At 40.0% G+C, this 113,094-nt stretch overlaps 1 protein-coding gene across 2 annotated transcripts; it reads left to right on the top strand.

The window, feature by feature from the left end:
- Positions 1-19,838: 19,838 nt before the first annotated feature.
- LOC309792522 (spermatogenesis- and oogenesis-specific basic helix-loop-helix-containing protein 2-like) lies at positions 19,839-97,589 on the top strand (the record flags this gene model as incomplete). 2 transcript variants are annotated; one of them, XM_082602194.1, is made up of 14 exons in its annotated part: positions 19,839-19,921; positions 20,004-20,044; positions 33,391-33,489; positions 33,710-33,763; positions 66,472-66,686; positions 74,309-74,370; positions 74,451-74,555; positions 76,117-76,216; positions 77,786-77,896; positions 89,429-89,576; positions 89,755-89,846; positions 90,830-90,951; positions 94,869-95,125; positions 96,575-97,589. In XM_082602194.1, the coding sequence occupies 14 exons, from the start codon at positions 19,894-19,896 to the stop codon at positions 96,593-96,595; spliced, it is 1,455 nt and encodes a 484-aa protein (XP_082458320.1). In that variant the 3' UTR covers positions 96,596-97,589. The 2 variants fall into 2 exon arrangements, with proteins under 2 accessions (XP_082458320.1, XP_082458321.1); XM_082602195.1 differs by lacking the exons at positions 19,839-19,921; positions 20,004-20,044; positions 33,391-33,489; positions 33,710-33,763 and adding an exon at positions 56,682-56,729.
- Positions 97,590-113,094: the final 15,505 nt, after the last annotated feature.

The raw sequence follows: 113,094 nt of genomic DNA, 5'->3' as shown, positions 1-113,094 counted from the left end.
GATAATGTACTCCTTAAAATGGAAATAAAATTGAATTGGTAAATAGCTTCCAGTCAGTCTCTGCCTTATTTAAGTTTAAGAAATGGAATGGCACATAGTGGAGCCTAAAGTTTAAAAATTACCTTAGAGCAGAGGTCAGCAAAATTGGACTTGTCGGGCTTCCCTGGTGGCGCAGTGGTTGAGAGTCCACCTGCCGATGCAGGGGACGCGGGTTCGTGCCCTGGTCTGGGAAGATCCCACGTGCCGCGGAGCGGCTGGGCCCGTGAGCCATGGCCACTGAGCCTGCGCGTCCGGAGCCTGTGCTCCGCAACGGGAGAGGTCACAACAGTGAGAGGCCCGCGTACTGAAAAAAAAAAAAAAAAATTGGACTTGTCAGCGGGAACCTAGTTGTCCATTTCACTTCATTCTACTCTGTTCACTTGTTTGTGGGTTGCTTTTTCAGATCAATAGCTAGACAAAATTTTGGTAAGTATCGCTTCTATATTCCAGTTCTCCAGAGAAACAGAACCAATATGTATTATAAGGAACTGGCTCGTGCAACTATGGAGGCTGAGAAGCCCCAGATCTGCAGTCAGTGAGCTGGGTACCCAGGAGAGTTGATGTGCTGTATCAGTCCAAGTCTGAAAGCCTGAGAATCAGGAGCACCAATGGTGTATATTCCAGTCTGAAAGCTGGTAGGCAGGCCTGAGACCCTAAAGTGCTCATGTTTTAGTCTGAGTCTGAAGGCCAGAAAAGACCAATATACCAATGAAAGTAGTCAAACAGGAAGAGTTGCCTCTTATTCAGCCCTTTTGTTCTATTCAGGTCTTCAACTGATTGGGTGATGTCCACCCATCTTTTAAGGAGGGCAATCTGCTTTACTCAGTCTACCGATTGAAATGTTAATCTCACCCAGAAACACCCTCACAGACACACCCCGAATGATATTTGGCCAAATGTCTGGACACCCCGTTTCCCAGTTAAGCTGACAATAAAATTAACCATCACAGCTTCTTAGCCTGGTTTTTATTTTCTAGAGGTCTTTCTCCTAGGTTTTCTTGGCTTTTTGAGACGCAACAGATCTAGTGTCTGACAAACAGTTCTCAGTATCTACTGCTACCAGGGTTCCTCCTCACTTTGCCTCTACAGACTCATTCCCCCATGCTGTACTGGGTAGTTTTCTGGCATTGCCTCTAGGAACCTACTAGCTATAAAAATAATGATAGCTAATGTTTAGATAGTGTTAAAATGTTGTAAGTGCTGTTACACAGACTAACTCATTTTAACCTCACAATATTCTTATGAGGTGTATACCATTACAATCTTCATTTTACAGAATAGGACACTGAGGTATAGAGAGGTGAAGTAACCTTCCCAAGATGTAAGGGAACAGTATGAAAGAAGAGGTCACACACATGCTTCAAAAAGGAGGGCATGTTAGGCCAGGCATCTTGTCTTAAACAGAGGTAGATGAGGAAGGACAAATGGTCTTATTTCCTCTGATTCCAGCTGCTTATCAAATTAATTTTTTTATTATAATTCCATTGGCTTAATAGTTGGTAGAAAATTTCTTGAGATATTAGCAAAATAGATAATCAGCCCTAGATTAGCAAAATAGATCATCACTACCTAGCTGATAGTGTGAGTTTTGTCTTTTTCTCTGTCTTCATAGGTATTTTAGGGTAAGCTAAGAAAAACCAGACTTATCAGTTAAGTCTATAATGCTGTGCTCAAACAGAAATTGGTTCTCTGGTCTGTTCTTGCCAGAATCAAGACTAGGTGTTTTTAAACAGACTTCCTAATGGATTTTGCTATTTTGTGTTTACTTTAGCAACAGAATTGCTTAAAAGAGAATATTTTGTTGATTTCTGAATAGCTTTTCTTCAAAAACATTTTTTCTATTTACAGTATATTTTAAAGATCCAGAAAGATGAATGAAACATTTTTTAAGAACACAGGTCAGATGAAAAACAGAAACCCGAAATAATGTCTTTAAATGTATTCTATGCAAAAAGTTGTCATATGTGAGGAAACAGTTTGATCAACCTGGAGGCTGTTCATTGGAGGAAAAAATGACTAGTGGGGGAAAGTGTTCTCTCTCCAACCCCGCATCCCACCCAATCTGTCTGTTCAAATTTACTTAGCCAGCTGAAAAGCAACTTGCTAGAGTGCTACCAAGAAGCAAGATTACTGAGAAGGGATAGGATCCCAGCATTTGCATGTTCAAGAAGCCCCACAGGGGCTTCTATGGTGGTGCAGTGGTTGAGAGTCCACCTGCCGATGCAGGGGAAGCGGTTCGTGCCCCAGTCCGGGAAGATCCCACATGCCATGGAGCGGCTGGGCCCGTGAGCCATGGCCGCTGAGCCTGTGCGTCCGGAGCCTGTGCTCCAAAACGGGAGAGGCCACAACAGTGAGAGGCCCGCGTACCGCAAAAAAAAAAAAAAAAAAAAAAGCCCCACAGATAACGTCTCTAGTTAAAACATTGCTATTTAGGGAGTAACTGAGCTGGGAGCAGAAAAAGAGGCTTTGGTATATACAGCAGTTTTAAAATTTAAGGCTTTTGAACTAAAGCCACACTGATGACAGGGTTCAGCATATCGCTCTGGACGTGGAGTGGAAATAAAGTGATGAGAGGTGCAAACTGAAGGGCGAGGTTGTAGACAAGACCTATGGTGGAAAAACTACTTTTTTTGTCCAAGTCAGTAGACAGGTTGTGACTATTAAGTCTCTGGGTGAAGCAAGGAGAAGTAGATGGTGTCACACCCAGATGGCATAAGGAGTGAGTTTTTACAGGAGGACGTAAGAGTAGAGATCCTGGAAGCAGCATTAGAGGTGGAGAGGATTCCTGACCCTCCTGACCCAAAGGAGCAGGGGTTCTACAGAGAAACGAGAGAACAAAACCATCAGTTCTTAGCTTTTGATATTTCAGAAGCTATGGTTTAGGTGTGAGCCAGAAAGATTTGGGAGAATATGAAATGCATGACTATCTCTCTGCCATGCAGGTCCCTCTCATCCCCACCTCCCCAGTCAGAGAATTAGGAACGCTGGCTGAGGACGAAGGAAGGGAGCCACCAAGACAGAATAGACACCGGTGAGTGTCTAAGGGGAGACCAGCACCTTGCTCCCCACAGCTTGCCTCAGGCTGGGCACAAAAGTTGGGAGTACAAATTTGCCATACCACGTGACTACTGACATACTGACAAGAGATCTTCACTTTTCAGTTAAACCGTAGGTTCTTTGAAAGCAGTGAACATACTTAGCATCTCTTATACATCACTCTGTACCCTCGATTGCTATTAATTGAACTTATTCCTTAAAATGCTTCACATCATCTCTTGCCCACAAATTTGGCTGGTTCTTTTGGACATTAGTCTGTCTGTGTAACGTGATACTACATTACTTTCTAGTTAATTCAATTCCAAACTTCCCAGCACAGAGCCCTCTTCCTGTGTGAGCGGCCCTGGGCGGCCCAGCCTGGCCCCGCCCCCGGGCGCCGCCCTGTGGCGTCACCGGAAGGCGCCAGGCCGCGACCGTGTAAGGCAGTTAGCCCCGACTATGGTTGACGGTGCCTACCCCCTCCCGGCTGCTGGTGGTCCCCTCAGGTCTCGTGTTCTAAGCCGTGTGAGGGAAGGGCGTGGGTGGCCTCTGATCTGACACGGTGGAGGAAGGAAGAGGCGACACCTTCGACGGTCTGAGCACCGACCGCCTTAAAGTGGAGTTACTGGAAAAAGGCACCTGAAGTGAGTCGGAGGGCGGCGCGCGCCCCGCCGGGTGTGGGGTTCACGTCGGCGCCGCCACGCCGAGGGCCTGCGCCTGTGGGAGCCCCGCGGCTGAAAGCCGAAGCCCCTGAGGCCGAGGTGACTCCTGCAGTGTCATTAATCCCCGGGCAGAACTGGTGACATCTGAAAACAGTGTTTTCTAGGAGAGATTCATTTAGCTCTTGCGTTTGGTATTATAAATAGGCAGGTTTTGAGGTTCTGCCTTCAGGAGCGAGTCCGGTGGAGTGTACTGTGTGCACAGACTATAATGCTGAAACGTGTTTGCTTGTGATGTTCCACTAAGCTCAGGGTTTCCGTTTCAAATTCCAAAGGTTTCGTTTAGTTATGCTTCTCTTTCATCCCTTTAGAAGAGCTTAAGAATTGGTGACACTGGTAAAAATGAAACCCCTACTATATATACTTCTTAAAGTACTTAATATCAGTACTTGTTACTAAGTCTTTGGAACATTTTAATTATCTTTTTAGATACACTGCCCCCACCCCCACCCACAGGCCACAGGAGGGCTAGAGTCTCCTGGGTGTCCCTGTAGCTTCCTGTGCTTTCCTCTGTCGTAGCTCCAACCACACTCTTTTAATTGCTCAGTTATTTCTTGGTCTGGTACTAAGCTGTAAGCACTCTGAGGACAGGTTCTGTATTTCCTGAAGCAGTAGAGTGGAGGAGCCAGTCCTTTAGAGGAATCCTGCACAAATTCAAATCCCAGCTCATCACTTACTCAGCAAGTACATGATCCTGGGCAAGTTAATGAACCTCTGAAGCCTCAGTTTTCTCAAGTCTAAGACTGGCGTAGAAATCCATATCTCACACATCATGTGGTTGGTACCAGGACTGAATGAAATGTATGTAAAGCACTTAGCGTTGGCTTGTAATAAACATTCAGTGGAAGTTAGCTGCTGCAGTTGCTGTTCTGTTCACTTACCGTGGTATCTTCAGCACTTAGCACAATGCCTTTAACATAATAGGCATTCAGAAATATAAATGATTCTGTCATCGTATTTTGATAACTACTATGCCACTTGCTGATGTCCTAAATAGATAATCTCTGGAATGCTATGTGTGTGTGTGTGTATTTTTTTTTATTAGTGTTTCTTTTTTTTCCTTTTTATTTCAGGTTGTCAGTTGTTACCTGTTGCCCTAGCTGTTCCTTTCTATAGTAATTTGCAGCTCCTTTGCTGGACTTTGAGAAACCAGGTAACCAAAATTGTCAGACTTCTTGAGGCCAACTTTAAGAATAAAGGGTTTTAAGTGGTTACATGGGGAGCTTTGAGCTTTAGTGCATTTTATTGTCCTTCTGGACCCAGGTAATCGGAAGCCTGCATTTGCCTGCTTACTAATTCTCAACCAGGCCTTCAATAAGTGATGTTTCATAATAGGTTGTTCCTGAAGTAGTGGTAGGTTACTGTGTATTATTTTTCTCATGTTATTTTTAATTAAATCATAATTAACACAATGTGTTTAATAATAGGGATATAGTACAACTCTCAGTGCTTGAAATAAGACACAAGATAGCGGAACTGGAAGCCAAACTCAATACTGACGATGAAGGTATATAAGTAAATATTTTTATTTATGACTCCTGTATAGCTATTGTTCATTTTACCAAGATACCTATAGTACATTAAATTACATATTTGGAATAATAGTGTCAAGATTTCCATATTGCTTTTTGGCAGCATTAATAGTAATTTAATATAGAGGCTTTAAAAACATATTTCAGAGTGTCAAACCTGTTACTTTATAATTATTTGTCTACTTACGAGTTCAAAATGTTCATTCTTCAATTAGCAAAACCTTTGTTATGTGAGATAAATACATTATTTCCTTAGTAATAAAATATCACACGTTTTCTATATAACTCAAGTAATAACCTTTATATCTTAACTGCTAGATTTGGGATATAACCTTAAAATCCTTATCTAGGTTTTGGCTATTTGTTTGTGTTGAAAGAATGGGGGAGGGGCAGGCGAGTGTTGCACACACACTCATCACACACACCTACACACAGGAACATACTCATATATCCTTAAAATTTATAATGTCTGTAAGATGTTAATTTGTTACACAAATATTGACTGAGATCCTGTCATATGTCAACACTTTGAATGGAAGACCTTTCTTTTCCCTTTTCTAAAGAGTTTCACTGACTATTGGGAGGAAGTGTCAAACTAAAATATGAGCAGAAGTAATATAAGTTCTGCATGAGGAGAAATGGCAACTCAGGTAAGGGGAACCCATCACACCTTGCATGAGGGCAGAGGAGGCAGTGTTGAACTGACTACTAAAGAACAGTAGGAGTTTATTAGGGTTATGGGGGTGGGCTTTGCTTCTTAAACCCATTCATACTTTTCTTCTATTGGGGAAGCCATGAACAAAATGGATTAGTAGCCATATGACAAATATAATGCTACTTTTCATAATACCCAATGCTATGTTAAAGCTTGCTTGGAGAACACTGCTTTGTCCCAAGGCCGAAGTAGCTTCCTACATCTCCATGTCTATATCCTTAATAAACTGGTTCTGTGGAGGTAGACTGTGAGAACACTTACCAAGTAGTTGCATTGGCAAGGCTGGCTGGAATTTCCTCATCCATCTAACTACAGACGAAACACGTCATGCTCATAGGTAAACACACAATGCAGTAACTATGCCCACAAGTAAAATGTAAGCCCAGCAAGTCATATCATCAACAGCTCTTCTCACGGGGAGGAGCTGGAATATGGGTATAAAGAGATAAGGTAAAATGGTAGGCGAGAAAGTTTTTCCTCAGTGGGCCAAGCTAAAACCTAAGGTGAAGAGCAGAAACCTTTATCCCGTCTTCAAAATCAACTAACTCCAGGAACTGTGTCAGGTGAGGTGGTTATTATTATTCCCATTTATGGAAAAATGAAGTTCATGAATTTAAGTAACTTGCTAAGATCACAGAGCCGGGGGTGGCAGAGCCATGATTTTAGCCTAAATCACCTGTCTACCACCACCACTACTACCATGACAACTGCTGCACACAGCAGCAGTCTCCCCACATCGGCACTCAGTAGTTCTGCTTATCTACTGCTGCATAGCCAACCAGCCTATCGTTTAGGGTTCTAAATAACATGTCTCTCACAAGTCTGTGGATTGACTGAGTTCATCTGGGAAGTTGTTAACTGGGGTCTCTCATGTGATTGCAGTCAGATGTAGTCTGGCACTCAGTCATCTGAAGGTTCAACTGGGCTGGACATTTCAAGATGACTCACCAACATGGCTGGTAACTCATCCTGGGTGTTGGCTGGGAGCCCAGCTGGGACCACCCATCAGAAGTACCTACACATGGCTTTGTAGCTTTTGCTTCTCACAGCATGGTGCTTGGGTTCCAAGAGGCTGTATCCCAAGAGCAAGCATTCCAAAAGGCACCGTGACAGAAACTGCCAGTCCAGTTAAGGGCTACTCCCAGAACTGGCAGCGTCATTTCCATTATATTCTATTGGTCAAAACAGTCACAGATTTGAAGGAATGGAGAAAATCTACTTGTCAAGGTCACAATGCAGAAGAACATGTGGAATAGGATGGATTCTTGCAGTCATCTTTGGCAAATAGTCTGCCACAGGGAGTATTAAACATAATGCCTCTTGAGGAGGACTCTTAAGTAACTGATAAGGGTGGAACATAGATTGTAACGAGAATGTGACAGGAGATGAGATAAAAGTTTATGAAGAAGACAAAGAATAGTCTTTAATATGATGCTGATGAGCTTGTATTTATCCTGAAGGCAATGGGGTAATATTAAAGGAGTTTTTAAAATAAATTTATTATTGTTTAACATTATAAAAGAAATAAATGCACAAGTGATAACCATGGATACATCTGTTTAGGTAATTCTTTCACACTTTCCACTCTCTACTTAAATCTCGCTACCCCTCTCTCCATTCTCACTCTCAGCGAATGAGCTTACCTTCCTCTTTCAAGGAGAACCAAGAAGCAATCAGAAGAGGATTTCCACGTTTCTACCAAGAAAGCTACCCACCTACATACGTGCATCTTTGCACATCCTCTTACTTCCCTCTTGTTCCTCTGCATGTTCTTTGTTACTCTTACTTAATGTCAATCCCTCCACTTGTACAACAGATGCCATTACTCTCACCTCCTCCAGGATATCATTCCAGCTATTGATTGTCCTCTCTCTTTTCTGCACCATCTTCCCTGCTCCACTGAATTATCCCCAACAGCACACAAACATGCCCAGTTTATTTTATCTAAAAAACAGATAGCAACCCTTCTTTGGCCCCGTATTTCCCCTTCTACCATTATCCCCTTTCACCTTTCACTGCTCTGTGTACAGCAAAACATTTCAATACAATCATTTTTTTTATTTGCACTCTTACCTGTTTATTCGTATTTAATCTACCTGTTTTGTAACAGGATTAATTTTTAGGCAAAGCAGCAAGCAGAACAAACTTCAAAGGGCTTCACATTTGCATAGTGGCCTTTTGAAGCCCTTTAGGATTCGTAGGAAACTATATTCAAAAAGAGTGGTTTATGTGTTAAGTAAATCTGAATTTCACCATCTTAAAGCTTGGCCACAAGACAAAGAACAGGAAAGAAAATGTCCGGGAGACTTAAAAAAGTGAGAAGAGTCAGTATTGGTGTAGGGGTTTAAGTGCATTTCAAAAAATTGAAACCTCACCACTACCCTTTGAAAACAGTATCACCTCATTTTATAGATGAAAAACTGAGATTCAGGAATTCTAAATGTCTTTCTCAAGGCTATAGAGGTGGGGAGGGATAGATCTGGAATTGGGATCCAGGTATTTTGCCATCAGATCCCAAACTCAGCCTCTATTTCTTTCCACTTAAGTTTCTTAAGTTTGCTTCTGAAGTTTTTTCATCTGGAGAAGAGAGCCTTGATTTACTGAGGCTCTGGGACATTGCTCATCTAGGCATAGAAATGGGCTGGATTTGCCCAGCACAAACACGATTGTCTTATTCTCTCTTGGACTCACTCTAATCACAAGTTTCTCCTCTGATCAACTGAAACTGCTCTTATCAAGGTCACCAGTGAATTTCAATTTGCAAAATCCAGTGTCATCTCTCAGTACTCATCTTGACATTAGCAGCACTGCCAGAACTGATCACCTTCATCATTGAAACCCGTTGCTCACTTGGCTTCTGGGACACCATGCTGTCTTGTTTTTTTTCATACCTACTGGCCACTCCTCACTTCTCTTCATCTTCATGAGTTCTAAAAACTTGGAGTGCCTCAGGGCTAAGTCCTCTGACTTTTCTTTGATACATGCACCCACTACTTAGGAGATCCCCTCTGTTCATATGGTATGAAATGCCATCTGTATACTGACAACATACAGATTTACATCTCCATCCCAGACCTCTCCTTTCAGCTCCCTTTGAGTCTTCATTTATAGGCTGGCTTCTAGTTTAAAACTCTTTGGCTATTAAGTAATGTATTACTAGATCAAATAGTTTTTTAAAACTCATCTCAGTAAATTCTAAAAAGTTTTGATAAAATTCAATTTTTCTTATTAAAAAATTATATTTCTATTTATCTTGAACTGGCATAACACTTAATGATGAAACATTAGAGGCATTCCCATTCCTGGAAAAAAGCAAAGATGCCTCCAGCCACCATTAAAACTTAATACTGTTTTGAAGGTTCCAGTCAAGCAATAAAATATGAAACAGAAATAAGCATTATAGCTATTAGGAAGAGATAAAATTATTATATTTTTTAACTTTTACAATTTGATATCCAGAACTTTCCAGAGGATCAACTGAAAAACTAGTAGATTAGTTTATATATATATAATATATATATTATATATATATTATATATTAGTTTATATATATAATATATATATAATATACGAAAAAATTAGAAAATGGTTAGATGCAGAAGTGGAAGAAATTTTTATTAAAAAAAAAAACCACGGCTTCCCTGCTGGCACAGTGGTTGAGAGTCCGCCTGCCGATGCAGGGGACGTGGGTTCGTGCCCCGGTCTGGGAGAATCCCACATGCCGCGGAGCAGCTGGGCCCGTGAGCCATGGCCACTGGGCCTGCGCGTCCGGAGCCTGTGCTCCGCAACGGGAGAGGCCACAGCAGTGAGAGGCCCGCGTACCGCAAAAAAAAAAAAAAAAGAACAAAGAAAAAATATTAAAAACAACAAGGGAAAAATGACAACACACAAGGGAATCGCCATAAGGTTAACAGCTGATCTTTCAGCAGAAACTCTGCAAGCTGGAAGGGAGTGGCAGGACATATTTAAAGTGATGAAGGGGAAAAACCTACAACCAAGATTACCCAGCAAGGATCTCATTCAGATTTCACGGAGAAATTAAAACCTTTATAGAAAAGCAAAAGCTAAGAGAATTCAGCACCACCAAACCAGCTTTACAACAAATGCTAAAGGAACTTCTCTAGGCAGGAAACACAAGAGAAGGAAAAGACCTACAATAACAAACCCAAAACAGTTAAGAAAATGGTAATAGGAAAATACATATCGATAATTACCTTAAATGTAAATGGATTAAATGCTCCAACCAAAAGACATACACTGGCTGAATGGATACAAAAAAAAAAAAAACCAGTATATATGCTGTCTACAAGAGACCCACTTCAGACCTATGGACACATACAGACTGAAAGTGAAGGGTTGGAAAAAGATATTCCATGCAAATGTAAATCAAAAGAAAGCTGGAGTAGCAATTCTCATATCAGACAAAATAGACTTTAAAGCAGAGACAAAGAAGGACACTACATAATGATCAAGGCATCAATGCAAGAAGAAGATATAACAATTGTAAATATTTATGCACCCAACATAGCACCTCAATACGTAAGGCAAATACTAACAGCCATAAAAGGGGAAATCGACAGTAACACATTCATAGTAGGGGACTTTAACACCCCACTTTCACCAATGGACAGATCATGGAAAATGAAAATAAGGAAACAAGTTTTAAATGATACATTAAACAAGGTGCACTTAATTGATATTTATAGGACATTCCATCCAAAAACAACAGAATACACATTCTTCTCAAGTGCTCATGGAACATTCTCCAGGATAGATCATATCTTGGGTCACAAATCAAGCCTTGGTAAATTTAAGAAAATTGAAATCATATCAAGTATCTTTTCTGACCACAGCGCTATGAGACTAGATATCAATTACAGGAAAAAATCTGTAAAAAATACAAACACATGGAGGCTAAACAATACACTACTTAATAACCAAGAGATCACTGAAGAAATCAAAGAAGAAATCAAAAAATACCTAGAAACAAATGACAATGAAAACACAACAACCCAAAACCTATGGGATGCAGCAAAAGCAGTTCTAAGAGGGAAGTTTATAGCAATACAATCCTACCTTAAGAAAGAAGAAACATCTCAAATAAACAACCTAACCTTACATCTAAAGCAATTAGAGAAAGAACAAAAACCCCCCAAAGTTAGCAGAAGGAAAGAAATCATAAAGATCAGATTAGAAATAAATGAAAAAGAAATGAAGGAAATGATAGTAAAGATCAATAAAACTAAAAGCTGGTTCTTTGAGAAGATAAACAAAATTGATAAACCATTAGCCAGACTCATCAAGAAAAAAAGGGAGAAGACTCAAATCAGTAGAATAAAAAATGAAAAAGGGGCCTCCCTGGTGGCGCAGTGGTTGAGAGTCCGCCTGCCGATGCAGGGGATACGGGTTCGTGCCCCGGTCTGGGAGGATCCCATATGCCGCGGAGCGGCTGGGCCCGTGAGCCATGGCCGCTGGGCCTGCGCGTCCGGAGCCTGTGCTCCGCAACGGGAGAGGCCACAACAGTGAGAGGCCCGCATACCGCAAAAAGAAAAAAAAAAAAATGAAAAAGGAGAAGTAACAACTGACACTGCAGAAATACAAAGGATCATGAGAGATTACTACAAGCAATTATATGCCAATAAAATGGACAACCTGGAAGAAATGGACAAATTCTTAGAAATGCACAACCTGCCAAGACTGAATCAGGAAGAAATAGAAAATATGAGCAGACCAATCACAAGCACTGAAATGGAAACTGTGATTAAAAACCTTCCAACAAGCAAAAGTCCAGGACCAGATGGTGCTTCACAGGCGAATTCTATCAAACATTTAGAGAGGAGCTAACAGCTATCCTTCTCAAACTCTTCCAAAATATAGGAGAGGGAGGAACACTCCCGAACTCATTCTATGAGGCCGCCATCACCCTGATACCAAAACCAGACGAAGATGTGACAAAGAAAACTACAGGTCAATATCACTGATGAACATAGATGCAAAAATCCTCAACAAAATAATAGCAAACAGAATCCAACAGCACATTAAAAGGATCATACACCATGATCAAGTGGGGTTTATCCCAGGAATGCAGGGATTCTTCAATATACGCAAATCAATCAACAGAATACCCCATATTAACAAATTGAAGAATCAAAACCTTATGATCATCTCAATAGATGCAGAGAAAGCTTTCGACAAAATTCAACACCCATTTATGATAAAAACTATCCAGAGAGTAGGCATAGAGGGAACTTACCTCAACATAGTAAAGGCCATATATGACAAGCCCACAGCCAACATTGTCCTCAATGGTGAAAAACTGAAACCATTTCCACTAAGATCAGGAACAAGACAATGTTTCCCACTCTCACCACTATTGTTCAACATAGTTTTGGAAGTTTTAGCCACAGCAATCAGAGAAGAAAAAGAAGTAAAAGGAATCCAAATTGGAAAAGGAGAAGTAAACTGTCACTGTTTGCAGATGACCTGGTACTATACATAAAGAATCCTAAAAATGCTACCAGAAAACTACTAGAGCTAATCAATGAATTTGGTAAAGTAGCAGTATACAAAATTAATGCACAAAAATCTTTTGCATTCTTATACACTAATGATGAAAAATCTGGAAGAGAAATTAAGGAAACACTCCCATTTACCATTGCATCAAAAAAATAAAATACCTAGGAATAAACCTACCTAAGGAGACAAAAGACCTGTATGCAGGAAATTATAAGACACTGATGAAAGAAATTAAAGATGATACAAATAGATGGAGAGATATACAATGTTCTTGGATTGGAAGAATCAGCACTGTGAAAATGACTATACTACCCAAAACAATCTACAGACTCAGTCCAATCCCTATCAAACTACCACTGGCATTTTTCACAGAACTAGAACAAAAAATTTCACAATATGTATGGAAACACCAAAGACCCCGAATACTCAAAGCAATCTTGAGAAAGAAAAACGGAGCTGGAATAATCAGGCTCCCTGACTTCAGGCTACAGTAATCAAGACAGTATGGTACTGGCACAAAAACAGAAATATAGATCAATGGAACAGGATAGAAAGCCCAGAGATAAACCCATGCACATATGGTCACATTATCTTTGATAAAGGAGGCAAGAATATACAGTGGAGAGAAGACAGCCTCTTCAATAAGTGGTGCTGGGAAAACTGGACAACTACATGTAAAAGAATGAAATTAGAACACTCCCTAACACCATACACAAAAATAAACTGAAAATGGATTAAAGACCTAAATGTAAGGCCAACACTCAAACTCTTCGAGGAAAACATAGGCAGAACACTCTATGACATAAATCACAGCAAGATCCTTTTTGACCCACCTCCTAGAGAAATAGAAATAAAAACAAAAATAAACAAATGGGACCTAATGAAACTTCAAAGGAAAGGAAACCATAACCAAGATGAAAAGACAACCCTCAGAATGGGAGAAAATATTTGCAAATGAAGCAACTAACAAAGGATTAATCTCCAAAATTTACAAGCAGCTCATGCAGCTCAATATCAAAAAAAAACAAACAACCCAATCCAAAAATGGGCAGAAGATCTACACAGGCATTTCTCCCAAGAAGATACACAGATTGCCAACAAACACATGAAAGAATGCTCAACATCATTAATCATTAGAGAAATGCAAATCAAAGCTACAATGAGATATCATCTCACACCGGTCAGAATGCCCATCATCAAAAAATCTAGAAACAATAAATGCTGGAGAGGGTGTGGAGAAAAGGGAACCCTCTTGCACTGTTGGTGGGAATGTAAATTGATACAGCCACTATGGAGAACAGTATGGAGGGTGCTTAAAATACTAAAAATAGAACTACCATACGACCCAGCAATCCCACTCCTGGGCATATACCCTGAGAAAACCATAATTCAAAAAGAGTCATGTACCACAATGTTCATTGCAGCTCTGTTTACAATAGCCAGGACGTGGAAGCAACCTAAGTGTCCATCAGCAGATGAATGGATAAAGAAGATGTGGCACGTATATGCAATGGAATATTTCTCAGTCATAAAAAGAAATGCAATTGAGTTATTTGTAGTGAGGTGGATGGACCTAGAGTCTGTCATACAGAGTGAAGTAAGTCAGAAAGAGAAAAAGAAATACCGTATGCTAACACATACATATGGAATGTAAAAAAAAAAAAAATGGTCATGAATAACCTAGGAGCAAGATGGGAATAAAGACGCAGACCTACAAGAGAATGGACTTGAGGATATGGGGAGGGGGAAGGGTAAGGTGGGACGAAGTGAGAGAGTGGCATGGACATATATACACTACCAAATGTAAAATGGGTAGCTAGTGAGAAGCAGCCACATAGCACAGGGAGATCAGCTCGGTGCTTTGTGACCACCTAGAGCGGTGGGATAGGGAGGGTGGGAGGGAGGGAGACGCAAGGGGGAAGAGATATGGGGATATATATGTATATATACTGATTCACTTTGTTATAAAACAGAAACTAACATACCAGTGTAAAGCAATTATACTCCAATAAAGATGTTTAAAAAAAAGAATTCTCACCTTGTTCAACATAAGGGATTTCATACTGGAGAGAAACCCTAAAGTGAAATGAAATTGGGAAATTTATTATTAAGGTTTTATAAGGGGGACATAGACTTTTCCTGTATAGGAGAATTGGGTGTTATAAATATGCTCATTCTTTTCTAATTAATTTATTGATATGTAATTCTTGTTAAAACACAGCTGTTTTTTCTTAACTTCAGTAACTGACTCTAAAGTTAACTAGATGAATAAGTAGACAGGGATAACTGATAAGAAATTTTGGGGGGTTGACGCAACTCCTACAATATATAATAAAGCTATAATCATTAAAACAGAAAACAAATCAATAAAACAATAGATAGTATATTAGTTTGCTAGAGCTTCCATAGCAGTGTACCACAGACAGGCTGAGTTGAACCACAGGAACTTAGTTTCTCACAATTCTGGAGACTACACGTCCAAGAGCGTGATGTTTGCAGGGTTGGTTTCTTCTGAGGGCTTTCTTTCTGTGTCTTCACATGGTCTTCCCTCTGTACCTGTTTGTGTCCTTATCTCTTCTTATAATGAAATCAGTCATATTGGATTAGGGCTAACCATATGACCTCATTTAACCTTAATGAGCTCTTTAAATGTCCTTTCTCTAAATACAGTCACATCTGAGTACTGGGAGCGTAGGACTTCAACATACGAATTTGGGGGGAGGAAGCAGACACAATTCAGCCTATAACAGAAAGAGATTCTAATTTATTAAAACATTGTACTACTGTGAAATTCAGGGCCAGGTTACTAAGTTAATTAAAAAATTGTTTTCAGTTATCTATGAAAAAAAGGAGAAAACCATTTTCATTTATGAGATTTGTGGGAAATAGATTATTACAAAAACTGCACCAGACATTGAAATAGGAAAGTACCAAATGATCATTGTTTTAGTCTGCTCGGGTTGTCATAACAAAGTACCATAGAAATTTATTTTCTTATAGTTCTAGATCCTGGAAGTCCAAGATCAAGGTGCCAGCCGATTTGGTTTCTAGTGCGGACCCACTTCCTGCCTTGCAGATGACCACCTTCTCATTGTGTTCTCACATGGCAGACAGAACAAGCTGTGGTGCCTCTTCCTTTTTTTATAAGAGCAGCAGCCCTATTGGATTATGGCCCCACCCTTATGATCTCATTTAATTTTTATCACTTTCTCACAGACCCCACCTCCAACTAAAGTCACATGGGGTTAGGGCTTCAACATATGAATTTTAGAGGGACACAAACATTCCGTAAAAATCATGAAGCTATCACTTTCTAATTGCTGTCTTCCCCTTCCCACCGTCAAGAAAGAACAACTTTAGCCTGCCTGCCCAAGTTTGGGAAAGGGCTTCTGGGCAGAGAACTGGAACCAAAGAGCCAATTACCAGTAATGTTTTATTGGAATCTGTGTCACCACACAGAGCTTTAAAAGAGCTAAAAGAGGGACTTCCCTGGCCGTCCAGTGGTTGAGACTCCATGCTTCCAATGCAGGGGGCACGGGTTTGATCCCTGGTCAGGGAACTAGGATTCCGCATGCTGCATGGCACTGCCAAAAAAAAGAAAAAAAAAAAAAAGAGCTTCTTTTAAAGTGACGAATTATTCATAAATTCCACTTGGAAAATTGATATAATATTTAGGAAAATAATCCCTTTAGATCTTCACTGTATACTTAATTCTCAAAACTTCTGGGGGGACTTCCCTGGCGGTCCAGTGGCTAAGACTCCGTGCTCCTAATGCAGGGCGCCAGAGCCCACGTGCTGCAGCTAAGAGTTCGCATGCCGCAACTATGACCCAGGGCAGCCAAATAAATAAAAATTACTCTAAAATAAAATAAAACCTTCCAGATGGATTTAATCTTTAAATATTTAAAATTATTAAATATTTAAAATTTAAAGATTTAAATATTTAAAAATGAAACGAAAATATAGATGAATATATATTTGTTTATGGATAAAGAAGGCCTTTCTTAAAGAGCAATAAATCACTGAGGAAAACATGTTTAGGTTAGACTTCAGAGAAAATAGCTTCCCTTGATTTAAAGGAAAAAAGACCAATATGAGAAGTCAAACAGTAATCTGGGAAAGACACTGGTAGCCAAAATGATGGACAAAAGGTCTATATTTTCACCACATCTATGTCCTCTGCAATTCAGTTAGAAAACACTAAGTTCCCAGTAGATAAATATGAGTAGGACATAGAGACAACTCGTGAATATGGGAAAATATCCAACTTGTTTTTAAGTCAAAGAAATTTGTTGTCTATAAAAGAAGTAGAGATTTTTTTTATAAGTGAAATAGGAACTTTATACATTACTGATAACAGTGTAGTACTACCCTTTGGAGAAACAATTTTGCAGTAAATTTCCTATGATGATAAAAATGATAATAACAACAAAAACAACTAACTTTTATGGCAATTTCTGTGTGCCCTGCACTGCTTTAAGCACTTCACATGTTTTAATTAATCCTGTCAATATCCTATAGTGTAGGAACTTTAATTATCCTTATTTTACAGTTGAGAAATTGAGGCACAGGAAATGTAACTTGCTCAGGATCACAGAAATAAACTGGTGGAGACATAGCTCAAACCCACGAGTCCTACTTTGGGGATGTTTTTCCTCATGGAGTCTTCTGAAAATTTGCTGGGGAGCAACTTTACTCAAAGAGATAGTCTTTGCACCGTGCCCCCTTTTTGTACATGTTGGTATTTTTGTTCATGCAGTTCTTGCTGTTTGAATATTCTTTTTCACCCTCTCTGGCTTAGAACAGGTGTCATTCCCCCCAAGAAGCATTTCCTGTCCCTCTTCAATCTTGACCTTCCCATTTCTGATTCCCTTCTGCCACCTTCCAGATTGGATATCTTTCTTTGTGTACCATTACAACCAATTAACCAAAAGTTTCTTAAATGTTCTGGCTATATGTTTCTGTACTCCCCACCCCTCCCAACTTCTCCTACTGCTGATTGACCGCAGGGATTGTGTCTATTTTATTTTTGAATCCCTAGTGCCTCGTACAGTGCCACACAGTAGGCTCTTTCCTTTCCTTGTTAACATTTTCTTATTTTACAAAGTCTTTTCAAGTTAGTATAACTCCATCACTGTAATCATAAATATAGTGAACAACACAAACATGAATGTCCATGTAGGGTCAAGTTTCAATCAGTTCAACTGTGTTGTTCTTAACAATTTAAAAATTATTATTTGGCATTGTTGTTTAGTTGGGCTTTGTTTTGTTTTGTTTTTGTTAACGTGCTATCTCTCTTTGGGAAAAAAATGTCCATATCTGAAAGATAAGCCTCCACCTAATATTCTCTTGCTTTATGAACTTCCTCTTTTAAGGTTAATTTTGACCATGAATCAAATTTCTAGAATTTTTCAATTTTTGGTTTGATTTTGCTTTTCACTGTAGTGATTCTAGCCAAGATCCCTCTTTGAGACTGCAAAGCAATTTAATTTTTCCCTTCAAAGGTACAGTGCTTGTTTTTTGTTTTTAGAATCACTGCAAAAGCAGTGGTTTTATGGAGTTACTGCTCAGGGTATTTTTTCTCCCAAGAGACACAAATGTTTCTGCTAAATTTTTATCCTCACAATCTGTATTTTGATAATTAAGTACATCTTAGGCCTTGATAGGTTGGCTGCTGTGGTGCTCAGGGTCAAGGATCATCTTTTTTAGGGTCACATTTATTGTGACCATCTAATGAGAGCACCACATCTCTTACCTGGGCTGGTTTTAGATGGCTCTGAACGTTCCTTAGTATCAAGATTATTCCAGAAACTTGCTATTTTGAATTGCTAATTTTATTCCCAGTTGAAAGCATAATTTAAACATTATTGCATTTTAAAGACAGATGAAAAACTATTTTTCAAAAATTTTGTAAAAATTACAAACCTCAGTATGAAATCAGTACTTCTGGCTTATCACAGAACAAAGTGTGGCAGGGAAAGTCAAACTCAGTGTGGTCCTTTTTCAGAAAAAGAAAACAGTTGACAGCAGGAAGCTGACCAAATTTGGGGGCGGGGGCAATGCTGGTATGTGAAAAGAAAGCAAAAATTTTATCAATCTCCAGTTTTGTGGGTCTCCATCCACTTGTTAAGCATTTGGATTCATGACTTTGGACTTCGGTTTGGAAGGGCGTTCCTGCCCCTCTCTTTGGTAGACCACATCTGATTAGAAATGAGAGTGAGGGCAGGGTTGTGTTAAGGTTGCAGAGGTTGGCAGTGGTGTGAGCTAGTAAGTGTTTCTGCTTAGACTCCTCCATCAGCCATTATGTAGCAGAAGTTGCCCCATATATGCAAGGAGCATTTAAAGTTTAGAAACGCCATTTTTTCTCTCTACAAAGTGTGACTTTCAAGACTCAAAAAAAAAAAAAAAAAAAAAATTAGCTTTGGGCCTTGGAGCCGAAAAGGAGGTTTTAATTCTAGGCTGCATCCTCCTCCTCCTCCCAGAGCGAGAAGACAAATGTTTTGGCCTCAGTAGCCAAAGGGATTTAGTGAAAGAAAACTGCTTACGGATAAGAGAAGATACCTGAATAGGTAGCCGAAGGTAAACAGTGTTACCATAGCACAGCGGTTAAGAGGACACACTTTCAAGTCAGAACTAACTGGTTGAAACCCCAGTTCCCCATTTATTACTTTGTCATCTTAATACTGTTATTTGACATCTTTGAACCTTGTTTTCCTCATCTATAAAATGGGTAACCAAGTTTTTGTAAATGAGGATTAAATTAGTTTATATATGTAAGGTATTGTGTGCTTTTAACATAGCAAGCACATAATTGGTAGTTGTTGAACGGACTTCAGAATTCTTTTGCAAAGGAAAAAAATGATTATGACATTGGACAGGAGGCTAGTGCTCCTTAGGCTGTAATTATGGATATTTCAAGTTCCAAGGAAAGAAACATGTTCCTTATACTTCCTCTAATAGAATTCCTTATAAGGATACACAGGGAACTAAAGACAAAAGGGGGTGGAGAGTAAGAAGACCAGGAATCACAATAGTGACAGTGAGGCCGGCTGGGTGAGAATAGGCGAGTCTGGTGTCTGCACAGATCCTGTGTAATGGAGAACGCACGCTTAGACATGAGTTCCCTCCAGTGCATCTGTGTTACTAATAAAGTCCAGTATAGTAATGGAGTAGGACTGAGCTAATTAATGTTGTTTTAATGAATAAATGAGAGGTGGTGAGGTGATCTTGACCATCCCCACCTCTTCACTCAGGTGGTGAATGGAAAACTTGTTATGAGACACAACTTGAATTGAATGACCAACTAGAAAAGCAGATTGTTTCTCTCAAAGAGAAAATGGAAAAAATCTGTGGAAATCCTTCAGGTACAGAAGCACCTATATATATGTTTTATAAGTTGAGTTAAAGTTGATAAAACATCAGTTGCTCATATTTGCTTTATTGTAGACAGACTGTCTTCTATTCGTGTCTATGAATGGATGCCAGTGGTGAGTAAAAGATGTTTAAACAAAAGGAATAATTGAAGGAAATTATGTGTATTTTTCCCCAGACAGATTTCAAACAAAAATTTAAAGACTGTGACAAGGTCCAAATAAAATATTTTGTTCAGTGGAGCTTTCCTGTGATGTAAAGAATCCTATAAACAAGGCCTTCAGCTTGGTCTCTCCCGTAAAAAGCTGGGCAGGGATCCTGTTGCAGGTACAAACAAAATGGAAGTGAAAGGATCTTAGTGGTCAGGCTGGGGGGAAACCTGAGTGTGTCTATTCCTTACAACCTGAAAGAGCCTGTTTAACTCAGAAATACCTCTCTCATACCCGTCTAAAACAGTTCCATTCTAGTTCCTCTGGAACACACACACACACACACACACACACACACACACACACACACACACACTGTATAAAATCTAACAACTGAGAACCCATAAATTACCCTATAACCTCACTGGGCTGATTCACCTGCTTTTTCTTTTGGTTGCCCTAGTAACATCTTTCTTCTTTTGAGAGGTAATTTTAATCTCCGATAAATGAATTTATGTTTTCTACTTTACAAAGAGTATTCGTTTGTTTTTCATTCATTCAAATATTTGTTAATATTTCTTTTTAATGTAGAGGAGGCCCAAAGCATGACTTACGTTGAACTCTTGCTGAATTTTTATTTCAAGAATACTCAGAAAAACATGGAAATCTTGTAAATAAATCAAGGGTACTTTGCATGAAAATGAAACTACAATACTCAGCTAAATTGGCAGGACTTAATATTACACTAATAATTATAATAACTTGTCCTAAATTAAACATACGTACTATGCAAATTAACTTACGTACATTATTTCAGTCTTGCAACAAACCCCATGACATAAAATTTTACATTGTTATTTTAATACATGTGATTCTAAGCTTAAAGAGATTGAATGACTTACTCAGTTTCACACAGTCTGGAAATGTGGCGTCAGAGTCTCTCCCTCTTAAACCTCTGCCATTTACCTCTGCTGTACCAACAGCCCTTCGATACTGCTGGTCAGAAATAACGTGTTTCTTAGTCGCTGCAGGTAGAGCACTGAGCTGCCTGCTGTATCCACAGGAGTCCTGGGCGTTGATGGAGAGCGCATTTCGAATAACTGCAAACCTTTAGTGAAAGACCTAGAAAAATCTTGTATTCTTGTTAATGAATGGAGGGAGAAATTAACTGTTTTGCAGACCTCTCTGTTATTTACAACCCAGAAATACCCTTACGTCTGTGTGTTGGAAAGTCAGGAAAATAACGTGTGTATTTTTGTTGTTGGAAAAGCGGTGAAGTTTTTTCCTCTGCCATGGAGTCATATCTCCATCTTGTGGTATTTAGAAATTGCTGCAAGGGCTGTTTTAAGCTTAGTGTTTCTTAACTGTAGGTAGAATTTTATTACTACCTACAGAATATAAAATATCAAGTTCTACCTACAGAATATAATATATTCTGGCTTCCTGCTTCTTGACAGCCTACCCCCAGTCATAGCTCAAGAAACGGGGTATCTAGCCTCCTGGAGGGTAGCAACAAGTGCTGGTATGACATGGGAGAAGACTCTGTAGCATATCTAAGAAGCATTTAATCAGTTTTCTCATTGCTACCTCAGACTCTGTAATTTATTCATGTTCACAAAAATACACTTATTTCCCTTGATGAATTTGTGTTATTCTTGAAGAAAATGTCTTTCTCTAAGAGGTTTAGATCTGGAGGCAGAGAATTACATTTCTCTTCAGTAAAGAACAAAAGAAATGTTAGAAGAACCAAGAGTGGGGCCACATACTAAGCAGAAAGGAGAGAGGATGAAAGTTCAGGCTCTTAAGGAGCTGGTCCTCTCTATTCTCTGGGCAGATGCCCTGAGTACCTGGGTTTTCTTACACAGTGGAATCCAGGGGGCGTTTCTCTGAAGAGCAGGGATTAGGAATCTAACCAGGGAGTTGGTGATGGAACTTTACCACCTGGCCACCCATGTTTGCAAGGAAGGCTGAGATTTGTAGTGTTTTAACTGAGCATAGTAGGACAAAGGGGAAGATGGACATTGGGTGTGCAGTCAGTTCCATCTGCCACGTACAAGCTCTATCACCACATTTCATTTTAAGGAATATGTATTTATTTAATATTATTTGGAAAATAAAAGAGAAGAAAAGTATTAAGTTAAACACATCTACTGTTGTCTTCTTAGTAATTTTTGGTATGTATATATATTGATTAAAAGGAACAACTCAATAGATAAGACAACCAAAAGGGGAAAAAAGGAATAAAAAAAAGGACTGCACTTTAAAAAAATATGTAATTGTAACCTTACTTCATGGACAATTTTGTATTCTTTTGCTATGTTCACCATGGACAATTAAATCAATTATTTCTTATGTTTTCTTCATGTACATTTTTAAGGGCTACATTATATTCCATTGCATTGGATTATTAATGTTCAATTACTTTCCCCTATAGTTCAATAGTTTAGGGTATTTCTGGCTTCAATTTTAAATACAACAAAACCCACAGAGGACAGTATGGCAAAAAATATATTGTAGTATTTGCAAATCTTTGGATTTTTGTCACTTTTTGACCTCAGCTTTTTTAATGAAAATACTTTATAGAGTCGAGGCAAGATGATCTTGGATTTGGTATATGCCATTCCAGTTTATTTTAAAATACCTTTCTACATATATTGTGTCTAAACATTCATATAAAAAAATATCATGCTGTATGTGGCATTCTTCTATTTGTTTTTTTTCATTCTATCCATGTTAATACATAAAGATCTAGTAAATTTTATCTGCTGTATAGTATTCCATCAGATGTATATATCCTAATTTATGTATTCATCTATTTCAGTACATTGAAGACTTTTCAAAATCTCACTATGACAAACATTGCCAAGGTGAACATCCTTATAAATGTCTCCGAGTACAGAGTGTTCCTCTGGACTTTGCTAACTTTTCTGCAAAGGCTAGAGCGTAAATATTTTCAGCTTTATAGGTCATCCCATCTCCCTTGCAACTACACATTTCCACTGCTGTGTTCTAACACATCTTCCTTTACAAAAACAGGCCGCAGCCAGATTTGGTGTCCAGGCTGTAATTTGCTGGCCCTTGCTTTAGGGCAGTGGTCCTCAAACTTCCATAGTAACAGAATCACCTGGAGAACTTCATAAAAATATAAAGTTCAGCCCCATTCTTTATCCAGCTTGCTACCTCTGCAGTCTTTAATAGTTCTCCATCTAACTCGAATACACACCAAAGTTTGAGAACCGCTGCTCTAGCACACTTATAGCGGAGTTTTTAGATCATGAGATATGCACATATTCAAATTTTCAAATAAAGGTAACGTCTCTCTGGATCTATCTATCTAAAGACACCCCAGGTCTACAGTTAGCTCAGTATGTCAGGAATAAATAAGAGAGGTGATGGGAGATGAGCTTGGAAATACATGCAAGGACTACATAATAAAGGATTTTGTATCCATGTTAGGGAGTGTGAACTTTTTATATGTGATGGGAAGCTACTGAAGTATTTTGTATACAGTTTTTTGTTTGTTTGTTTTTGTTTTTTTATTCTTAATACACTGTATTCTCTGGCTTTTCTTCTGGGAAACATTAGTGGAACACCCTAGTATCTGCCCTTGCAAATTCTTGAGGCTATCTTTTTTTTTTTTTTTTTTTAATGTTGTTGGTAGGAGTTTATTAATTAATTTATTTATTTTTGCTGTGTTGGGTCTTCGTTTCTGTGCGAGGGCTTTCTCTAGTTGTGGCAAGTGGGGGTCACTCTTCATCGCGGTGCGCAGGCCTCTCACTATTGCGGCCTCTCTTGTTGCAGGAGCACAGGCTCCAGACGCACAGGCTCAGTAGTTGTGGCGCACGGGCCTAGTTGCTCCGCAGCATGTGGGATCCTCCCAGACCAGGGCTCGAACCCGTGTCCCCTGCATTAGCAGGCAGATTCTCAACCACTGCGCCACCAGGGAAGCCCTGTATACAGTTTTAAAGTCATCTCCTACCCCACCCCCCAGGATTCCCCAGGGATGGGTGAGACTTGAAAGCAGGAAAACTAGTTAGGATGCTCTTGTAATAATCTAAGTAAGGGAAGGTGTTTTTCAGCTTGGACAGTAGTATATGGGGATGGAGCAGAGGTGGCAGATTGAAGAAATGTTGAGGAATGTGGACTTTATAAGTATCTGGATGCTGGGGTGAGTGGGAGAGGATGTGAGGATGGTTAAGCTTGAATAACTTCGTGGATTAAAATGAGCAGGGCTCTAGAAATCAGAACTAGGGAGATAATAGGAAATGACTTAGGTTTGTGTGTATTACACAGATACCAGTGGTCAGTCAGCAACTGGAAATAGTTTTAGACTGCAGAACGTTGTCTCTCTGAAAATAGAGGCCGTGGAGTCATCAGTGTCACCTGAAGTCATGAAAGTTTAAGAGATTGCTCAGGCAAAAATATATAGTCTGACAAATAGGATTGAGGATTGAACCCTGGGAAATACTAGCATTTAAGGTAATTCAGTGAAGATCAATGAGAAGGAAAAATATTGAAAAAGGATGAGTGGGAGAAGTGGGCAAGAGTGGCATCCCAGAAGCCAAGGGAGGAGGAGGTTTATGAACGATCAGCAGAAGGATGTTCTCCAGAAAACTTCTGGTGCAGGGTAGGATAAAGCGCATGGGCCACAGTTTGGGCAAACTATTCAGAGGCGAAGGATGTAAGCAAGTGCTAACCAGAAGAGAGGATATTGGGGGAAAAAAAGTGGTATAGAGGAAAGTAGCGGTGAGAAAATGGAGCGAGTGTAAGCCATGGAAACATGGCTTCTGGAATTAAACTGTTCTGGTTCAAATTCAAACTATGGGACACTAAGGAAGTTATTTCATCTCTCTGAGGCTTAATTTCCTCATCTGTAAAATAGAGTTAATTAAACTCTCTTGCAAGGTTGTCATGCAGACTACTAGAGATACGTAAAGCCAAAAGCATAGAGGCTGACAGAGTGAGCAGCATGTTAGTCCGCTTCCTTCCTTCCCTTGATGAAGGAGAAGTAAAATTGCATTAAAACAAGTCTGTTGTGAGATTAACCTTAATCTATTTGGAAGGTATAAGGGCAAGGGTAAGGCCCAGAGATGTGCAATCTGTTTGACTTATTCAGCTCTGCTGTTACACAGTTGTGAATCTTCTGGTACCTTCTTAAAGCCCTCGCAGAATTTTGTGGTTCTTTGTACCTGCCCAGAAAGCAGGGGCTTCTGCAGGGAGTTAAAGCCTCTAATAAAAAGCACAGAACCTTTACTTCCCTTGGGGTAGCTGGGTGTACATTTTCTAGCCCCTTCTGTTTGTGTCCACCAGAAAAAGAATGTAGAGCCTCCCTAATGTTTCAGGAATTTCCAGGTGTGTCCTGCAAAGATCTGTAGCCTTTCTGGAAGGCTAGAATCTGTTTTAAGCATACCAAATAACTAAAAGTTAAGGCTAATCTGGCTGTTTCACCTCTGATGAGCAATAGCTATTTCTCAGCTTCTGACCTGGCCCTCCAGGCCTCTTCATTAATCTCTAGTTAGGTAGTTAGGTTACAGAGCTAAGGATGCACTGCACTCTTTATCAGAGCTTGATGGCTCGCACCATGCAGCCCCGCAGAGGGTTCCCCAGCAATAAATTGAGTAATCTTTCAGTGCTTTACTGTCACTACTAACATTTGGCAGTGCATGTCTTGTTTCCTAGATTAGCTTGTTCAGGCCAAGTCAAGCTTAGTACCTCTGATACTGTGCCACAAACAGGAAGGAGAGTTGGCTCCTCTACTGCCCAGCTTCCCTTTACTGCCCAGCACTGCTGCATCCTTAGCTGCTGGTCAGCCTTTCGAGTAGTGGTTCTTTAATTTTCAAACTCTATAAGAATCACATGGGTAATTTATTGAAAGTATACATTCTGGGCATTACTCCCAGAGATCCTCATTTCATAGGTCTAGGGTAAGCCTTGAACATTGGTCTTTTTAGCAGGCATTTCAGTAGGTTCTATTACGGAGCACAATTTGGGAAAAAGAAACAAACCAATTTAAGGAATTTATATCCCTCAGAGAAAGATGTGCAAGACAGCATGTCTTGCGACAAGAGTTACTATAAAGTCTTTCTCACCAACTTCCACCATTTCCCTGTGGTCACCTCTATGACAGCGGAAGTCTTGGTCCTTGACTCATCTGGAATCAAAATCAATGACACCTTATCTCAGTCTGTTTGGGCTGCTAAAAAAAAAATACCACAGATTGGGTGGTTTATAAGCAACAGAAATTTATTAGTCACAGTTCTGGAGGCTGAGAAGTCCAGGATTAAGACACCAGCGGATTCAGTGCTTGGTAAGGGCTCGCTTTCTGGTTCATAGACAACGCCTTCTTGCTGTGTCTTCACATGGTGGAAGGGGTAAGGGAGCTCTGGGGGATCTATTTTATAAGAGCATGAATCCTATTCATGAGGGCTTAAACCTCATAACCTAAGCATCTCCCATGATACCATCACATCAGGCGTTGGGATTTTAATATGTGAATTTGGTGTGTGGGGGGCACAAACATTCAGACCATAGCACCCTATTTCTCTCTGCTTCTAATTTTTCCATCAGTGTACTCTCCTTTGTTTTCCACTACATCCAGACAACTTGGACCCTTCAAGGAAACCTCTTACCAGTACACATGCTCTGTCAATCAGATGGTTAGAGCACAGGAGATCCCGCTCCTAAAGCCAACAAAACGGCCTGGTTGGGGGAGGCACAAGGGAGGGAAGATATTTAGTCTCACCTCAAATGTTCTCTGCAGGACTCTTGGTCAATTTGTAGAAAATCAATTGCTAGAAAGCCAATTTGCCGAAATTCAAATCCTTACCACGTCCTTATAATCTTAAGGCATTTAAAGAAAGGTTCAATTAGCTAAAAACTAAGTCTGTAGAGTCAATATGAGGTATTATATTATAGGCATCACCAGATTCGTGTTCTCCCCAAAGATCAGAATGGTTAATTTGGAGACAAGTGTAGCCTCAAATCAGAGAAAAGTTACAGATTTTATATATAAATCTAATAACAATGTTGTCCACCAGGGGACGCCTGTCATTTAAGCATGCAGAACGCCGTGCTCATTCTTTGTTGCAATTGCTTTCACTAAGAGGTACAGCTATCTAGGAGTTGTGATTAATTGTATTCTCAGGTTTTTCTCTTGTAAGCATTCAATAGAGTGATTTTTTAAACTTGTAGTTTTTATGTGTTCCTCATTATAGTAATTTCAATTGTTTTTAAAAAAATAAGTGGCTAATAGAGCTTTTTTTCCACTTGGTATAGATGAAAGGGACTTTAAAAAAATCTAAGTATATTTGATTTCAGGTATGTGAATAGTATCTTGAAATTTCTTATTCTTTCCCTGTTGTTTCAACCTCCTGTTGGAAGGTGACTTTTTACAAGCAAATTAAGACATGAATATAGGTGAAGTATGATACTGTTTGGAATGCTAAGATCTGTTTAGTTTCAAAAACAAAACAGAACAGCTTTTCCATGATAGTAGAATAATTAATTTTGTGTGTGCGTGATTTGGGGTGGGGTGGGTAGTTTCTAGTTGTGTCTTCAATTTAGCTGTAGCTTTAGGATGTCTTTTTAGGCTGCAGTTTTCTAGTACATGATGACTCATTATATAATCAGATAAAGAACTTTAAGTTGTGGGTCTTCTAATGAACTGGAAGTGATGGGATGAGAGACTATGTGCCTATGATAAAATCGTTTTTAAATACTAGTTTATTTTGAAGTAAGTAAAATAAAGAATCAAAATCTAGAATGAACCTTAAGGTTATTATAGTATGATTTTAAAATTTTTAAAGGATTTCTGATGTGTATAATAATTTTATAATTGGAATCACAAATGTATTGCTTTTAATGATTCAAGGTACTTAATGACTAATGTAGTTCTGCAAAATCCAAAATGTGATCTAATTTTCTCTCTAGGCAATTTTTAAAATTATTTACTTACATAACACTTTATTTTTTAGAGCAGTTTTAGGTTCACAACAAAATTGGGAGGAAGGTATGGAGATTTCCCGTATACCCTTTACCCCACACATGCATGGTCGTTCCCCTTATCAACATCACTCATCAAAATGAAGCTAAATTGACCCATCATAATCACCCGCAGTCCATAGTTTACCCTAGGGTTTACTTTTGGTGTTGTACATTCTATGCGTTTGGACAAATGTATTAACAAATTTTGGAAGACCCTCAGTTTGAGGAATAGTCATTGACTTAGAGTTGGAAGCAACAGCAAAGTGCCTGCCGAGAGGAATATCAGTGAAATTAGAGCAGTCACTCTTCAGACCCACTTGGTGCCTTAGAACTTGGCAGCACCGGGTGCTGAAGAAGGTGGAGGTGAGGATGGAGCTGGAAACTGAGAGATTAATTGAACATATATACGTACATGGAGCAGTTAGTTACTGGGACCCCTCTGCCACCCCATGTGCCAGGATACTCTCCTTCAGTCAATCATCTATTTTCTGGAAAAAAATTAAGCTGCAGTAGCTTTGGACTTTGGGCCTTCAGGCACAGATGAGGGTGAGAGTGAGATACAGGTCTAAAATGATGGAATTAAACGAAAATACGTGATCTGTATAATGGAACTCTCAGCTCTCCCCACCTTGCCCTACTCCCAGAAAACCAGCAGCTAGGATTAACCCTCAAAGAGTAGGAGATTGGAGGATTCTTCATTTGAAAAACTGAAATGCCCTTAAGGAAAGCAGTCAGTCTGTCCACGCAGAGAATGCACCTCACAGACTTCCCAGGACAGGAAGGTTAACTGACTGAGGACCCTTGGTGTTGAGCTCGAAATCCATCACTGCTTTTCATCAAGACCACACCTCCCACAGGCTGTTCCAGGTCCATGATCAGGTGCAGTGGGGATACCAAGGCAGACCTATTCCTAGGAAACATGGGACCCCACTGTCAGTGACTTTGGCTTAAGGATTCCCTGCTGGCTTTGCCAGACTTTCCTTAGGCTGCATGCCAGCCTGGGATGCTTCCACTTCCAGGACCTTCTCTCCCTCTCCCCTTCACTGGGGGTCAGACTTGCATTACAGTTGACTACTTTCCCAGCCCTCTCCTGTTCCTTGCCCGTTTCCTTTCACACAGGCATCTCTAATAATAGAATCTTTTCACATTTAACCCCATCTTGTTATCTGCTTCTCAGAAGACCACATCTACAGCTAGAGGCACTGGGAGTGATGTGAGAAAACAGGAGGTTAGGTGGGATTTGGCACTGGCTCCCTATGTAGCAGGCAGTAGGGGCTGTCCTGATTAGCAGATGTGGCACCAGTAGATCCTGGCTCAGTGTGGCCGTTCAGTTGCTAAAGATTTCACTGATGGTGACCTTGGAAAATGTTCTCATGGAGGGAAATACTGTGGAAGAAGCCATGATGCAGGCATTTGGAAAATATGGGATTATTGCCAAATTGTATTGTCATCCTTCATAAGGATAATGAGAGGCTGAGAATAGTTATCAAGCACTTAATACCTAAGAGTGAAAAGCAGAGAGCCTTGGTGGTAGCCTCTAAAGAGGCCGTCTATACCAGGAGTGAAAGGGCAGCCACAATAGAACAGCGAGGCTGAAGGCCCCATTGTGAGGGTTGCAGAGCTCCAGAGGCATTTGAATGCCCAGTCCAAGCAGGCCTGTTATGTGCAGGGCGGGGCCCTGATGGGGGTCACCAGGGGTCCTAAAACTGTGACAGGACAGCTGGATGGGTGCTCGTGATGATGTCAACTCTACAGCTCCACCTGGACCCTCTGGATGGGCAGAGGTGGCCCACCTCTAGCTCTAGTGAGGGCTAGAGAGCACTCCCTGTCCTGGAAGCTGCTCGACAGGCGTCTCTCCAGCAAGGCAACCAGTCCCCCCTCCCCCCCACCTCCCCGCCTCAGGAGCTGCCCCACCTCCAATCCTGGCTGCCAAGCCAAGTCATGATGGTGCTGTTCAACAGCTATAATTAAAAAAAATTAAGAATGGAGGAGCAGAGGCTGAGGACGGTTATCCCAGTAGAAAACATAGTTGTTTGCTCATTTCCCAGACCTGAACCAATTTTCAGATCCAGAAATCACTGACCAAAGAAGTGGCTGGGTTCCTAAAAGGAAGGACCCCACCACATCAGTCCAAGTACATATCATGACAATATCTCCAGTCTTCCCCTGAAGAGACCTCTGACCACTTTTACAGGTGACTGTACACTGTGGGAAAGGAAATAGCCAGACATTTCGAGGTCTGAGCTGACACTGATCCTCAGAATGGCAATCTGTGTTTGAAGTCCAAATCACACTGGACCCAATGTGCCCACGGACTCCCCTACTCCCACAGTGATAATTTTTCCAGTCCCTGAGTAATTGAAGTAGATATACTTGGCAGTTGAAGTTAACCCCCCATGGGGCCCTCATCTCTGAAGTAAAAGCTATCATGGTGCAGAAAACCTAATGGAAATGTGAGAAGTTGTGGCTTCCCCACCCAGGGCCAAAATTGTAAAACAAGAACAATTTGTTATCCCAAGGAAGAGGGCCTATCATAGCTCTGTTTAATTTGCCAGTCTGACCCCTGTAAAAACTGGGTACATCTTGGAGAAAGACTGTAGGCTACTGCAGACTTAACCAATTAGTAGCACCAACTGTTTTACCAGATGTGGTATCACTGCTAGAGCAGACTAACAAGTCTTCAGTATAAGGGCAAGCAGCCGCTGATGTGGGGAATGCACTCTTTCCATTCCAATTAGAAAAGAGGATCCAGAAGTTTGTGACTTCTGGTTTCAGCTCCAATATGTATAGTGCTTGGGAGTCATCAATCTTGTCATAACAACAAAAAAAGGTGGATAACCTGAAAATCAGTGACTCTTCTTGACTCCTTAGAAATCTGAATTTGCAGGAAAAATTCCCACCCAAAAATCTGTATGAATAGACAAATCCAGACAGTCACCGAGATCTGCTTAACCTGGAACAGAAGCTGCTGCAAACACAAACTGACAGGGAACACTTATATGGTAAATGTGATGAATTACTGGAGGAAGAATAGGCAAATCCATTATTAAAGCTGGAGACGTAACACCTCCTGTCAGCAACTGATAGATCAAGAAGGCAGAAAAATCAATGAAGATATAGCTGACCTGAACATCACTATCAATCAACTCAATCTATTGACAGTTATAGAATATTCCGTCCAACAACAGCAGAATACAGATTCTTCTCAAGCTTACGTGTAACATTCACCAATGTAAACCACATTGGTGGTTTAATAGGCACCCTATTAGACTCTGAGCTTCATGTGGATGGGGCCTGGGTTTGTAATTCTCACTGTGGTATCCCTACCACAATGCCTGACACATAGGAGGTGCTTGATGAATATTTTTTAATAAATAAATGAATTGTAAAATTAGGAGACAAGACTAGGAATCCAGTCTGCATGGGAATAGCAGCAAGATATATTCTAACACAGAGAAAGCATATTAAAAATGCTTAAACCTCAAAGGTTAAAACTGCAAATCCACACCAACAAGTAACAGAAATTTGTCATAGAAACTGCCACTCGATTAATATTCCTAAACCTCTGCTTTCATCATGGTCACTTCTTTAATAACTTTCAATAGCTCCCAGTGTGTAGACTCCTGAAACTAATACACACCAAGCCTTCGCTAACCAAGGCCTTCCCTAGTTATCTTACCTTGCCTCTTATTTATTGTTCAAATACTTTGCTTCAGCTCTTGAATTTGTGTCTTTCCTATCTACATTTCTTGTATGAGCTTCTAGAGTTTTGGACCATATCTCATTCAGTTTTGGACCATATCTCATTAATATAAAAATAATTTTATTCCAGTTGTTTATTTGTAAATTAATTCCTTTTAGAATTTGGAGTGCATTTTCCCATTGACTCAATATTAAAAATGATTAGATCCTATTTTACATCTCTAAAAATGTATTTAACAAATGATGTAAGTGAAGCATATTACTATGGAAGGCTAAGCTTGGAATCCTTGGAGAAAGGGTCTCTGCAGCAAAATTTTGAACTATATCCACCACTCCCTGATTGTCCCTTCAAAAACTGTCATCCTCGAGCATTGGTTTATTTCATAAGGGTTTGATTTTCTATAGCGAACTCAGTCGGTTTATCCTCTTGTATTTACAGGGCTTTCATTGATTTTCTTCTGGAGCAAGTTTGTGTTTAGGGGAGGGGGATTGAAAACCATTCAGGACGCCAGTGCATAATTTTTGAAGACAAACAATGCCTGCCTGAGAAATATCACTGATCACGTTTTAACAGGGATGTTAAGCACATAGGCATAGTGGAGAATTGTCACTTCCAAAGGATTTGTTTGATCACTGCTGTTATTTTTAGAGACTAGAAATTGCCCTGTTTCAGCTGACCTAATTATTCCTATTAATACAATTTTTACACTTCTAATAGTTATTAACAAGTATCTAAGAGAGAATAAGCAAATTTTTTCGAGAATGAGCTGTGTTTCAGGAGAAGGGTATGCGCTCTAAAATAGCTTGCAGTTTGCTCTGTGGAGATTTAAATCGGCAGCTTCCATTTTTATTTGAATATTTCTTTTAATAAATTCGGTGACCTAGATCATGACCAACGAGAGTTGTGTAGAATTTGACTTGGCGATTTTAAAATCTAATATGTAAGAATATGGGAAATAATTGGAGTTACTGGAAAAGATCAGTTATTAGTTTAGGAATTAAAATTTTAAACCAAATCAGTGTAGTGCATTATTCCTCTGGCACTTGGCTAACCTTCTTCTCTACTTGGCTTCAGCTATTTGTGATGAGGGGTATTTGTGATGGATTGATGTCTTAGATTCCAGAACTGTCCTACTCTACAATATTTTCACAGTTCCCCTCATTATCAACCGTATCGCCTGTTCTAACACTCTGCTTTTGTTACCCTGGTAACAATCTTATGAATACACATACAATAATTGTTAGTGTGTGTTGTCTTCGGAGTCAGATTACCTGGATTCTAATTCCAGCTCTACCATTTATTAGCTCTGTGCCTTTGGGCAAGTTATTTAACCTCTAGCAGTTTTCTCAACAATAAAATGGAAATAAATATATTAGCCATCTCCATGGCTATAATAAGAATTAAATGAAATTATCTATGGAAAGCACTTAGCACATGGCATATTGCTAGGGTTCAATGAATATTGTAATTATTACTATCACTATTACTAAAAAGGTACATATTAAAGACTTCTGAAACCACAGACTGATACAGAGTAGAGGGAATTTGCCAATGAAGAAATTGGTGGTCATATTTATTGTTATTTAGAATGTGAGCACATGTAAAAATTTACTGTTTATACTTTCAGGAAGCCTTAAATACATTGCTTAAACAACTAGAGAAAGGAAAAAGGAGTCTTGAAAATCAAGTGAAAGACTCTGCACTGAGACTGGAACAAGAGTCAAAGGTTTGTTTTTATTCTATACTAAGACATCCCTTTGGAACTGCCATGATTTTTAGTATGTTATCTACAAACCTACTATATAATTCTCACAATATACTTACAAAACTATTTTGTACACTACTTTAAAAAAGCATAGCGACATAAACTTAACTTAGCAGTCGTCTCGCTAGTATTGTAAATCTCCTCTGATGCTGGATTCTTTACTTCTGTATCTTTCACCTAGGGTTACCACAAGACCAGCTGTGAGCGCTGTACATACTTTGCCGAAAGGTCTCAGGTAACTTTTGTTTTTTTTACTTCCAAGTTCTAAGAGTTTCCTCTTACTGTAAATTATGTTTTTCACTATTCTAGGTTTTTGATTGGTTTGGCTTGGTAGGGAAACAGCTGTTGGAATTATGGGAAACAAAGGTACCAAGTTTCTGTATATGGAAGGTGAAAAGGAAAATATATAACTTTTATAAAAAGGTAAAAATGAGATATGTTCCCCATATTAAGAATGTATCTTGCATATTTGCTTCCTTAGTTGTTCTTTTAGTTTGATTTGTAATTGCTAGAATTCAAACAAATAAGTGGTTATTCCTCTGCTGTCATGAAACTTAAGGCATTTTACCTCATAGTTATGCATGGTGAAGTCTAAGATAGACCCAGCATTGCTATTGCTAGAAAGTGTGTACTTATAAATGATAGGACAGGAAAGTGATCAGTGAATTATGAAAGACATTGCACATATTTTCCAGTTTTTCATTTGGTTTTTCATTTTATTTATGATGTTGTTGGTATATAGAGTTTGTTTTGATGTTGTCAGACCTATCTTTTATTTATGGCTTCTTATGTCATAGTTTAAAAGACTGTCTTCACCTCAGTGTTTCATAACATTCATCACATCTCTTTAGTACTTATATGGCTTAATATTTGACGTTTAAATATTTAATGTTTATTAACTTTATTTTGGTATATGTTTTAAGTTTAGGATATGAATTCAGTTTTCAGTGTGCATTATCCAAATGGAAGTGTCCAAAGCGCAATTGGATATATGAAGCTCAGAAAAAAAAATCAGGATTGAAGATATGGATTTAGAACTTTTTAGCACAGAGATGGTAAATGACACCATGTGAATGAATGAAATGCATCAGGGAGAATACACAGGGTGAAAAGAAGAGATAGTCTAAGATATAACTCTGAAGAGTTTCAACAGCGATAGTCAAGGGAAGAAGAGCCAGAAAGAGGGCTGGAGTTGTCAGGACATAGCTACATGAGGCAAGGAGGTAGAGGACCTTGAGGGCTGGTTTTGCCTTAAAGGTAATTGGCTAATCACTGATGTGGAGTCTCCAGAGGTCAATGAAAGGACTGAGAGGAAGGGAGTTATCACTGGGGATTGGAGCTGACAAGGGGATGCATAGAACAACTTGAGAATGAGAGTCAGGGCAATAGGGGATAAAGGGAGGCTTGGACTTCTAGTGCCAATGAAGGTAAGCAGGAAATTGAGACAAAAGAGCATCACTCACAGTAGTCTCTTATCCATAAAATGGACAATCACTTCAGACTTTATGGTTCTGGATGCTTGGCTGGAGGCCCTGCAGCACTGGCACCCACATTCCTTTCCTCAGACCATGTTCTCCACTTGGAGTACGTTGTTTCTCTTACACTCCAGTTCTGCCTCCTTCGAGGTGTAGCAAAATGCCACCTCCCGTATGAGGTCGTGATATGATGAAAGACCACAGACTCTGGAGTCACTGCAAATTTGGATTTGAATATCAGGTTTGTACCTAACTGTGGTTCAATCTTTTGGGACCTCAATTTCTTTCTTCCTCTGTAGAAGGGAAGCAGTGGTACTGTAGTTATCTTGCAGGGGATTTGTGAGGGTTTAGAGATATAATGTAAGTAAAGTGCTGAGTGAAATGCTGGGCACATAATTGGTTCTACATTCCAGTAAGTGGTGAACACTATTTTCCTGTGTTCTTTCCCGATCTCCCCAGCCCCTCTCCCTGCGACGGGGGCATCAGAATTCCTACTTGCCTCAGCCATCCTCCTTTAGCTTTGTTTATCTGAAAAAATCATTTGGGTGGAATAGTTCCTAGTTTGATTATACAGGATCACTGAACATACAATCAAAGCCTATTTTAACAGCTTCCCAGGAAGATGTTAATCCTGTTTCCCTGTATAAATGTTAATAAGGACTTTCACTCTAGAGTGAATTGTTAATCTTTATAGTCAAAATGGTTCTGACCGTGTGGATACTATGGTGACTGGAAAGGTCAATGCATGATTTGCAGCTCTTCCCATGCTGAATACATAAATAATTGATTCTTTAGTAGATAACTAGAGCTTTTTGCTGAGTCTGCTGTTTATATTTCTGCTGGCTTCACTGTTTTGACTGAAACTGAGTTTCCACATCTCAGGATTCTTCTAAGTTACACCGTGTATAAGACATTGCTTTTTAAGAATATACAAGCAATATAGCCAATATTTTATAATAACTATAAATGGAGTATAACCTTTAAAAATTGTCAATCTCTATATTATATGCCTGTAACTTACAGAATATTGTACATCAATTATATTTCAGTTTTTAAAAATGAAAGATTAAAAACAGTATATACAGACATACCTCAGAGATATTGCAGGTTTGATTCCAGACCACCACTATAAAATAAATATTACAGTAAAGCAAGTCACGGGAATTTTTTGGTTTCCAGTGCATATTAAATTTATGTTTACACTATACTGTAGTGCAAGAGCATTATGTCTAAAAAACAATATCCGTACCTTAATTTTAAAATACTTTATTGCTAAAAAAATGCTAACTGTCATCTGAGCCTCCAGCAGGTCAGACTCTTTTTGCTGGTGGAGGGTCTTGCCTCGATGTTGATGGCTGCTGACCGATCAGGGTGGTGGGTGCTGAAGGTGGGGCGGCTGTGACAGTTTCTTGAAATACGACCACAGTGAAGTTTGCCACAGGGATTGACACTGCCTTTCACGAACAATTTCTCTGTGGAATGCAACGGTGTTTGATAGCATTTTTTTTTTTTTTTTTTTTGCGGTACGTGGGCCTCTCACTGTTGTGGCCTCTCCCATTGCGGAGCACAGGCTCCGGACGTGCAGGCTCAGTGGCCATGGCTCACGGCCCCAGCTGCTCCCCAGCATGTGGGATCTTCCCGGACCAAGGCACGAACCCATGTCCCCTGCATCGGCAGGCGGACTCTCTACCACTGCGCCACAAGGGAAGCCCTGTTTGATAGCATTTTACCCACAGTAGAACCTCTTTCAAAATCGGACTCAATCCTCTCAGTCCCTGACACTGTTATCAACTAAATCTATGTACTATTCTAAATCCTTTGTTGTCATTTCAGCAGTCTTCCCAGTGTCTTCACCAGGAGTAGATGCTATCTCAAGAAACCACTTTTCTTTGCTCCTCTACATGAAGCAACTCCTTATCCGTGAAAGTTTTATCATGAGATTGTAGCAATTCAGTCACATGTTCAGGCTCCACTTCTAATTCTAGTTCTCTCATTACTTCCATCAGATGGAAGTTACTTCCTTTACTGAAGTCTCGAACCTGTCAAAGTCATGCACGAGGATTGGAATTAGCTTCTTCCAAACTCCTCTTAATGTTGATATTTTGACCTTTTCCCATGAATCATGAATGTTCTTAATGGTATCTAAATGGTGAATCCTTTCCGGAAGGTTTTCCATTTACTTTACCGAAATCCACGAAAGGAATCACTATCTATGGCAGCCCATAGCCTTACGAAATGCATTTCTTAAGTAGTAAGAGTTGAAAGTCAAAATAACTCCTTGACCCATGGGCTGCAGAATGGAGGTTTTGTTAGTAGACATGAAAACCAATCATTGTCTACCTCCATCAGAGCTCTGGGGTGACCAGGTGCATTGTCAATGAGCAGTAATATTTTGAAGGGAATCTTTTCTCAGATTATATAGTAATAATAATGAAAAAGTTTGAAACATTTTTCAAGAATTACCAAAATGCGACACAGAGACATGAAGTGAGCAAGTGCTATTGGAAAAATGGTGCAGATAGACTTGCTCAGTGCTGGGTTGCCACAAAACCTCGAATTTGTAGAAAAATTTCTACAGATTTATTTGCGAAGTGCGATAAAGCAAGGTGCAGTAAAGCGAGGTATGCCTATAAACTTAACTTCTATTCCCACAAACAGAGAATTCTAGCAATGCATCTGTGACTTGTTGAATATAATGCTTTGGTTTCCAGATAAGGCACCTGACACAGCTCTGTTTGACTGTAAGGCAATTCTAATTTTTAGGCTTGTTAAAGCATCAACTCCTTATTTTTCTTCCTTGAAACTTCTGTTCCTTCTTCTTTTTCTTTGAGACTTCCTTAAAACCCATTGCTTTTAGTTCCATCCTCTGAAGAGGAAGTCTACACTCTTTCTATATGACAGCTTTTCAAAGATTTTTTTTTTTCTTTTCAAAGATTTGAAAAGAGCTCTCCGTCTTCTCATAGCTTTTTTTACCCCCTGAGCTAAAATATTAAGTTACATTAGCCATTCCTCATGACATAGGTTCTAGACTAACCAGCTGTTTCGTTGCCTTTTTGGACAGCTCTGTCTTGTTATTGTTCATTTGAAAATAGAGCTCCCAGGTTTAAATGTAGACTTGAGATATAATCTCAACAGCATAGCTGTTAGTCTTGTCCTCACCATACTCATTTTTCTTCTCTGCTCTCTGAGCAATCATTCTAAAATACAGGTGAAGTGTTGTTCCTGGTATAAAACTTCAGTGACTTTGCATTGTCCAAAGGATCTCAGCAAAGCTGCTCAGTGTGTTTTACAAGGTCCTGTCTGACACGCAGTGCCTGCCTCTCCAGCTATGTCCTTACTTACGCCCTGTACTGCAGCCAGACCAATGATATATGTGATTCCTGTGTCTATCATCTGCTTTATACCTTGACGCCTGTGCTGCTCCCTCTGTCTGGAATGTCCTTTCCCTAGTTCTTAACTGGCTGCTATTCCATGTGGATCCCCCTAAAGCCAGAACTAGTTGCGTCTGTTGTATGCTTACAAAGCACCTATGCAAACCTCTGCTAAGACAGCAAATTGTACAATCTATTTATTTTGCTGTTTCCCCAATAGATTGTAAGAACCACAATTTGTCCTTGTACCCCAGTGCCTAATGTAGTGGTGGCACATAGAAGGTGCTCAATAACATCTGCTGAGTGAATAAATGAACGAATTCCATCTTCTGGTCCAAAGTTGTCACTTTTAGAAAATTAGTTAACATTTTGCTTCACAAAGCAAAGAGTTCATCAGGTGTGAAATCCAACTGTCTTCCCTTTTGCCTTCAAATGTATTCACATCTTTATCCATCTTTCCTGTTCCTCCTTCTGCCTTAAAGAAAAAGGATCCCATACTTCTTCCCAAGTCTATCTGCTGCCTCTAGGACTCATTTCATAATTATTTTCTCATATTACCAATCTCTCTTCCACTGACTGTGGTGTGTCCTTTGTCTGCAGCATGCTCATCTCTTCCACCAAAATACAACAAAAACAAACTTCTGTTTTGCCCTATCCTCATAAAACGACTACCTCAGCTTTCTTTTTCTCAGCTAAACTTCATGAAAGAGTGGATACACTCACTGCCTTTGCTGTTAACTCCTCGGCCTCTTTCAGCTGCCTTCTGCCCCCACCACTGGGTTCTGACACAGTTTATCTCTCAATAGCCAAATACAATACAATGACTCCTTTGCAAGCCTCCTGGTAGCAGACACGTCTGATGCATTTCATACTGCTAACTGTGCTCACTTTTTAAAACTATCACCCACCCCCCTTGACTTCCATGCCAGTATATTTTCCTGGGTTTTCCGGTTGTTTAAATGATGTCCCTATCTTTAGTGATTCTCCTGTCCCTTAAAAGTTGCTTTTCCAAGTGTATATCACCAACTCTCTTACCTCTCTGTGTGCTCTTAACAAACGATCTCATTTACTCATGGCTTCAGTTACCATCTCTAAGGTCATCAGCCTCAATTTTTCCTGAATTGCAGATTATATTTACAACTGCCCACAAGGTGTGTCCACTTTTGTATCTTGGAGGAATTTAAAAATAGACAATAAATGAAAATCTGATCTTGTCTTTCCACTTCAAGATACCTACAGCTCCTGTTGTCTTATCAACCCTAACGGCAGAGTACATGTATTATTTATATTTAGTGTCTGTAAAAACTTTTAATGGTCTTTACCAAATGGATGGTATGATTTTCATAATTTACTCAATATTTATTTTTAAAATTGCATGGACTATGGGGTTGAGATAGAGGGGTTTCCAGAATCTTTAGAAGCCTGATAATACTGGAGAAGGCCAGAATTTCTCATTATTCTTCAGCTTCTCTTAGTCATGCTACAAAAGGACCTGGCTAGGAAAGAGTTAATTGGGAATTGACCATTCCTCTTATCTCTGAAAGCAGTCATGAAATAAGAGGATAAATGCTCAACTATTTGTATTTCAGGTCTCTGGCTCATACCACGTTTCTAAAAGGCAACAGATGAGACGCAAGAGGGAGGAGATACGGGGATAGATGTATATGTATAGCTGATTCACTTTGTTATACAGCAGAAACTAACACACCATTGTAAAGCAATTATACTCCAATAAAGATGTTAAAAAAAAAAATAAGGCGTTCCTGGGGTATTGATAATGTACTACTTCTTAATCTGGATGCTACTTACATGGAAGTGTTGAGTTTATGAAAATTTAACAAGCTGTACATTTATTATATGTGTACTTTTGTGTTTGTAGACTATACTTCAATTAAATTCTTTTTAATCCCTTAAAAAAATAAATAAATAAAAATAAATAAAAGGCAACAGATGTATCAACTGCCTAAAATGAAAGAGAATCTAGTGAAAACTTAAGTCTAACTATATCTTTCCTTTCTAATTAATTATATTCACGTGTGAATGGTACTCACAAAACAGGTGTCCATTGTATTTTGGAAGTTGAACGTCCAGATTTTATAGCAACGATGTAAAATAGCAGATGATAAGAGAACTTAAAGAAGTTTGTTCTCTCCATTCACTATTTATATATATTTTGTAGGTTCCAGGAATACTTTTCGTCCTCAAACATGATAAGATCTTGCTTTGCAAGCTAGAATAATACTGTTCCCAAGTAGAGCATACAACTACACCATTAACAATGATATAAATCCAATTAAATTATCAGCCTTAACCTTTTTAGTGAGGAAATATGGACACTGAAATAAATGTAGATGCCAGTGCAGTTTAAACTATGTTTCCCTATGTGAACAAAAACAATTAAGAATGAATAAAGAACAGAGGAATATTTTATGAGTTTAGGAGGTTATATCTACACATGATTTTTCCTGGTCCTGTACTAAGTACAGAAGAATTACTCAGGCAGTCCTTGTCTTTTATAACTTTACCTCACATAGCGAAGATATTCATATATAACTTAACAATATAAAAATTGTAAATGAAGATATAAATTAGCTATAGATCAGAATCCTTTTCAAATACAGGCATTCAAGATGCATGCAATATAGCAAGTTCCTTTGGTGAAAATTCATGGGAAAGCAACATTTTGTTCTATATTTGGCTAGATAAGTATTCTTCCTTGCGTAGTCATAAATACTTTAAATTATAATTCATTATCTTTGTACATTTTCATCAGTGGAAATACAGTGTAGTTAAAACATTAAAGTAAATTCTGGGAAAGGACATTCCTCTGGAAACTACTATACTTCTCTGTTGGGAGGGCCCCAAGACCACTCCTGTGCATGATTTGCTAGAACAACTCACAGGACTCAGCATCTATGTGCCCACGCAGCTAAGATTTATTACAGCAAAAGGATACAAAGCAAAATCATCAAATGAAAAGGGTGTATGAGGTGAAGTTTGGAGGGAACCAGGCACAAGCGTGTAAAAGTCCCCCAGTGGAGTCATATAGGAACAGACTTAAGTTCCTCCAGCAATGAGTTGTGACAATATGTCAAGTTTTGTATTCCAGAGACCCTCGTTAGAAACTTAGTGCCCATGCATTTGCTGGCCAGTTGTATATTATCTTTGGAGAAATATCTGTTCAAGTCCTTTGCCCAGTTTTCAGTTACTGATAAGTTGTTTGTCTTAATTTTGTCGTGTTGTAAGAGTTCTTTATATTTTCTGGTTACTAGACCTTATCAGATATATGATTTGCAAATAATTTCTCCAATTTTGGGGTTTTTTTTTCTTTCTTGATGATGTTCTTTGAAGACAAAGTTTTGATGATGATGAAGTCCAATTGATATTGGCTTCCTAGGATCAGTTTAGTGGTTGCTTGTGCTTTAGGTATCATATCTAAGAAATCATTACCTAATTCAAGAACATAAGGATTTATACAGGTTTCCTTCCAAGAGTTTGATAGTTTTAGCTCCTTTTTGATCCACTTTGAGTTAATTTTTATATATGGTGTGAAATAAGGGTCCAATTTCAGTCTTTTGCATGTGTCTATTCAGTTGTCCTAGCACCATTTGCTGAAAAGACTATTCTTCTTCAGTTGAATTGCCCTGGCACCCTTTTAAAAAATTAACCATAAACATATGTTTATTTATAGACTCTCAGTTCTATTCCATTGATCTATAAGTCTGTCCTTACGCCAGTACCATGCTGTCTTGATGACTCTAGCTTTTCAGAAAGTTTTGAAATCAGTGAGTCTGAGTCCTTCAAATTTATTCTTCTTTTTCAAGATTGTTTTGGTTGTTCGGAGTCCCTTTATTTTCCATATGAATTTTAGGATTAGTTTGTCAATTTCTTCACAGCAATACCACAGAGCTGAGGAAAGCAGGGTAGGGCAAGTTAACATATTACAACGCTCAGTGTTCTTGCAGAGTTTCAGTTGTGTGTGTGTGTGTGTGTGTGTATGTTTATTAAGTTCTCCAGGATTGCTGCAAGCCTTTGGTTAATTTTTAGACTTCTGAAAAAGTTGCTTCTGACCATTTTTGCCAATTTTCTCATTGCTTTTATGGAGGAAATAATTTTTGGAGGTCTCTATTCCGTCATTTTTGCTGACATCACTCCCTGAGAAAAATATTTTTTAAAGCACCTTGCAGGGAATTGAAGCTGGCTCTTACTACATCAAGTGAGCATACGGGGAAGTTGGCTTTATAAAGATATATAAGTCAGTAAGGGAAAGATGATGCCATGGAAATCTAAGAACAGGAATTACAATATAACTGGGCCCACAGATATTAGAATTAGAATTCAGGGAAGCTTTAAAGACCTTAGCAGATGTTCATGGATCATCACCTTAGTGATTTGCCATATAGAATGGAAATTAAAGGCACAGACTTTGAACTCTGACTTCCTGAATTCAAATTACAGATCTACTTACTAACTATATAGCTTTGTTTCTTTCTTCTATCTAACAGGGCTAATGATAGTGTCTACACCATAGGGATTTTGTGAAGTTGATAGGAGTAAATAAATAAATAAATAAATAAATAAATAAATAAAATGTAGAACAGTCCCTGACATAGATTATGTGCTATAAAAATGGTGTTACTACTATTTGTAGTATAGTAGACCCCTAGTTTATTCTCTACTTCATTTTTCTTCTCATTACCAACTGCTATCTTCACTTTCTTTTTTTATAAATTTATTTATTTATTTTTGGCTGTGTTGGGTCTTCGCTTCTGTGCGAGGGCTTTCTCTAGTTGTGGCAAGTGGGGGCCACTCTTCATCGTGGTGCGCAGGCCTCTCACTGTCGCGGCCTCTCTTGTTGCGGAGCACAGGCTCCAGACACGCAGGCTCAGTAGTTGTGGCTCACGGGCCCAGTTGCTCTGCGGCATGTGGGATCCTCCCAGACCAGGGCTCGAACCCGTGTCCCCTGCACCGGCAGGCAGATTCTCAACCACTGCGCCACCAGGGAAGCCCTATCTTCACTTTCTATATCACTTTTATATCATAGACCTTGGTATATATCATAGTTTCAATTTTATTGTAATTTTAGGTCACATATCTTTGGTTTACTCATGGATCCTTATTTCCATCTTGTCCCTGCTCCACTTCATGGCCTCTCTCTATGTATTTTCCTAGCTTTAATTTACGTTTCCGGAGGCAAGTATCAGAATGGTTCATCTCATCCCTCTTTGGACAAAGCTCTCCACATTAGGCCACCTCATGGGCTGCTTCCAAGCCTTTGGATTATCTGCTCTTGAGCTAGTTGCCTCTCTAGCTTGACAAGATGATATGGTGTAACATATAGCTGTTTAGGATTATACAGTAAGCAGAAAATCTGCATAGGGAAATTTCTTTATGAAGGACTGTGAGCTGGGTCAACTAGGTGAAATATACAGTCCTCCCCACGTGACATACAATGTTTTTGTTGTACACAACGGCGACTGAAAAGTCACAATTAACACTTATTTTATTTCAGGGGAATATGTAATTCAGTTAATCAGAAGACAATGAATGCCATGAGAGGACCAGTAAAAAAGATTTCAAGATCAAACCATCTTCCAAAACTCAATCTGTGATTCCAGAACTGTGTGGTTTACTATTTCTTCCCTTTTTTCATCTGTAATCTTCAACTTGTGAAATTAATGTTCCACACACTTTTCAGGGATTGGAATAGATAAGAAAGAGCTATCGAACTTCTCTTTAGCTCTTCTTCCAGAAGTTTGTTCCTTTGCCTGTATGAGAGCAACTTTCTCAAGTGACCCTATACCATCTAATAGCATTCTTATGATTTTAAAAATATCCTAGAAGGCCTTAAGGTTGACATCATTACACTTGCTTTTAATAATATACCCATGATCTGCTCTGATAGTAACATTGCTATTTTATTTGGATTCTAGTTGGCTGTTAGCTAAAAATGTGCGTTCATCAAAACTTTTTGCTATTTTACACTATATCGTGTTCAGCTCTTTAAAACTCAAGGTTTAAACAAAGATGCAAATCAGATGCATTTTAAACTTTGATTTGAACTATCATGGTATTGTGGAAACAGGAATCAGCTTGGGTATAGTTCCCACCCTGCTGTGAACTTAGGACATTTGGGGCAAGTTCTTTCACCTCATCTTCATTTCCCACATCTGTAAAATGACTGAGGCAAACTATACAATTGCTAAGGTTTCCTATTATTCTAGAAAACCAATACTTACTCAACTGCAAGGTCCTGCCACTTAGCACATGGTAATTTAAGTCATTTTATGATGTTTATTAATTTATAGTGATGGCCTAGTGATGTTTATTAATTTATAGCAATGGCCCTTTGGACCAAACTTTAATTTATGTTAATTAATTTATAGTGATGGCCCTTTGGACCAAACTTTGCCAAGTGTTCATGATACTTAAGTCTAGAGTGGAAATAGAATGAGGGTACAAGAAGTGTTCTTTTAAGGTATTAAAAATTTTATTCAATTCTCCTATTTGTGTTTAGATTGTTTTGTTGTCACCTAGGTCTGGAAGATACATATGATTTTTTGCCCTAACTTAATAAGTGAAATTATTAGACCTTAACTTTACAGAAATCACTCAGAGGTAAGTATAGTTTCTGGCACCAAAACCTAAATTCTATTCAGTATCACCAGTAATGGATGCCAAATGTATTTCTATAACTACTTATAGATACTCACTTTTTTTCTTTAAGGAAGAATGCATGCATTTCATATAGACAAATAATTCTTTTATGTGACTTTAAAAAGTAATGCAGAGAAATATAAAGTAACTTTCTATAAATTATTCCAAATGGAAACTGTTTGGAAATATTTTCCCCTGTTCTTTTTTTTTTTTTTAATATTTACTTATTTATTTATTTTGGCTGCGCCAGGTCTTAGTTGCAGCACGCAGGACCTTCGTTGCGGTGTGCAGGATCTTTAGTTGCAGCATATGGACTTCCTGGTTGCAGCATGCATGCAGGATCTAGTTCCCCAACCAGGGATTGAACCCCCCAGGCCCCCTGCATTGGGAGCGTGGAGTCTTACCCACTGCACCGCCAGGGAAGTCCCTCTCCCCCATTCTTTTTTTTTTTTTGCGGTAAGCGGGCCTCTCACTGTTGTGGCCTCTCCCGTTGCGGAGCACTGACTCCAGACGTGCAGGCCCAGCGGCCATGGCTCACGGGCCCAGCTGCCCCGTGGCACGTGGGATCTTCGCGGACCGGGGCACGAACCTGTGTCCCCTGCATCGGCAGGCGGACTCTCAACCATGGCGCCACCAGGGAAGCCCCCTCTCCCCCATTCTTTTTTTTTTTTTTGGTGGTACGCGGGCCTCTCACTGTTGTGGCCTCTCCCGTTGTGTAGCACAGGCTCCGGACACGCAGGCTCAGCGGCCATGGCTCACGGGCCTAGCCGCTCCGCGGCATGTGGGATCTTCCTGGTCCGGGGCAGGAACCCGTGTCCCCTGCATCGGCAGGCGGACTCTCAGCCACTGCACCACCAGAGAAGCCCTCCCCCATTCTTAAGCTAACTATAGATATCAGGTACCGTGACTCATTTTATTAAATAATTACTAGATACTACATATGTATTTGTTTACTTTTTTATACCCTATTTTCTCTCTAAAAAGGATTGTTTCACCTTTTACTAAATATAGATATAAAAACAAGACTCATAAGATAAAAGATAAAAATAAAAGTTAAAGTTTTGCAAGATTCCCAACTAAGAAAAAGCTCTATCTTTAAGCTTTCTAGTAATCAGCACAAAGAAAGAGTTACACGGCTCTCATTTTTTTGTATAAGGAAATATACAAGTGGATAAAAAGCTGTACCTAATACTAAGCTCTGAAGGTAATTTGTCATGTAAAGCTTTATGAGGACTTGCAATTATTTATTGAAATAATCAGTGCAAAAATGATAGTTTGGGGTCTCTGTTTTAATACTGAAATATGTATCAATATCAGTATTTGGCCTTTTTGAAGAGTTCAGAATTCATAAAGCAAAATATCAGTAAACAGTATTTAATATATTAAAACAACTTTAATGTCTAAATATATTACAACATACTAAAAAGTACCATTTATAAAAACAGATATTAATGAATAATAATGATGATGTGGAGAAATTGGAACCCTCTTACACTGCTGGTGGGGTTGTAAAATAGCACCATCACTCTGAAAACAGTCTGTTGGTTCCTCAAAAGGTTGTGACCCAGCAATTCCATTCCTCTGTGTACAGCCCTAAGAAATGAAACATATGTGCACATAAAAGTGTGTGTACAAATGTTTAGGGCAACATTATTCATAATAGCTAAAAAGTGGAAACAACCCAAATGTCCATCAACTGATGAATGGGTAAACAATTGTGGTATATCCAAACAATGGAATATTATTCAGCAGTAAAAAGGAATGAAGGACTGATGACATATGCTACAACATGGATGGACCTTGAAAACATTATCCTGAGTGAAAGAAGCCAGTCACAAGAGATCACATATTGTATGATTCCATTTATATGAAATGTCGAGAATAGACAAATCCATATGGACAGAAAATAGGTTAATAGTAGTAGCTGAAGGCTGGCAGGGCTGGGGGAAGGGTGGGTGATGGAGAATGACTGCTAACGTGTATAGGGTTTCTTGGGGGGGGTGATGAAAATGTTCTAAAATTAATCATGGTGATAGTTGTACAACTTCATGAATGAACCAAAAAGCATGGAAAGCACCTTAACATGGGTTAATTGCATGTTATATGATTTATACCTCAATAAAGCTGTTATAAAAAAATGTTAAACATATGTTAACCTTTTAATATAAACTAGCAGATAAATTTTAATGAAATATTATTTGATCTTAGAAAATATGATCTTAAACATCAAAATGCATTGTCATTAGTGCCATTGTTGAGTCAAGAGTATATTATTAGCATAATTTTCCACCTAAGAAGCTGTTTCAGATACTACGCTAGTCAAAAGAACAATGAAGCTTATATGCTACTTCCCAGTATTTCCTTGACTTCTTTTGAATAATCCCATCTCTTGTTTAATAACCTTGTAGAGATATTTATAAAGCACCTTTTGACCTTTGACTAGGATTAGGTTTTTTTTCCTAATTTATAGAGAGCTATATAGTTTTTGTTTCAAAAAATTTTTCTAGTTTTCATCATCTTCATTAGTTTTATCATGTATAGCTGGAGATTACAGTGCAGAGTTACTTATATCAATTTTAGTACTTTGAAAATCATATTCTACTGGACCAGAAACTTTATTTTGGACTAAGAATTATTTCTTGCAATAATTGGTTTCTTTTTGCTGTGTGCCCAAGTGAGAGCCTGTCTAGACCACATATTATATGTGATTTTTTTAAAGTAAATTGAGTAATTGAATTATGGTTATTTCAAGTGTAAATAATTTAGATTTTTTATTTTTTTAATACCAGAATAACAGAATTATGACAACAGTGATGCTAGGATTTTTGGCATTTAAAGAGAGGTAAGCATACCAGAATACTAAAAACTGCTATTAAAATCACTAAATGTGATTGAAGTATGAAAGTATCTTTAAAACAATAAAGCACTATTTAAATGCAAGATCATATTTTGACAGTAGGGCACTATTTTCAAAACAAGTGAACATCGGATTAATCTGACCTATGAATTAGAAAAATCTTAAATTTATAGAGCATCCTTTTAACTTTATAAAGCAATTTCATATTTCTATCTCAGTTACAGAGAGAGTATTATCATCCAGAGAACTACCCAACAGTGAGATTATCATCATCGGCATTGTTCAAGCAGTGGCTAGGTGTCCCTTTGTCAGGGATGTTATAGAAAGGACTCCTGCAGTGGGTGGAAGTTGGATTCAATGACTGCCAATATCCCTTCTGATGCTAAGATACTGTGATTCCCTGCCCGTTTATCAGATAGGGAAACTAGAGCCAAAAATAACTCCCTAAAATATATGTTGGTTGCATCATATAGGCTGTGTATGTGTAGACTGTAAATATGAACTTTCAAAACTGGGCTGCTTTACCACTAGCCAAAACTAACAAAATCAGGTGTAATAGTATTAATGTCCATTTGTTAAATGTAAACTGAAATTAGATACCATTTTTCACCTATAAAATAAACAGTGGTCTTCAAAAAGATAATTCTCAGTGCTAATAGATCTGAAGTGAAGTTCTAATATACTGCAGGTGGGAGTACAAATTCATATAATTCTTTTGGAAGACAATTTTATTCTTGAATAGCCTTAATGTTAATATGTTGACTTAATATTTGTACTTCTAGTAATCTATTCTAATGAAAAATCCTGCATATAGAAAACATACAAGGACAATCACTTTATCAGTATTATTTATAATACCCAAAAATGGATACTCTCTCGATGCACAATTATAGGGAGATGCTTAAGTGGACTGTGATTCATCCACATGGTTAAACATTATGCAGCAGTTAACATCTGCTATCTTATACTAAAATTCTTTCTTCTCATGTATTTCTTGCATTCTGAAGTACTTCAGTGTAATTTATCTCCAGCAGTTTAATGTAATGAACACTCTTATTCATCATTTGTCACCAGCTAGTTTAGTACCTAGTATAGGACATGCACTTAATACATTTTGTTTAACTTAAATGGATGTTTGCAAAAGAGTTTATAGGATCGTGGGAGGACTTAATGTTAGAATGTTAACACAATATACAATGTCACACATAAAATATGATTTTAACGATTTAAAAATATAGGAGAGGCTACAAAAAGAGGGCTTTAGTCTACTGATAGTGCCAAAAATATGTTCTGTTACACAAATTTCCTGTCCAGCTCTACAGGGGAAGATGAGGTAGGCTCCAAGTGATGATTCACAGATAGGTGGAGAGGGAGGGAGGAAACTTGTGGAGTACTAGAAGGGAGCCTGTTTTAACAAGCTAATAATTTAGGAGTGTTAACTTTCCTGTCTTAAGTTTCTACTCTGTAGAATGAAGATAGAACTAGTTGATTTCAAAGGTTCCTTTATGTGTATGTGATGGGGAAGGGGAGGGGGCTGGAAAACCCTTTTATTTGGAACAATTCTGATATCTTTTTTTAAAAAAACGTTTATTTGCTTTTTTAAAAAATTTTTTACTGGAGTACAGTTGATTTACAATGTTGTGTTAGTTTCAGGTGTACAGCAAAGTGAATCAGTTATATATACACATATATACACTCTTTTTTAGATTCTTTTCCCACATAGGTCATTACAGAGTATTGAGTAGAGTTCCCTGTGCTATACAGTAGGTCCTTATTAGTTATCTATTTTATATACAGTAGTGTGTATATGTCAATCCTAATCTACTCCCAGTTTATCCCTCTCCACCCTTACCCCCTGGTAACCATAAGTTTGTTTTCAATTCTGATATCTTAATGTGACAAAAATAAGTACTAAAATCACATATAGCAAATCCATTTCTCTTACCTTGCTAGCCCTCATTTGATCGTGGTGTATGTGAAAAGTAAATCCTTTTTGTGAGTGAGTGTGTGTGTGTGTGTGTGTGTGTTAAGTTACTGAGATCTGGACTTGTTGAAGCAGCCTATGCTCACTAATATAGTATCAAACAATATTTTTAGTAAAGCTTACAAGTCTTTGGATATTGTTTTCAGTAGATAATGGTATCTTTCTTTGCAACTACATAGAGATAAATTCAGCCATTCATTGATAGCGATGGCCCCTGGCCTGCCTGCATCATTGAGTCAGAATCTAGAATTTCAATTGATATTTTTAAAGTGATTCTAACTCAGTGTATTTTCCAGTCTGCTGAACATAACCGGAATAATTTTTTTTTTTTTTTTTACTAAATAGAATCTCTTGCTCTTTCATCAATTTGTTTCTAGGATACTGCTCTTTAAAGCCTTGTACAAATGCTGCACAGTCTAAGCCAAATAGAGGCTGGGCCCAAACAACCGTGTAATGTACCAATCCATGTCTGAGGGGAAGATACCGTTAATCACTTTCACTCAGAAAAGGAAGAATGCACAGCATCACTGATCCATAGCATTTATGGAATCCTGGGCAGACATGGTGAAAGCCCTCTTCCCTGGGAATGGGGTGGCTTCCTTGATCAGGCTCTGATTCTGCCTCCTGGTAGGAATGTTCTTCTCCATTTTTCTTAATGACCTCTAACTCTACTCCTTGGGGGTTTCTTTCATTTCAGTCTTCTTGTTCATATTTGAAGCAGGCAGTGGAGGTTAGACCCTCATTTAGAGATGCACAGCTTTTAGAGCTCATTTTCTGTTAGAACAAACTTGGGTTCCCATGGGTGGTGGCATCATAGTTCAAGTAGTCAAAAGCTTTTCAGTCTAAGTTTATGGTTTCTTGGATAATATAGCTCCATCAAAATGGTAGTCAATTCCATGTATAATAATGATAATTTTAGAGCATGATTTGTTTCTTTGGCCTCTCTCTCTACCTAATGGCAGCTACCTTGCAGCTATTTGAAATAATAGGTTAGGATATAAAGTTAACACCCATAATCTGATCTTTGCCACAGGCTGTCTTAGTGGCCTCTTGTTGCTCAAAACCCTTCTCGGTCTTATCTCGTGCTTTTTGGCTCTCAGAGTTGTGTTGTTGGCCTTTCCAGCCCCTTATGCCCTTTGATGCCCCAAATTTCTAGATTCTCCCTGAGACTCTCTCTATTCCCTTTTCCTTGCAAAGTGGCTGATTATATCCCAAGCTCATTTTTTTCTTCTGCCTTGTCAAAGGCAGCCAGTAACATCAAGCACACATCATCTTCATCATCGTCATCATTATTATTAAGCACTTGTTCTGCTGTGACATAATAGGGACTTCCAGGCTTCCATCGTCACATTGTGTCCCTGCCTCCCACTGCAGACCTGCTAAGTTAACACCATGCCACTTGTTTTAGTATTTTGTTAATGCAGCACCTAAATTCAAGTTATCAATATCTGCATTATGACTATAAGAAACAACTATAAGAAACAACAGACCTCAGAGGCTTCACACAGAGGTTTATTCTCTCTCACAATACAATCCATTCAGGTTTCAGCAGTTAAAAGAAAAGGATAAATAATCTTTATACCTTGAAAGAGAAAGGAGACTGGGAATGGGAGAGGAAAAGATTTCAAAATGATTGATAGTGTCTTAGGCTGGGTGATAGGTATATATACACTCATACTTCATAGTGTACATCTTTCATATATGTACTCTTGGACATGTATGAAATCTTTCATAATAAAAAAATAAAAATTCCTCCAGCTGACTTTAAATCATGTTAGTATACATGTAAGTATTTACAAGGAAAGTGTGAACATCATTTTTTTTCCTTCACCTCGTCCCCACCTTCACATACCACAGACTTCTCTCCTTTAAGATTGTCTGGCTTGTTTGTGATGTAGAAATTCCACAGGACTTCAAGTCAGCAGTCTCTGTGGCTAAAGGAGAATGAGTGACTTTGTAACTACTGATCTCCTCAGGCAATAGAGCCGTAGTAACCAATGACTTCAGGGGAGCTGCTTCTAATGGTTCTGTTGTGTGGTTACCTGGGAGGATGTCTAGAAGATTAATCAACGTGGCAGTGCCTAGCCTCACTCTGGACCTTGAGTGACACAGCCTCCCTCATCCATAGTTATAATGTCACTTTGGTTTAGCTCCACATTTCCTAGTAAAGACTTTTGGTTAAAATGAGGCAGATCTGCCTCATCTTAATTCAGTAGAACTAAACCCTGTTGAAAGTGAATTGGTATATTGGATGATGAGAAAACTGTCGCATCTTAGTGTAATTGGCTGCAGGGCATCATTAGGAGTTGGTACTATTCTTTGACCTTCATCACTGCCTAAGGGCAATGGTTCCTAACTCTGCTGGGAAAACATATATTTACTGATCACCCTCTATGTCCTGGCTACTAGGATACAAGGTGTAGTAAAATAATCCCTGCCTTATCACGCTACTTAAAATGAATTCTAATTGTTGAAGCAGAGATGTGAGATGGAGTTGGGAATGCCTTGGGAATTTTCCTGTTGTCTTCTCAAATTAACCACAAAAGGAAAGTGCATGGCAGAGGGTGGTGTGGGAGAGACCCCAAGCCAGGATGAAGGAGAGTGTTCAGGGGTGAGTGTGCTAAACCTTACACCACGCAGTCACCAGAGCTGAACGTTCAGCTTAGGAGAACTGACCCAGAGTCAGAAAGGAGGCATGCGAACAGGAGGGGTCCTAGCCTCTTTGATACAGGGATAACAGGGAAAGTTTTTAGGTTGAAATCGGATCCAAAGAAGACCGAGGAATAAATGAGTTAGCAGCTGGGGAGGAGCAGAGGAAATATCTGGGGCAGTTCCCAAATTAGTGAACTGTGCTCACAGGGGGCAGCTGGCCAATGCTGTCTTATCCTTTGCAGGTAGTTCAGGGCTTCTCCAGGCTTCAGGTGATTCATCCCTTCAGCACTATAGTCTCAAGAAAGAGGTTACTCTGTCTGGTTGGGGGGATCTTACACTGTGGAGAATGCCAGGACACTATCCGGGAATCCTGTTGACTTGATGTAGTTCAATCTAGTTGACTTGATTAAAAGCTGAACCTAGAAAGCCAGATGAGGGCAAGATAATGTGGGCCCTACTGCCACACTGAGGACTGAGAACTTAATTTGATAAGCAGAGGAGCCTTGCACGTGTTAAATGGGGAAGGGATGAGATTAAAACCGTCCTTTCCATCTTTCCTGTGTCCCCCCCCCCAACATAATGGACACTATTACAACTGTGAGATACCAAGCTTGTCATTTTGGTGCCTGCAATATTTTTTCCTTTCCTCCAAACCTTCTCTTTTTCTTTCCATGGTGAAATGATGGCATTATGAAATAAAGGACAGAATGTAGACTTGGAGGCAGAAAGACCAGAATCCCAAATCTGCATACACCAATCAGCTACTGAAATGACTTTCACTCATTCATTCAAATATTTTAGTGCCTGCTACGAGCCAGGCACTTTTCTAGGCCAAGGTGGTAGTAGTGGATAATACAGACAAATTTTCTCTTCTAGAGAGGGCAGAAAGACAAATAAAAACAAATATATATGCTGTATAACATTAGAAAAATGATGTAAAGAAAAAGAGAGTGAGGGGTTAGATTCTGATAGGAGTATCCAAGGAAGTGACATAACAAATCTACATGAAATGGAGAAATCTGGGGAAGAGGATTCCAAGCAGAAGGAGGAACAAGGGCAAAGTATTATAGCTTTGTACTTACCTGGTATTTTAGGAAGAAGAGGCAGTGTGACGAGAGGTCATGAAAGGTCATAACAATGGCGAGAGGTAAAGTTGATGAAGTCAGATGGTATAAAGCCTTGTTAGACATGGAAAAGAATTTGGATTTTTTTTCTGACAGGAGGGTTTTGAGAAAGTGAGTTAATAGTCTGACATATTTTAAAAGATTATTCTGGTTATTCTATGATGAATTGCCTGAAAAGAGATTGGGGAAGATGGCAAAAGTGGAAGCAAAAGTCACCTTCCTCAGTTAACTTTATGAAAATATCTTTGTTTATAATTGTATAATGGAACTTAATGGTTAGTCAAGTTATGGTAGACTCTTGGATTTAATACTCCAAAAATATTGCAAGCATAGTGTTTGAAAGTATATGCATTTTAAAAGTGAGTTCAGTGCATTAGTAAATGTAAGAAATTATTAGTAAAAATGATTGAATTTAGTTAATTCTCTGGCTTTCAACGTCCGTAGTTACAGTCCTACCTACTTATGAGAACATTATTTGGGCCTCAGCATCTTTGCAAGGAAAGGACAATTAGGAAATCTCTAGGTTCTTATTGAGTTCTAAATTTCTGTGATTCTGAGAACAAGCCAGGTAAACAACAATACTGAACATAGCTTATATAGAACAGTTCCTATAAAATAGCTGGATGGAAAATTTCCAAACATTTTAAGCATAGGTTCTTCATGAGTTCATCTGAAGAGACCATGTGTACTGTATTACTTACAAATCTATTTGTAATTTGCATATTGTGAAAAATATACAATTATAATTTAGTTTTGGGGGAAATAATGTAATGCATATGCTATGAATGCTAATAATTTTAAGTGATTGGAAAACCATTTTCTAAGAGGCAGTTTGAATTGTTAATTTTGAATGCAAATTTTTAAATATATTTCTCTATGTAGAATTATTCTTGTTATATTTTTTTTTTTTTTTTTTTTTTTTTGCTGTACGCGGGCCTCTCACTGCTGTGGCCTCTCCCGTTGCGGAGCACAGGCTCCGGACACACAGGCTCCGCGGCCATGGCTCGCGGGCCCAGCCGCTGCGCGGCATGTGGGATCTTCCGGGATAGGGGCACGAACCCGTGTCCCCTGCATCGGCAGGCGGACTCTCAACCACTGTGCCACCAGGGAAGCCCTCTTGTTATATTTTATGATTCTTGGTATTCAGTTTTCCATCAAGAATATAAGTAGCATATTGTTACTCTAGGGAAGCACAGAAAGAGTCCATCTACCCATTTGTCTCCAATAATAAAAATGAGTATGATTCAAGAATGTTAAATGTGATAAAGAAATTAAATGGTTTATAATTCTATGCTGTAATTCAGAAGGTTTATAGTAGAGTCTCTCAACCTCAGTGCTAATGACATTTGGGGCCAGATAATTAATTCTCTGTTCTGGGAGGCTGTCCTGTGCATTGTGTGATGTTTAGCAGCATCCTTGACCTCTACCCACCAGATGCCTGTTGTGACAATGAAAAAATGTCCCTTGGGAGACAAAAATCGCCCCCAGTGAGAGTCATTGTTTTATGATATAGATGCCTGCTCATTTACAAAGTAAGCTTCTTTTTCTTTCTTTTAAGAGATTGGAAACTATTCAAATATCTAATCTGGTTCTTATGGAGCTTGGATCTTATATTCTTGATACTGAATATTATACTTGATATTATCTTTTTGCTTCCTCCAACACAGGAATGATTACTTCCTCTCACATAAGCTTAGGGGCATCGTCCACTCAAATTTAAAAGCAATGAGTCTGTGTCAGTTTCCACAATGTCTTTGTCACTTTTAGCATCAGACTTGCTAATCTAGACCTTTAGGTCAAGGCAAAACTGATTGCCAGACTGGGGGAAGTGCTCAGAGCTGCCTCAGTTCACCCCTACACCAATGCCTGGGCATGATTTCACCTCTGCTGATATTGTTGGGCAAACTAACTGCTTCACAGATGTTTAGCTAGACACTCTCAGTTCCTGATTAGGTGGAAAAGCAATCAAGAACCAAAATTCGTATCTATTAAAATCTGTACATTTACTTCCAAAAACAGTGCAGAATGATCCCAGCAGAAATTTATCTGCGCTTTTCTTCCCATGAAAATCGTAGACAACCACTATATTTTTGCATGCTGTCATGATCTAAATCAGAACATACTGCCACCTGCTCAGGAAACAGGAGGCTTACCCAGAGATCAGAGATGGTGGTTCAGGTAGAGCCTGTGCATATTACATGTTCAAGTAAGGTCAAGAGTCTAGGCAAATCCAGAGTGACAAACACCGTAAGATACCATCACCCCCTCACCCCCACCGACTTTTAGCCATGGGAACAGTAGTAAAGACAAGAGGAAGGATCCCCTACAGGTCCTGGCACTCCATGGATCTCAGTAAAATGTCTAGCAAGGCCGAACAAAGCGGATTACATAGCAGCCGCCACCTGGAGACTTCTCACTTGGGAAAATGAGGACAATATTTGTTGACTCACAGGACAACATGAAATGCTTCTAAAATTTTTAGGTTCTTAGTAGTTTGGAAAGAAAGCACCATTAACAGTCCTCAACCTTCCCTGTCCTCTCATATGTTTGTCTTGGAAAAAGAAAAAAATCCAGTTTGCTAATTCCTAATATTTAAACTTGAAAGCGCTCCCATAAGACACTCTGAAGACTTTTAGACAAGCCCTTGCGCCCCTCCACCCGCCCCAAGGCGGGGAGTGGCAGTTCCTCCTGGGGCCTGAGCTGTGTGATGTCCCGGGGGCACGTGGAATCGAACTTTGGGTGGGCAGCGCTCCAGTGACGGGGTCTCCTTAGGACCTGCAGGGCACCTTGGGGCCGCCCATCCCCGTGTCCCGGGTACCCCCACCCCCGGAAGCACTCCCCCGGCCCCGGTCCGGCCGTGACCCTCGGAGCAGCGGCGGGAGGCAGGGCCACTTTAAGGGCGGGCCGGGGGCGGGCGCCCCGCAGCTTCAGGCACGAAGCCATTGGCGCGCGGCTGGCGGCGGACGCGACGGGCTGGCTGCGAGCTCCTACCGTGGCGAGGCTGCCCCAGGACCCGCACGTGGGCAACGGGCCATGGCGGACTCAATTATCCGCCCGGAGCTCGGCCAAACCTGTGAGCAGGTAAGAGGCGGAGGAGGAGGAAGGGGAGGCAGCTGCGTTTAAAACCGCGCGCGGGCCGGCGCGGCGACCCAGTGGGGCGGCACAGCCACGCCGGGCGCAGGCCAATACGTCTGGGGACGGCCTGGGGGCCACTGCGGGGCGTGAGCCATTCCCGGCCGCTTCCCCGGGCGTCCCGTCTCGCTCCTGGGGCCCAACGGCGGGCTCCTGCCCACCTCGAGGACGGAGCGGAGGCCCGAGGAAGGAGGGCGACAGGACTGTGTCACGGAGTCACCCCCTCGAGCTCTTGACTCTCTCCAACCCAAACCCGTCTTCCGGCCCCAGACCGTTGGTGGGGCGACGCGGGAGCAAGACGTCGTAGAGTAGATATTCGGGCTGGTGGCCGGATAAAAACGGGAGTGACAACTTTGGTTTCAGCCTGAATATAGGAAAGTTGATTTCACACTTTTCAGTTTGAGTGTAGGAAAGTTTATTCAACATATTGAATATGGAAAAGTTGATCTTCAGCTATCTTGTATGCACAGCTCTAAGTGCCTTTTTTCGCTGTGCTCACTGCCGTGGCGTCCAGAGTGTCCTTGTACTGCCCTCTCCGCGCTGACCCTCAAACAGGCAGACATGTGTAGAGACCGTGCCGTTGGCGGGAAGACGCGTCTGCCCTCTTCACACATCCGCCCACCCTCCCTGGAAGTCAAAAGGCCCCTTGGCCTCTTTTGGACGCACCTTATTTATCATCCCCTCGGCAGACGCACAGAATCATTTTGGTGACTGTTTTCGATAAAAATGAAAGCAGCCCACTAGGAAGGAAGCATAAACAAAACCCCACCGACCCCAGAAAGCAAGGTGACCTGGTGTTGGCTTTCTTCTGAGTATTTCACGTCTTGATAAATGTGAGAGGGAAACCTTTTGCGCTGCTTAAGTTTCGTTACCCCTGAGAATGTTCTGCATACTTAAATCTCCTTAAGAACAAGCGTTCTGAACCGAATCCCTACCACTTGGAGTGGACCGAGTTTAAGAGGTTTTTTCTTAATTATTTAAAAATGGAGGCACCTATTTAAACTCAGAGGAAAAACAGTATTTTGGGGCTGCAGGATTAGGCAAAGCTGCACAAAATGGAACTCTGAATAAAATATTATCGAGTAGTACATAAATAACTGTGGCTTCCCACCCTTAAGAGTCTGAAGCCCCAACTGAACCTTTTGTTTGGGAGAGCTCACTCAGTTTCTCCAGATAGAGCTGCTTAAATCCCTTGACTCCTGGGGAAACTGGAGGCCAACAATTGCCCCGTGAGGGCATCAGCCCTGCAGCTGCTGCTAGTTGGCAGTGCTGCTCCCAGTGATAAGAGTGACATAAATAACAGCTCACTAAAATGTAGGAGTGATTTGCTTTAAGCACTTCAGCACCTGCTGTTACTAATTAAGGGTTTAGCCTGCCACAGATTGCAAATGGAAATCCAGTGTTTTAAAAATGGCAGAGACTGGAGTGCCCTGCGTCTATCCCTGATCTCAGAAATCAGAGTGGATGAAGAGCACTGGTGACAATGATGTCGCATTGTAAAAACTGCCCACACTTAACAGATCTACAACAAGATGTAGTCGTGTTTATCCCTGAGTGCTGGACTTCGATGCTTTTTATTTTCTCTTTAGACTGTTTTGAATTTTCCAACCTTCCACAATGAATATGTATTGCTTTTGTTAAAAGAGGGCAGTAAGCAATTCAAATAGGAAAAAAATTTCCACCAAAGGAGGGCTAGCATTGGTTCAAATCGCGATGCTCACAGGTGAAAATCTCAGAGTACTAAAAGCAGTTTTCCCGAGCCTGATGTACTAGAACGTTATATTCATTTTCCTTTTATTCTTATCTGTGGATCCTTCTCATCACCTGTGCTCATATTACACCATCAACAAGATATTTTTAACTATATAAATATTCCAATTGAAGTTGATTAGAAGCTATTCAGTTAATTTGAATTACCTGGGGATAGTGGACCAGGGCCGTGTTCTGAATTGTCTGATTAGGAACATTCCTAGTGTGACGGTTTTGTGGGGCGGGGACGGAAGCCTGGGGCAAGAGAGCACATCAGTTCTTTCCAGAGCTGCTTTATTCCCTGCCCCTCTGTGTCCTGCTGCCAGGCACTGCCAAACCTTTGATTCCGGCACAGGAGGACCGGTGAGTGATACTTGGCTTTTTCATCCCTTTCCGGATCTCTTTCCCCCTCTCCTCAGTTTCTCCCCAGTACCCGGGTTCTGCCCTTCAAAGCTCGCTCTAGACTTCTCTCCACAAGACTGGCTGAGTGATTCTGGAGAATTTGGGAACTGGGCCTCTGAGGGGAATGTGGTCAGAAGCGCTACGTGCTATCCAGGAAAGGGCTCAAGTGAGCAACTGATGCCTGTTGTTCAAAACTTACCTTTGCTTCTCAGTTGGCCCTGTGTCCCGAGCCCTGTGGCTCAGGTAATGCAGAGAGCAGTTTGGTTTTAGGGCTTTTTTCACTGCCTGACACAGATACATTTTCCTTTTACTTCTATCTCGCCATCTCCCCTTCCCCATCAGGTTGATTTGATGGGTTTTGTGCTGGGGTTTGGTATTACCTGAGAACACATGGCAATAACTACCACCTACAGGGCATTGTACAAACATTACTCCTTATAACAGTCTTGTGATGTAAGTATTATTGCCCCCCAGATGAGGATCACATTAGTATCTTACTCAGAGCCGCTAGTTAGTGGCTGGACAGGCGGCAGACGCCGTTCTGCACACCTCGAAAGCCTTTGCCCTCTTCCCACTTCATCAGACTGTTAAAAAAGGATCAGTAATAGCTTTGGTAGAACTGGGCGCATCCACTGTTTTCCCTGTGGAAAAGGACTGAAAGCCAGACTTTCTTATCATCGGAAAAAAAAAAAAAGCCTCCTGGAATGTAAGCCCCATGAGGGCAGAGAGCTTGTCTGTTCACCTTGAATTCCCAGCACAGCATCTGCCCTGTTGTAGGGGCTTAATAAATATCTGTGGCAAGACTACATAGACATCAAACGTATTTATGCAGATGCATAAAAGTGGCAGGAGGTTCTAAAGGAAAAAGAAAATAAACTTTTCTAATAGAAAGGTTTACAAGTGATTCATAGCCCGGGATATCCTGGTTTATATGGGCTTTTTTTTTTAGTGTAATTATTAATAGCACCCCCTTTCTCAAGTGTCTCAGTTTGGAAGGTAAATTAAATGGTCACCCCATCAGTAGAAGGAGGTTATTTTCGGACATGCATAGGTTGCTTCAGTTAACCTGGTTAAGTAAAAAACAAAAAGATAGTCACTCCTTTTATGACCACTCATTAATGACTGTTTCAATGCTTGGCATTTGCTTCAAAGGCGGTGTAATTGTCTAGAAGAAATCCTGTGCCATAGCAGAGATTCACAAACACTCTTCACTCAAAAGCGTCACAGCGGCTTAGAGTCCCCCCTTCCTCCAAGTGCCACTGGGAATGAGGAATGTTTATAAAATGAAAAGGAAACACTCTAGAAGGTTCCTGATACTCTCTAATGCAGAAATTCCAAATTTCAAAGGTCATTTGAAAGTGTTATGCTGTCTTCTTAGAATGTAGAAGGACATGAGGCTGGTGACATGGGTTGATGTTAGGCTATGAAAGGCCATCCTAAGGAGTTTGAATTTTTGTTCTGTTTAAAATAGGGTTGGGTGGGTGAGTGGGATTGGCAGGCAATGATGAATTGAGCACACCTATCAACGTTCCAGCCACCTCAGTCTCCCTGGCAGGAGATACTTAACAGTATGTCCATACCTTCAGCAAGTAAATATCATTGAAAGGAAAAAAAAAGTGAGGGGCATTCTAAATTAAAAGTCCCAGGAGGGGGCTTCCCTGGTGACGCAGTGGTTGGGAGTCCGCCTGCCGATGCAGGGGACACGGGTTCGTGCCCTGGTCCGGGAGGATCCCACATGCCGCGGAGCAGCTGGGCCTGTGAGCCATGGCTGTGGAGCCTGTGCGTCCGGAGCCTGTGCTCCGCAGCGGGAGAGGCCACAACAGTGAGAGACCCGTGTACCGCAAAAAAAAAAAAAAAAAAAGTCCCAGGAGGGCTTCCCTGGTGGCGCAGTGGTTGAGAGTCCGCCTGCTGATGTAGGGGACATGGGTTCGTGCCCCGGTCCGTGAAGATCCCACATGCCGCAGAGCGGCTGGGCCCGTGAGCCATGGCCGCTGAGCCTGCGCGTCCGGAGCCTATGCTCCGCAACGGGAGAGGCCACAGCAGTGAGAGGCCCGCATACCGCAAAAAAAAAAAAAAAAAAAAAAGTCCCAGGAGACATAGCAACCATGTGCAACTCATAGTCCTTAATGGGATCTTGGTTTGAGCAAAATAGCTCTCTCTGAACATCAAAAAAAAAAAAAAAAAAAAAAAAAATCCACAGGAAAGCTTGAAATTTAGAAAGCAGATGGGATCAAATTGCTACCAAAACAAAAGTGGAAAAAGAAAAACAAAACACAGCATAAAAGACATAGAGAAGAAATGCCCCAGTAAAACAATTCTAGTGATAGTGCAGGCAGAATGTTAGCAGAAGCAAAGATGAAATGGGCCTGAGGGTGCTTCCCTGGTAAAGGATTAGCTGTGGGCAGAACCCCTGGGCCGGCTGGGGCCCTGGATTTCTTCACCCCTGGGCTGTACCCCTTCACTCCTGCTACAGCCAGAGCAACGGGACTTTTAACCAGAGAATCAAATCCAAGCACTGCTCCTTCTAAAGAAAATGAACTCTACGTGGGACATGGGCTCCTGGTATTGGTCGTTTCCAGACCTCTACAACTGACAAGGGTGAAAGGAAAGGCAGCTCTGCCCAGGAGAGAAATAAGCCAAAGTCGTTGGTTTTCAGAGTAAAGCCTGCCTATATTTTGACAAATAGCTGGTCCCAGCCACTTTGCTCTCCAGCCTTTCTTCCATCATCCCTACCATTCACACCAAACCCACAGTTTAGAAGAAACAGTGACTGGGGAAGCAGACCACCCCAGCTGCAGGGGAAACTGCTCATACATGTCAGCTGAGTCCTTGAGTCATATTTACGTTTGGATAACCAAGGATCACCAGACAACTATTCCAGAGGCAGATTATAAAGGGGATAGAAAAACCTTAAAATTTCTAATTTGTACGTTCACAGGGGATATCATGTCCTAAAAATAGCAGGTTATGATAAATTATCAAAAGAGAGAAAAAAGTCTTAGAAATGAGCAATTCATGTTAAATTAACTGAAATTGTAAAAGTCTTTAGAAGGACTAAAGCCTGAGCTGGTGATATGAACAATAAACTTAAGAAAGTCTTGCAGAAGTTGAGACTTGAAGGATCAATTTAGGATGTCCAGCATCTAATAGAAGGTTTCCAAGGATAGACAAAGGCAACAGAGGAGGAAATAATCAAAGAAATAACAGAAGGAAATTTCCAAAGCCAAAGATCCACTGAATGCCAAGTGGGCTGAGGGTGAGTAAGGTCCGTCCCCAGACACATCCTAGGAAATGATCAGAATCCACAGCATAAGAGAAAAGCACTGAAAGAAAAACAAGGCAGCTTTTTCTTTTCATCACCAACTCTGGTTGTGAGAAGAAAATGTCCCAGTATCTTCAAAGGTCAGAGACAAACAGATTTTGACTTGTAGGAGTATTTTGACTATAAAGCTAGCACTGAATTGTGAGCCCTAATGCCACTTAAAGAACATAAATAAGGAGTTTAACTCCCAAAGTATTGTAGGAACAGCAGGAGGGAAAAAGGACAATTTGATCAGCCTAACAGGAAGCGTGGGAAAAAAGAAAATTACAGTAAATGGGAAACTTGAAATAACAAATGAAGGGAATAAGACCATTTCATGTTAAGTTATGAATGTTTCACAATTAATTACATTACCTTGATTACCTTAGTTAATGTTCATTAGCTAGTGTCATTAATGTAAGTAATTACTTATTTAAAACTTATTAATTACTTAAAAACTGAAATCTCAGATTGGAAAAAAACTAAAAAAGTCAAATATATTTTATTTAAAAAATTCATACAAAATCAAAATGATACAGAAAACCTCAAAATACAGGTATAAAAAACTAAGTGCTGTATATCACAAAAAAATAAAATTTCAGGTAAAAAGCATTAAAAAGGACAAAGATATATTTTATATATAGTTTTTTCTCTATAATTATATGATATTTATATGTTAATACATACTACATAAACATTGTAGATCATTATATAGTATAAAGTATTATTATATATTTATATGAATATATAAAATTGTTATGAACCTTTATGTACCTAATGCATAGTTTATTTATAGAGTCTATAGTTAGAGAAATTGATAAATTGACAAACCGTAATTAGCAAAGGCAGGTTTTATACATCTACCTCAAACTGAAAGACCAAGTAGAACTAAAATAAGAAAGCAACGAGCAAGTTCAGTCTGAAAGCTATGTAGAGGCTGCATGCCTAACAGAAAATACACATTGTTTTCAAGTATCCATGGAACATTAAAAATTGTGTATTAAGTCACAGAGAAAATATCAACCAATTCTAAAAAGTAGAAGTCATATAGTGTGCATCCACTGTTGACAATGCACTGAAATAAGAAATGAGTCAGTAGCCAAATAAATTTTTAAAAACCAAAACACTATCCACTTGAAAATTAACATCTTTATATAGGAGTTTAATATAACTCTTAGGTTAAAATGGGAATATAAACTGAAATTGTATAAACTAGCAATGAATGAACATGACCACAATATATCAGAATTTGTAGGGTACAACAAAATGCCACTTGAATGACGGCGTCATTCAATAGAACTTTCTGCAATGATGAAACTATTCTATAATTATGCTGAAATGGTAGTCACTTGCCATATGTGGATACTGAGCACTTGAAATGTGGCTAGTGTAACTGAACTGATTTCACACTTTAATTGTAATTAACATAAAATAACCACATATTGAACCACATAGTTCTAGTCTCTAATAAAGCATTACCAGAAAAAGAAGATAGAAAAAAATTTAATTATATATTAATCTCTAGTTGGAGCTTCCCTGGTGGTGCAGTGGTTAAGAATCTGTCTGCCAATGCAGGGGACACGGGTTCGAGCCCTGGTCCGGGAAGATCCCACATGCCACGGAGCAACTAAGCCCATGCGCCACAACTACTGAGCTTGTGCTCTAGAGCCCGCAGGCCACACTACTGAAGCCCACGTGCCTAGAGCCCGTGCTCCGCAGCAAGAGAAGCCGCCGCAATGAGAAGCCCGTGCACAGCAACAAAGAGTAGACCCCGCTCACTGCAACTAGAGAAGGCCCCCCGCACGGAGCAACAAAGACCCAACGCAGCCAAAAATAAATAAATAATATAAATAAATATAATTTCTAGTTGGAAAGCAAGCAAGATGAACTCAACGCAAGTAATAAATGTTGTATAAATTTAAAAATTAATACATTTGAAAAGAAATGAAATGGATTTTTAAAAATATATGTGAATAAAATTCACTTAAGAAAGGCAGAACACTTATTTTACTAGTAAGCATTAAGGAACTGTAGAAGGTAGTCTAAAACCTACCTTTATAAATGACTTCAGGCTCAGATTTCACAGACAAGTTTTACCTAAACTTCAAGAAGCCAATAATTTATATGTTTTATAAAATATTCAAGACTGTAGAATAATTTTGAAGCTTTCTATTGCTTCAAGGCTGGCATGACCTTGACGCCTAAACCAGATAAGTCAGTACAATAAAACAAAATTTTATCCAGTTTTACTTATGAACATAGATGCAAAAATCTAAAATAATATGAATGAACTGAATCTATTTGCAATAAGTATGGGTTTATCCCAGTAGTGCAATGATGGCTTGACATTAGGAAATCTATTAATGTAATTCACTACCTAACGGATGAAAGGAGAAAAAAAAATGTGATCATGTTGATACAGAAAAAGCATTTGGTAAATTTTAACACCCATTTCTGATTTAAAATTCTTAGCCTCCAAATAGAAAGAAACTTCTTTAACTTGATAAAGGGTATTGAACTTCATTATCATGTAGTAGTAAAAACATTTGAAATATTCCCACTAAAGTCAGAAACAAGGCAAGAATGCCCACTTCACTCCTGCTGTTTACCATTGTTTTGAATGTCCTAGCCAGTGCTTTAAGGTTAATAAGTAAAAGGCATAAATAAATTCTGGAGACGGGGACAAAAATGTCATTTTTGAAAACCATATGATTACCTATCTAGGAAACTCAGAAGAATCAACTAAAAAGTACTGGAACTAAATGGAGAGTACCAAAAAGTACTTTCAGCAAATTCCTCATACAGAAATCAGTACATTTTCTCTTATGTCAGCTATAATCAATCAGAAAATGTAGTGAGAAACTATATCCCCTTCACAATGACTCTGAAATCTTGAAAAATCTAGGAATCAATGTGTGAAGACACTTGCAAAATCTATGTGCAAGTAACTATAAAACTGAAGGAGAGGGCTTCCCTGGTGGCGCAGTGGTTGAGGGTCCGCCTGCCGATGCAGGGGGCGCGGGTTCGTGCCCCGGTCCGGGAGGATCCCACATGCCGCTGAGCGGCTGGGCCCATGAGCCATGGCCACTGGGCCTGGTCGTCCGGAGCCTGTGCTCCGCAACGGGAGAGGCCACAGCAGTGAGAGGCCCGCGTACCACAAAAAAAAAAAAAAAAAACTGAAGGAGATAAGATCTGATTTCTCTGAGTCATACTTCCTAAATAGGGAGACGTAATACATAATGATATTCCCTAATTTTTAAAATAAATGCAACTGTAATCAAAATTTTAACAGGGTTCCTTATGGAACCTGACAGGCTGTTGATAAAATTCTGTGGGAAGAGACATTGTGGGAAAATATCTAAGAACCAAACTGAAAAATAACAAGGAGGGAACCATATGCTCTGGCAAATATAAAACATAAAAAGCTAGCAATTAGACTGTGTGCTGTTAACCACGAATAGACAAATAAATCAATGGATCAGAATGAAGCTCCCCAAAACTTATATACATACATACATATATACATATATATGACATTTGAAACTACTAAGAGAAGTTTGGCATATTCAGTAATGCTGTTCTTTGTCATTTTAAGTGGATTGTGTTTAATATCTGTACAGAATAAAACATGGAGAAATAAAAGATGAAGATAGAAATTATATTTTTTCTAATCGAACGTGCTTGAAAATATCCCCAAAATGGAAATAAAGAGCCTCTTCGGTTCCTAATGTTCGGATTTGAATAGCATGTATATTCCATTCAAAGAAAGGACTTGATTTGAGTATTTCTTAAGTTCAGGGAATTTAAATCTTTCTCTGTTCTCCGGAATGTGTTTCATCAAAATAAATCATGTGGGAGAGTCACCAGCTTGGTTCTCTCATTAGTAAACAGGTTTTCCAGCAGGATGGGCGATTGGGAAACTGGGCCTATAGAAAGAATCCTATCTATCGTTAATAGGATGAGAAAGAAACTTGTAGGAAAACCACAGTAGAATAGTATTTGTAGGCAAAACTTTAAAAAATAGCATGACTTTCAGATCCATTCACTACCCTAGGTTCTAAGGACATGAAATGAATAGTTCCTGCCCTTGAGGTATGCTTATAGTTGACCATTCAGTATAGCTGAGTAGTCAGGCATTGGCTAGTTGTAGCCTTTATTTATCTTCTCATACATGACGGCATGTTCTCTATGCCCAGACATTAATTGTGTGATGCTTCTGCTTTTTTCCTTCTCTTTCAGGCAAAAATAGACCTCTTATTAGTTGGCGATGTCACTGTTCAGTACCTGGATGATATTGTACAGAAATTCTTTTCAAATTTAGCAAAAGTCACCGTCACCATTAGTGACGTGAAGAAGGCAGCAGCACTTGTGGATTACTGCACGTTCAACATGGTTTTTCTGAAGTTCACTTCTTTACCAACTGCCGAGGAGCTGGAAGCTGTCAGATTAATTAGGTAAACTCCAAAATCTTGACTCTATTATCTTTAGAATAGTTTTTTTCTTTTTAAGATTTTTTTTTGATGTGGATCATTTTTAAGTCTTTGTTACAATATTGCTTCTGTTTTCTGTTTTGGTTTTTTGGCCGTGAGGCATAGGGGGCCCTAGCTCCCCAACCAGGGCCTGCACCTGCACCCTCTTCATTGGAGGGCAAAGTCTTAACCACTGGACCGCCAGGGAAGTCCCTAGAGTAGTTTTTATTAAAACCTGCTTCTATAAAAATTCTGAAAAGGTGATACAGTTCTACTTTAATTTGTAAGATGAGGGATATTTTCAAGGGCAGAATCTCTATAAATGTTTTTGTTCTTAACTGCCAGTTTGACCTACTATTATAAGAATTAACATTTTAACTTAAAAGTAATAGGTGTGGGTGAGGATATAAGAATTAATGGGTCATAGACATTTATTTGGGGTATAATGCCTCCCTTAATTCAGTAGGTACTCCTTTTTAATAACTATGTCATTAACATGGCATATTGTTTCAGAGTTCATTAATTCTTATAGTAGACACTAGAGCAGGTGAGCACTTGTATCTCTGGGTCCTGATAGCTCTGGGCTGAAGGTGTCTCTTTCAAGGGATGTCCTCATGTGAAAGAGCCACGAAGCTCTCTGGATCCGCTGAGTCCAGGTCAATACCACGTCCATTATCCTTTTCTTTTCTTTTTTTTTAAATTTAATTAAATTAATTTATTTATTTTTGGCTGCACTGGGTCTTCATTGCCACGCACAGGCTTTCTGTAATTGCAGTGAGCAGGGGCTTCTCTTGTTGCAGAGCATGGGCTCTAGGCGCATAGGCTTCAGTGGTTGTGGCTCACGGGCTCAGCAGTTGTGGCTCATGGGCTGTAGTGCGCAAATTCAGTAGTTGTGGCACACGGGCTTAGTTGCTCCGTGGCATGTGGGATCTTCCCAGACTAGGGCTCGAACCCATGTCCCCTGCATTGGCAGGCGGATTCTTAACCACTGCACCACCAGGGAAGCCCACATGCATTATTCTTGTTTCACCTGGTAGTTCCATAGAAGTTATGCTGCTGTTTGACCCACTCAACTCTGGAGATCTGGAGTCTAGAGGTGAAAGATTTTGGGTCTTCCGTGCCTGTTTACATAGGATTTTGAGCCATTTAGGATGTTTTTAAACAGGGTTAGCTGAGATTGAATGTGTTTCCCTTCTGTGAGACTTGATGAAGTGTAATTGTAGATACTATTGGACTATATAAGGACTTCTCATAATTAGAGGAGAGGACTTTCTAGACCAAAGGAGAAAGTTCAGAGAAATATTGTGATTCCAGAATAAAAAGGACCAAGCATATTATGTTAGGGGAAAAGACAGGTGGGACTGGGAAGAAGCCAGAGACACTGGGTTACTTGTTAAAGACAGACAGAAAGACACTGCTCCTGGGGTTTCTTAGAACGGTTGGTCTTCTGCATTTCTTTGGCCTTCTGGGAATATGAGCTCTAGACAAACCAGGCAAATTACCTCAAAGAGGATTTCACTTCCAAACATGTTGTTGTGAACGATCTTCCTTCTGAAGATACGCCTATTTTATTAATACACCTTTTAAAAAAATCTATTGATAGAGTACCTCTGATTGGAGGCCTATAGTAATATCTCATTTGTATAGTATTAATATTTTTAAAAAATTTACAACACCTTTATGAGGGAGGTAAGGCAGGGCTTCATCATTCCTACTTGGCAGATTAGAAACCTGAGGCTGAAGTGACTTGCCTGAGACCACATGGCTTGTTTTCACAAAACTCAGAAAGGAACTCTTCACTCTTCCCTTCATGTTCTTTCTAAAAGTCTGTAATTATTTGGCTTCTGTATTGAAGCCCCTTTTACAATTCGGACATGCCATAAATGCCACACTTACTTTAACCTAAGCGTATCATTTTGGAGGAGCAGTGGACAAGCTGCTGTGGCTGACCTCTCTCCATTCCAGCCGCAGGAGTCCAGCTGTGCCTCCCCAGATGTGGTAAAGGCTTTGTGTTTGCTCATGATCGAGACTACATTTTGAACAGGATAAGATTAAAGTTCTGTTTAAGAACAAGCTTAATGTCTAGTCACAGTTGTTAGCAGCTGGGAGGGTAGAGGAGAGAACCTTTGTCTGATACTCCCCTCTGGATTCTCCCCACGGCTGCTTTCTTTGTCTGAATAACATAGCTTAAGATGCGTTAGCAGAGAGAAGAAGGTAGATGAAGGAAATAAATGTACAGACAGGCATATGGTAATTCTGTTGTTTTGCTGTAAAAGCATTTCTTTGAAAAGAAAAAGAGAATAATTTGTGGAATACACCTGGTTTTCTTTTTTGGTCTCATTATGCTAGTCCCAATATCCGGTATACGTCTTGACTAATAGCAGGTATTCAGTGCTTTGCTCTAGGTGTGGGTGGGCGACCGTGCTGTTCTAGGGCAGACCATGAGTTCTAGCTTTTGCGTTCCTCTCTGAAAAAGGGACAGAGCTTTCTTTGTGGAAGCTTTGCCTTTCCTGATACTGGACTTAGAGCCTAGAAATGTCTCTGAAATTCCCTTTCTTGCCCTCAGAATTGTTATGAGTTGATGACTTATGAATTATTTAAACCCCTATGGAGCATATTTATATTTTGAGGCTATAGTTTTTCTTAGGATAATGAGTCTCATGAACATCTTGCCCTATTTATAAGGCATTTAAACCTTTATCTTTCCTACAGCACTCTATCTTTTGAGTTTTGGCTAATATTTAATGACTAAGCCAATATGAAGAGTTTTGGCTTAGCTTTTTAATGCTGTATTTTAGATTTTTTTCCCCCTTAGAGCTTTGTTGTTGTTTTGTTATATCTCAGAATCTGGATAGGTTCAGGAAAATATACAAGCATTTACCTTAATCCTCTCTGGGCCCTTTTTATGCTCTGCCAGTGAGTGAAGAACTCACTATAGAATAAAAGTGGTCCACGTTGATTTTCAGTATCAGAGCACATGATCACAAATCTATATGTATATCTGTAAGACATACGGATTTTTACTGAAACTAAGAATGAAGTACAGTGTGTCAGCTATCATACTAAGCTTCTTTTAGGATAAAATACAAGCAGGCTCCTTAAAAAGATTTTAAGATTTATTCTTATAGAAGAACTGTGGTTTTAGCCTGGAGCTAATCATTAATCAGTTTTAATCATTTGTAAAAATAATGGTACTTTATAGCCTGACATCCTCAAGAATTACGGCACATCTCACTTATAGGTTGACATTCCTGGTAGTACTCCCTAATTTGATTTCATTTCATGAACACATTTTTATTGAGCCAGATGAACTCAGACACCACCCAGTGGTAAAATATTTTAAGATGGTCTCAGGATTCATGTGCTTGGTTCCAGAATTTCAGGAGTATTTGACCCTTCTTTCGGGTCAGTTCTCAAAACTGAACCACATTCAAAGTGTAGATACTTGGTAATTCAGATGCATCCTGGCACTACCTTACAAAGGCCAGTACAGAACATTAGAGTATGTTTCAAACTCATCCACAGTGTATGGATCCTGTTTGCCATTGCGATTTTCTGGTCCATGAACTGTCTCTGCAGTTCCTCAAACCCTGTGATTCTCATGAGCTCAGAGCAGTGCAGTGATAGGAAAGGAATGCAGAACGTGGTTCCATCTGTTCAGTCGGCAAATCAAGTTTGAATCTGATTTTATTTTTTCCCATGTAGATTCGGTTGTCTGATCAGTTAACTTATTACGTCACCAAGAAAACCCAATCTTGTGAGCCACAAGGGTCTAACAAGTTGTCCTGCTATGTCCCCAAATCCAGAACATCCTTGACTTGACAGTGCTACTCAGTAAATCTGATCAGCCAGTTTGCATGACCTGAATACTTGACATAAACACTATAACAACAAAACATCTAAGTAGTTTTACTAAAAACATTATTCTATAAATAGGAACTGAGGAATATTCTAGATGTTTATTGTTTCTAGCATCATGTCATGTGGTGAACCTGACTTAGAAGGGTCACAGCAGAAACTCTCCTGACAAAAAGCATAGTGGGGATGGGGGACACCAACCTTCACTATTGACCAGAATCAACTCAGAACTTCACTGCATTTTATCACAGGTGCCCTGTTAGTAGCAAGTGAACTTGGTGTTTTCATATTTACAGTAAAACTCTTAATTTTCTCACAGAAAATGGTTGTTTTAATTCATTAAGTAATTAATAAAGGATATTATTTGTTACAAGTCCCAAATAGACCACACCAAGTTAATCTGGCTGCTTTGGGCCCACAGGTTGCACAATGGATAACCGTACTCAAGAAGGATGCAACCCAAAAATGACACTGGCTTTTGTCCTTTGACGTCCCTGTGGCTATAAAGGAAGTGCCTTTAGAGATTTCCCCCGGCTTCATAGGGACTTATAAGAATATTTTTGTCCTCCTATTAGATGACAGATCTCAGCGGCCAGCCAGATCTTTCCTGAGGTTCTTTGATCATCAGAGTGTACAATTCAGTTTAAAACACTTTTATATGATTTTTTTTTCCAGCTACCAGACTTAGGGATGGGGACAAGGCTGGGAATGGCCACTGCTGCAGTTTGAGCTTATGGCAGCCTCCAGTTCCAGAGAGTACTGGGCATAGGCTAGGAGTGGACACTAGAACATCAATATCCAATCTTGTATGTGGAGTGTAGTCTCAGGATCCATCATGTCATGTCATGTCATTTATTTATTTATTTTTAAACATCTTTATTGGAGTATAATTGCTTTACAATGGTGTGTTAGTTTCTGCTTTATAACAAAGTGAATCAGTTATACATATACATATCCCCATATCTCTTCCCTCTTGCGTCTCCCTCCCTCCCACCCTCCCTATCCCACACCCCCAGATGGTCACAAAGCACCGAGCTGATATCCCTGTGCTATGCCGCTGCTTCCCACTAGCTATCTACCTTACGTTTGGTAGTGTATATATGTCCACCATCATGTCATTTAAACAGTGTATGCCGTGAAACAGGAGGATAAATAAATTGCCCCCCAGCAAACTGCAGATCTTTAAAACTCTGGAGACCTCAATTGAGAAGGTGCTTCTAAGGCCTCAGAACCTGCAATTTAGTTTTGGTATATGAAAGAAGTGGTATTAGTTGGGGTGGAGAAAGGAGATTTTTGTTGTGTTTTGGTGTTGCTTAGTTTTAAGGAACATTCATTCATTGGAAAGAGGACCTTTTTTGGTGATCCTGGAAACTGGAAACTCTGTTAGCTTATTAATTTGTACAGAAGGTGAATGAGAAGCTGAGCTCTGGACCAGAGTGTTGGATTCTGGGAACTCTATTGATTGCTGGGGTTCCTGCACAATTAGGGCTTCACTGACAGAGGAAGTGTTTGGGTTGGTAATCGATTCTGTGCTAATGACAAAAGTCCAGGAATTCCAACTCTGTCTGATGTGAAGCTTGAAATTTGAAAGTCATCGGGGTATAAAAATCCATATATCCAAATCTAACCTATTTTCCTGTCAGTAAGATCAATTAAAAAAAAATAGACACAGGATTATTTCCAAAAGCAAAGAATCTGTTTTTTTAAAAAATTCTCTAATTCTAGAATATTTTAACTTACGATAACTTGTTGTTCTTGTGAATCCACAAAGTATTTTTTATTTCAAAAGCTGGACTGAACTACCCAATATGTTTCTATCTGTTCAGTCTGTTTGTCCCTCCCACCTCATCCCATTATTCATACCCCTGTTATACCCCACGCTTTTTCATCCTTTACAAAATAGATGGGAAAGGTTCACACTGTGGACGCTGTGGCACACAGGCGGCATTCTCTCCTCCGCACTTGCACGGTCCACACCCCACCATGTGCTAAGGGGCCTTCCTTACTGCCACTTCAGTCTGCCTGTCGGATCCCATCCTGCCTCCTGCTCGTGCCTGTTTTGACGGCAGTGTTTCTGCCTGAGCTTCTCATTTCCTCATAGAGACCGTGTTCTTTCCTCTCTTCTCTTCTCGCCCAAATTCTCTTTCAGAATTCATAGAACACAAGCCTGAATAGAGCTCAGTTGGGTGATTGTCCCATTTTAGCAATATCCTATTGATACTTGTTTGACATAATTAACTTAGGAAATATTCTGAGTTATATATATATATATTTTTAAATAAATAAATTTATTTGTTTGTTTGTTTATGGCTGCATTGGGTCTTCATTGCTGCGCACGGGCTTTCTCTAGTTGAGGCCAGCGGGGGCTACTCTTCGTTGCAGTGCGCGGGCTTCTCATTGCAGAGGCTTCTCATGATGCAGAGCACGGGCTCTAGGCGTGAGGGCTTAAGTAGTTGTGGTACATGGGCTCAGTAGTTGTGGCTCGCGGGCTCTAGAGCGCAGGCTCAGTAGTTGTGACACACGGGCTTGGTTGCTCCGCGGCATGTGGGATCTTCCCAGACCAGGGCTCGAACCCGTGTCCCCTTCATTGGCGGGTGGATTCTTAACCACTGTGCCACCAGGGAAGCCTGGGTCATTTGTTTTATAAAATTTCCCACATTCTGATTTCATCCCCATAGCATTTAAAAAAAATATTTATCTTTTCCTTAAATTTCTTGAAACTGGTGGTTAGATCAAGAATCTGGATAAGATTTTGGCTCATTTAAAGCAAGAACAAAAGTGGTCCGTCTTACATTCTACGTAATACCTGAGCAGTATTCTCAAAACTGTCAAGATCATCAGAAACAAAGTCAGCAAAAGTGTCACAATGTAGAGTAGCCTAAGGGAGATATAATGACTGAATGTAATGTAGGATCCTGGATTGGATCCTGGCATAGAAAAATAAAGTACATTAAGAAAAACTAAGGAAATCAGAATAAAGAATGAACTTAAATTAATAATAATGTATCAATATTGGCTCATTAATTTGGAATATTTGGAAGTATTCCAAACTAATGTAAGATGTTAGCAGTACGGGAAATTGTGTTTGGGATATATGGGAACTCTACTATGTTCATATTTTTCCTGTAGATACAAAATTATTCTAAAATTAAAGTTTATTTTTAAAAAGTCACTTATTCTCTCACTTACCCCTTCCCCAGTTGTGGAGAGCCAGGCATTTGTGGTTGCCATAGAAATGAACCATAAAAAGACTGTTCTTATTAACAGACTGCACTCCTGCTCAGAGAAGCCAGGGGTATGTTTGACTGAAGACTCAAATTTTGGATTTTCTTGCCCATTAAAAGGAAATAGAGAAGCTAAAGCATCTATTATAAATAAAGCTTCAAACAGGGCAAGCGTCAGTTTCTGGAGAATGTTCCCCTCCCTCGTATTTTTCAAATCATCTGTAATTGTACTGTCCACCCCAGCCACACACATCAGAAGCCTCTTCGTGCAACTGCAAGAAATAAAAACACAATCTCTTCTTTTATGAACTGTAAAAAAAAAAAAAAAAAAAAAAGTCCGTCTTTTCCCTCACTGATTTGAGATGGTACTGTCACTAAACTTCCATATTAATGCCACCATTTTAAATTCTAATGAAATAAAGAAAGTCACTCTAGTGTAGTTCATTCCTAATGAGCTAAATGTTTGAATCCCAATTTTTTGAACGATGATTTTGCTTCATTTTAAACTTTTTTTTTCCCTTTCAGATCTGGCAAGAAAAAAAATACACATTTGCTCTTTGTTTTCATAATCCCTGAGAACTTGAAAGGTATGTGCATGTTGGATATATTATCTGCTTTTTCCCCAAATAGAAATCATGAGGTCAATATTTAATACAAAGATTCTTAGGTTGTATTTCAGGTCACGGAGCTGATATTACTTTAACTGAACCACTGACAGTGGAAAAAATGAGTGTTGTGATAAAATACTGGAAAACATGTTTCTCAAATACTGGTGAGTGAAAAGCAGGTTTCCAAGGGTTAGAAAAATTCTAACTAAGATTCTACAAAAATTGTATTTATACATTTTTAAGTTGGTTTTCCACTTATGCCTTTTATTTGTTAAGGATTAACTGTATGCTGTATACTATAAGGAACATGTAATCCTTGTTAAACATAGTCTGAAGAAAACAAGTGTGAATAAAATAAAGGGAAACATACGTTCTATACCTGTGAAGAAAAAGCTTGTTCTCAAAGGTTTAAAATGTGCACAAGGGACAAATGCAGTGTTGTGGTTAAGCACAGGTTTTTTTTTGTTTTTTGGGGTTTTTTTTTTGGTAGCCTAGCTTCTTAGTCATTTGAATGGAATTATTCATGCTTTGTGCTGTGTGATTGTCTAAGAGCCAGAGCCATTAACCTTGAGTCTTCGTGCTTTGCAAAACACTTGCGTATAAATTATTTCACTTCTTTAAGTTAACAGAGTGGTTATCCTTTCTATTTTAGATTTTTAGACACAGATAATTAGTGTCAGTGCTTCAATGAGACCTCGCATTTCTAAACTCTTCACCTGTATTGTATTATGTGTATTGCCAGCATCTAAACACTTAAGATAATTAAATTGCTTCAGTTTGGTTTGTAAAAGGACAGACTCCAATTTCTGAAATTAAATTCTACTGGAATCATTGTTTGTCAGTGACTATTTATGATTTTTCTAGACCCGGGTTACTAGTAGGAAATCTTTTAAAATGAACGTATTTTTCTTAAAATGGACCTGAAAGACGCTTTCAGGATTATCATGGATAAGCTCATGCTCCAGATGATACAAGATCAGTACACCCCTCCTTTTTTTTGAATGTTCTTCTTCAGTGTCTAAGCAAGATGAGTGAGTCTGTTTTGTAACATTCCAATGGCTCCCATCCCCTGCAGGTGTCAGAGTTCTTCCTGGAAATGAAATGTGTAACTGTCTGGGACCAGAGTCCTTTTGCAGCCTCTTCTCATTTTGTTTCTCAGTGGAAATAGAGCAGCCGCTCATCACCACCTGTCTAGCACCCTTCTTATTGGGCCTAACCATGTCTCATCCAGTCATCTCAGCTCTGCTTTTAGGATGAGCAGCTGCAAAACAAACAAACAAAAACAAGAACAACAACAAAAAGCAAAAAAACCCCGAAAAAACCCCAAACCAAAAAACAACACAACCATCAGATGCTTTGACGATGCAGCTACTTACTGAAGACTCATACGCATTTTCTGTCTCTGACATTTACCTGTAAATAATAAGTAGACTCAGTTGGATGCATTTTTAAGCACACCTAGCACAAAGTTAGTAGAATCTGGTTGAAAGAGGATGCCGTGGAGTAACTTGTATGTAGTGTTTCAATTTTGCTTTCTCACCTGGGTAGTTTCATGCTTCACAGATTGAAATCTATAAAAATTGCTTTTTATTTTAAAAATACTGCTTTGTAAAATGTATTGAGTGAAACATGACAGCTATTTTTGATTAGGGTTTATATGTGTGATAAACATCATCCCCACCAGTGATTTTATAATTGAAATGGCTCCTCTTTTAAAACTTGCAGTTAAGAATGAAATTTCTGTGAAGCCTGAAGAACCTGAATTGCCCCTGCAGAAGTCCTGCAGTGAACACCTGAGATGTTTTTCTACTGATCTATTTGCTTGGTTAGTTTTTTTCACTTTTTCTTAGTAGCAATTTTTACTCTGTACATTTCATTAAAAAACATTTCTGGAGGACTTATTGATTGTGCCACAGCAGCTTAAGTGCTGGGGGTGATGCAAAAGAAAGTAGCTATTTTGTGGAAGAGGGATGCAACCTGTACTATATTTCAGAATCCTGAGCTGGCACTGTGGGGACACGTTAGAGAAGTATCCAACTAAATATAAGGAAGCACTTCATAACCACAGGGGAGCAGGTTGAATTGTAAGGTAGTAAGTTACCCATCACTGGGCATGTTAAAGTAGAGACTGGGTTAAATAAAAGCAGTGATGTTCAAACTTTTAAAACAATGGAATCCTTAGCTGTTATCCATCTGCCAATAAGCTTCTCCCTAATGTCTTTTTTGAACTCATGAACCTACCCCACCAATTACTGAAAATAACCCTTAAAGATGGTCTCTCTGTCTCTGTCTCTTTGAGTTATTAGAACTAGCATTTAAACCTGCATTGAACTGGGGGTCATTCAAACCCTTTCAATTCTAACACTGTATGCTTATAAAAATTCTATTTTAGTGAATTAATTTGTTTCACTTGAAGCTGATTTCCAAGGAGATTTTAAATAGAGCATAGGGCTATAAAGAATGCACAGAAGTGTTGAGAACATGGATGATGATGGTGAGAATTTTGAGTTAGTCACTTCCAGAATTTGTAGAATGTGACCGTCAACTATTTTGAACAGGGAAGAGACTTGGCAACCAATAAGCATGGTTAAACCAAAGATGTACTTACTTAAGTAGTACAGAGATAGCAACAGCTTTCTTTATCTTATTTAGCATTTCAACCTCAAAGAAATTTACTGTATTAAACTTTTTTCTGGGATATGGGGTTGGGAAGGGTTTTGGAAGGCCTTGTGATTGTCTTGTATTACTTGCAACTGCTTTTTGAGCCCTACTCATCTTGTATCTTTGCTCTTCCTCAGAATCCTACTACTATAAATAAAAGTCAATTTTCAAATCAAGTTATATCCCTTGTGATAAAGGAGATAATATTGGTTTGTAAGTTTTTTAGGGAAAATTTTTTTTTTAAATCAAATCAGTGAAAATGCCTGGAGAAGTTCTAGAAAAATGGTAGAGCCAGAAAATGTCCATTAAATGACAATTTTTTTACATGGAGGGAACCTGCTGGTTGCTGATCAAGCTGCAGTAGTGTATCTTGGCCCGCTAATCCTTCGTGCTTTTCCTGTAATGTACCTTTAGATACAGTCATGTAATTTGGAATACTCATACTCAGTGAGGTTAGAATATTTTAGTCCTGCTTGTATCTGTTATTCTTTATCAGTATATTTTAGAATCTTGACCAGTCATTGAATTTATGATGACCTTGACAATAAATTCTTTTGAAATAAACTATTCTGTGCCAAATACATAAGGTAAAATGCTTTGATATTTACTGCACCTTTGTATAAAGCTAGGGACTTAGAGAAGCATCCTTTGATTAGTGTATTGGTGCTTATTGTTTACGATTGCCTGACAATTTCCCTTTTAAATATATGGTATGATTTTCTCTTGTTTCTAGCTCCGAATCTCTAAGAAATGACATTGGGCTTGAATTAAAGGCTCCGTTGTCAAATTTTGAGAAAAACAGAAAGATTTATCTTCCTCACTCAAGCAAGGAAAAACTGAGAAGGTGAATTTTGATACAGCCCCCTTTTTAGCATCGTTCCTTTGTAGGAAGAAATTGCTTCCATGAATTTCATAATTTTTTATAATACTGTCAAAAGTCGGTGTGAAACTAGTAAATCTGGCAGCTGGGGAAGATCTGGAACTGGTCCCTGTGATACACGCTACTCATCATTCATTTAGTCATTCAGCAAGTAGCTGTGAGTGTCTAATATGCCAGAATATGATTCGAGAACTGAGGTAAAAAATAAATTGTTGCCTCCAAGGAGGTCTTAGTCTAGTGCTTAGACAGACTTCTAAATAGGCTCTTAAATAGGAAATAATGTTTTAATAAATATCATGATAGAAAAGAACACACAGTAGGACACTAGGAAAGTTACCTAAGACAGAATGAGGAGGCAGAAAGGCTTTCTTGAGAAGACGATAGCTAAATTGAGCTTTAAACAAAAATTGGTTTAGTTTGGTTTAGAAATCAGTGAAGGATGTTTCATATGGCAGGAGTAGCAGGTACAGAGGCCGGCAGTGTAAGAAAGTACAGTGAGTTTGTGGAACTGCAGGTATTTTCATAGAGTTGGCCATAAGGGTGCGAGTGGGAAGGGGCAAGAGATGAGGGGTAGTAGGTAAGGGCTGGGTGTGTCCTGTTAAGGAATTTGAATTTCATCCTGACCTGTTCATCCTGCACTAAAGGATTTTAGCAAAGGTGTGATATGATAAGATCTGTACCTTAGAATGAACACTTGAGCAGGATGTTAGGGGGTGAATTGAATCTGGAGGCCAGGGGAGTCTGTAATAAGAAATGATGAAATCCTGAACTGTGGTGTTAGAAATGGGATAGTGAGAAGTGAGCCAATTCTAAGTATATGAAAGAGGTAGAATCAGCGTGAATGTGGCTGAAGGAGAAGTCAGGTGTAACTTCCAAGTTGGTGGTGGAGCCATCGACTGACTGGGAGGTACAGTGGAATGCAGGCTGGGAGTGGGAGGTGAGTTTTGCTCTTGCTGAGTTTATGTGGAGCTTCCCAGTAAGGGATTGGCCCTTAGGTTCTAGAGAAGATCCAGGCTAGAAACAGGGATTTGAGAGCTATCAGGATACAGCATCTATTTGAAGCGGTGGATGCAGGATGGATATAATGACTTTGAAAAGCGTGTAGGGAAGAGACGAGTGGGGAAGAGGACCTTGGGGAAAACCTCAATATTTAAGGTCCAGGCAGCCGAGAGGAGATCAGGGGAAAAAGAGTTTCTAGGAAGATAAGAAGAAGACCAGGAGGGAGTGGTATTGAGGAGCATAGGGGAGGAGAGAGTTTCCTAAAGGAGGGAGTGTTCAGGAATATCGCATGACACAAAGATTAAGTAAGGGAAGAACTGACAGTTGACTGTGTTTAGCAAAACCTAAATGTCACTGACCTTGGCAAAAATAATTCCCTGGGCATGGTTAGGGAAGAAGTGCCATTGCAGAAAGATGGAGAGTGAAAGGTGGGAATGCAGATGAAAGGAAGGAGAAAAGGAGGGTGTGTGGTCTATAAAAGGGAATTTAGGGGAAAATGAGAAATTCTGATAAGGCTGGGCCAGACTTGAATATGTTCATATTTATCTTCCAAAAGAAGACAGCTGGAAGACAGACAGGGGTCTTAAAGATACTCATGTTTTGGCTATCTGTGGCTGCTTAAAAAATGAAACTGAAGTTTATTGGCTTGATACATGGTTTTATGGGTTAGCAGTTTGAGCAGGACTCAGCTAGGCAATTCTTCTGCCTATGTGACATTAACTGGGGTTACTTGGTAGCATTCAGCTGGAGGATGGTCTAGTCAGGAGGGTCGGGGACCTTTGCAGGGATGGCTGGAAGGCTGAACGCAGCCGGGGCTCCCCAGCCTGCTAGTCTCAGGGTTGTCAGACTTCTTCCATGGCAGCCCAGGGCTCCTAGAGAGAGTATTCCAGGGGGCAGGAAGAAGAAGCTGCGCTCTCACACGGCCTGGGACCAGAAACTGGCCCAGTGCCTCTTCTACCATGTGCTCTTGGTCAGAGCAGTCACAGAGCCTACCCGGGCCTAAGGGAAGGGTATATAGACCCCACCTCTCAATGGGAGGAACGTCAAAGAATTTTAGTTCCCTTCAGGCAGTGAGGGGCCCTGGCGATGGATTTACATCCCTGAGGAGGCAGAAGGCTTTGGCATCCAGAACCAAATGGGAGAGCACCTCTTCTACTGAAACTGGAGAGACGGGGTTAAAGCTAAGTGTGGACAGAGATGAGTCTTTTTGTTTGTTTGTTTTTCTCGTGCCCTGTGTTCTCTGCCTTCCCCAGCCGCCCCCTTCTGGAGTGTTTGTGTTCTCCCAGCTGGTGCCTGGCCTGGACGTTTTTTTTGTTTTTTTTTTTAACATCTTTATTGGAGTATAATTGCTTTACAACGGTGTGTTAGTTTATGCTTTATAACAAAGTGAATCAGCCATACCTATACATATATGATGCAAGAGGGAAAAGATGAGTCTTTTGATGGGGCCAGAAAGGAGGAGGAAGTTGATCAAGTTCTGCCAAATGGCCTCCATCGTCTGCTGCAGATTAGTGGGAAAGTGGTGTGGTTTTGGGCTTGATGAGATGGGCTGGTAGATGGGCTAGTCTGGTCCAAAAGGCCTTCACTCATGTCTGCTGCTTTAGCCAAGAGGAGACTTAGGGCCTGCTGGCCAGGCTATCCTATAGAGTTCACTAATCTGCAGTGAAGTGAGAAAAATACAGTGCAATGAGTATTTTTAAAGCTATATTTTATATAACATATTCTAAGATTGTGTTTTCCATACTTTATTTGATGTTAAAATCATGGTGATATTAGTAAATGGTTACAACAAAATGTTATTGGGAGATGGTACCTTTCTTTCATTATTTTTCACGTCTGAATCGAATGTTGGCAATCCTTTATTGGTCCCCCAAAGTTCTGTGTTGTTTTTCTTTTTTAATTTTAGTGGTTGATGAAAACTAAAATCTGACAACCACTAGTCTAGAGGACTACAAAGATGGTTTGGGGGGTGTCCTCCCCTGTTGCATTATTTAAAGGGCTATAAATCTTTGTTTCCCAGAAAGAAAAGCTGTAACCAGGAACTGACCCCTCCACTTAGAGATTTGCTTGGGAGATACCAGAAAGTAACAATCCGTCCCTTATTATTTTATACCATTTCCTCTTCTTAACCCTTCTGATTATGCCTGTGAATCATAAAATAGATGCTTCTAGTCTATTTCTCTTCCTTTTTCTCCTCCTCCTCCCAATCAGCTGTTTTACTTATGGTTTTGCCTTTTTTGCTTTGTTTTGCTCTTTTTTGTTTTTAAGCAGCATAGGTAACATATTTGCTAATGTTGAGGAAATAATGATCCCAGCTGATAGTTTTGAATATTTGCATTTGGGAATTTCTTTTTAAAACAACTCTACCATCTCTGTTTTTTTTATTAGAACAGATTAATAAAAATTGGCTAATTCTAATATTCTTGATGAAATCCCTTTCATTACACATGTTTTAAATATATAAATATGTCTTTATCTTGGTAAGGTGTATACTTTGCAGTGAGATACCCTCATTTTGTTTGTGTATCTGTGAGTCCAAAATCGTGGTGGTTTAATCATTTTCAGGATGTCACTCACTTGAAGTGAAAGTGAGTTTTGCTGTAGTTTCTCACAAATGAGGGCTTTTCCAGAGCTGGTCAAGTCTTAGAAATTTAAGGAAGGTAGAATAGGAAGTTCTCAGAGGGTCTTAAGTCATATGTGGCCAAGAGACCTCTCTCTGTGGGTTCTTGATTGCTTGAGACACATTTGTACAGAGGAGAGACCAAGGATGTAGTTTGGACCAAGACCTTTGGCTTTAAATGCCATTCAGCCTCTTAGAATCACTTTTAGCTGGTTCTTTCCCTGATTTATTTGGACTGGGTCATAACCAAGCTGGCTTCTATGGTAGATGACAAAAACAAAACACATTTTTGCCTGTTGTTGCCTATTGCTGCTTCCATACACAAAGGAAAAAGAAAACAGCAGGACCCTGTGGGGCCCCTGAGCTGGGTATCCTACTTTTCTGAGCCAACATTAACATCCTTCAAAAAGGTTCTCTAACACCGTATACAAAAATAAACTCAAAACGGTTTAAAGGCCTAAATGTAAGACTGGATACTACAAAACTCCTAGAGGAGAACATAGGCCGAACACTCTTTGTAAATCACATAAATCACAGCATTAGTTTTTAGTAAATCACATAAATCACAGCATTAGTTTTTTTGGATCCGTCTCCTAGAGTAATGGAAATAAAAACAAAAATAAACAAATGGAACCTAATTAAACTTAAAAGCTTTTGCACAGCAAAGGAAACCATATACAAAATGAATAGACCACCTATGGACTGAGAGAAAATATTTGCAAATGATGCTACTGACAAGGGGTTTCCAAAATATACAAACAGCTCATACAGCTTAATATCAAAAAAACAAACAACCCAATCAAAAACTGGACAGAAGATCTAAATAGACATTTCTCCAAAGAAGACATAACAGATGGCCAGCGGGCACATGAAAAGATGCTCAACATCCCTAATTATTAGAGAAACGCAGATCAAAACTACAATGAGGTATCACCTCACACCAGTCAGAGTGGCCGTCATTAAAAAGTTTATAAACAATAAATGCTGGAGAGTGCGTGGTGAAAAAAGAAACCCTCTTACACTGTCGGTGAGAATGTAAGTTGGTGCAGCCACTATGGAGAACAGTGTGGAGGTTCCAGCAATCCCATTCCTGGGCATATATCTGGAGAAAACTCTACTCTGAAAATATACATGCACACCAGTGTTCGTAGCAGCACTATATACAATAGCCAAGACATACAAGCAACCTAAATTTCCATAATATAATTCACCACATTAAACACAATAAAGATGAATGGATAAAGAAGATGTGGTTGTGTGTGTGTGTGTGTGTGTGTGTGTGTGTGTATGGTGGAATATTACTCAGCTATAAAAAAGAGTGAAATAATGCCATTTGCAGCAGCATGGATGGTCCTAGAGATTATCATATAAAGTGAAGTAAATCAGATAAAGACAGATATGATATTACTTATATGTGGAATCTAAAATAATGATACAAATGAACTTATTTACAAATCAGAAATAGACTCACAGGCTTAGAAAACAAACTTATGGTTACCAAAGGGGATAGTGGAGAGGGGGAGAGATAACTTAGGAGTTTGGGATTAACAAACTGTGTCTTCTTTTAGTCTAAAATTAGATGACAATATCAGATTAAAATATCTGTAACTGTTGGTTCTTTTAACTCAAATTTTAGGGTTTTTTTTTGGAGGTGGAGTAAAACAGGCTCTTCACTGTCTACAAAGTTATTTATGAGTTGCAAAAATTCTCTATGTTTTTCTCTGTATTACCATGTTTTTCTCCGGTACTCTTCCATTCATCTTGACTGCCACAGTCAGACAGAAAGTACAAGAACACTTTGCTTTTGCACCTGTAGTGAAAACCTTAGCAGCAGACATAATCATTCCAGGCCTGTCAGATAAATACATACTTTTGGTATTTAAAATGTTCAACTTACCAGAATGATATAATAATCACAAGTAGCGAGTGATTATGTATTTGAAGCAAAAATTCACAAAATTAAAGGGACAGATATTGTATTTGAAGCAAATATTCACAAAATTAAAGGGACATATTGACAAGCATTGCTGGAGATTTCACATCCCTCTCTCAGCAATTGATACAACAGCTGGACACCAAAAATCCGTCAGATATAGAAGGTGTGAGCCCTGTTAACCAGCTTGATCTGGTAGATGTTTGTAACACACCATACCCAGCACGGCAGCGGAATACCCATTCTTTTCAAAGGCATATGGTACATTCACTTAGATAAACTATGTCTGTCGGGGGGTGTAGTACATTTCAATACGTTTAAAAAAGTTGAATTCACAAGGACTATGTTCCTTGACTACAATTAAGTTAAATTAGAAGCCAATAAGAATTTGATATAAAGAAAACCCTCAAATATCTGGAAATTTAAGAACACGGTCCTAAATAATCCATGGGTAAAAGAAAATAATCACAAGAAAAATTAGAAAATATTGCAAATTGAATGATTATGATAATAGAATATTTCAAAATCTGTGAGATGCAGTTAAAGCAAAGCTTATGGCAAACATTAATGGCTTTATTTTTTTAAAGTCTTTATTGATTTTGTTACAATATTGCTTCTGTCTTATGTTTGGTTTTTCGGCTGCAAGGCATGTGGGGTCTTAGTTCCCCGACCAGGGATTGAACCCGCACCCCTGCTTTGGGAGTCAAAGTCTTAACCACTGGACTGCCAGGGATGTCCCAACACTAGGGCTTTAAATGCTTATATTAGGAAAGGCAAAAAATCTAAAAATCAATGACCTAAGGGTCCATTTTAAGGGGCTAGAAAAAGTAAAATGAAGTAAATCCAAAGTAAACAGAAAGGGGAGGGAGGCGGGCAGGTGAGGAGAGAGAGAAAACATTTTACCAATATCATGAATGAAAGAGGAATTACCTCTACATATCCAATAAACATATAATATAAAAGGGTATATTTTAAATAATTTTATGCCAATAAGTTCAACAACTTAGGTGAAATGGACAAATTTTTGAAAAACACAATTTACCAAAATTGATACTAGATGAAGCAGAAGACCTGAATAGCCCTCTATGTTAAAGAACTTGAACTTAACTAAAAAACAGAAAAGTACCAAAGAGAAGATGCCAAACTCAGATGGTTTTACTGATGAATTCTGTGAAAAATCTAAAGAAGAGGTAATACCAGTCTTAATTTTACAGAAAATGGAGGGAGAACAGTTCCTAACCCATTTCATGATGCCAACATAACCCTAAACCTGATAAAGATATTATAAAAAAAGAAAATTACAGACCAGTATCTCTCATGAACAGAGACATAAAAATACTTAACATAATTTTAACAAATTGAATGAAGTAATAGATAAAGATATAATGTGTCGTGACCACACTGGGTTTATCCTAGAAAAGCAAAGCTGATGTAACATTCAAAAATCAATCGATATAATTCACCACATTAAACACAATGAAGGAGAAAACAATAGATTAACAGATTCTGAAAACTTATTTGACAACATAAGATTAAAAGACAAATAAAAAACCAACCTTCCAGCAAAATAGGTATGGAAGAGAATTTCCTGAATCTGTTAAAGGGCATCTATGAAAAACCTATAGCTAACATTGTACTTAATGATGAGATTTTGACCATTTGTTCCTTAAAAAGATCTGGAACAAAGTAAGGTTGCCTATTCTTAGAAAGAAAGAAACAAAACTCTCTTATTTATAGATGGCATGATTGTTTATGTATAAAGTCCTAAGATACCTACAAAATAACTACTAGAACCAAAAGATGAATATAGCAAGGTCATAGGATATAAGGTCAGTGTACAAAAATCAATTGTATTTTTCTATATTAGCAGTGAACAATTGGAAAATGAAAAATAATAATTATATTGAAAATAGAGTTAAAAAGCCTTAGAATACTTAGGAACAAAAATATATAAAAGACATAATATCTGTACAGTGGTCACTCAAAATATTGCAGTGATAAACTAAAGAAAAACTAAATCATGCATTATACATAATTATGAATTAAAAGATTTATATTATTAAGATGTCAGTTCTTGGGAATTCCCTGGTGGCGCAGTGGTTAAGAATCTGCCTGACAATGCATGGGACAGGTCTGATCTCTGGTCCAGGGAGATCCTGCATGCCGTGGAGCAACTAAGCCCGTGCACCACAACTACTGAGCCTGTGCTGTAGAGCCCGCGAGCCACAACTACTGAGCCTGTGCTGTAGAGCCCGTGAGCCACAGCTACTGAGCCTGCAGGCCTAGAGCCCATGCTCCACAGCAAGGGAAGCCACCACAATGAGAAGCACGTGCATGGCAACAAAGATTAGCCCCTGCTTGCCGAAACTAGAGAAAGCCTGTGTGCAGCAAAGGCCCAATGCAGCCAAAAAATAAATAAAATAATTAAATTTACTGAAAAAAAAGAAAAAAGATGTCAGCTCTCGCTAAATTGAAATATAACTTTATTTAAATCTAAACAATAATTCAAATAGACTTTTTTGGCTAAAAATTGACAGTCTAATTCAAAACTGTGGAAAGGACTGTGAATATAAAAGGACTTAGAATAAAGCAATCCTGAAAAAGTACAACAAAGTTGGAGCACTTAAGCTATCTGACTTCAGGATTTAGCATACAGCTACATTAATCAGCATTTTACTAACATGAAGGTTGACCAGTAGATAATAAAACACAATAGCCCACACATTACAGTCACTTGATTTTCAACAAATCACCAGGGCAAACAACTTGGGAAACAAAAGTCTTTTCTATAAATGGTGCTGGAACAACAGGATACCCATATGAAAAAATGAAACTTGACCCCTTCCTCATGCCATATAAAAATTAATTCAACATGAGGTATAGACAGGGCTATCATATAAAGCTAAAACTATAAAGCTTCTAGAATAGGACTGTTCAGTAGAATTTTCTGCAGTGTTAGAAATGGCCTATATCTGCTGTCCAGTAAGGTAGCTGCTAGTCATATTATTGAGTATTTGAAATGTGGGTATTGCGACTTAGGAAATGAATTCAAATTTTTGTTTAATTTTTAATTAATTCATATTTAAATAGACTCATGGCTTATGGCTACTGTACTGAACACTACAGTTCTAGAAGAAAGCATAGGAGAATGTTTTCGCTAGCTGAGGGTAGGCGGCTGTACCTTATGACACAGAAAGCAATAACTGTAACAGAAAGAGTAGATGAATTAGACTCATCAAAATTTACAGCTTTTTCTTTCATAAGACACCACTAAGAAAATAAATAGGCAAACTACAGACTGGGAGAAAATATTTGCAAAACAAATATATTGACAAAATACTGATATTAGGATATACAAAGAACTCTTAAAGTTCAATAATAGAACTACAGTCCAATTAAAATGGAGGTAAAGTATTCAAACAGACACTTCACAAAGGAAAGTAATACACAAGCCCGATAAGCAGCAGAAAAAATGCTCAACATACTTTGTTGTCATGGAAATGCAAATTAAAGCATGAGATACTACCACATATACCGCTGAAAGGCCAATATTTTAAAATTAAAACTGACAGTATTAAATGCTATCCAAGATGTGGAACAACAGGAATTCTCATACATTGATGGTGGGAGGGTAAATTGGTACTCTTTGGGGGAAAGTTCTGCTAGTTTCTTCTAAATTTGTAAAATAACCCTTCAATTCTATTCCTAGACATTTACCTAAGAGAAATAAAAACATACGTTCACAAAAAGATATACAGAAGATCTTGCAGTTTTATTCATAATGATAAAAATAAGAAACAGCCAAAGTGCAGATCGATAAGAGAATGGATAAATAAGCTGTGGCATATTTATACTACGGAATACTGTTACTCAATAAAAAGGAAAAAAGCGGCCCCATGGATAAATCTCAAAAACATTATGCAAGTGAAAGAAACCTTACATAAAAGGACACGTGCTGTGGGATTTGATTTATACGTAGTTTAAGGAGAGACGAGTAATGTGAGATAGAAAAATATCAGAAATGTGGTTGCCTCTTATGGGGGATGAGACTGACCAAGATGGAACATAAGGAACTTTCTGGGGTTATGAGAATGTGGATTAGGTAGTTTGTGTCACATAGTTTCGTACGTTTGTCAAAACTCATAGAATGGTACCCTTAAGATTGGTGCATTTTATTTTTTGTAACTTTTACCCGAAAATAAAATAATTTGAACTGTAGCTATATATTTAGGGGTTTAGTGTACTGAAGTCTACAACTTACTTTGAAATGCTTCAGTGCAATAAAATAGGTTGATGTATATGGCCAGTGGGATGATTCATATATGACAAAGCATAGACAGTAAGTGTTCACCATAGACTCTAGGTAGTGGGTATATAAGTGTTCCCTGTACAAATTCTTAATTCTTTCAACTTTTCAGAATTATGAAATCTTAATTCTGTCGATCTTCCTGTATGTTTGAACATTTTCCTAATGAATGTTGGAAAACTGTTTAATATGATCTTTCATTATAAAAATGATATATGCCCCACAAAGATATTTGGAAAATGTAGAAAATTAAAGGAAGAAATAATATTTTCTATAGCCCAACTATCCAGATTACTTCACGCTTTTGCTTTGTCTTTTTTTTTTTTGCCTTATTTTTTCCTTAATGGCTATGATCATATTTTACATGCTGTCCTATATCTTATACTTGTCTCCTATAGAAATATCCTATTTTTTCCCCAGTAAGCTTTATAACATATTTCCACTGCCAGATAGTATTCTACTGAGCTTACTTAAGCATCCACTTATTTTGTGTGTTTAAATTGTTTTTCCTGTTTTACTGATAGACTAATGGATGTCATTTTACAGGAAGTTTGTTCTGTGTTTGAGATCCTTGTAAGTGAAAGTACCATGTGGAAGGGTATATGAAGTTTCAGAGCCCATCATACACATGTCAAATTGTTGACTCTTCTATCCCTTTTACAGAGTGATGCCTGAGACATCTCCACAGAATCCCCAAAGCTCCTCAAAGCCCAATTAAAATACCACCCACTGATCTGGAGTATTTGAGTTATTCACTGGCTATGTGACAAAGTGGATTTTTAAAAATCCATTTATTTTTGTCATTCTAAGGTTCAGAGAGGTTTAGTAACTTGCCAGAGGTCCCAGCTAGTAATGGGCAGAGCCACCCTTTGAGCCCATACATGTAAAGGCAGTATTCAGAGCAAAACATGCTTAAGAATGCTTATTAACTGAACACACGGATAACTGAAGGTCACAAAGGCTGAGATGAATTTAGAGTTACATTTCCTATGTATGTCCCTTCAGAACTGTGAAAGACTTAGGTTAGTTTCTTTCTGATATGAGCCTGGATGACGTTCTCATTTGCATATTGGTTTATTTGTTCTGTCCATCTACCTACCTCATGTAAAGGAAGCAGCCTTCTGCTTTTCCTTTGGCTCAGAACACAGGTGAAGCCCATGTATTCTAAGTTGCTAATTGTGTATTATTGGAAATGTGGTCCAGGTCAGAGTGACATGAATATCCTGAGGACTGTTTGCCTTCCAAGCTTCTAGTGTGAATCACAAAAGGATTTATGTGTATGGTGTGTGATCCTCTCCTCTGAGGGATGCGTGCCTGTAGGTTTCCATAGGCAGCAGGGGTGTTCTCTGGCGTCCTCAGTGTCTGGGCCTCCTGCACACTCACGGGGAAGAGTGAGCTGGGCTGCCATCAGCACAGACACTGTACTCGACAGCAGTGTGAGCCGTGCCCCAGAAAGCTGTGATTCCAGGGGCTGTGGAGACTGCTGGCTTGTGGGGACATGGGCCTCCTCTAAAACGGAGACTAGAAAGGCAGGGGCCGGTTCCTTTATAAACAAACCGAGAGGAGGGATTGGTTGTCCTTGTGCACAAGGAAGAAAACAGACTAATTTTTCCTTATTTATTACACTTCTCTGCTCAGAGAACGAATCAAGTATTGCTGTGAGCAGCTGCGTACCCTGTTGCCGTATGTGAAGGGGAGAAAGAATGATGCAGCTTCCATTCTCGAGGCAACAGTTGACTACATGAAGTATGTCCGGGACAGAATCCCTCTAGCCGTCATGGGCCAGGTAGTCGACTCTCAAGTCCTTGAATTTTATTCTCGCAGACAGTGCTTTAATGCTACAGTTTTATTTCTTTTATTTTTTATAGTTAGAAATGTGTGTGTGTGTGTGTGTGTATACGAAAAAAATCTATAGCTAGAGCTATCTAAGTGGATCTCAATCTCTTTCTCTCTTCATTTCTTAGATTACAGAATTACTTCAGAGCAATAGCAGGTTTTGTAAGATACAACAAATGCCCATCCAGCTATCCGCCCCAGGCACGATTATGGCACAAAGGTATGATCATCTGAATCTTGTGAATCTGAGGTGGCCTTGTTATTTTCCACTGGTACTAATGCTAGAAATGAGACAGGCACTGAACCCACCCATAATGAGAACTAAATGGTACTGATGAACCTAGTTGCAGGGCAGGAATAAAGAGGTAGACATAGAGAATGGACTTGATGACGTGGGCTGGGAGGGCGAAGCTGGGGCAAAGTGAGAGTAGCATTGACGTATATACACACTGAATGTAAAATAGTTGGCTGGTGGGAAGCAGCTGCATAGCACAGGGAGATCAGCTCGGTGCTTTGTGATGACCTAGAGGGGTGGGATAGGGAGGGTGGGAGGGAGGCTCAAGAGGGAGGGGTTATGGGGACATATGTATGCACATGGCTGATTCACTTTGTTGTGCAACAGAAACTAACACGGTATTGTGAAGCAATTATATTCCAATAAAGATCTATTAAAAAAAAAGAATCAGTAAACTTTTCCCATTGCTGATGTGTATCATTTAATTACGGTGATAAAATATGTAATATTCTCAGGCCCATGATCCTTTCATCATTTGACCCACTCTTTCTTCTTTTGTTGTTTCCTAAAATGGGGCTTTACGAGTAGTGCCTGTGGTGATTGACAATGCAGTCAGGATGCGATAGATTCTAGCATTCCTCTGTCACCAGGGCAGTCCAGCCCCATTTTCAGGTGGGAGTCCTTAAAGACATTTCTAGTATAACAGGTGACGTGCCAAATGAATGCTTCCTTATTTAAATTGATTAGAATGTGTACACCAAGAAAAACTCTAAAGGAAAAGTAAACCATTCCTCCATATCCTAAAGAACCATCGTGAGTCCTCTTCTACAGTTTGTTCTTATATTTAATCCAGAGCGTAGGCTCTGTCTGTGCTTTTTAGAACTTGAATGTAAGAAGAGCAGTTCAACTCAGCAATGTTCATATCATCTTCCCTGAGAAATGCCTAAAGAATGTTTTGTTTCTTTAAGAGAAAACAGTGTGTTGACAAGCACTTATTCACCTGTGAGAGGGATCAGATTCCTGGCTAATAAGCGCTTGAACATGTACTCTGTTCCTGCCTCCGGGGCTCCCTTGGATGAAGCTGTGAGAGGTGAGCTCCGCCCACCGCCCTGTGCGGCCGGCTGTAGTGTGCATGGGCCTGCCTGTGTGTCCTGCTCACCCTGGGCCTTCTGTGCAGGCACTGCCGTAACCAGGGGATGGAGCATAGCTGGAAGATCACACCCTGAATCCTTTGGTGCTGTCTGCTTGAAAGACACGGCTGGCCACTGGCATTTAAATAGTGTTACCCCAGAAAGTGGGCTGAAATTGGACTCTCATTACCAGAAATCTCATCTTAATGATAGATGATGAGCACACTGATGACTGTGTATTATTGAACAGAATCTAAAGGGAGGGAAGTATTCATATTAATTCAGTGCTAACAGTGTACAGGCAGACCTCAGAAATATCGTGAGTCCTGTTCCAGACCACTGCAATGAAGCGAATATCGCAATAGAGTCACACATATTTTGGTTTCTCAGTGCATGTAAAAGTTATGTTTACACTCTATCGTAGTCTACTAAGTATGCAATACATATGTCTCAAATATTAATGTCCATGCCTTGATTTTAAAATATGTTATTGCTTTAAAATGCTAGCCGTCATCTGAGCCTCCAGCAAGTAGTAGTTGTGACATCAAAGATCACTGATCACAGATCACCGTAACAAATACGCTGATAATGAAAAGGTTAAGATGTTGTGGGGATTGGCAACATGTGACACAGAGACATTAAGGGAGCAAATGCTGTTGGAAAAACGGCACCAATAGACTTACTTGATGTAGGGTTGCCACACACCTTCAATTTGTAAAAAACAGAGTGTCTGCAAAGTGCAATAAAACAAGGTCTGCCTGTACTGAGCATTTAACGTATTAATTGATTTACCTCCTTTGTGTCTTTGCTTAATTGTCACCTTCTCAGTGAGTCTTTCTCAACCACCCAGTTAAAACCGCACACTCCTTCCCAGCATCACATAATACGTGGGACTCCTTATCCACTCTCTCTGCTATATTTTTCTTCATGGCACTGTTCTCCTTCTAATATTCTTTTCTTGCCTATTTTTTTATTGCCTGTCTTCTGCCACTAGAATATCAACTCCACAATGACAGGGATTTTTTTTTTTTTTTTTGCCTCTTTTGTTCATTGCTGTATTTCTAGTACCTAGAACAATGACCAGCTCACAGTAGGTGATCAAGAAACATTCATTATGTGAATATTCCATTGTGAATATTCAGTGTTTGCCCACTGGGAGGCATTTTTGTTATTTGTATTATAAAGTCTAGGCATGCCCATGTGCTTGTACAAATAAGAAGATGGAAAAAAAGCAGAGCCAGAGTAAAAGAACACAGCTGCCAGTTTGTGACTTTTAGTACATATTCCCAAAGGTTATTCTTCACTGAGAAGCCAGTAAGTTATGGAGCATGTAACCTGCGTGTTAGGTGCTGATGACCAGAGGCCCTCCCATCTCCTCCCCCTGCCTGAGTCTGAGGTCACCTTTCTACTGGTTTCCTCGAAGGGATTCCACTGCCTCATGTCAGCACCTCCCTGTGCTGGGAATGCCCTTTCCCACGCTCTGCGTGGCTCACCCCCAGTCATCGCTTAGTTCTCAGCTTAAATGTTTCTGCCTCAAAGATGGGGACACGAGGACAGACAAGGTGCAGTTCTTGTTCTTAGGGAGCTTGCAAATTAGCAGCAGACAGGGTCATAAAGCAAAATATGATTCGTGTGTTACTTTAAGTGCTCTCGTTGAGGTACCATGCACATTATGAGGACATAGTGGAAACAACGGGAACAAACGAGGTTACAGGGGATGGTGTCTAAAGTCAGAAGAGAAAGGGTTGGGCTTCCCTGGTGGCGCAGTGGTTGAGAGCCCGCCTGCCGATGCAGGGGACACGGGTTCGTGCCCCGGTCCGGGAAGATCCCACATGCCGTGGAGCGGCTGGGCCCGTGAGCCATGGTCGCTGAGCCTGTGCGTCCGGAGGCTGTGTTCCGCAACGGGAGAGGCCACAACAGTGAGAGGCCCGCGTACCGCAAAAAAAAAAAAAAAAAAAAAGAGAGAAAGGGTCTCCAAATAGGACGTTGCCCTCCTTGTTCATGTAATCAACCTCAGGGTATTTATTCGTCAATTTAGACTTTTTTCCTGACTTAGGGGAGAGGGAAGGAGAATAGAAAAAAAGTAGCCATGAGCCATGGTTAATCTACTTAAAGTAGCTATGGCTGAATGTCACAAAGTGATTAAATCAGCCCAGCTTAAATCAGATAGGGGTTGGGCCACAGGTGTATGCCTGTCAGTGTTACTTCTTGTACACACAGTACTTCTGCATTTTCACTATTCATATCCTGCAGAAACTCTGAAACACTCTTGTGATGGTAGTGAGTTCAGGCCTTTCTGTGCCCCAGGATCTCTTGGTTTTGCATCACCTAAAATGACTGTTCTTGGGAAGAAACAAATCCACTAGGACCATAGGCTTATGTCAGGTTCAGACTGGACAAGACCTTGAAGGTCACTGAGTCAAAACCCCTACTTCGATTTTATTTATATACATTTTTCCGTTTGAAAAGCAGTATTAGTCCTTTACTAAAACCCAGCTGAGATAATAACTGTATTCATTTTTAAACATATTCCCTTCAAGTCTTTTTCTATATATTTTTTTCTATGGTAACACTACAGTAGTAATCATATTGGATCTCCAATTTTGTCTCTGGCTTTTTTACTTAACATTGTGTCCTGTACACTTGAATTTTGTATTATGCAGCCCTCAGCACCATTGTAATGGTTTTAGTAGTTTATCAAACGATTTATAGAATAGTTTTCGTAGTCGGCCTCCTGTGGCTACATTTAGTGTTTGCAGTTTTGTGGAGAGAGTGATTTTATGCATAATATGATAGTAAATATTTCCCTATACATTTTTCTATATTTTGGACTTTTCCTTGGCCTGGATACCTGGAAGTGAGTGACGAGTGAGTTAGGGAACGTGAGCACATGCACAGCTGGTCATGCATGTTGCCAAATGGTTTTTGAAAGAGGACTGGAATAGTTGAAATCAGTTAAGTCTTTCAGATTTCACTTTCACCACCTAGACCAGTAAATTGAAGGCTGGAGAAGTTAAGTGGCCACCTGAAGTCCCCTGGTTTCTGTGCTAAATCTGACCTGTAACCCAGAAGTGCTGATATCGGTCAACATTAGACTTCATCAGGCTGCCTTTACTTGTCCTTTTTCACAAATCTCTGTACGGTTTTGCCAAAATGATTTTTCACAAATATTCCAGATACATTTGTATTTAAAGTAGACATAAAGTTATGTTCCTTTACCTTTATTACTATCAGTATCCAGAAGAAAATAAATAGGTGTTCAGGGAATTTGCTGGCAGTCCAGTGGTTTGGACTCCATGCTTCTACTGCAGGGGGCATGAGCTTGATCCCTGGTCAGGGAGATCCCTCAAGCCACACAGTGCAGCCAGAAAATTTAAAAACAAAAAAAGCTATTCCCAATATTGAGATTACATTGTTAACATTCATTATATATTAAAAACTTTTTTCTGCCTTCTAGTTACTGCACAGAATATAGCTATATAACAATATAACCCACTTCACTGATAGAAAATCAGTGACCAAACTTTATTTGTGGCTGAATGGAGTTCTTCTTTCCAGCATTCTCCCTTGCTTCATAGGGATGGTCACAGTTTTCATAATGGCGAGACATGCGCACGCACACACAGTGGCATAGAGGTATGATGCTTCTCTAAAATCTGTCTTTTAATGACATGTGAACACTAATTTATAGTGTGTGTATCGCACTAAATGCCACTACCAGGAAGTTCACTTTGTTTTTACATCAGCATTTGACTATAGCAGTAGTCTAGGTTTGTACCATGAGGAAATGAAATAGACGGCAATGTATTTCAAATATAGTAGTTCAGGGTTACTGATTTGCATCTACTGACGGATATTTGCTTTCTTTTTATTAAAGGTCAGTCGAGCTCTGCGTCAGAGAACACTATTGGTGCCGTGTATAAAACCCGAATCCCCAGCACAGCTCTCTCTCTTAATTCCTTCCGTGCTGTCAGATACTATTCTAAAGTCGTCCCTTCCTATGATGCCGCTGCCGTAACAAATCAGAACATTTCGGTACATTTTCCAACAGCTGTGCCCAAAGTCTCGAAGTTTCTTCCTCAGCACTGCAATTCTGTGTTGGGCCAGGCGTGCACAGCACACCCCAACTGTCTGGTAAGTCTTCTGGGGTCTGTGGGTCAGGCTGGGCTCCTTCATCCCAGCCAGCAGGGGCCCCTGGCCTGCGTTTTGTTGTTCATGCTCTGGTTAGAAACCTCATCGCCTGGCACCAGGGGAGTCAGCCCAGGCTCTGGCTCCCCGTGCTGCCCCACTGCTCTCTCCATGTCCAGAGTTGGTGAATCTGGACGTGGCTCCGCTGCTATGACTGGAAGTGACCAGGCGGAACCTAATCTCCTCTAGAGCCCCTCCTTGCTCCCCGAGCCCGACCCCGCTTTCTACGATGCCACCTCCCATTCCACCAGCCTCACCCTCCACTGGCCCCGTGGCTCGCTGCTGATTTATCTCTTAGGCCGGCACCAGTCACTCACACTCTATGACAGCCTGTTCTTGTAACACCAACCAGGCCAATTTCAGATCCCAGGTGTCCTCATAGCACAGATACTTATTGAGCACCCACTGTGTTCTAGCATTGTGCTAACCACCGGGAATGTAGTATCTAAAGATAGACCACAATCCCTGCCCTCATGAAGTCTGAGTCTCACAGGGGAGCGGGCATAGAAGCAAGCAGTCATGCTGCGCATTAGAGCGCACAGGAGGAGACCCTCGTGTCTATAGGGTAATACGGGTGTGGGCAAGGATTGGGACTGCTTACCCCTGGAGGAAGTACTGTGTAAGCTGAGATCCAAAGAGTAAGAATTAGCCCAGTGGAGAGGTTAGGAGTTGGGAGTGAGGAAGGGAAAAGCATTCCAGGCGGATGGATCAGCATATAGAAACAGTGGTATCTTCATTTTTGGGAAGAATTGTCCAATTCTAGAGGAAGACCTGAACTTGACTGGCCTGCTTAAAATGGACTCTGATAGCCTTAATATAATTATTGATACTTTTGCATATTAATAATAGTTACCATGTTTTGAGCACTCAATAAGTAATGTGCCAGATACCCTACGTACTTAATGTGGGTGATCTAATGAATCTTTGACACAGTCATTGAGGTAGGGACCGTTATTTCCATATGACATCTATAAAGTGGGAATAATAGTGACTTTCCCAAAAAACATTTATGAGAAAAATGTTTGAAAGAGCATTAGAAAGAAATTTTAAAATATGAAGTATCTACAGATACAATACTGTTACTAATGGTCATTAGTATACCAGCAGGAAAACCAGAGTAAATGAAAAAAAAAAAGATTGCAATATTATTTTTTTAATTGTGACCTACCCTTACTCTATGTAGTTTTTTTGGAGAATTGTTACAACCATATATAATTACTTTTAGTAACTATGAATAATACCTATTTTAGACCCTGTAGTGTATTCACCCGAAGAGTTCATGGTTTTACAAATTATTTCCTATTGCTTGAGGACATAGAAAATGTATTTGTGGCATTATGAGTAAGAACAGGCCAGGATTCAATTAATATGGTTGTTTTTTTTTCACCTTTGCAGCAACAGTTTTGGGCGTATTAATAGCACATGTTTGAAATTCACACTCTAGACCACCTATTGGGTGCCGTTTGACAATACGGGAAGAATGGAACAAAGAGTGATCTTGAAAGCTACACCCAGAGACCTAATATCAAAAAAGTTTACATTGTATGGCTTCTGATAAATGTGCTAAAAGCTTCTGCAGTCAGAAAGACAGGCAGCAAAAGTGCTAGCCATAGGTTTTTACTTATCTTCACACATACTTGGATCTCCCCCAACCCAGGTGCTACAAGAACAAACGGCCTAGGTGACCTAGACTCTTTTTTTTTTTTCCTCAAAAAATATTCCACAATTTATGCAAAAGGTACATGATAAAGAAGATCCACGTAGACTCGGTAAAGTGCATTGGTGTCACTAAGTACAGGTATTGCAACTTGATTCTTATTTTTAGTATCACTGTGAATTACTGTCACTTATTTCTAGGTGGTATCTTTTCCACATTTGACATTTTAGAGAGCTTCCTTCATTATATTCACTATTCAAACTCAGATACCATAGTTTGAGAGAGGCATATACCTCCTCACTTGACTACTAATGAATAAATTGACATGTTTGTTTTTGCATTTCACCATCCCTTGAGTGAAATGATAGCTAATAGGTAAATTTTTCTTTCTGGCTCTTTAGTTACAGACCTCCAGGTCTTTCTTTGTTTTTCATCTCCTTCTCCCTATGGGTATCAGAAAAGATTGTTGAAAATAAGGGGAGAAAAATGTTTGTTTTATATTTCACTAAAGTGTTCTTATGCATAATATAAGTATTATTGTTAAAGAAAATATTCAGTTCTGACCCTCAAAATGGTAACCCATTTTTGTTCTGTTTAATAAATATGTGTTCCCTCTTTTAGTAGTACTGTGTAGGGACTTTAATTTTACTAGATTTTTGAGGAGTTGGAAAATTACTTTCAGCATAGCCAAATTTTCATGTTAAATTGTATAACTTTTCTTTGAGGATGGCATGGCGATGGAATTTGTAGATGTTTGACAAACTTGATAAAGGAACTAGAAGTTTCCAACTAAGATTCTATGCTTATTATTATAAATGTGTGCTCGACTCTTGCCTTTGGGGGTAGTAACGGCTTTGACATTGTAGGAGAACCTGTTGAGGTATTTTAAGTATTTTGGGATGACTTCATATGTTCGCAGCTGGTCTTAATTTCTACTGGGACTTTTTCTTTGCATCAGCGTTTTCCTAAATTCACACGTGGACCATGAGACACAGCCTGTGGCTGGGAATTCTACCTAGAGAGGTGACCCACAGATCCTGTCTACCTGCTGGTATCAATCCCCTTTTTCCTTTCAACATGAAGAGGAGACTACCAGATCCGTCTTTTTTTTCAATGCTGGTTCCCATGATCCTGAACTTCATGCAAATGTCCAAATTCATTTTTAATACCAGGATTTTAGTTTTAATAAATTATGCTCTTCCAAGTAAGTTCAACTCTCAGCCGGGGAGGAAAGGTTAGTTGGGCCTCAGCCTGTAAAGAAGAACACACTTTTCCTTTGTAAAATCAGGTTGACCGGTCACGAGACAGTTGCAGTGTTGTTTTCACAATGAAAAGGTGCAAAGAGTCTGTCTTGAAAAGTTGGCAGCTTGCAGGTTTCACATTGGTGGTTATAGCAGTCCCTGTCCCTATCCAGACAGGGAGTAGGGGCAGAAGCAGATATTTATTGAGCCCGTTCTGTGGTTTTAGGCAAATTATGAGACATAGCCTTGAGGGAGAGGGACTTGGCCTTATTTGTTTCTAGACCCTCATTGTCAGCCGTCTTGCTGGCTGGCTGGCTGGATGTACACGTGCTTGGATGGGTACCTGGGGGAATGAGGACCCAAAAGGAGGGAGGCGTCTGAACCTGGGTGATGATTATGAGAAGGGAAAGGGGGGGACGTGGTCAAGCCCTTAGGGACCCGTTTGAGGTCAAGAGGGAAGGAGGAGTGGAAGTGGATATTTGGCCATCCGTCACGGTAGTTTTTATTGAGAGTGTATCACTACTCTGTTTACACTTATTTCCTACCCCTCACCATACTTTTCTAATATGTGAGTTGTATGGTCTCCCAGCATAGCAGAAATGGCAGTCATTGGTCGTGTTTATAAACAAACTGTTGTGTGTCCAGTGGAGAACATGCAAATGTTGAACACCTCAAAAATCATTCAGTTATTTATTAATTTGTTCAGTAACTATTTGGCAGGCATTGTCTTAAATGCTGGGAAAACAACTATATATATGACATCGTCTTTTTTACTTTTTTTGTCTAGGAGCTTAAAGTTTACTGGGAGAGACAGGTAGGCTGGAACTGCAGTAGAGTTTGGTGAGTGCTATGCGGGGGGAGACTATAAAATACTCAAAAGCAACACCCACACCATTCTGGGGATTCACGGGAGGTTTTAGGGGTAGTGACGTCTGCGCTATCCTCATTTCTGAAACTGGTGGTAACAGTACCTGCCTCTTAAGGTTGTTGTGAAGATTAAAAGAGATAATAATATATGTGAAAGCTCTTAGAACAGCGTCTGGCGCATAGGAAGCATTTAATACACGTCATTATCATTATCATCGCCACCACAATTCTAACAATGATTAAGCTGAGATTTTAAGGACCAGAAGGCATAAACTAAGCCAAGAGGTGGAGATTTGGGGACTGGTTAGGGAGATAAGTTTTCAGGCAGAGAGAACTGTATTTGCAAAGGAACGAACGAAAGGACAGCATGACACGTTTGGAGAAGTGAAGGTAATTCCACGTGGCTGTGCAGAGAGCTCAGGTGTGGGATGGAGGAAGGATGGAGCAGGGAGACAGGCGGGAGCGGAGAGAGACAGGCAAGGGCCACATGACACTGCCCTCTTGGAACTTTGAACAGTTCTTTCGTTGCTGACATGGTATTGACATCATCAGATACGCGTTTTAGGGTGAGCACTCTGGCTTTGGTGAGTTAAAGGAAGAATGAATCGAAGGGGGCTTAAAGCACCTCGGGGGAAGGAGTGGCCATTCCAGTAATTCAGACAAGAGATGGCCCGCAATACGTCGTTGGCTGTGGGGATGAAGAGAAGAGGCAAATCTGGTTGATATTAAGGAGGCAGAGTTAGCAAGAGTAGGTAGCTGATCCCATACAGGAGTGGTGAATAAGGGCAAAGTGGTAAGGACAACACCCGGGTTTCTGGCTTCGGTTGCTGGACAGATCACATAGACGCTCGCTGGGGGAGCACAAGGAAAAGAGCGTTTGGAGGGATGGCGCTGGATGATGACAGTGTCACCTGGGAACATGCTGCATAGGGTGCGTGGGGGGTAGCCTAGTGGAAGCAGCTAGAACACACGCGGATCCGTGCAGCACAGGCGGGGGCTCTGGGTGAGAGAGGACGCAGTTTAGGGCGCCGTCAGCCGGGGCTGGGGGAATGTTGAAGTGGGGGATTCAGTCATTAAGTGCTGGGACGATCCACAAGGGCCTTCTGACCCTGCAATTCTATTGTCATTCATCATAAGAAGTCACTGGGTCAGGCCCCCAATGTCACATGATACTGTAAGTTACCAGAGATTTGAGACACGTGGGTAGAGCCCTCTAAGGCAGAGGGTACAACTTGCCCATGGCAGCTGTGTTTGTTTACTGTGGTTTTTTTAAAATTTATTTTTCCTTCCAGTTTTATTGAGGTATAATTGACATACAGCACTGTATAGGTTAAGGTGTGCAGCATCATGACTTGACTTACGTACATCATGGAACGATGACCACAGGAAGTTTAGTGAATGCTCATCAACTCATATAGATACAAAATCAAAGAAAAAATATCCTTCCTTGTGATGACAACTCTTAGGATTTGCTCTTTTAACAACTTTCATACATAACATACACCAGGGTTAATTATATTAATCATGCTGTGCATTATATCCCTAGTATTGTAACCAGAAGTTTGTACTTTTGGAAACCACCTTCATCTAATTCCCCTTCTCCCCAACCCTTGTGAGAAATTAAATTTCTCTGAATTTCTAGCTTCTGAAAAATTCAAAACATCAGCAATACTGGCTCTATTTCTACTTTGGCGAAATAGCAACACATTGCTCAGGTAAGTAGTACCTAGCCCTGTGTATGGGGTGTCAGGTTCCCTCTGGTCACAACCCACCCAGCTTGCCTCCTTCATTGCAATGACTTGCCTGGTCCCTATAGGTATTCCAGTTTGTCCCCTACAAAGAGAATCGCTTGGGGGCTGGAGAGTGGCAGCACGTTAAAATGCACATTCCCAGGCCGTGGCCCACAGGGTCAGATGGGTAGGCTTGGCTGAGCTGGTACCTGGGGATCCACGTTTTAACAAACACTGCCCGAGGTGTTGCAGGCATCTGATTATCCTCCTTAAAAACCCCCAGTGCACATAAATGGATGCAGATATCCAGAGGAGACACGAAAACAGAATAGATGCAAACTAAAACCGTATGTCATTGACTTCCAAACCTGAAGCCCTTGTAGATTTATGAAAACCATGCATTTGGGAGCTCCTGTCTCAGAGATTCTGATTCTATAATTCTAGAATGGGTCCCAGTAATCTGCATAGGGTGATTCTGATATGCAGCCAGGTTTTGGAGCCACTGTTAGTTTCGTAACATGCTAATCCTGTGTGTGTTGAGAGCGGATGTCAGGAGATGAAGCAGGGGGAGCATATGCTCCCAAATCTCCGCAGGTCACAGGACAGGATCATTGCTGCCCCACTGGGCGACGGAGAAAGGTTTTGCTGAGGAGGTGAGTTTCAGAAACTGCTTTGGTAAGTTAGATGATTGGGTAAAAACACTGCACACCCAGAGTATGGCTGTGGGGAAATTCAAAGGTGGGAAAGGACCCAGGGAGTTTTCAGCAGGAATAACTGGAAAGAGTGAAAACCATGAAAATGAGGTCTGTCTCACTCACTCTCTTTTGTCTAGATGGCAGTAAAAACTTGTATGAAGGGAGTTGCTTTCTCACGTTTATTAAATTTTCATGTTTGTAAAATTACAGGGGTTGTTAAAAGCAGAAAGCCACTTTTGCAATATAACAAACTACAGAAAACATGTCATTTCTCTGAATACTTGGCATTGACCTATCATCACAAAATTCCTGAGACCAAACCTAAGCCTCCCACACGTTTCTTTCTGACTTTCTGGCCTGCTGTCGTTTGCCCCTTTCCCTTTGCCTGTCTCCCCGTTACATGGAACGAGGAAGCAGGAAGCCCAGGGATCACCTTGGTTAATCAGGTATCAAGAGCTGCTTTCATCACCATGGAAACATGACACCCCTATGGAAGACAGAGAAACCCTTCATCTCTCTAGTTTTCCAGGTGGATTTAACATCCCAGAATAACATCCTTTCTGAAAACAAGAAAATAGGAAGATGCAAACACACGCACACAATTACATTGCATAGTATGCTGGATGCTGCTGAATTTTACTCATCGGACCCTAGAAAAAAGTAGTTTTCATTTTTGCTCAAAGCACACATTTCTAGAAGTCAGATTGTAAACTAGGTGGGCTTGAGTACGGCCGGGAAATAGGCTTCTAAAGTGCACAAACTTGGTCTGAAACGGAGTCTGCTAAACCATCTTTGCAGACAGATATTCCTTTCCACTTCTTTCTTCCCCAGATCGGCTATGTGAGGGTGCTGGGAGGGGTGTATTTTCTAAAACACTGAATTCCTCCTCCTGTATCCTGTCTCAGGCTATTTTCTCGTGTTCTTCAAAATAATAGCCAAATTTTAAAAAGTTCTGTGACTTAGGACTTACAAGACTCCACGCCATTTTTAAACCCCCGATAACAGGTGTCAACTTTGCAAACACTGTGAAAACTCCTTCCAGGTTATTTTCCCCATAGACCTAAAGTGGATCTCAGTGTTGAACTGGAAACTATTGGGAAGTGGAAAATCTCTCTCATGCTTATGTGTATGTTAGGATAGGTGTACAGAAACAAGCGTAAACTCGTTTTTTCCCCTACTGCTGTGGACTAATACTAGTTCTCTCATGTTGTGGTGTTCTAATACCCCTGAGTCTGTTGTTTTTAAAGCATTCAGTTAAGAGTGTGGAGAAACCCATCAGATTCACTTCCCTGTGGGATTACTTGTTTTCTTTAGTATCTTTAGATTTTATTTACTATCATAAAAAAGGAGGCCATGGTGGTTGAAGCATTGATTTTTGTCTCCTATTGGAGCACTATTATTGGACTACCCTTTATGACATTTAACTAGTAAAATAATGATTTAAAATATCTTGCTAAAGGAGACACTCCAGACTTTTTTTTCCAGTGTAACAAGAAGTTAAACTCTCCAATTGGGTTAGTGAGTCAGGACCTGGACGAAAATGCCTCTAAGCCTTTGATGGAGTTAAGGGAAAGGTAAAGAGGTGAGATATCAATTAAGTAATCTTTTTTCTTTAGAAGCAAAAAATAGAGTTTTGAAAAACTTGAATATGAATGTATTGTCTTGGCATAAAAAGACTTTAAAGGGTTAATCCTAATCTTAGGCAACCGAGAAACTACTGCAGGATTTACTCTGAGCTCCTGATACTCCCCTGCTTTCTCCAGACATGTGAGAAGAATTGTATATAGGGAGGGGAATTCCTTTCTTGACCATCAGTGCCCTCACCCTGTGAAGCAAGAGCTGAGTTTCAATATAAATGTTATTGCTGGCCAGGTCCTTTTTAAAAACCTAGCCACAGAATCTGACTGGCAGAGAATGTGTTTATTCTTAGTCTCGCTATCAATTCTCCCTAAAATGGAAAACGTACAACAAAGGATGCAGTAAAATGCTGCTTTCAGGGGCGTGATCGTGTCAGCCCAAGAGGCAGTTCCAGGGAAATCATGTGAAGGGATTTGCGCTTACACCCTTGGCCCTGGTCCAGCCAAGGCTGGGAAAAGACTCCCACTTCTCCAGCCCAGCAGCCAATGATGTAAATTAACTCTACAAGGAGCCACATCCTCTGGACTGGTTTCGGGGAGGTGAATGTGAGGGTGATTGTATAAATGGTTTGCTTATTGCACAAAATAGTTTGCAAAAAGGAGATGCTTAACTGCCTTAGAGAGATTGGGTTAAAATGTTAACTATCAGCTACTAGGATTGGCTTTGTGTCATTTGGGTATTTCCGTCAAATGCTAATGAAAGTTCAAGAATACTAATCAGATCCCATTGGCCAGGCCAAGCCAGGCACAGCAGGCTTCCAGCTGAAAATTATTTTTCACTGTCTACACATGGATATTCTGGTCCCACTTAAACAAAGGCAAGGCAGAGCCCTGGGTGATTGTGATCTTCCTGTGGCCCGTCCAGGCCTCCTGCAACATGGCCCTAACGCTGCTCGCTCTCTGCCATCTCCCTGGCCCTTACCTCCTCTTCCTCCATGCCTGATGCTCAGGGCACTGAGTACCTTGCACGTGGGCCCCTAAGCCACCCAGAGAGGCAGCCCGGTGTCTTGGAAAGAGCATGAGGTTAGTCCGGATGGCGCGGTCCTAGCTCAGTTCCGCCTCTCATTAGCTGCACGTATTTACGTAAATTATTTACCTCCTTACACCTGTCTCCTCTTCCCTATAATGGAGGTAACAATATTCCTGTACTTACTGAGGTTCTGAGGCTTGAAGGTAATGTTTCCAAGGGTCCTGGCCCACTGTAGAGCTCCCCAAAGGTAGCTGCTGTTATCTTGCCGCTGGCCCTCGCTGTAGCCTCCGCTCACCAGGATGCCACGCACAGGAGGAGAGAGAACCTCCGTTCTCCTTGTCATCTCAGGGCACTCCTCCCAGCTGTGGAGGATCCCAAACAGTGAGGGTGCTGGGCTGCCGGTGAGCTGCTGGGATTCTTTAGCCCCTGACGGTGACATGTGAAGTCCTGGCACTCCACGCGGCAGGACCGTGAGCCGCCTCTTCCCACCAGCCTCAGGCGAAGCTTTTTTGGAGCAGGGAGAGAATAAGAGTTTGTATGGCTTCTCCACATGCCGCCAGGGTCGCTTAGGGGCCTACTCCCCGGTTGGTGACCTCCAGACCCGGGTATCCATCCCTTCTGCCACCACACCCCGGCTGGAGGGGCTCATCTGTGTGACAGGCAGCAGTCGATTTGAACCCCGCACCGATGCTTCTGGGCTTTACTCGGGGCTCTTGAGAAATAAAATCAGTTTCTCTGAGCCTCATTTTTCTCGTGTAAGGAGCTAATACCTAACTAGCAAATTTGTTCTGAGGATTCGAGAAAATGCACACGACCTGTCATTAAGGAGAGCACCTTTCCTATGGTAGGAGTAGGTGAAACATATTGCTCATCAGCCTTGCTTATTCTCTGTGCACAAGCTTTACTCTGTCCCGGCTTTGCTGAAAGCACGCAGCGTCCCACTGTTCATCTTTCCCCCCTAATTTTTGCTTTCCCGACTCTTCCACAGACACCACCACCAAACATTAATCATTGGTATCTTTTGAAAGATATTTTAAAAGTAATATGGCCTTATAAAATTTAAACAAAACTGTATAAAATAGAGTAAAAATCTCGCTCCCTTCCCTTGAAATCCTGCTGTTTTGTGGTAACCACTCTTAGCAAATTGAGTGAGTTTCCTTCTAGATTTATGCATATAAGAACATAAGCTATGCACATGGAGAGACATTTAGATTTCTTACAAGATGGGGATCGTATTCTCTTGTTCTGCACTCATTTCCCGCCCCCCCCGGCCCTTAACTCATTTGTGGATATTTTCTATATCTGGATGTCAAGACTTTCATCCTTTTTAATTAATTTATTAATTAATTTATTTATTTTTTAACATCTTTATTGGAGTATAATTGCTTTACAATGGTGTGTTAGTTTCTGCTTTACAACAAAGTGAATCAGCTATATATATACATATATCCCCATATCTCCTCCCTCTTGCATCTCCCTCCCACCCTCCCTATCCTACCCCTCTAGGTGGTCACAAAGCACCAAGCTGATCTCCCTGTGCTATGCGGCCTCTTCCCACTAGCTAACTATTTTACGTTTGGTAGTGTATATATGTCCATGCCACTCTCACTTCGTCCCAGCTTCCCCTTCCCCTTGCCTGTGTCCTCAAGTCCATTCTCTAGTAGGTCTGCGTCTTTATTCCTGTCTTGCCCCAGGTTCTTCGTGACCTTTTTTTTAGATTCCATATATATGTGTTAGCATAAGGTATTTGTTTTTCTGACTTACTTCACTCTGTATGACAGACTTTAGGTCCATCTACCTCACTACAAATAACTCAATTTCATTTCTTTCTTTTTTTTTTTTTTTTTGTGGTACACGGGCCTCTCACAGTTGTGGCCTCTCCCGTTGCAGAGCACAGGCTCCGGACGTGCAGGCTCAGCGGCCATGGCTCACAGGCCCAGCTGCTCCGTGGCACGTGGGATCTTCCCGGACCGGGGTACGAACCCATGTCCCCTGCATCAGCAGGCGGACTCTCAACCACTGCGCCACCAGGGAAGCCCTCGTTTCTTTTTATGCCTGAGTAATGTTCCATTGTATATAGGTGCCACATCTTTTTTATCCATTCATCTGTCGATGGACACTTAGGTTGCTTCCACGTCCTGGCTATTGTAAATAGAGCTGCAGTGAACATTGTGGTACATGACTCTTTTTGAATTATGGTTTTCTCAGGGTATATGCCCAGGAGTGGGATTGCTGGGTCGTATGGTAGTTCTATTTTTAGTTTTTTAAGCACCCTCCATACTGTTCTCCATATTGGCTGTATCAATTTACATTCCCACCAACAGTGCAAGAGGGTTCCCTTTTCTCCACACCCTCTCCAGCGTTTATTGTTTGTAGATTTTTTGATGATGGCCATTCTGACCAATGTGAGATGATATCTCACTGTAGTTTTGATGTGCATTTCTCTAATGATTAATGATTAATGATGTTGAGCATCCTTTCATGTGTTTGTTGGCAGTCTGTATATCTTCTTTGGAGAAATGCCTGTGTAGATCTTCTGCCCATTTTTGGATTGGGTTGTTTGTTTTTTTGATATTGAGCTGCATGAGCTGCTTATAAATTTTGGAGATTAATCCTTTGTCCGTTGCTTCATTTGCAAATATTTTCTCCCATTCTGAGTGTTGTCTTTTCATCTTGTTTATGGTTTCCTTTCCTTTGAAGTTTCATTAGGTCCCATTTGTTTATTTTTGTTTTTATTTCCATTTCTCTAGGAGGTGGGCCAAAAAGGATCTTGCTGTGATTTATGTCATAGAGTGTTCTGCCTATGTTTTCCTCTAAGAGTTTGATAGTGTCTGGCCTTACATTTAGGTCTTTTATCCATTTTCAGTTTATTTTTGTGTATGGTGTTAGGGAGTGTTCTAATTTCATTCTTTTACATGTAGCTGTCCAGTTTTCCCAGCACCACTTATTGAAGAGGCTGTCTTTTCTCCATTGTATATTCTTGCCTCCTTTATCAAAGTTAAGGTGACCATATGTGCATGGGTTTATCTCTCTGGACTTTCTATCCTGTTCCATTGATCTATATTTCTGTTTTTTTGCCAGTACCATACTGTCTTTTTTTTTTTTTTTTTTTTTTTACCATACTGTCTTGATTACTGTAGCTTTGTAGTATAGCCTGAGGTCAGGGAGCCTGATTCCTCCAGCTCCGTTTTTCTTTCTCAAGATTGCTTTGGCTATTCGGGGTCTTTTTGTTTCCATACAAATTGTGAAACTTCTTGTGCTAGTTCGGTGAAAAATGCCAGTGGTAGTTTGATAGGGATTGCATTGAATCTATAGATTGCTTTGGGTAGTAGAGTCATTTTCACAATGTTAATTCTTCCAATCCAAGAACATGGTATATCTCTCCATCTATTTGTATCATCTTTAATTTCTTTCATCAGTGTCTTATAATTTTCTGCATACAGGTCTTTTGTCTCCTTAGGTAGGTTTATTCCTAGGTATTTTATTCTTTTTGTTGCAATGGTAAATGGGAGTGTTTTCTTTTTTTGTGTGTGGTACGCGGGCCTCTCACTGTTGTGTCCTCTCCCGTTGCGGAGCACAGGCTCTGGACGCGCAGGCTCAGCGGCCATGGCTCACGGGCCCAGCCGCTCAGCAGCATGTGGGATCTTCCCAGACCGGGGCATGAACCCGTGTCCCCTGCATCGGCAGGCGGACTCTCAACCACTGCGGCCACCAGGGGAGCCCGGGAGTGTTTTCTTAATTTCGCTTTCAGATTTTTCATCATTAGTGTATAGGAATGCAAGAGATTTCTGTGCATTAATTTTGTATCCTGCTACTTTACCAAATTCATTGATTAGCTCTAGTAGTTTTCTGGTAGCATCTTTAGGATTCTCTATGTATAGTATCGTGTCATCTGCAGGCAGTGACAGCTTTACTTCTTCTTCTTTTCTGATTTGGATTCCTTTTATTTCTTTTTCTTCTCTGATTGCTGTGGCTAAAACTTCCAAAACTATATTGAATAATAGTGATGAGAGTGGGCAAACTTGTCTTGTTCCTGATCTTGGTGGAAATGGTTTCAGTTTTTCATCCTTTTTTTTTTTTTTTAAATAACTGATATTGTGTTCTATTTTAAGATTGTCTCAAAATATATTTGACTAATTTCCCAATGACAGGGATTTAGGGGTTTTTTCCTCCATGTTTAATTTTTTGTTTCTATAAACAATATTACAGTAAATGTCAATTGTGTCTGCAGAATTATGAAATATATCTGCATGATACATTCAGCCAACAAATATTTATTGAGTATCCTCTATGTGACAGACAGTGTTCTAGCAAACTCCCTAACTTCAAGGAGCTTAGGTTCTAGGGGTGCAGGGGTGGAACTACGTAAAATAAATAAATATAAAATGCTATGTTAGCTAGCCATGAGCTGTGATAAATACCTGAAGGAAGGAAGGAAGCAGGGGCAGGGTAGAGTTAGGATGCTATTTTAGGCAGGGAGGTCAGGGGAGTTTCTCTGAGAAGTTGGCATTTGGAAGAAACTTAACTAAAATAAGAGCAAGCCATTTGGTGATCTGGGAAGAGACTGTTCCAGGTAAAAAGCACAAGGACTGCAAAGCCTCTGGGTGGGAATGAGCTTGGTGTATGTGAAGAGCACAAGGAGGTCAGTGAGGCTGGCATGGATTGGAGGAGGAGAGGATGGGGAGCAACACGATGTTGATCCTCAAAAGCCACTGTTAGGACTTCGGTTTCTTCCCCATGGAAGAGAGAGCAGAGGAGGTACGGGACCTGATGTGGATTTTGAAAGGACCAGCCTGAGTGCCGTTGGGCAGAGCGGAGACTGGGAACAAGAGCAGAAGATGGGAGAAGATGGAGCGACAGCAAGGACAGACAGCTCTTGTTGGAGTTGTGCTCCACAGGGTGGGTTGAGGGCTGGAGCAGTTGCGGGGGCATGTGGAGTTAGAATAGGATGTTTTTAAGACGGGGGAAATTTCTGCATGACTGTATGCTGATAACAATGATCCTGTAAAGGAGGAAAGGTTTACACTGCAAAGAGAGAACGGGTAACTGCTGGAGCAAATGTTCCTGAGTAGCCAGAGGGTCGTTCAGATGAGAGGGGTGCAGCCCGTGGTGGGTAACGGGGGAGAGGCAGCGCGTGGGGCTCAGGGGCAGGAGTGGTGACAGGTGATGGTGGGAGTTACGGAAGGTTGGAGAAGAGGAGGGCGTTTGAAATGATTTGCTAGGAGAGCAGGAGTGGGAATAAACCCTGCAGCGTGGGGCTGCTGTGCACACGAGAGCTCGCTTGAAGGGCACAGTTGTGAATCTGAAGTGAGTGCAGTCAGCATGTGTTTGTGTGTTTTTTCTGAACCTGCCTGGAGGCTGACTTGAGTAGCAGAGATTTAACTGGAGCTTCACTGAGCACTTTCAGCAGGGAAGTAGGGGCTGGGGAGTCAAGGGAATGAATGTGCAAGAGCCACTACGACAGAGAACCAGAGAACCAGAGAATCTTGGCTGCAAAGGAGGGCGAGGAGGGCACTGTGAAGGGGATGTGTGGATCGAGGTCTGGGTCCCGTGTGGTTCAGAAGGGGATGTGTGGATCGAGGTCTGGGTCCCGTGTGGTTCAGAAGGGGATCTGTGGATCGAGGTCTGGGTCCCGTGTGGTTCAGAAGGGGATGTGTGGATCGAGGTCTGGGTCCCGTGTGGTTCAGAAGGGGATCTGTGGATCGAGGTCTGGGTCCCATGTGGTTCAGAAGGGGATCTGTGGATCGAGGTCTGGGTCCCGTGTGGGTCAGAAGGGGATCTGTGGATCGAGGTCTGGGTCCCGTGTGGGTCAGAAGGGGATCTGTGGATCGAGGTCTGGGTCCCGTGTGGGTCAGAAGGGGATCTGTGGATCGAGGTCTGGTTCCCGTGTGGGTCAGAAGTCACTGGCATCCAAGCACCAGATTGGAGCGGGCGCTGTTACTGGTGTAATGAGGAAAGTGCCGTCTCGTCTGTGGAGAAGTGAAGTGTGGTCGTACAAGGTTACCGAGAGAATACATACACCAGTAACCACAGCGAGGCCTCAGTTATCCAGCTTGGTCAGCGATTGAGAATCCCATGCATAGGAACCCTCCAGAAAATGAATACGTAAGGCATACATTTTATTTTAATAATTTTGATAGGATGTGTTCTAATGGCCAATTAGCTGAGTAGCTTCAATCATGTTGCTGAGGGAGATTGTACTTGAATAGAATACATGCGCAGAGGGTGACCATGAGAAAAAGAATGTGTGAGCACTTTAAGGAAGAAGTTATCATCAGCCAATATTTTCAGAGATCAGCCATTTCCAGAGAGTTAACAGTCTTCCTAAGGTAATGAATTTCTGTTTTAATAACAAATGTAGGAAGGAGACTCAATTATTTGCTAATCTTGTTTATTTCCAGTCAATAGCAATAAGCAGAAATTAATGTCTGAAAGGCACAGAAACACAGTAAGAGACTCAGATTAATGTAACCCCAGATTCAGAGTTCAGAGCCGTGGAGTCAGTGCCAAGTATTCCATGTGCCGAGAAGGAGGAAGGGAAGTCCTTGGATTGATAGCCTGTGACTGGATCCAGATGAGCCTCCTCTAGAGCTAAGTGGTGAGTGCTTTGGAAACTGGGGAGGATAAAGTTGGCATTTCAAGTATGTTAAGGGAACGCAGATTATCCCAGAAACAATGATGGGACCACTGCTAGCTATTTGGGAGGAAAAACAGCAGTTAAGCTGCATTCCTACTTCAGTCAACAAAATTAATTACTGATATATTAAAGATTTAGGAATTAAAAAACAAAACCAAAAACTCATTAAAGAAAACAGATAAATATTTCTATAAACTTGAAGTGATGGCTTCTTTTAAAGAGTGACAGTGAGGTCCAGACACATGTGATTAAACACACACACACACACACACACACACACACACACTGTATTTTCAATTATTGTGACTGGCAAATGGCTTGTTTCCTTAAATGCAAAGAACTCTTTAAATCAGTAAGGAAAAGACAAATAGCCAGAGAGAAAAATGGGCAAAGGTCATGAACAGCATTTCATAAAGAAGAAATATAAGGGAAGTGAATATATGGAAAGATGTTTTCAATAATCATTGATAAAACAATGAGCTATTTTTCACCTACTGGATTTGGCAAAGATTATAAACGTTAACACAGTGCTGGCAAGGGGGTGGGGGAAAACTCATATATATGGAAAGGAGTTTGAATTTGCATTACTTCTTTGGCAATATCCATCAAAATGTCAAATGTACATAGCTTTAATTCCACAATTCTATATCTAGGAATTTATTGTAAGTTCAAGACTTTCTCCTCCTCCAGAGGGGCCATACGGGCCATAAGAGGGGCACTGTGTTTTCTTCCTCTTACCACAAAATGCCCCTCCTCTATAAATTGAAACCAACCCTCAAAAGAGGTTATAATTAGACGTGATTGCCCATCTTCCCCTAAAAGGCCACAGAGACTAATCCCATCACGCCTTTCCACGCCTTTTATACAGTCACTACCAGAAGTCTAAGCTTCTCGTGTTACTTTCCCACCATTATAGCTCTTTGACATCTCCTATTTGGACCCAGCCACTCCCCAACCCTGAACCCAAGCTCTTCTTATAGAATTCAGCCATCATGAGCAGGATCCTTTGTACCCTGCTACTTTCCAGGCCCACCCTTTACTCCAGTCTGGAGTCTCATCCCCTCTCGACGACTCCAGGAAGTTCCTCTAGCAGTTGCCCCTCTCCCTCTTGAACCCTGGATAGTCCTTTACACAGGAAAGGTCCCATAGCAAAGTAAACATGCTTTAATATCTCTCATTTTAAAAAAAAAACCAAACCAAATAAAAACCTTCTTTTGACCTGACCTCACTTTCAGTTTCTGCTCCATTTCTCTGTTCTCTGTTAGAGTAAAGTGTCTTAAAAGAACCGTTTCGTGCTTTCCATGTTTATTTCCTGACCTCCTGCTCTCTCTCTGGCAAGTGTTTTTACTGAAGTATAATGAACCTACTGGGAGGTGCACAAATAGGAGGTATACAGCTCAGTGAATTATCATAAAGTGAAAAAACTGTGAACCAACACCCAGATCAAGAGACAGAGAGCACTGTCCATATCCCAGAAATCTTGTTCCTTTCTCTACTTGCTACCATTCCCTCCTCCTCCAAGATAACGACTATTATTACTTTTAACACATTATTTTGCCTGTTTTTAAAAAGTGTTTTGGAATAATGCCATATGTATTTCTTTGTTGTGTTTCCTTTTGCCCAACATGATATTTGTGAGATTCACTCAAGTTGTGGTATGGAGCAGAGGTTAGATCACATAGGGCCTAAGAAGTCCAGGTAAGGATTTTTTTCTGAGTGAAGTGAAGCCCTTGGAAGGTTTTAACAGAGGAGTGACATGACATGATTTTTGCACTAACAGGTTCACTTGGCTGCTACCTTGAGAACAGACTGTGGGCTGGAGGGTGAACATGAAACCAGAGAGACTGGTTAGGAAGCTATTGCAACAATCCAACCAACGCTATTAAATTTTTCAGCTTTAAAAATAAAAGGCATTTTAGGTCAGTCCCTCAGTGGACCTAACTCAAAGCAATAATAAACCGAGTTCAGTGTTGGTACTTCAATAATTAGGCCAGCTACCACAATTTAGGCCCAGAAAATAATTAACACCTTCACAACAACAAATAGCCTTTGGAAGCAACTGTAATTTTCAAAATTAAAATAGGGTAATTTGGGCCTCCCTGGTGGCGCAGTGGTTGAGAGTCCGCCTGCCGATGCAGGGGATACGGGTTCGTGCCCCGGTCTGGGAGGATCCCATATGCCGCGGAGCGGCTGGGCCCGTGAGCCATGGCCGCTGGGCCTGTGCATCCGGAGCCTGTGCTCCGCAACGGGAGAGGCCACAACAGTGAGAGGCCCGCATACCGCAAAAAGAAAAAAAAAATAAAAATAAAAAAATAAAATAAAATAGGGTAATTTATGGCTGAGAATAAATAGAAGCGTCAATATTTTGAAACTGTGGGTCTTAAAAGTAATATTTCATCAAACATAGAAAGCAAACTCAAGGCCAGAAAATCAATGTAATTCAGCTCCAAGGGGGAAGGACAGGATAGTAATGACTCATCA

This window comes from Mesoplodon mirus (genome assembly GCF_964341445.2).
Source record: "Mesoplodon mirus genome assembly, chromosome: 17".
Lineage (NCBI taxonomy): Eukaryota > Metazoa > Chordata > Mammalia > Artiodactyla > Ziphiidae > Mesoplodon > Mesoplodon mirus.
This window is presented reverse-complemented; position numbering and strand designations above follow the sequence as displayed.